At 37.1% G+C, this 109,841-nt stretch overlaps 1 protein-coding gene across 1 annotated transcript; it reads left to right on the forward strand.

Moving 5' to 3' along the window:
• Window positions 1–50,503: 50,503 nt before the first annotated feature.
• Window positions 50,504–108,629, forward strand: ERO1B (endoplasmic reticulum oxidoreductase 1 beta). Its single transcript, XM_004432393.3, has 16 exons — window positions 50,504–50,811; window positions 58,537–58,656; window positions 65,380–65,463; window positions 69,991–70,032; window positions 71,616–71,698; window positions 81,666–81,739; window positions 87,440–87,560; window positions 87,693–87,739; window positions 90,181–90,192; window positions 92,060–92,086; window positions 95,534–95,626; window positions 95,758–96,004; window positions 97,011–97,080; window positions 99,422–99,508; window positions 100,941–101,074; window positions 106,103–108,629. The coding sequence occupies exons 1-16, from the start codon at window positions 50,710–50,712 to the stop codon at window positions 106,161–106,163; spliced, it is 1,404 nt and encodes a 467-aa protein (XP_004432450.3). The 5' UTR covers window positions 50,504–50,709; the 3' UTR covers window positions 106,164–108,629.
• Window positions 108,630–109,841: the final 1,212 nt, after the last annotated feature.

Genomic DNA, 109,841 nt, shown 5'->3' on the forward strand with positions numbered 1-109,841 from the left:
TGGGAGTGGTCTGGGAGTTATATGTCCTGAAACGTCCCTAATTTGTAGACGAACCACCTGAACCTTAGAGAGGAACAGCTTATCTAAGCTTATGGCAAGGTTATAGCAGAGCTGAAACTAGAACTAGGTCTATATGCTTATTGGTTAAGCCTGGCTGTGAGGTCAAGCTGCCTGGACTCAAATCTTGGTTCTTTTTGCTAATTCTTGCTCTCTGACCCTGTTTCATAATTTAGAAAATTGGGATAATAACAGTACTTGCCTTAAAGGGTTATTTTGAGTTTTGAATGTTTTAATCCTTGTCAGACATTTACCACAGCGGTTAGCGCACACACGCACAGGTACACTAATGCTTGTGTTCCTTAGTATTAAGATAACTTATCGGCATACTTTGTACCCACTACCAATTGGCTCTCTGTCAAGAACTGATTAAAGCAGAATTGTCATATGAGGAACTTCTAAGACAAACAGTGAGCGCTGTGAGAAACCAGCACCAGGAGGTTTTGTCTTGGCTGTGCATCCATGATTAGAAGGTGGCAAAACAGGCTTCAGAGACGCAGTTCACCCCTTCCTGAACCAGTCAGTCAGGAACTTCCTCAGAAGCGTTAATCTTCCCAAGACCACCAGGAACAAGCCTGTAGTCTGCTAAAATCAGATTTATTGACTCAATACAGTAAAGGAGGATGTTCCACAGGAACCGTAGAATGCTGCTTGCCAAGAGGGAGGAGGAAAGCATCTTTTGAAAGGTTTGGGCTCCCCTTGAAGGTGTCTGAGGCAGGTCTAAGGGAAGCAGAGGTCAGTTCTGGATTGGTTGCTATTTCTGAGGTAAAATTAGTAGAAGCAGCGATTAATCAGGACTTGGGTGCTGTCTTAGTCAATTCAGGCTGCTATAACAAATGAGCATAGACTGGGTGGCTTAAACAACAACTTATTACTCAGAGTTCTGGAGGCTAGGAAGTTCAAGACCAAGGTGCCGGCAGATCCAATGTCTGGTGAGAACCCACTTCCTGCTTTGAAGATAGCCATCTTCTCATTGTATCTTTACAAGGAGGTCAGCAGACAGAACAAGCTCTCGTGTCTTTTCTTATAAAGGCACAAATCCCATTCATGAGGCATCTATCCTTATGACCCAATCACCTCCCAAAGGCCACACATCCTAATGACATCATATTAGGGGTTAGGATTTCAGCATATGAATTTTGGGGGGACACAAACATGTAGTCCATAATAGGTGCTGTCATGAGGACAGGGTGGCTAAGCAATTGGGTATCCTCGGTAATACATGGAGAATAGCAAAGCAGGTCTGGGGGCATCATCGGTAAGAAAGCAGTAGTCACTCAAAGAGGGAGTCCTTATGGCATTTTACAAATGTATCGTGACCTTAAAGAAATAGTGATTCCTGTCACCTATGCAGCTGCCTTTATCTGTGCCTGTCCTCCCAGCCTGATTCACAGCAGGGCTATTTTTTCTTTTTCAGTACAAATTGATTTCTGCTCTTTCAGTCTTGACAAATTTTTACTATTTCAGAGTTAGCATGTTGACCCTCAGAATTTGGTACGTTTGTATTTGCAATTGTGGAAACTGCCAAAGATCCAGGGTCCCAGGTCTCTGAACCCAGCCTCTGTTGGCATTTCACAAGGTAGAGAACTCCAGTCTTTCTCATACCCTGTGTTGCTGCCAAAGAGTTTACATACGTTGGCTTCTTGTTTATTTTTAAAACTTAATTGCATATATATGTATTGGAATGGTGGTGATTATGAAAGCCCTTAATTGGGCTTTCAGTGAAAATGGTGCCGAAGCTACACCTAGAAGTCACTGATGAAACTTCTAAGAACTCCCAGGTGGTATGAGGGTAGAGAGAGAGAAAGAGAAAAAAGGAATCTGACCCCTATTTTTTTAAAGTCTGGGCCAAATGTTAGGGCTCTACAGGTTCCCAGGACAGGCTAAATTTCAGTTAGAAAATTTTAGAGACTCCATGCAGAGAAGTCTTCCTGAGCCCCATTTCCTTATGCTGTTCCAGGAGCAATCCTTAGTTTGAGACCTGGACTTTGGAAGGAAGAGCCCCAGACCAGGGTCCAGAGGGAAGGACTGCACAGAGCAAGGGGCACAAGAGGGCATGCTCGCTAGCCAGGCTGTGAGCCCTGGAAGAACACACTTTTGGCCAGGCTTGCACATCCTCTGGTGTTGAGGTCCAAGTGGTCTCAGCTCATCAGGCACAGGGGTGCCTTTGGCCCCTCTGATGAGCTGTACAGTGCCTCAAACTCGGGAAGAGAAAAGCCTGGCTAAGATGACTTATTTTTGGCTAGGAAGAAAAGCAGGAAGGGGACAGCAACATAAATAAAACAACTTGGGAATGATGCTGGAACTTTAGGATTTGTCCTTTATATCTCTTAATTTTCTTTCATATCTTCCCTCTCTGTGTATTGCGTTCTCAAAGCAGTCCATGGCTTGATATTCCCATCATTGTTTTACTCTTGAGCCATGTCTTTTCTGCTATTCAGCCCATCTGGGGAATTCTTTACCTTTAAAAACTATTTTTCTCTTGCAAGATCTTTTCTCAACACCCAGTCTATTTTCTGTAGGTGCCATTGTCTCTTAGCCCTCTAAAAATATTAATATAGTTGTTTCAGAAGCCCCTTCTGTTTTTTTGTCATCTCTCTTTCATGATGTTGGTTTTCCTCAAATGTTTGTGATTGTTGGTTATTAACAAATCTGAGCTTGCGAGTCCCTGATAACATGACCTCTGACTCTCCATACCACTGGGGGTGGTACGGGAGGAACCCCCTCCTGAAAGCAGACCCTCCTTATGCTACTGCCTGGTTCAAAATGAGGCATGAAGCATTCCTGGTGCCTTTTTCTTGTCTTTTTATCATGATGATGATTGGACGATCTCATGTGTCAAAAAAATTGAATTTTTACTGTCTCTTTTTCATAACTGAGAAGTAAACAGGCATATATTCCAGGAATGTCAAAGAAAAACATAAAAAATATTAAGCAGTATTATGTTTTTTACAGAAACCACTATGCAAAAAAGGTTATTTGTGATGTCAAATATAAGAAGAATTGATTTCTTTTAACTCATCTTTTAAATATGAGAGTATGCTTCAGATAATCATACTTAATATTCTTTTTTATTTCCAAACTGATACTTAAACTAGCAATGAAAGGATCATCCACCTGTCTAGGTTTTCCTCAAAGCGTTTGTAACATTGATATTTAAAATAAAAATCTCCGAACATTGATAAAATACAATTTTTAGTTTAAATCCTATCAGTACCATGAATCTCTGAATCCACATAAAATTGAAATATTTTTTAAGTGGAGGTTAGAATGCTTCAGTCTATTCATACTTCTTGAATAGGGTTTCTCAGCATTCTTCAGGTAGACAGCCAAGGGCACATAGTGCTCTCCAAAGCTCAGGTTTAGTCTTATGGAAAAGTATAATGGGAAGATGGCGTATAAGGCTTGAACTAACAAGGGTAGAACATTATATTCCTATTTTTTATTATTGTACTTCAAAAGAATTAATATTTTCCTTTATAATATCCCCAGAATTGTAGTGGGCTTATTTCAAGGACAGCCTAGGACAAGATCAGACCTCACCAAGATTTTAAAAACATTATATTTTCCTTTTTAGAAATTTCCTTTTCCTTCTTTTCTTCCAACAAGAGGAAATTCTATAAAACTAAACAAGATATGTGAGGCAATAGTTTTCAGGCACGTGCAAAAGCAACATGGATTGCAATCCCCGAGAGAAGAGAAACTCAGGAGGTGACCCCTACAATTTCCCCAGCACTCTGTGTAGGGACAATTTCCTAACTGCAGTGCGGGAACCTGGAGCCCAGGCATAGCATGGAGGTCCCACTGAGATGAACAGGGAGACACTAGAGTTTGGGGCTACTGAAGTGGCTGAATTCTAGGCAGAACACCAGAGAGGAGGGAACTGCACAGAAAGCAAGGGCAGAAATGTATGTATTTGCGAGAGTTTCCTGCAAATCCTTGGCAGAATAATGGGCAGTATATGCATGTGGAAAGACAAATCAAGGATTGCCAGAGAGTGGCTGCTATGAGGATGAGAATGAAATAGAGATATTAGAAGTCAAGCACTGCTGGGAGATAGAGTTCTGGCCCTATCAGTTAATGACTATTACAATACCCCAGGCATATGAAACAACAGAAGAGCCATACCTTAAGAGTAATTACCATGCCCTAGAGCAGGGGTGGCAACCTTTTTTCTGTAAAGGGCAATATGATAAATAGTCTAGGCTTATGGGCCTAAATATATGTTCTATCACTTAAAGGAAAATATGGTCTTAATGATTGAACAGATGAGATAGAGACTCTTGGTAGCGAATTGGTAACTATAAAAAATAACAAAATGAAAAATCTGAAGTTGAAAAGTACAATAACAGAGCTGAGTATAGACGTTCTGAGAATAGGGGTTTTATAAGGTCATTTTTTACCTCCCCCTCTATCCTTCTAATTCTCTCTTTTATCTTCACTTGGTCCAGGCAGTATATATGCAAGCACATGGAGGTCAACATTGCTAGGGTTCAGGTGCCCCTTGATTTTCTGAACCATAGGACTTCTTCCTAATTTGCTTCTCTGTGCTCATTGTGCTGGAGCTATTTGCACTTTTGTAAATAACTCTTTTAAAATTCCTCTCCAGTGCAATGGATGTTTTTAGTATGTAAAAATTTTAATTGTAAATTTAGTAATACAAGTCTCTTATGAAAGAAAAAACTAAGGAAGCATCCCCGTTTCTCAACTTCCAATTCTCAGATGAAATTTTAAACTGAGCAAGTTTTTAAATGACCCATATTATAGTTTCCTCCCCATCAGAGGCTTTTAATTTTGGAGAGGCCTCATGTGTTATGCCTATTTCCCCTTCAGATAGCATCAATTCAGGAAAGGCATCTGCCCCTAAATGAAAATGTGTTGAAAGTAGTTAATATCATCACTAAATGCTTTATGTAAATTATACTAAGATCATTCCAATTAAATATATTTATAAACTATTGATCTTCAGGGAAAGCATTTTTTAAAATATCAGACACACATAGCACCCACACCAAAGTTTTCAGTGTAAAAAAATATATACGAAAATAAAATCAAAAGGTATAATAAGCGCCATAAAATTAAATTTGAGTTGGGAATAGCAATATGAATTTATGTCCACTGAAACAATCTAAAGGCACTGATATTTCTTTAGCAATATCAAATAATAAGTAGATTGGGGTTTATAAATACCATTTCCCTCTACAAAGAATCAGAGCTCTTTGGAGAAACATCTGATTTATATATATATCTTGTATATATCTTGTATATATATATATATATATATATATATATATATACACACACAAGAAGCGTCTGGGACATCTTTTGTGCCAGAAAGCAAAGAAGTTGTAAAAGATTCATAGTGAACACAGGAGCTGACTTGAAGTGGCTCTCATTGATTAAAGAGTCAAGCTGGACATCAAAAAAATAATGATTCCAATTATTCCAATAATTTTCCATTGTACATACATACCACATTTTGTTTATCCATTCATCTGTTGACGAAGCAACACTTGGGTTGCTTCCACGTCTTGGCTATTGTGAATAATGCTGCAATGAGCATAGGGGTGCATAAATCTCTTTGGATTGTTGATTTCAAGTTCTTTGGAAAAATAGCCAGTGGGAGGATAGCTGGGTCATATGGTATTTCTATTTTTAATTTTTTGAGAAATCTCCATACTGTTTTCCATACTGCACCAGTTTGCATTCCCACCAGAGTGTAATGAGGGTTCTCTTTTCTACACATCCTCTCCAACATTTGTTATTTTTTTGTCTTGCTAATTATAGCCATTCTGACAGGTGTAAGGTGATATCTCATTGTAGTTTTGATTTGCATTTCCCTAATAATTAGTGATGTTGAATATCTTTTCATGTGCCTGTTGGACATCTGTATATCTTCTTTGGAAAAATGTCTGTTCATATCCTCTGCCCATTTTTTGATCCAGTTGTTTGTTTTATTGTTGTTGAGTTGTATGAGTTCTTTATATATTTCCGAAATTAACCCCTTGTTGGATATATGATTTGCAAATATTTTCTCCCAGTTGGTGAGTTGTCTTTTCGTTTTGTTCATGGTTTCCCTTGCCTTGCAGAAGCTCTCTAGTCTTGTGTTGTCTCATTTGTTTATTTTTTCTTTTGTTTCCCTTGCCTGAGTAGACATGGTATTTGAAAAGATGCTGCTAAGACCAGTGTCAAAGAGTGTACTCCGTATATTTTCTTCTAGGAGTTTTATGGTTTCAGGTCTTACATTCAAGTCTTTAATCCATTTTGAGTTAATACTTGTGTATGGTGTAGGATAATGGTCTAGTTTCATTATTTTGCATGTGACTGTCCAGTTTTCCCAATACCATTTATTGAAGAGACTTTGCTTTCTCCATTGTATGTTCTTGGCTCCTTTGTCAAAGATTAGCTGTCCATAGATGTGTGGTTTTGTTTCTGGGCTTTCAATTCTGTTCTAATGATCTGTGTGTCTGTTTTGGTGCCAATACCACGCTATTTTGATTAGTATAGTTTTGTAGTATATATATATATATATATATATATATATATATTTGTGTGTGTATGTGTGTGTGTGTATGAGGAAGATCAGCCCTGTGCTAACATCTGCCAATCCTCCTCTTTTTTTTTGCTGAGGAAGACTGGCCCTGGGCTAACATCCATGCCTATCTTCCTCCACTTTATATGGGACGCCGCCACAGCATGGCCTGCCAAGCGGTGCATCAGTGCGCGCCTGGGATCTGAACCGGTGGACCCCGGGCCGCCACAGCAGATTGCACACACTCAACCACTTGCACCACCGGGTCAGCCCCTGTAGTATATTTTGAAGTAAGGGATTGTGATGCCTCCAGCTTTGTTCTTTTTTTCAGGATTCCTTTGGCTGTTTGGAGTCTTTTGTTGTTTCATACAAATTTTAGTATTCTTTGTTCTATTTCTGTGAAGAATGTCATCGGGATTCCGATTGGGATTGCATTGAAACTGTAGATTACTTTAGGTAATATGGACATTTTAACTATGTTAATTATTCCAAGCCATGAGCATGGCATATCTTTCCATTTCTTTGTATCATCTTTTATTTCTCTCAATAATGTCTTACACTTTTCAGTGTATAGGTCTTTCACCTCCTTGGTTAAATTTATTCCTAGATATTTTACTCTTTTTGTTGTGATTGTAAATGGGATTGTATTCTTGAGTTCTCTTTCTGGTAGTTTGTTATTAGTGTACAGAAATGCAACTGATTTTTGTAAGTTGATTTTGTACCCTGCAACTTTGCTGTAGTTCTGGATTATTTCTAATAGCTTTCTGGTGGATTCTTTAGGGTTTTCTGTATATAAAATCATGTCGTCCACAAACAGCAAGAGTTTCACTTCTTCCTTTCCAATTTGGATCCCTTTTATTTCTTTTTCTTGCCTAATTGCTCTGGCCAAAACCTCTAGTACATGTTGAATAGGAGTGGTGAGAGTGGGCACGCTTGTCTTGTTCCTGTTTTCAGAGTTATGACTTTCAGTTTTTCACCATTGAGTATGATGTTGGCTGTGGGTTTGTCACATATCACCTTTATTATGTTGAGGTACTTTCCTTCCATACTCATTTTGTTGAGAGTGTTTATCATAAATGGATGTTGGATCTCGTCAAATGCTTTCTCTGCATCTATTGAGATGATCATGTGATTTTTATTCCTCGTTTTGTTAATGTGGTGTATCACATTAATTGATTTGTAGTTGTTGAACCATCCCTGCATCCCTAGTAGAAATCTCACTTGATCATGGTGTATGATCCTTTTAATGTATTGCTGTATTCAGGTTACCAATATTTTGTTAAGGATTTTTGCATTATGTTCATCAGCAATATTGGCCTGTAATTTTCCTTCCTTGTGTTGTCCTTGTCTAATTTTGGTATCATGGTAATGTTTGCTTCATAGAATGAATTAGGAAGAGTTCCATCTTCTTCAATTATTTGGAATAGTTTGAAAAGGATAGGTATTAAATCTTCTTTGAATGTTTGGTAGAATTCTCCAGAGAAGCCATCGGTTCCTGGACTTTTGTTTTTTGGGAGGCTTTTGATTACAGTTTCGATCTCTTTACTTGTGATTGGTCTATTCAGATTCTCTATTTCTTCTTGATTCAGTTTTGGGAGGTTGTATGAGTCTAAGAATTTATCAATTTCTTCTAGGTTATCCAATTTGTTGGCATATAGTTTTTCATAGTATTCTCTTATAATCCTTTGTATTTCTGTGGTGTCTGTTGTAATTTCTCCTCTTTCATTTCTAATTTTGTTTATTTGAAGTTTCTCTTTTTTTTTCTTAGTGAGTCTGGCTAACAATTTGTCAATTTTGCTTATCTTCTCAAAGAACCAGCTCTTAGTGTCATTGATCCTTTCTATTGCTCTTTTGGTTTCAATTTCATTTATTTCTGCTCTGATTTTTATTATTTCCCTCCTACTGAATTTGGGCTTTGTTTGTTTTCTTTTTCTAGTTCTGTTAGGTGTAGTTTAAGATTACTTACTTGAGATTTTTGTTGTTTGTTGAGGTGGGCCTGTATTGCTATAAATTTCCCTCTTATAAGTGCTTTTGCTGTATCCCATAAGAGTTGGTACATTGTATTTTCATTTTCATTTGTCTCCAGGTATTTTTTGATTTCTGCTTTGATTTCTTCATTGATCCATTGGTTGTTCCATAGCATGTTGTTTAGTCTGCACATATTTGTCACTTTCCCAGCTTTTTTCTTATAGTTTATTTCTAGTTTCATAGCATTATGGTCAGAAAAGATGCTTGATATGATTTTAGTCTTCTTAAATTTATTGTGGCTTGCCTTGTTTCCCAATATATGGTCTATCCTTGAGAATGTTCCATGTGCATCTGAGAAGAATGTGTATTCTGCTGTTTGTGTGTGTGTGTGTGCGTGTGTGTGAGGAAGATTAGCCCTGAGCTAACATCCATTGCCAATCCTCCTCTTTTTGTTGAAGAAGATTGGCCCTGGGCTAACATCTGTGCCCATCTTCCTCTACTCTATATGGGACGCCAGCACAGCATGGCTTCACAAGCAGTGCGTTGGTCTGCACCCAGGATCCGAACCTGCAAACCCTGGGCCACCACAGCAGAGCACGCGCACTTAACTGCTATGCCACCAGGTCGGCCCCTAAAGTAAGTCTCTTATAGACAGCATATAGTTGGGTCATGGTTCGGGTTTGCTTGTTTTATCCATTCTGGGGAAATTAATTTAATGTAATTACCAACAGGGAAGACTTACTTTTGCCATTTTGTTATGTTTTCTTTTTGTTGTATAGCATTTTGTCCCTTATTTTCTTCATTATTGCCTTTCTTTGATTTTAGTTGATTTTTTTGTAGTGACATGTTTTGATCTCTTCCCATTTCCTTCTGTGTGTATTTATAGATATTTTCTTTGTGGTTACCATGGGAATTACATATAACATCCTGAAGTTATAACAATCTATTTTGAATTGATACTAACTTAATTTCAATCCTATGAAAAATTCTATTCCTTTACAGCTCTGCCTCCCCCCACTATATGTTATTGACATATAACATATGACATATGACACATAACATTGACATATAACATGTGACAAATTGCATCTTTATATATTATGTAGTTATTGACATAGATTTATAATTATTTTTATACATTTGGCTTTTAAATCCTTTAGAAAATAAAAAGTGAAATTATAAACTAAAACTATGGTAATATTGGTTTTTATATTATTCATGCATGTACCTTTACCAGAGATCTTTATATCTTCATATGACTTCATATTGCTGTCTAGTATCCTTTCATTTCAAATGAAGCACTCTCTTTAGCATATCTTGTACGGCGGGTCTAGTGGTAATGAATTCCCTCAGCTTTTAAAGTCTGAGAATGTCTTAATTTCTCCCTTGTTTTTTGAGGGACGTTTTTACTGGATATAGAACTATTCTTGGTTGACAGTTTTTTTTTTTCTTTCAGCACTTTAAATATATCAACCTACTGCCTTCTGGCCTGCAAGGTTTCTGCTAAGAAATGTATTTATAATCTAATTGAGGATCTCTCGTATGTGATAAATTGCTTTTCTCTTGCTACCCTCAAGATTCTCTCTTTGTTTTTGGCTTTTGGCTGTTTGATTATAAGGTGTCTCAGTATGGGTCTCTTTAGGTTTATCCTACTTGGAGTCCACTGAGTTTCTTTGTTTTGTATATTCATCTCTTTCATCAAATTTGGGAAGTTTTCAGCCATTATTTCTTTCAAATAATCTTTCTACCCTTTCTCTCTTCTTCTGGGATTCCCATAATGTATATATTGATCTTCTTGATGGCGTACCATAAGTTCCCTAGGCTCTCTTTACTTTTCTTCATCCTTTTCTCTTTTTTGCTCCTAAAACTAAATAATTTCAAATGACCTGTCTTCATGTTTGCTGATTTTTTTCCTACGTGTTCAAGTCTGCTGTTGAACTCTTCTAGTGAATTTTTCAAATCAGTTATATTTACAGCTCCAGAATTTATGTTTGGTTATTTTAAAAAATAATTTCCCTCTCTTTGTTGATATCTTCATTTTGTTCATATACTATTTTCTTGATTTCCTTTAGTCTTTGTCCATGTTTTCCTTTAGATCTTTGAGCATAGTTAAGACAATTTGTTTAAAGTCATTATCTAGTAATTCTAGTGTCTGTTCTTTTGAATGACAGTTTCTGTAGACTTATTTTGTTCTTTTGAACTGGCCATATTTTTCCATTTCTTTGTGTACCCTGTGATCTTTGTTTATTGAAAATTGGGCATTTAACAATATAGCCACCTCTCCCAGTCTTTGCAGACTGGCTCTGTGCCAGGGAAGAACTTTACTAATTACAGGGAAAGTTCTGAGCCTTGGGATAAGCCCAGGGTGAAAACTTAAGGTCTTATCAAGTCTTTTTTAGGTATGCACCCTGCCTGGGTTTGTGTTTGCTTTTTTTTTTTATTTCCTCCATGTACATAATTACTTTTAAATGCCTTAATTTCCCCAAAAGTCTTAGCTTAGCTTCTTCTTGGGGCCTTTAATGTTCTGTTGTATTCCTTCACCCTTAATCTCTTGCTCCAGGCACCCAGAGGTCTGCAATCTCCCTGCAGCTTTCACGTGCCATAATGCCTGCCACTTTACTCCACAATTTTTCTGGCCTGAGATCCAAGCTATACCATTTTTCCTCATCTGAAAACTATATACCTATCTTGCTGGCACTAAGTTTTGAAAATTTTAATTTTAGGCAAGAATAGCTGGGAAGGTTGTGAACAGACCAGAGAAGTCTGGGAGTTCTATGCTACAGGAAGCCCAAATAATTATTGGCACCTTATGGTGATTCTTAAGTGAATAGTTACCAGAAGGCCAAGGGCCAAAAAGACATTATAGAATGCTGGGCTTAGGAGGACATTTGGAGCCAACTGGACCCTGAGAATTCTATGCTCTGGTGCAAATTAAGGAATACTGTCTTCTCTATAACTGGTTGTGTGACCCTGGTCTGTTCATAATTCTTGATTTCTTTAACTGTATGATTTATTAGTTTATGGCAGCTATATCCAGTACCTATGTCCCTTGAGTGGTTGAAGGCTTGGTTCTAAAAAGGATGAGATCTTTATCCCTGAGTGGTAAGGGCTAAAGGTGCCACCATTGGTTCTAACCAGTCTTTGATCAGAGTCAATACCAACCAGAGAGCAGAGATGGACAGAAGCAAGGATGTGACAGCACTAGACTTGAAGAACAAATTTTTCCTGAAGGGGCTCTCACCCTGCTCTACATAATAGAAATTCACTGGGAAATGTTTGTAACTTATTGAGTTAATGTGCAAAAAAGACACAAAATATTTTAAACTAATATTTAGTTTTTAATTTTAGATAGTAATTGTTTGTGACATTGATGCTTTGAGACCACAGTAAATAATAAGCATTTTATAGAATTCTTATATACATATGTAGGGGAGGAAGAGAGTTCCTTTACCCTCTCTGGGTCCTTCTGGCTGGGGTACAAATTAAACTGACATGAGACAGAATAACAGGAGAAAATCAAACAAAGCTTTATAACAAGTATACATGGGAGATACCCAGGAAACTGGGTAACTCACCAAAATGGTGGAAGTTCTCATCTTACCATCTTCAGCTAAAGACAAAGGAGGATGCTGGGAGTAAGGGGCGTCAGCTATGGGAGATTACTAGAAAAGCACAGTAAACAGGAGTAAGGTTATTATGTAGATTAAAGTCCTCTCCTCCCATACTGATAAGAGTTTCTTGAGATAAGGTCGTTCCCCTTCTTCCTGGTACAGAGAGGGAGATATCTTTACAAATGGAGATTTCACTCACAAACGTAAATGTCTCTTACAAAGGGTAAATTCTACTTTTTAGATCTTCTGCTATGTCTGCAGTTTTTAAAAGTAACCAACCCAAAATATTCCTCATGCCAAAGAGACACATTTAGAGGGGCCAATTCTATCCCCCACACAGATCGTAAGATACTAAAAAGATTGACATGCTGGATATCAAAGGAAATGTCAAATTATTAGAAGGAAACAGTAGTTAAAGAGGCTACTCTAAGTTTCATTAACATACAACATGGTTTATATGATCTTGGCCTTTTAAATGCTTGTCTCCTTGCTTTAATTTTTCTTATTCTGATGAAATGGCCTTCTATAATATTAAGTTTTACTGAGTATTGTCAGCTGTTAGCTCTGTAATGGGCCTTGGTCTAGAAAAGTGCTGAGAAGATTGAGGCACCAACACCCACTTCACTACTCCTACTTCAACAACATTTAATACTATACATTTTTTGCCTTCTACAAAAATTAAAATAGCAGTTAATATTTACCAAATGTTTACTATGAGTCAGGGAAAGCTCTAGAAGCTGCAGATCTAATGGAACAAGACTAACATCTTCCATTTGAGGAAACCTAATAAAGTTTACTCTTCTCTCTGACTGTCCTTTTTTGCCGTTTATAGGCATTACTAATGCCATTGAGGGCCCTCAGGGTTAAAAATGGCTTCTGATCCTGCTATCAAATGACATGACTTATTCTGTGAACTCATAAAGCTAAGCCTAAGTCGATGGGTTCAGGAAGAGAAAGGGGTCTAAAAATTATTTCCCATTTGAGTTTCAGTGAAGTCTAAGTGCAGTAGATACCTATTGTGTCTGTTCACTCTTCTCTTCTGCCACCCCAACCTTCATCCCTTTTCAGAAAACCTCACATTCATGACTACAGGCTTGCTGAGGGACCAGCCACATTTGGATAACACGACCTTGACCCAGACTCAGAATCTGGTACAAGAGTTAATATCTGACCCTGCTAGGCAAAGCAAAGGCTCTTTGCTGAGAATTTGGAGTATTACCAAGATATTCCCTTCACAGACAAGGTGGGTTTTAGAAGGGAGGCAATAGAAACCCGGGAGCTGGGAGTGTCCATGTCCTGCCATATAGACTGGGAAGCAGAAAAGGCTGGTCTGCAACGAGAGATGAAGGGAAAACAGATGTTTGGAGAGGAACAGGGATAAGAGAGAGTGAATCTGGCAGTGTTAGGTTGCCCACTTCCAGTTTGTTTGTGGAATCATTCTCTCGTTGCCCCCATTTGCGTAAGACGACTTAAGCAACCAGAACACTAAAGACATAAGACAAGATTCATGTATTTCAAAGAAAATACTTTCCTGTTTGCTAAAAACTAAAGAGAAAATGAAAATTAGAAGTATTTATTTCTAAATCAATGCTAGTATATTCTAGGAGTCATCAATATTTTGGAATTAAGTACTTTCACCTCCTTTTACACTATTCCCTCAGAAGAAAGGTAGCCCCAGTATAAGGTATAATGACTGAGGCAGTACTGCATAAAAGTAAACGCACAGACTCTGAAGCAGGACTTATCCTGAGTGGAGACATGATCCACAGATGGTCGAGAACAGAAACCTACTCCACTGAGCCTGCGCAGGAAGCACCAGACTCTTCAGGGGGGCAGACCTTCTCTGAGGGTTTGACCCTCAGAGAAGAAGCGGCAAAAAAGCAAAAGGGAACAACCACATGAATCAATAAATGTGGTTTTGAATGAATGAAGGGAAAAGGCACTGAACTTGAAAAGTTCCAGGCTAGTGTAGAAACTCAGTGTTATGAGGTTCCCAATGCCTTGGGGTACAGATTGACAGGAGAGAGAAATTCAGGGAGTGCCAACACAAAATCACCTCCACTAGCCACCTATGACTGGCACAGCTGTGCAGTCAGCCTTTCCCTGTTTGCAGTTACCATCTCCATGAACTTGTCCCTCACTGCTCCCTGTGATGTTCATTTCACACGGTCTGAATGTTAGTGGTGGTAGTCCTCACTGCGATTTCCCCCGGATCCTGGGTGGAGTGGACTAAAGTAGGAAAGTTGGTAGGAGTTAAGAAAGCGGTCCTAATATGCAGGTTCTGTTAACGTTACTCTCTCATCCCTTTAATCTGATTAAGATTTGCCTTATAGAAGTTAATGTGTAAAAAAATGGGGCAGAATTATGACATGAATTTTACCAGTTTATTTCATCTTAGAGTCTCCTGAACATGTCTAGCATGTTGAACTCTAGCCGAACACAATATGTTGGTTATTTTTAAAAGATCTTTCTCCACGTGACATTTCTCATCATATAAACTCACAGTTATTGATTCTGAATTATGTCACATTTTTCTATGTTGTATAATAAGGAAGGAAGTTTTATACTCAAGAAATATTTCAGGGGGAAAATAGTCTCTTTCGCTTTGGTTACTTTTTATTCCTATTACTTTTCAAAAGAAAGAGAAATGTCTTCAGAAAAGGCCAGAAAACATAATGTCTAGCAAAAAGTCACTCATATAAATCACAGATATAGATCCAAGAAACAAATCAGTAGTATCCCCTTTATAGTACAATATTTGTAAGCACCAATATCCAGCTGGTTTATTAATACAAATTCATCTTGCTATTAAAAATACAAAGTATGTTATTACATTTCATCCCAATACCTTTAAGTTGAAATAGAGCTGTTCATCAACTGTCTCCTCCTTCATTAAAATGAAAAGTCAACCAAAACACTGTCGTGATAAAATGGCAATGCACTTGATAGCATCATGGAAATGCAAATACTCAGTGCAATTTAATCCACACAATCTCTTAACACCATAGTAATCTAACAAGGAGCTCTGAAGCCTTTGTTATAAAAACATCATTAGCCATTTAAAATAGTGCTTCAGAGAAAACCTTGAGCTGACAGGATTCCATGCATTGGTACCCATATGTAGGATAATCATTTAGACATTTTGACTCTGTTGACTTTTTTGGAGAAGCTATAATATCTTTCGTTAATGAAAGATCGCTTTCCTTCTTACTGCCTTTTCAAAAAACGCCATATTAAAGCCATCTAAAAGAAATATTCAGGATATTGGAGAAACAAGATTCATGTTTTACTTAGATAAGACTGTTAAAATTATAAAATGTATTTTTCTGAAACAGGCCTGAGAAAGAAGGTCAAGACAAAGTGTCTTGGTACTTTCTGCCTAGAAAGTGAATTTATGCTACATATATATTGATGAAGTTATAGAACAAAGATATAAGGTCATAGATGGCAAATTAATCATCACAGTGATGTCATATACATTAAAACTTCGGTGAATAAATTAAATTTCTACAACAAATGAATTTAAAAATTATATTTCCCTATAATAAATACACAATAAATACAGTATCTTTCAACAAACTTGTAGCCTAGATTCAAGGTTAAGGGTTAAATTCCATAGGAGAGGGCAAAAAAAATTGCACTTAAAAATAGATTATTACGGGAGACTGTTTTGCCCTTCATAGAAAAAAATTGGCCAGAAACTCAACTTCATAATACTAAAAATCAAAGTATGTTCAGCCCTTTACCCCACTTGACTAATACCCTTTTCTCTTTGTGTTGTCATGGAGATTGCTGAGTAAATCTTTTTCAGCTTCCGTTTTCTCTGTCCAAGAGTAATGACAAGTTCATTGTTGCTTTCTCAAAAGTCCTGCATCACTGATCTTATCCTCTCAAGGAAATATTACACATTTTTTTTTTCCTGTGGCTTCAAATTTAATAAGAGCTAAATCAAAGTATTTAGGGTGTATAATTATTTCTTTCCACAAAGAGCACTGATTCTAGGATGGTCATCCAGAATATCCTTTGGGATCAAATGGAAAATTCAAACAATATCAATGATTCAATCAACAAATGTTTATTGGCAATTATATATAGGTACCATGAGAAATAATCAGGGAGCTATCACATGAGTGAGGAATTCTCTCTTCAGGAATGTTATAGTCTAGACCGGCTATGATGCAAACACACACATAAAAGACCCCACATAATACAGAGCAGCTAATGGTGAGTGTTAAATGAATGCTATGGACTACAGTTGCCATTGGATTTCAAAGGAGAGAGATTGCTTTGGCCTGTGGTAGTGAGCTATATCTCAGGGTAAACGTAGCATTTGAGCTAGGCTTTGGGGGACTAGAGGAGTTAAAGGATCAGGGTGGAATGGAGGGAAAAGAACAGCAAATGTTGAAGGGGGAGAAGTGGAGTTATTTCCAGAGTGAACTGAAAGAATCTGCAATGAATTGAAGTATGCTTTAGTAGGTTGGAGATCTGAATATATTTCATATATATTGATCTGTGCATATTTTCACAATATCCCTTAGAAAAGGTGGCGCATATATGGTTGACTCTCCTGGCCCCATCCAAAGCCGCAGGGCAATCACCATGGCCATGGTGAGATCACCCTATATCAGGATTTCCCCAACCCTTAATCTCTCCTGTCCTAAACTTTCAAGCCGACACCTTCTCCCATTTCCAGTACTTTGCTTCAATGTGGATTAGGATTTATAATCTTACTATTATCAAGTCTTAAAGAAAATCCAGCCTCCATTTATTTAAAAATCTTTTAAATTGCAGCTCTGCTCAGAATTTTGTCTTCTAACAGTACCTGGCTCAATGATCATTTTTACTTAAAAAAAAATTCACGAACAATGGCCAATTAGAGATTTGCAGTCTCAGACCTGAGCCATGATTTTATTAGTTAGGATCAGAACAAAGAGTATATACAGCTCCAGAAATAAAATAATCAAATGAAAAGGTTCAGGAAAGAATTACACAAATGTCTGCCTGTACACAAACACCCCTAGCTGTCCTGCCTTGTTGAAGATTCAAGGGAAAGATCACACTTTCCCTCTCACCCCACCCCTCTTTGTTAGCCAAAGAGTTGCCTTCCTTGCAGGAGAAAGCAAACGATCCGCCACTCACTGCATTGTCACTAATTTGTGATGTGATTTTGGGCAACTTGCTTAGCTTCTTGGTATCTCAGTACTAACCCCGTGGGGTTGTTGGGAGAAGTAACTAAGTTAATACTTGTAAAGTGAAAAGAAGAGTGCTTGGCATGCGGTAGTGCCAGCGGCAGCAGCCGCAACTGGAGTAATAGTAGCAGTTGCTTGCCTTGTAATCCAGTTTCAATTTCAATACAACCTTGGCGTGGTGAGGGTTTGCAGTGTTGCAGAATTGGAACAGGAAAAAAGAAACTATAAGAATTCATTACTTTATTTAAAAATTGGGGGAATATTTGTGGGACTTGAATTTTGAAGGTGTTTGATCAAGAGGATCATAATTTTGAATCCAGATGAAAGTATTGCTATCAGTATGATCAACAGAGTCCGCGTTCAGTATGTTGTTACATTTCAGTAGTTTTCTGGGTTGGCTATTGCAAGCTTGGATCTAATGGTGACCGTGTTAAATTGTATAAATAGATAAGAAGTCCTTTGGCATAATAGAGCAGTGGTTCTCAGATAATTTGGCAGTGTTTACAGACAATTTTTATTGACAAAACTGGCAGGGTGCTCCAGGCTTCTAGTGAGTAGAGGCCAGAGGTGCTGCTAAACATCCTACAATGAGTAGGAGAGCACCCCACAAGAAAGAATAATCCAGGCCAAAATGACTATAGTGCCAAGGTTGAGATACCCTGGTGTAGAAGAAGAAACGCCAAGACTTTGAACAATGAGAATACTGGCTTTGAACCATATGAATGTTACTCTCATTCATGCCCTCACTATGTCCCCAGAAGGCCGAGAAAATTATTTGTATCCCATTGCAGAAGTTCTTAATTAAGGAGACAAGACAACCTGAGGTCTAGATGTTAGCCTCCTGCTTCACTTGCCAACCCAGTGTGCTCATGAATACATCATTCTCAGTGGCAGGGCTTCAAGTTATGTGAAAGTTGCAGTAATATGGACTTTCAATCACCAAAGCTTCCATTGTGCAGTGCCTAATTTGCTGCCCACCATAAATCACGTGGAACCCCCAATCTGGCACCCTGACCTGAAATGACCAGCCAGCTACCTAGTGGCATGCCAGTGACTTTGGTCTCCTTTCTTTTTGGAAAGGGCAGCAAGTTTTCCTTCACCAGGACAGACACATTCTGCATTTGGATTCACCTTTTCTGTCCATCCTGCCTCCCCCAGCATTATTGTCGGTGGATTCTCTTTTGCAACAGGAAATGATCAAGAATGAATTTTGGGATGACAAGTCATTTTGGACTGTAAAACACAGTGGAACACATTAGAAAGAATAATCAAAAGATCTTCTAAAGATACTAAATCTGATAAAAAATTGCTTTTTGATGCCTGAAACTTGATTACTTATTATAAAAGAAATATTAAATTGCAAGAGATCTGTGGCATTGCTTAAATGGGTGTTCAATTAGTAGTTGACATGTTAAGTAACAAAAAAGTTTCTAACTTTCTTTTGAGTAGTTTGGAAAAACAGAATTCTACTTTGAGCAGTGTGCTTTTAAAATAAATTAGAAATGAATTGCATAAACACAGGAAGATGGATCTAATAACCCTTATTAAATATTTAAGCAATGTTGCAGAGAAGATTGCAGACTACCCTCCCTCAAGATCACAAGATAGCTGCTAGTAGCTTGTAGGTCAAGACACTTCTTCACTTACCTCTATCCCAGTTGTAGAATAAAAGCTTTTCTCATAAGTCTGACTGGAGCAACTTTTGTCACTTCTCTTCCCCTGAACCAATAATAATTGCCTGGGCTTGTCATGTGTTAATTGGCTCTAACTTAGGTTTCTGACTCTATTATGGTAAGGCCATGGCATCACCATATTTGACTTAGACTAATCAGGACCCATCTCTGTGGCTGGGAATGGGATTATCATCTCTGGAATCACATGAATCATAAGGGGAACAAATGGATGATGTATGAAAATTGGGGTTCTGATGCAAACGAGGGAAGGAGGGATAGATGCTGAGGGAAGAGTGTCCACAGGAAGCAAAATTCTCTTTCCCTTGTAGAGAGAGTCAGGGTCACATACATGCCAACACTGTAACCCTAACTGCCTTCTTCTCACCTGTTTTCCTGGTTGTGCAAAAAGCCAAACATAGCCAGGTGGCAGTGTCAGCTTCTGTTTCAGTGAAAAACTTACTACTTTTAGGGTAGGGTGGGAGGGAGGGAGAACATGTCAGTCAAACCTTCACACTTGCAGAACCAAGAGTCCTGGGGAAAGGAAGCAAGGGGTTCATAAGCTCTAATTGTGGGAAGAATCCTCTTGTCCCTCCATCACCCCACTTTACTCTTGTATCCTGTATCTGTATATTCTGCTATGCGAAAAATAAAACTATATGTGTCGCTAATTCAAAGCCTACATTGCATCTGAAAGGCATTAGTCAATCCCCCATTGTGTCGTTCTTGCTAGCATAGATAAAGCTGACCCACAGAGGAGGGCAGAGCAGAGAGAAGATGTGAGAAATTGAGCAGGAGCTCTGATCAAAATGTGCCTGAAAACTAATATACCTTCTGACTTTCTGTTCTTGAAAAAATGAAGTTCATTGTCTCTGATTCCGTTTTAAATGGAGTTTCTGTTACTTCATTGCCCCCAAAGCATCCAAATAGATACACTGTGATACAGTGGAGGCCGTGAAGAGAATGGTGAGAATCTGAGGTCCATTCTGGGATTCTTCCTTAATTCCTATTCCCAATAGCAAAGGTGCATAAAGATTACTTTTATCCTTCACTGGCAAGAGGACCATGGACTCAGAGCCCTCGGGAATGACTCTACTGTGGGTTCAGCCACTCTCCTGAGTACAGATCCCTGACCAACAGAGCTGCTGGTCAGATGTGGCAATGGAGAAGGAAAGACGTGAGTACTAGCTGTATCCTTTTAATCAAGCTTTACCTCAGTCTGTATTTCTTTTTTGCTTTGTCCTTTATTTATTTTTGAAATTTCCCTTCTCTTTGTGCTTACCTTTCCCATCATTAGCAGTGTTTGGGCAAAGGTTAAATTCATAATGGACTTCAGATTATTACAAAAGTATTGAGATGAAATAAGAGGTGGAATGGACGTTATCAGAAGCTGCGTAAACTCAGAAAACATCTAAATCTTTACTTCTAGATGCAAGTGGTAGGCATGACTTTGGATTGCCTTTCACGGGTAACGGGATGAGAGTGTTTACAGTTGTGTGTGGAAACTTGCATGATCTTAGGAAGATTTTTGGGAAGCCTCAGAAGAAGGATTTGTAGTGTGTACATGTGTGTGTGCTGGGAAGCTAAGTGCTGGAATACAGTGCTGTTGGAATATAGGTGTATGTTTTCTGCCCAGCACCCGTCATTTGGAGAACTGTCCTCATCCACTCCATATGGTCGTTGAAATGTTAGCCCAGTTCCTTCAAGATCAGATGGCAAGATGGGATTAAATGTGCAAGAAATTTATTGGAGGAAGTGCCTGTCAGAGAAAACGGGGAGAAAGCCAGGAAAGGACGGAAGAGCTGTCAGATTTGGATGAAAGAAGATGAGGTCTGATTAAAGAAGAGAGAGAAAATAGGAAGGAAGATGGAGTGGAAGAGTCTTAGACTGAAGCGTAGTTCTCCAATCTGTTTGAGGGAGTCCTGTGTCCGAGGAGTCTGCATCTTTCAGGAATGGGCTTGCCTCACAGCCCTGCTGAGCTCAGTTGTTGGCCGGGAGCAGCCCATGGAGGAGCGTAGGCTCTGTGCTAACCTAGTAATGGATTTCAGAGCGCAGAGTCAGGGCCCTGCGCCAGTTAGGGCCCCTTGCAGTCGAAGATCTGAGAGGTGCATTCTGCTTGACTGCACAATCAGTAATAGAAGGGAACATGCTGGACTACCCACTCTCACCACAGGGAAGTGAGACTAAGTTGGGTCAACGACATACACTTTCAGGAATTTCAATTTCCATGGAGAAAACCCACCAAGGACTTAAGGTGTCAGCAGCAGAGGCACACAATGGCAGGGCCCACACGGAGGTTCCTGCTGCTGAGGACTTTGATCCTGCCTTGATTTCATTTCAAGATTTTATGGTTCAGCACTTTCTTTGACTATGTGCATTGTTCAGTATAATTTGAATACACCCCTGTGTTTTAAAAAAATGTAGAGCTATTTTCCATTGCTTATAAAATTCCAAGAACCATAGCTGAGGTGGGAGTAGGGGGCTAGCTTTTAAAAATAACTAAATGCTTTTAGAGAAATATAAAAGTAGGTATATAATATTGTTAAAAATTTTTTTTAATTTACATACATGATATATTGTATGTGTTCTTCTGGAAAGTTGCTTTTTTATTTATCATTATTAAGATTCCATTCATGTCTATAGTTCATTATGAAATATTCCTTTGAATGAATATACTGTTCATGAAGAAGAGAATGGATATACCAGATGGTATATGGTATGCCAATGGTATATCCATTCTCTTCTTCATGAACAGTAAGAAGGATTATAATTTTTTGCAATTACAGATCTGTCTCTGAATGTACATTTTTGTGTCTTTTTGCATGCATTTCTATAGAATACATATCTGAACATAATTGCTGTGTCCTAAAGTACCCTCTTTAACTATACTGATATTGCCAAATGCTCTTCATAATGGTTGTAACAATTTATTCCACTGTCAAGAATACAGACAATTTCTCATTGTTCCATATCACTGAAATACTTGATATCGTTAGATTCTTAAATGTGTTATATCCATAAAATGGAATTATTTGTCAGTGAATGCGGTACAGACATATACTATGACATGGATGAACCTTGAAAATATTACGCTAAGTGAAAGAATGGAGTCCTAAAGACACCATATTGTATGATCCCATTTATATAAAATGTCCAGAGGAGGCAAAGTGACAGAGACAAAGAGTAGATTAGTGATTGCCAGGGGCTGAGGGGTTGGAGGGAAATGGGGAATGAATGCTAATGGGTATAGGGTTTCTCTTGGGGGCAATGGAAATGTTCTAAATTGATTGTGGTGATGGCTTCACAATTTTTTGAATATACTAAAAGCCATTGAATTGTACACTTTAAATGCGTGAATTATATGGTATATAAATTGTATCTCAATAAAGATGTTACCAAAAGAAATATTTGGAAACTACTGGTCTAAATAGGGTAGGAAATACTAGCAAATAGTAACAAAATGGCTGATGGAGAAATATGAAATAAAGAAGCCACAGATTTGTATTGCTTATTGGCAATGGGGTTAAAAAAATGTAAAATTAGAGGCGACGGAGTTTGCTATCCAGGTAGACTTGCAGACATGTGGTATTATGAATTGAAATGACATCAAGATGAGAGAGGGTACAGATTTTGTTGGCAGCACTGTGTGTCTCCAACAGCTGTGATTTCAGAGACTGTCAAAGCCTAGTGATGTTGAGTGGCAGAGAGCCTTGGGTGTCCTATAAAATATAAGTAGACGACTACCTTCTTTCTTTCTGATGTACTGTGGCTAAAGTATTTTGTGAAAAGTAAAGGTAAACAAAACCACGAGTCACTTTATAAATATTTAAAAGGACAGAAAGCAATTTTAATTGCGTCAAATGTGGGTACCCTAGGACTGCAAATATAAGACTTCAAACTACGTGGACGCTTCTTGCTCTTTCTGGATAGCACACCTGCTACTCAGCAATGTTTTCTCATTCCTAGTGGAGGAATGATAAATTGCAATGCTTGTTATAGTATACAGTACATACTTTTGAGATGCTAAACATAACATAAATCTGTAGTTACTGATTACAGTATTCCCAATTATGGTTTTGGTGATACTGCCATCCTGGTTCACATCCACTGACATCTGAATGGACTTTCACTCTATATGGGACTATAGTTCTAGATTTTCCAGAGATCTTGATTTAGTGTGGTTTAACTATTGTCAAGAATAATGAGTTGTGAAGTCTATCTAAAGGTAATCCAGAGTAGGATATTCTCTTAGAAAGTATCAAAATTATAAAAAAAAAAATTGTCAGATCACATATCTCCATTTGGAGGTTTGAAAATTTTCTCATGAAGAATTATCATGAAGAAAATTCTCTCTATGGAAGATTCTGTGTTATTCACTTATGTACATACTATTTCAAGAGTTTTCAAGAAAGGGTCCCTTAATAAGTTAGCTATAAGCTGATTATCATTATAGCTTTCTGCAGGCATGACATTTCCACAGCATAACATATATTATCTATATAACTCTGGCATCTTGACATTCATTCTTCAAAAGGTTCATTTGCGAAATACAAACTTAAAAAACACTATAGTCTTAAAATGTTTATATTTTATGCTCTAAAGATGATTTATCTTCAAGCAAGCCCTGCCAAAAGGCCATTTGATAAAATGGATTTTCTAGATGCCTGAAATCCTCATTATTAACACCATTCCTTTAATGGCTCCTAAGGAGACGTTTGCATTTTAGCAAGGCTAAGTTTTTGGGTTTTTTTTAACCTGGAAATAGTCACTAATTGAGTAAATGAAGTGGACAGCCTTCAACCAGAAAGGTGCTCGGCATCTGGTGAAAAGGGCTGATGTCAGGGAAAAGCCCTAAGAGGCTAGGACAGCGATGGCCACTTCAGTTGCTATTAGGAGTCCGGGAGGTATGGACATTAGCAACATGGGCTGCTGGGGGTGGTGTGAGGGGGGCTGTAGGGAAGTGGTGCATATGCCCGTTCCAATGGCAGCAGCATCTGCTGAGCTCCAGCTGATGGTTGACACGTGGGACTCTTGTCTAAAAACTTTAGGTTTTTCAATAGGCCAGCAACTTGGATATAAACATGAACTCTTCTTATTGCTAAATGTTGACAACTAACTACATGTTTTAAAAACCTACAAGTCAACAATTTGCAAGCCAAACAGGTTAGTTCTGTGGGCTGTATGAGGCCACAGACAACCAGTTTGAAACCTTCACAATAGAACAACTCCCAAAGGAAGCTGAAGAATATTGAAGACAAAAGTGACCCTCTTCTCAGCTGAACCTAGAGCCTACAGCGCCAGGAATTCTCATCTCTGCTCTTTGTAGACCACTCATGATTAAGCTCTGTACAATAAGTGTCTCTATGGACTGGGCCAGCTTCCTCCCTGGAGATGGAGTTCAAAGGCAATACTCAACTCTCTGACCATTTTTAGAACAAGTAGAGGCCCTGTCCTTTCCCAGAAGTCACAAGTCAATCTTCTGAGTGGAATAAATTCATGGGGGATGCTGCTACTACTTTTGCCAGGGATTTAAGAACATAAAAGTTATTGGATACTTACATTAATCTACTTTCCTCCGACATAATGATTAGTACTTGGCTTTTTCAATGACAAATCATTGAGAGCTTGGAGTATGAAAGTCAAGCCAGAGGGTTGGGAGTTGGCATTATATACACGACTAAGCCAATAAAGGTTCTACTACGGTTAAACGCATTGAGCTCTGGAGTCAACTGCTTCGTTCCAATTCTGACTCCACCACTTACTCAGTAACTATCTGAGCTTAACCCATCTGTAAAATGGGGATAATAAAATACCTATCTATGAGGTTGTTGTGAGGATTAAATAAGTTAAAACTTAGTGTGTCATATAGTTGTTTACTATCATAGGGAAAAGGTTATTTTAGAAATTTGAGGAAACTGGGGCTCAGAGAACTAATTGACTTGTCCTAAGTCACACTACTTAAAAAAAAAGCAGGTGCTGAGACTTGAACTCCAGTCTCTCTAATTCCACATACAGTATTGTGGTCTATTTACCCCACCCCCAAATTTTCTCGTAATGATGTTGGGTTTGTCTGACTGCTTACTATAAGTGATTTGTACGTAACCAGGTTTTGCTACAAATCCTGGTTGCATTGGAATTTAGTATATCATCGGAATCAATGATGGCACTTCTGGGCAAATAGCCTTCTAAATGATTAAGTCTGAGTTCTTCAAAGAGGAAAACAAGTTCAAGACAATAAGGGAAGATTCAAAAGGCAAAGCTGGTATGGGTCCTATAACCCAGAAACAGTGGATTCCAAATAAAAAAGTTTGTCCCAAAGTAGAGAAAACTGAAAGCTTATCATTTGGTGCTTGTTTTGGGATGTAGTAGATCAATTCAGAGTTGAGTAGTAAACTAGGCAGTAAAGATCAAAAGAGGCCTCCTGAACTAAATGGCCTTGCAAAATTAGTGTACACCAAAAAGTTCACTCAAAAATATTTTTATTAGTTCAACATCTATCAGAGAAGGCCTTCTAAATAGCGAGTGCTTAAATAACAGTCATAAAACCTCAGCTCAGAAGCAGCTTAATGATCATTTACAGGTAAGGAAAGCAAGGCCCAGACAGGTGAATGACTTGCACAAGGTCACACAGAGAGTCGTAGCAGAATTAAAACTAGACTCCAGGAACATGTATGTTAGTGTTAGGACCACGACCCTGGAATCAGATCACATAGAGCCAAATCCTACATTGTCTCTTGTTTCTTCTTGTTTCCTCTGTTACTATAGCAATTTCTGAACTTCAATTTCCTCATTCTGTAAACAGGAGAAAGAGCAGCCCTTGCTCCTGTGGTTGTTCTGAGGACGTGATCCATGACAAGCACCGTGAAGCCTGGCACAAAGTGAGCACTCCAATGCCATGGTTACTGCAATGATTGGCTGATAGCACAGTGCACTTTCAACTGCATAGTCACCTAACCATTTAGTAAGTAAATGATTCGAATGGACAGTTTTATTGGGCTGATGTAGAAAGACCTTTTCATCTCCGCCCACATGTCAGCTCAAAGCAGTAAAAGCCATGGGCAACTTGCACCTGCTAGGTTTTGCCGGGCCTGGGACGAGGCTTCTTAGGAGACAGGTTCACTCAGGGAACCAGAGTCTATCAATAATGGGTGGCAAACAGGGTTTCAGTGGGGTAGTCAGACTGTGGACTGGTAAATCTGGACACGTGAGCTAACACGCTGTTAACTCCCTTTGGAAACTGAGGGAGAAATCTCAGCCAAGGGAGAAGGGACAGGCAGGGGCCCATGAAGGAAGAAAGGAGGGACTGGACTTTTCAGCTTTCACCTACGGCTACTGGAAGCTGGAGGAAGATTTTTCCAGCCCTTTTGAGTGACCAGCTCACTGATTTAGCTGTCTTTCATCTTCTGAGACCTGTGCTATGGAAGGGGACAGGCTGGGCTATGGAGGTGACCGCCTCCCATTAGCTTGCCGAGGAGCTGCTGGTGGTGCTGGGCTTTGTGGGGCGCTCCTCTGAGGCACTGGAGGCACAAGTAGGCACAGGTAGGCACAGGTGTTGGCCAGGGCACAAGCCCAGGCACCGGGTGCAGCCAGGGCTGCCAGGCTGGAGCCTAATAGGTGGATACGGATGGGATGGGCTCCTTATAGCGATATCTCTGGTGAAAAAGTTGATGAGAAATGATGACAATAAAGTGAGTAAAATGTATTGGATCAATGTCAAAACTTTTAAATGTATTCGTCATACCTCTTGACTTGGGGTAAAATTCTTCATCAGCTGCTATTCTCATTCTCCTATGTAACCCAAAGTAACTTTATTTTAATTGTGGCAAAATATACATAACATAAAATTTACCATTTTAACCATTTTTTTTTTTTTTTGCTTGAGGAAGATTAGCCCTGAGCTAACATCTGTGCCAACCTTTCTCTATTTTGTATGTGGGTCACCTCTACAGCATGGCTGACGAGTGATGTAGGTCGGTGCCAGGGATCTGAACCCGCGAACCCAGGCTGCTGGAGCAGAGTGCGCTGAACTTAACCACTACACCTCGGGGCCAGCCCCCATTTTAACTGTTTTTAAGTGTACAATTCAGTGGCATTAAGTACATTCATAATGTGGTACAAGCATCATCACTATTCATTTTCAGAACTTTTTCATCATCCCAAACTAAAACTCTGTACCCATTAAACACTAACTCCCATTCTCCCCTCTCCCCAGCTCCTGATAACCTCTATTATACTTTCTGTTTCTATGTATTTGCCTATTCTAGGTATCTCATATAAGACGAGTCATATGATACTTGTCCTTTTGTGTCTGGCTTATTTCACTTATTATACAGTCTTCGAGGTTTATCCATGTTGTGGCATGTCAGAATTAAATTCCTTTTTAAGGCTGCAAAATACTCTATTGTATGTATGTACCACATTTAGTTTGTCCATTCATCTGCTGATGGCCCAAAGTGATTTTTAAACAACTAGATATTTCATTTCCAAGATTTCTAAAATTTTTAAAATATATAATAGCCTTTCATGCATGTGATCCCTTCTCTTAAATGTTTAAAGACATCAATTATACTTTTAAAATACATAAAACCCTACCCTGTTTGCTCTGTTACTTCTGTTTTCTCCCAAGCAATTTAGTCCCTTTATTTTCTCTCTTCCACAGTGTCAGCTCGCCCCAGGTATTTGGTAATTTTAGATCATGGGGCTTATCTTCCTAGATAAGACTCTCTATAGAATGTCTGTTGCCTTTATTTGTACATCCTCTTGGGAGAGGGGGACTGTGAGTCCAAGGAGCACCACAGACTTATATCCTGGCCAATTTCTAGTGGGAATGAGGGAGAAGCAGGATGTGCTCCCCCTCTCACAACTCCAGCCTAGAGGCAGATCTCCCTCCCCTCTTATTGCGCTCCCCTCTTATTGCTAGAGAGGGACAGGGGAAGACCCAGATGACTGGGCTGCCTTTGCTTCAGTCTCCCAACTCATCAGCTTGGCTGTTGTCCCAGGTCCTCTTCCTGTGATAATTTCTCCCACCTCCATTTCCACATCTGTAAAATGAGTACGAAAATAGAAAGAATGATTCTAATAAATTAACATTAAATTTTTATCCTCTTTTCTTCAGTATTTCCATTAGAGAGAATCTTTTTTGGCACTATCAAGTGAATAATTAATTTTTTTAAAGAAACTCCATTGTACCTATGGGGTGTGTATGTGTGTATATATATATATGTGATTTTAAGTAATGCCATATAAAAAGGAACTGTGATTTTTAAATTATGTTTTAAATGTGATGTTATTTGGATATATTTATTTGGAAAATGAAGCATTAAAATATTTCCATAATGCCAGGGGCTGAGGGTTCATATTGTAACTTAAACTAACAATAAAATGATGATCCATTCTTCTTAGGTAAAAATAATTCTCTTAAAGCTGTATAAATAAGTTAATACCAGCTACTTAAAAAATATGGAACATGGTCCATTATAATTATCAAATCAGTTCTTATATGGTATAACAATTATAATTTTAAAATGGAAACAATGTCTTTAATAGAGAACTTTTTTGTGGATAAAGATTTAGTACTCAGCAAATGTTGGTTAGGCAGAAAAGACAAATATGAAATTTCTAAACCTTATATATGGTCTAGTGAAAAATAAAAGTAAATGATAATGAAATAAAAGGCTTCAAAGTAACACGTTTTTAGTACCGTATTCCTATTTTAAGTTACCATAATTTTTTGATGAAGAAATTATTGCAAGCCATCATAAAGTTCTGGCTGTCTGTAAGCCTGCACTCAAGAAAGCCTTGGGTACCTCAGTTCCCAGGCTCTATGGCCGGGCTCAGCTCAGTACAACCAATGCAGAATAAGGTTCTGCTCAAATTATAGAACGTAATCTTTCTCTTTCCGCTTTCTCATTTTCCCTTTTTCTTTTCAGGTGAAGGAAATGTTTGCTCCAAAGATACTAAGTGTATTCGTCTGGCTCCTGATAGAGAGAGACAGAGAAAGAGAGAGAAAGAAAATGAGAGGACTTTTTACAAAATGACCCAGAAATGAAAAATTTTAAATCATTGTAAGGAGGCTCATTCAGCCCATCCTTTCTTATTGAACTATATAACCTGATAAAGAGAAAGAATAGTTACTAGGCCCTGTAACAAGAACTGAATGAACCATGAACAGCAATCCATCCAGCAAACACTCTGACTCGCCCCAAACTACTAACTACCTATAAGATTTGGAGAGCCAATGATTTTCTTAACTCTCTTTGCTATTTTGTATAATCTCTACCCATGTTGTTCATATCCACAGTTAAACAATATGTAGGGTTCAAAGTCAAACATAAAATACTGCTTAAGCAAGCAAGCAGAGCGTCATTAGCATACACTCTTCCAAATTCCATTTGGCTACCTTCCACGTCAGGTAGACTATTGAGCACTGCATTCAGACCCTACGTATGGGCAACTTTCTCAGTCGGTTTCTCCATATAGATAACCATGAAGGCTAATCTTCATGTCCATTTGACAAATATCTGTCAACCGACTGTTTTTGGACTAGCCTCTGGGCCTAGGGCTGAGCGTTCAGTTGGGATCAATACAGACCCTGTTCCTGTCTTCATGGAGGTTAAAGTTTGGTGTCCTTTGGAAAGTTTGTCATGATGCTTACTTTTGCAGTTCTTGTAATCCAAAATATGTTTCTATTTTAGCCCTTGTCTTTTATTATCTAGTTGGATCTGCCAACAAAGTTTGGAACAGCTATTGCAATTAAAGGAAAAAGGCCTGGAAATAGCAAGGAGTCAGTACCAACAAGTCCTATCTGTTGTTTCATTTTCCTCTTGCAGCAGCCTCATCAGGCTTATGGAAGGCAGGTATTATTGCCCTCACTTTACAAATGAGAATATACAGAGAGAGGGTAGATGACTTGGTAGAGGTCACGAAGAGCTACTTGGTGGTAGAAAAAGGACTAGAATTCTGGTTTCCTGCCAGGCGGGTTACCAGTGAGTGACATCACTCTTTTTTGCGCTTTTTAAGCAAAGTCTCCTTTCTATTTCTCCAAAGAGCCCACCTTTGCCTGAAAAGAAAAATTCTAGCGCATCGCATCCCAATGGAAATTAAGCATTATCAGAATTAGTGTTACTTAAGGCCCCTTTAATCAGTTGTCTCATGAAATTCCCACTTGAAGACAGCTTTTCCAGAGACTTCCCAAGTTCTGAAAGTCTGAACTTAGGGCTGTTTCCTAGAGTTGTAAACCTTCAAGAACAGAAAAGGGCTTATAGGTACTTAGACGTTTACCTCATTTGAAAGACCACAATCTTCAGAAAAAGAGTTGGTCATACATACTTACCCATCCCTATCCTATCTTTCTCCCTAGCCAGTAGATCTTTGGTGTTATCACTAAATTTAATATTTTTACAAGTTTATTTTTATATAAAGTAGCTATATTAACCTAAATTTTTAGACATTTTTTTTTTAATTTATTTTTCCCCCAAAGCCCCAGTAGATAGTTGTATGTCATAGCTGCACATCCTTCTAGTTGCTGTATGCGGGACGCGGCCTCAACATGGCTGGACAAGCGGTGCGTCAGTGTGCGCCGGGATCCGAACCCGGGCCGCCACTAGCGGAGCGCGGGCACTTAACCGCTAAGCCACGGAGCCGCCCCTATTAACCTAAATTAAAAAAAAAATTCAAATGTACCTACATTCTTGCAAGCATATCATACTGCTTTCATTTGTCTATGCTTTCTGCTCAGATCTCATCCATGTACATACAAATGCCATATGTAGTTTTTAGTCATGGTTCAACTTTTATTTTAAAAATGTATGTAAATAATAATACCCTGGTTGACTTAAACACTCATTTTATTCACTTAAAAGATTTAGGATTGATCTAAAGGAAGGAAAATCAAAGACCATTGCTCTATACTTGAACTCTCAACTGAAGAAGGAAGCCTTTGTAAGAAATTCTTTCCTTTGTGGGTCAGAGGGAGTAGAAGAGAGATGTACAGTTTTGCATTTAGTCATGGGAAGTACTTTGAGGTGAGATTACATGTGGAAGCAGAACAAGAAAAAAATCCTTGGGGAGGAGAGGGAATAAATGACCCATTAAGAACTAGTCTAAAGATTAAAAAAGAAAAGGAAAGATTGATTTAAATGCTCTCTTACAATACAGATCATCTTATAAAAAATGGCAAATATAGTAGAGCATAATATTATTTTCATCAGAATATATGCTTTTTTTCTTTTTTTGGTGAGGAAGATTAGCCCTGAGCTAACATCTGTTGCCAGTCCGCCTCTTTTTGCTGAGGAAGATTGGCCCTGGGCTAACACACGTGCCCATCTTCTTCTATTTCATAGGTGGGATGCCTGTCACAGAATGCCTTATTTTAGCAGTACATAGGTTAGCGCCTGGGATCCGAACCTGAGAACCCCGGGCCGCCGAAGTGGAGCACGCAAACTTAACCACTACGCCACTGGGCTTTTGAACATTTGTTGTCTTATAATAAGTCACCTATGTAGGTCCATGATGGAAAATAGCCATTTTAACAGAAAAGCGCATGTTTAACATGAAAGGATACCAGAACAACGGGGTGCTAACAATGTCTTCACAATCTATCTTTATCACCTGAGGCTTCTCTCTAGTTTTAGTTGACCATTCTTTCCTTCAAGAAGCTTAGATAAGAATAAATAAATAAATTCAAGAAGTACATGCAGTTAGTGGCGCTGGTAAAGCATATGTCTTGAATCTTCAGAGTGTAAAGCCTTCTCCACAAAATGCCTAGCATGGTAAGTAAAAAGGAAAGGCTCCTTGAGATGTGGATTCTATGCTCACTCATTATATGTAACTCGCTCCCTCACTGTAGTCTCAAGTGAGCTAGATTTTAGATTTGTTCTTCAAAAAGACTGAATATTATTACATGCTGAGGCTCTTCAGAGCCCTTCAGGCCACTCAAAACCACAGCTGGTAAAATCAAGAATTGTAAGATTGACTAGGACCTTGCCACTCAAAGTGTAGTTCCGGGACTAGCAGCGTCAGCAGCACCTGGGAGCTTGTTAGAAAGGCAGAATCTCAGGCTCCCTGCAGACCTCCTGAATCTGAATCTTCATTTTAACAAGATTCCCAAGTGACTGATATGCTTCTTAGAGTTTGAGAAACACTAGACTAAAACACGTCCCAGTGTTTTAGGATTTGCCAATCTGGTGTCTGCTTCTGCTCTCTGGCAACTTTGTGTAAGTAGCTCCCAGACCCCATGGAAGGATTCTTCCTTGATTTTTTTCCTATTGAATGGAGACAAATGAGTGAGGGATTGCCTTGAGACATGGTATATTCTCATCTTGGTCTGTATTTATAGCAAATTAAAAATAGGGGGCTAATATTCATGACTTGACAACAAATAAAATAATAACTCCTAATCTAATAAACAATAATTCAGAATTTCTAGACAACAGTATTTTTAGTCCAACAGTCTGGAGATTACTATTCACAATTCCAAATTTGTCTCTAATTTGTATAACATTGTGGTTAGTTTTAAGTTTCTGTTGAGCAAGTGTCATTGGTTGCTTATTATCAGGAGTAGAAGTCTGAACACTTCTGCCCACTGTGTCTTGGTACTGGAGTCGCCAAGGAAAAAACAACACAGTCAGTCGCTGGATGGAACACCGCCTTCCTCACATAGAGAACAAACAGAGCAAGACCAGCTTCAATAGTGATTATTGGTCCCCCAAGGCCAGCAGGCCCCCCTGGCAGCCAATGCAGGGCGGTAGCTCTCACACACCCTGCGTGAGCTGCGGCAGAAGGACCCCATTCCTTCCCCACAGGGACAGATATGCCAGCGGGGTTGGCCAAGTGCCATATGACACACTTGCTTAAGCAGAACAAAGCAGTACGCATTGAGTCTGAAACAGAGAAAGACATTCCCACATAAGGCGACAAGTCCTACACGGGCTGTGACAACTCTTCATCTCTTGGTAAGGAAGCGTTCCAGGCCCAGGGCCCATTCTTACATGGCCTTGTGGGGGTTGAAAGACTGCATGCAGAGACTCCTTTCCCAACAGTTTTAATTTTAGTATCCCTCTATCTTACATTAACTTTGTATAAAAAGATTTCACTTAACACCTAAATTGAGAAGGTTCACAAAGTGAGGTAAATCCCATTTCCCCTCATTACCGTAGCCCAGGGATATAATTCCTGCTTCTTATGAATGCTGACCCAAGAACTACAGCCTTTTGAGATACTTTTTAGTTGATAAAGTAAGCCATTAATAACTGTCTGAGTCTTTATATGCTGTGGGCGTTAAAGTAAACAACTCACTTGTTTCACTTAATTCATACACATCATTCCTTGACCAAGAGTTAAGGTTTTTTTTTGGTTTTTCTTCCACTGGATGGCTGAGCTAGAATAGTACCCACTGTTCCTTGGCATTATGAAATATCTTTATAGAATTTCCAGTGAATAGGATCCCAGGGATCCCAGGCTGTTGCTGGTAAACAAGATCCATGGAGGCCTAGCCACATAGCCATGTAACCATGGTGGTACTGAATGGCTACACACTGCGTACAAGTGATCAGGAAAAATAAAAACAAACTGACAATTATAATGCTTAAATTTAGATGTAACAAATCTTGTCAGATTGATCTTACTTTTCACACACTATAGGGACTCAGAGGATAATATGTGTTTTGTTATGTACCACAGCTTTGTTGATGACATCCTTAACTGAACAGAAACCCTTAATTTTGTTGTAATAAAATTTATCAATTTGGTTTGTAGTCGTATTTAATAATTCCTTTCCCACCCTGAGTTCCAAAGATGTTCTCCTGTATCATTTTCTATTAACTTTATAGTTTTGCCTTTCAAATTTAGCTATTTAATCCATCCAGAGCCCTTTGGTATGATGTCATGTAGAAATAATTTAATTTTTCTACATATAGTAAACTGGGTTTTTCCAATAGCATGTAGTAAGCAGTCTGTCCTTTCTCCATTGATTTGTGGTACCACTTTTATGGCATATTTGGTTGCCATCTATACACAAGTCTATCTCAAAGCTCTCTTTTCTGTTCCATTGGGTTATTTATCTGTTCTTTGGCCACTATCACCATTTTTAAATTTATTTAAATGGCTTTGAAGTATGTCTTAATATCTGGAAGGGAAAGTTCTCCCTCTTTTTTCTTTTTTTAAAGATTGACTTACTATTTATGGACTTCTATTTATTTATATAAAGTTTAAAACAAATTTATCGAGTTTCTCAAGAAAAATCTAACTGGAATTTTGTTAGGGATGGTACTAGATTTATTTTTGGTGTATAAACTTTATTGAATAAAGGATGTTTTCTTCTTTTCTTAATTTGCTGAGTCTTTCCCCCTTAGTCATAGCTATTGAGTTTTATTTTTTCCTGCATCCTTTGATGATTATATGGGTTTTCTTCTCCAATCTGTTAATACATTGAATTGTGTTAATTGATTGTTTAATGTTATTCCACTCTTACATTCCTGGAATAAACTCAACTTTGTCGTCTTCTTTATATGCTGCCTTTATATGCTGTCAGTGTGCTAATATTTGATTTGAGATTTTTGACATCTTATTCATGAGTGAGACTGCCTGTCATTTTCCTTTTTCAAACTGTCCTTGTCTAGTTTTACTATTAAGGTGATTCTAATCTAACACAAGGAATTGGAGACTATTTCCTCTGCCTTTATTTTCCAGAGGAGATTTTGTATGTTTGAAATAATCTATTCCTTTCAAGTTTAACAGAATTTGCTTTCAAACTGGCTAGATGCAGGGTTTTTTTTCCTTAAAAAAAATGTGTATATAAGAAACTAGATATGTATATATAAACATATACATATATACATATATTTGTATGTTCACTGAAGTATAGCATATATCCAAAAGAGTGCAAAAAACATAAATGTTTGCCTTGATTTTCACAAAGTAACTTCAACTATGTAATCACCGCATTAATCAAGAAATAGAACATTACCTGATCACCTCTTTCCAGTTTACATGCTATTATTGTCTTTTTAAACTGTCCATTAGACATTAATGTTATTTTTTTATACAGATTGTGTTTATATTAATTTGTGTTTATTGATTTCTTTACTCATCCATTCTTGCATCTCAGACTTTCATTTTGGGTGGTCTTTTTCTTCCTTTGGAAGTATATAGTCTATGAGTTCTTTTAGTATCTGTTAGAGATAATCTCTCAGGCCTTAGTTATATGAAAATGTCTTTATTTTGCCCTCTTTTTTTTTTTTTTGTGAGGAAGACCAGCCCTGAGCTAACATCCGATGCCAATCCTCCTCTTTTTGCTGAGGAAGATTGGCCCTGGGCTAAGATCCATGTCCATCTTCCTCTACTTTATATGGGACGCCATCACAGCATGGCTTGAGAAGTGGTGCGTCCGTGTGCACCCGGGATCCGAATCTGTGAACCCTGGGATGCTGAAGCGGAGCATGCACACTTAACTGCTGCACCACCAGGCCGGCCCCTATTTTGCCCTCATTTTTGAAAGATAGGTCTGATGGTACATAATTCTAGGTTGACACTTGCTCTCTGATTTTGAAGTTGTTTATTCCACTGTCTTCTCGCTTACATTTTTGCTTTGAGAAGTCTGCAGTACGTTTGTCACTCCTTCAGAAGTGATCTGCCTTTTCTCTATGGTCGCTTTTAAGATTTTTTTCTTCGACTTTCTATTTTGCAATTTCACAGCAAAGTATCCATGTGTGGATTTTTTTTATTCATCCTGCTTGAGATTCATTCTTAAATTTGTGGATAGGTGTCTTTTATCTTTTCTAGAAAATTCTTGCCCATTATCTACTTGAATATTGCCTTTCTTTCATTTTCTCTTTTCTCTTGTGGAGGACCAGAATTGGCCACCCCAAAATGTGTCTCTTTGGCTTGATTATTTTTAAGGACAAAAGACTCTGAAGGAAACTTTGACCTTCCCCTTAACTGCCTAAAAGAATTCAAGATAGAAGGCCTGTCCCAGGATAGGCCATCACCACAGATAACTCTGGGTATTGTTAGACAGGGAGGGTCTTTGCTAAGCCCATTTTTATCAAAGTTCTGTCTCTCAGGTCACATTGTCTATAGATAGCCCAGCAAACATTTGTTTATTAAACATTTGCTTTTACATCTCCACGTAAATTACCTTTCTCCACTTTGAAGTCCCAAACCACTACCCCCAACATCCTCCTTTGTCTTTAGCTGAAGATAGTATTTAAGGTGGTGGCTTTGGCTATTTTGTTGGGTTACTCAGTTTTCTTGGGTTTCTCCCATGTATATATGTTATTAAACTTTGTTTGATTTTTCTCCTGTTATTCTGTCTCATGTCAATTTAATTCTTAGACCAGCCAGAAGGACCAAGAGGGTAGAAGAATAGTTCTTCCTCCTCTATGCTCTCCTCTTGGGATTTTGATGCAGTGTCTGTTGGACCTCCTTGTTCTAGATTTCATGTCTCTTACCTCTTTTTCATATTCTCCATCTTCTAGTTTCTATGCTGAAATCTGCATAATTTCTTCAGAATTATGGTCCACTTAACTAATTCTCTCACCTGTGTCTAGTTCTCTTTTTCATCTATCTGTTAAGTTGAAGTATCCATGATTATATTTTTCATTTTTAGATGTCTTTTTCTGTTATTTTTAACATCAGCTTTGACAGTTCCTTGCTGTTTGTTCATTTTTAAAATTTCCTCTTTATTTAATTTGATCATACTTGAAATATGTCTTACATAGTTATTTTATAGTCAGAATCTGATAATTCCCATACTTGGAATCCTCAGAGGCCTAAATCTGTTATTTGTTGTTTCTGCTGACTTTAACTGATAGAAGATGATTCCTGATTGTTAGGTGATTTTTTCAAAATTGTGAGTTCATATTTGATTGAACTTAACCTGTGGGAATTCAGAGTGCCTAAACTGGAGTTGTTTTTCTCCAAGAGAGCTTTCGAGTTTGTTTCTACCAGGAGTAGGCGATACCACCAACATGAGATCACTTTAGTCTGATTTGAGGGTATTGGCTAAATGAGGAGCCTTAGACTGGACTACTTCATCACGCAATGCACCATGGGCTTAGCCTAATAATCATGTAATGTTATCGTCAATTGCCCCAGGAAAAGCACAACTTTCCTTTCTTTTCTACTCATCAGTCAACTTTCAACTCACTAGTCCTTTTAATATCTCTATTTTCCTTGGTTCCCAGTCTATTGATTGGAATAACTCCCTCACAGTATAAAGTGTAGGACTGCTTCCTCTTCCTCACAGTATAAGATCTTGTTTTGTTTTGATTACATCAGAGTTCTCCAACCTTGGATTAAGAGAGGCTGCTTTCCCTTTCCTCTGGAGAAGGGAGGTGGACTCATAGGGAAGATGGAGGCTTGAGGAAAGGTTATTTAAGGCCCTGAAAGTAGATGCATGGAGTAGGGTATGATATAGAAAATCTCAAGTGGAACAAGGCAAAAGTATCTCCACTGATTATAGCCTAGTCTCTGCTAAGCCTCCTTTAAGCCATAAAGCAGGGTTGAGAGAAAAGTGGGGTGGTGAGGCTGCAGTAATAGATTTACAGTGCTGATTCCTGACTCTTGGTAGGAGCTCCTGTTGCCCATCAAGTAAAACAATAGCGAGTTGTTTTTGTTACTGCTGTCAATGTATCAAACATGAGAGGGAAATTAAGCCAGGGAAATTAACCACTAGTGATATTTGATCTTTTGTTTCAGATGTCTATTTATTGTGATAAGGATGCACACAAGATTAATGTAAATGAAAATCCTATCCCACACTACAAATACAGGTTGAAAGAATTTAGAGAGATTGACACCCTGGCCGTCTCTGGAGATACTGATTTAATGAATGTAAGGGACCGGTCATTGACAAGTCTATTCAGGATTGTTGAAATACACCGTGGCTTATGTAATATGAATTCTCTTTATCTAGCTATTCATTTATTTGTTTGACTTTCTCTTATTCTGTTGCAATGATCCCTAATAATGTTAAATCCTCCTGGCTGTTGTCAGTTGCTACCACCACAACACGTTTTGGTTCTATAACAAGGTCAGAGAAACTGAAATATCTGTGCCATTTAAGGCTTTTATTGAGGACACTGTACTGTCCTCTCTCGTAACTCTTTTTTTCCCCCCTCATCAATAGTAGTCAGTGAGTTTTGTTGAGTTCTTATTATAATAGTAACAGTTAACATTAACTGAGTCCTTATCCAGGCTTGATATGATGAATGGGGATTCAGCAATGAACAAGTCAGGTATGGTCCTTCCTTATTCTCCCTGAGCTTAAAGTTGTCTCTTCTTTTTGACAATCCCACTCTCTTTCTTATTTAACCTCACTAGGGGCACTCAATGTAAAAATGGTTGCCCCAATCTTACTACAAAATACTTACTGCCTTCTTTGAGAAATCAAAAATTGACCCTGAATTGAGGGGTAGGAGAAAAGGTAGTATTGTAAATTAACATTTTATCATGAATTTCCATGAAACCTAAGTATAGTAGATATCCGTTGGGTTGCCTTAATCAATCTGAGATAGGTAGCTAGGTAGACCTGAGTGGGGGATCATAGCTGGAGACCTTGCTACATCAAAGAAGCATCTTGCTGGCATCCTACAAGATACAGATAAAGGAGAACTAAGACCCACCTGGCACCGCCACTAGAGTCTGAGACCTTCAACCACGACAATAAAGATAACAAGTGCACAAACAACATATACAAAGCCTTCTGCTATACCTCTCTAGAGGACATTGACCTTTCTTTAATTTACATACGAATTCCATATGCATTAGTCCCCCTTCCTCTGGGGATGACTGCCAGGACAGTTCCGTAGATTCCTCTAAAAGGTCAAGAACTCCCCCTCCCGACCTTTGTGTGGAGGGAAGACCATTATAGGCAGATAACCAGATAATACAAATTCCCTTCTAAACAGTCCAAATAAAAATAAAACTAACCCAAGACACGGGGCAGATGCATTCTCTGGCACTGCCCGCTACCCACTTGGAGTGTATCTGACATTTCTTCTAATAAATCTTTGCTTGCTTGCTTGCTGTTGCTGTTGTGTTGGTGTCTGAATTCCTCTCTTACACTGACCAAGAACCTGGGCGATTGGACTCTTCAGTCTGGTTACAAATCTGCTCCCCAACTGACTGCCAAACGTCTGGCAACTGCCCACTTTCATCTACACAGTTCAAATAAAAGCATCTGTGTTTACACAAATTTGGTGATTCTGGATCAAGCAGGTTCTGAGAATTTGGAATTGGGACCAAGAGATTATATTCTCATTCCAGAAAGGAAGAGAAGTAAATCTTAGAGACAGGGGCTGCCATACTCTGCTCGTGTGGGCTGATAAGCAGAGAAAGCTGCTGTGCAGTGAAAAATAAAAGTTGACAACCAAAGAAGGGCAGAGAGATGAGAAACATTGAGATTCCTGAGGAATTTGAGCCCCTCATTCCAGTTTATTCCCACAGCCTGACTGCTTCCTTGCTCTTGTGGCCCATGAATTACTCCTACATCCTCATAACACATTCCTCCTTTCTGCTTAAACTAGTTCAGGTAGGTTTCTATTAATTTTGCACTAAGACATACAATTGGAATAGGTATGTATACCTAAAGGAAATTTTCTTCTGTTTGCCAAAGGCTGAAAAGGAAGATTAAAACTAGAAACATTTGTTTCTTGATCAACTCTGGGCTTTCTAAGAACCATTAGCAGGTTTAGTAATTTTGGCAAAAGTCTCTAGGCTTCATGGGTCAATTTGACCTTTGCAACTGTTCCTTTTCTGCCTTACTCCATGCCTACTAGATGAGTCCCTATTCTGAGAGAACCTGGAGAAGTGCAGCAAGGAATCATTTATTGTTTATTGCATAACAAATTACACAACTTTGGCTTAATTATACTTACGTTGTGATACTATACGTCTTGAGTCTGATCCAGCAACAGTATAAATTTCTTGGAGAGTACTTACCTGCTACCTGGAGCACCAGAAAAATCATTCATGAGTTGCCTTCACGATTTGTCTTTGGTACATTGTTTTAGCCATTCTAAAGAGGAACTCTGATCTTATCCTCAGCCAAGGCAATTGTATTATCCTAACTGCTCACAAGGTTACTTTTATAACTGAGGATTATAGGGCGTTTACTCAGCATGGGTTAGAAAGTGCTTGGCATAAAGTCTACAGTGTTATTCATTCTTTCAACAAATAGTTATTGAGTCACTGCTATGTGTCAGGTGCTATTCTGTGTGCTGAGGATATAGCATAGGACAAATCAAACAAATATCTTCATCCTCATGAAGCTGACATTCTAGTTGAAAAGAAAAGAAATAAGCAAGTAAAATATATGGTATTTTAATAGTGCTAAGGAGAAAATAAAGCAGAGAGAAGAGACAGGAAGTATCAGGGCAAGGGGGATTACAATTCTAGATATGAAAGGCTTACTGAGAAGTTGAATTTTGAGTGAGTATCTGAAGAGGGTGAAGGAGAAAGCCGTGTAGATATTTGGAGGAGTGTATGCCAGGCAGGGAACAGCAGTTGCAAAGGCCCTGGGTGGAAGCTTGCTCAGTATGTTTGAGGAAAAGCAAGGAGGCAAATATGGCTGAAGATGAATGAGCCAAGGAGAAAGTAAATGGAGACAGGTTAGAGAAGTAATGGGGGGTCAGATTACATAGGGCCTCATAGGTCACTGTAAAAACTTGGGCTATTATAATGAGCAAGAAGGGAGCCATTGAAGGGTTCTGAGCAGAGGAATGACATGATCTGATGTACGTTTTAACAAGAGTACTATGGTTTTTGTTAATTTTTTGTTGAGAAAAAACTAGCAAGAGGCAAGGAAAGAAGCAGGAAGACCAGTCAGGAGGCTGTTGCAGTAATCCGTATGAGAAACGGTGGTGGCTTGAACTAGGGTGGTAGCAGTGCCTATGGTGAGAAGTGATCAGATTCTGGCTGTATTTTGAAGAGAGAGCCAGTAGAATTTGCTATACAATCAGATTGGGGCAGGGATGCTTGTTAGACATCAAAGTGAATGTGTCAGGTAGGCAGGCGTGAGTCTGGAGTTGAATGCAGAAGCCTACACTGGAAATATAAATTTGGGGCTCACGAACATGATGGCATTTAAGGTGACTGGAAGAAACCACCAAGGAAGTGAAAGTAAATAACAAAAGAGAAGACCATGTTTCGAGGTCATGGAGATGAGGTGGAACCAGCAAAGGAGACTGAAAAGGAAGAACCTAAGGGGTAGGAGGAAAACCAGGGGAGTAGTTTTTCTGGAAATCAAGTGAACAAAGTGTTTCAAGGAGAGAGTGACCAGCTGTGCCAAATGCGGCTTTAGGTCAAGTCAGTGAGAACTGAGAATTGGCCTTTGGACATAGCAATATACAGATCAGTGGTGAGCTCTGATAAGAGCAGTTTTGGTGGAGTAGTGAGGGCAAAAACTTAATTGGAGTGGGTTAAGGAGATAACAGGAGGAGCAGAATTTGATACAGCAAATATAGATAACTATTTAAAGGAGTGTTTTGTAAAAAGAAAGGCAGGACAGAGACAGGGTCAAGAAAGTGTTTTTAAAAGATGGAGGGGCCGGCCCCATGGCGTGGTGGTTAAGTTCGGCATGCTCCAGTTTGGTGGCCCAGGTACGCGGGTTCGGATCCCGGGCACAAACCCACACCACTCCTCGGCCATGCTGTGACGGTGACTCACATACAAAATAGAGAAAGACTGACACAGATGTTAGCTCAGGGCAAATCTTCCTCAGCAAAAAAATAAATAAAAATAAAAGATGGATTAATTACATGTTTTTATATATTGATGGAGTAAGCCTGTAGAGTGGGAAATCAATCACGCAGGAAAGAGATGAGAGAACTGTTAGAGCAATGGCCTTAAATTGGCAAAGGGAATAGGGCTAGTGTGTAAGGGGAGGGATTAGCAATATGAGAAGAGGCAGAGCATGTGGGCACAGATGCAAGTTGGTGGGTAGATGTGGTAGTAGGAGACATATGGCTATACTTTGGTTTCTACATGCTTTTTGCAAATGAAATAAAATTTTTGGTTAACACACTTTCTTAAAAATATGATAGTGATGTGTGAGATACTCACTTTGGGATGAAAAGATTATCTTTAAAATCTGAAAAGTGCTAATGCTGCTAATGCTGTTGCTGTGAACATTGAGAGAAATGGTGTGCTAATATTCCAAGACAGTCTGGTGACTTTTCTCCCAAATAGTTCTTTCTGACACTGCTATCTGGATGTTTTAAAGTGTTTCCTTAAGGGGCCAGCCCGGTGGCGTAGCGGTTAAGTGCGCGTGCTCCACTTCAGCAGTGGGGCAGGTTGGGATCCCTGGGGCTCACCAACGCACCACTTGTCAAGCCATGCTGTGGCAGCGTCCCATATAAAGTAGAGGAAGATGGGCACAGATGTTAGCCCAGGGCCAATCTTCCTCAGCAAAAAGAGGAGGACTGGCAGTGGATGTTAGCTCAGGGCTAATCTTCCTCACACAAACAAAAAAAGTGTTTCCTTAATAATCAACTCTATTAAAATAACCCCACAATAATTCGTTCCCTTCATCTAAACATAAGCTCTTTGTTAGTTTGGATCTTTGAATCATAAAGTTTTTCTTGCTATTTTTTTCCTCAAAGTATACTACATTCCTATTTCCTGGGCATCATTATATGTAGTCTATTCTATTTCAAAAATTGGTAAAATTTACACAGGATAATGGACCATTTATTGAGTTGCTGGCATTGATGCTTGTACTGAAGATGAGAAGGGATAATTCTAAAATGTTTAAAATATGTTAGAAAAAGGCTTTTTGTTTGTTGGTTGCTTGAAAAAAGGCTTGGTACAGCTCTCTATTTTTTAGGTGGAATCACTGAAAGTCAGGATTGAACAACTCTTAAAAATCTTCTGGCCCAATCATTCATTTGATGCTTAAATTCCCCTATAACACCCCTTCGAAGTGTTTGTCCACCTTTACTTAGCTGTAGTGCCAGGGAAGTAACTACTTTACTCCTCCACATCATAGAAATTAACAAACAAGAACACATTAGAAAGTTTCTATTTAAAATGATAATGAATTGTATGGAACTTTTCAGGACAGTCAAGAGATTTTTCAGTTGTTACTCAAAATACATAAATCAGAATTGTGCTTTTTACATAGATACAAAATGGGGAAATGCAGGTGGCATAAATACCTTGTGCAGCACGCTGAGACACAGAGTCCCAAGCAAATTCTGGTCTGAAGCACTAGTCAATGCATACGTGAGGGCACAGAATGATGTGGGAAGTCTGAGCTATACAGTGTTATCTCAAAGCTACCCAAGGAAGGTCCTGTATCTTGATTTTCTTCCATAACCTTGACAGTGCTACAGACACTTTTGTTGTCTCCGATTTAGCTCAAGGTAACTGGATTGCTGGAAGATTTAAAATCCCACCTTCCTCGTTCATAATTTTGGTCAGAAGATTGAGTTGATAATCATTAATGTTTAATAAGATAACTGGACACAACCACTCATCAATGTTTTTCTCTTGAAAGCACATTATGCAGACAGAGTGGAGAGACACCATTTCAGCTTAATGAATTTCATGTTTCATTTTGTTTTAATCTACATGGTTAAAATTAATTCCAGCTGATGTGGACTTTTTCCATTTGTGACATAAATCTCAGGGTAGGAAGTTTACTAAAAAATAATTTCAGTGGGGAGAGGGGAATAAATAGGTGGAGCACAGGGGATTTTAAGGACAGTGAAATTCTTCTGTATGACACTATAATGGTGGCTACATGTCATTATGCATTTGTCAAAATTCATAGCATGTACAACCCAAAGTGACCCCTAAAATAAACTGTGGACTTGGGGTGATAATGATGTGCTCGTGTTGGTTCATTGATTGTAACAAATGTACCACTCTGGTGGAGGACTTTGGGGTAGGGGAGCTGTGTGTGTTGGGTGCAGGTGTATACGGGAACTGTATTTTCTGCTCAATGTTACTGTGACCCTAAAACTGCTCTAAAGAATAAAGTCTATTAAAAAATGATTTCGCAAAGCTTTCAGATATAAACACAAGTTTTTGAATAAGCATAACTACTAATTTCCAAACTATTCTTTTGTTATTAAAAAATTAGTTTTGATAAATTAGTAAATTTTTGCACATGGTGATTACAAAACTACAATGAAGGCATTTGGTAAGGGACTTCTTTGGTAAATTATATTGTACCGCGAAGAATCACTCTAATTTAGTTGTATGATAAATCCAGGGATGTTTGAAAAAAGCACCACAGACTAGGCGTATCAGATTTTAAGACATTTTTAAAACAGAACCTGATAACTGGGGGGAAAGATTTTCCCAAGTAATTGTAAAGTAATCTCTGAAATAACTGGATATTTTCTCCAGGTTTTCTGATTGTTTCATAACCTGGTAGCAATTGCAGACTGGTGAAAATAGGTAGTATTTTCTAAAAAATAGCTAGTTGATTTTATTGTATAGCAGAATAGAAAGTGAATCCTTGGAATCATGGCAGAAAGGAGGGGTGTAATGACCTGTTCACCCTTGGGGGGACTAGAAGAGTCCCAAGAATGTATTTTAGTATGGCGGCTCATCCTGCTTCTGGGGGTGACTGTGGACAGTCACAAACAATGAGACTTCCACCAGGATTCTAACCCTAAGAGATATTAGGTAAGATGCATGTGCCTTGCAGAGTATGTGTTATGCTTGTCTTTTTTCCAGAAAAGAGCACAGGGTTTTGATGCAATATTCTAAATGCAAGACGGTTGTCCTTCTCAAGTAGAAGGAGAATATTCTTAAAGAATGTGTATCTGTGAGAGATCATCAAAAGTCCCTAAATAGAGCAAAGGAAATAATACAAAATGGAAACCAGCAAGTATGTGATTCTGTTAAGGCCAAACGGAATCCTAATCTGAGTCAAGATGTTGGCAAGTGAGAGAGAATGATGCACAGGAGGTTGAGATCCTGCCCAACTGAGACTGCACACCCCCTACTGGGGGTGGGGGTGAGTAAGAGGGGACAGTAGGGCAGTAGAGGGGAGGAAGTGTGAATGTGCCCCTTGGACAAGAAGCAGCAGCACAAAGCAAGGACGAAGCAACTGACTGGACTCAGTACACATACTTGATTGAACTCAGGAAAAAGGAACTAAATTTGGAAAAACTAAACTTCTTGAGGTTCCCGTGACTGGCGGTACAGATTGACAAGAGGGAGGAACTCAGTCAGTGCCAACACAGAAACCCCTCCAGCAGCCACTTTTGACCGAATATGACCTTCTCTGCCTTTCCTTATCTGCAGTCACCATCTCCATGACCTTGTCCCTCTCTACTTGCCGTGATGTTTGTTTTCACATTGTGAAAGCATTCTCGGGGTTAGCCCTCCCTGTGATGTGCCCTGGGCCCTATGTGGAGTGGACTGAAGTAGGAGAGTGGATAGAAGTCAGATAGTCCCAAAGTGTAGGTAGTTACATACAACTTTGTGGATTATCTGAAGTCTCTTGCATTGTAGAAATTAGGCGGGAGAATGAAATTGGCAGAATTATGATGCTAGTTTTCCCAACTATTTACATTTAATAGATTTTCCCTGATCACATTATATATTAACTTCTATTATAATACCATAATACGTTTGTTATATAACAGAAGGCATTATCCAAACTGCACATATCACCAGGTAAACTCCTTTAGAAATGGAAATAATTCTAACTTACTCAAGTTTATCAGCTTTCATGCTGTTAAGTGAAAATACTTGAGAGTGTCACAGCTGAGTAAATATTAAAGAAAAACAATGAATGCTTTAGGTAGGGAACTAATAACAAGCCACAGGCCAGCCAAGTTCTTTCCTTTTGATTACTTTTAATCTCTATTATTTCTCAAAAGAAAAGGGGAAGAAAGTCCCTTACTAAAATTCAGAAATCCTATCATCAAGCAAAAATTCCCCTTATAACTAAGTTAGAGGTGGAAATCCTCTTTTAAAAAAATTGCCATGACCAGTTAACACATCAGTACTATCTATAAATACAGTTGTTTAAACACAACAGATAGCCATTACTCAGCAGGTTCATTAATCACAATTCAGCTTGCTATGAGGGATGAAAATTACTGGTGTTATTAAATTTCCACCCCATTACCTTAACATTTATTTAGAACCATTCATCAATGATTTCCTCCTTCATTAGAAGTCACAAGTTAACCAAGCCAAAAAATCATCAAAGAAACACAATACATTTGATCATATCTTGAAAACGTAAATACTTAGTGCAATTTTGTGGATTCACAAAGTCTCTTAAGCATTACAGTAATCCATTCGAGACAATTCTCAAGCCTTCACTTCAACAACCATTATCTATAGACATATCAAACAGTGCTTCAGAAAAAAAGTAATGGATTTCCAGTGATTGGTCTCAACCAGTCCTCTGACAAGTCTGTTACTCCCTCAGTCTTTCTGGTAGTCCCCCAAATACACCTCTGTTTAAGGAACTGTAATCTTTTGTCTTAATGAAAGGCTGCCAGTTTCATCTTATTGTCTTCTCCAGCAATGTTCCTGTCCAATGAAGCCACTTCCCAGCTGTCCACAGGAAACTTTCAGGGGCACCACATCCAGGACTGCTTCTGAGATAGACGTCTTCTAAGATAAATTGAGATCCCAAATAGTATTAACCAGTCAATCAACAAATACTTATAGACTGCTGTTCACAGGAACTGAGATAGCCATTAAAGAGAATATAGTATAAGAAGATAGAGTCCTCTAAAACTTTACACTCTAGATGTCTATAATACACATATACACAAGAAAAGCTAACTCCTAAGACAGAGCAGCAGATTGTTAGTGCTAAATGAATGTCTCGAGTAGGAGCTGCACTAGGACTCTGGATGACTCACTCTGGCCTATGGGGATGAGATAGTTAGGCCATCTTCTCAGAGAGGAGGGAGATATGGAGTGCAAAGGAGGGGAAGGGAAACAAAGACATAAGAGGGACGGGAGAATCATTTGTATTTGAGAGCAAAACGGAGTGAATCTGCAATAAATATAAATCTGCTTTTGTGCGTGGTAACAGTGTAACTACATTTCAAATATGAATAAGATTAATCTTGATTTAGGCATATTTTGACACTCTTCATTTGAAAAGGTGAAGCACACTGAGGTCATCCAAGGCTAGTTCTGTTTGGCTCCACTAAGAAACATGGGAAATATAGTCATGGCTGGCCCTAGCGTAATTACCTCTATACAAAGATTGTTCCTTGAGGTTAATCCCCTCCCATAACCTGTCCCAACCAAATCAATGATAAATTATCATTGTTTGCAATGAGGGAGTTGTTCTGATTGACTTCATAGCTGGCCCTGACCCTTCTCTGATCAATAGATCTGGGAGGCTCATAAGTTCTTCCATTCGAAAAATGTGGTCAATTTTTCTACACCATAGTTCCAGATAATTAGGTTCATCTAATCCAGGTGGTGTTAGTAAATCATAAATTACATTAGCTACAATAGGCATATTGTTGCTATTTCTGGGCTGCCAGTGTCCTGATGTGTGCTTTTTGGTGTTCCACACTCAGGACATCTGTGATGATTTAATGAATGTGTAAATACCAGCTGAAGAAAAAAAAAAGTAAGTGCAAATGGAGGATCCAAATAAAAACATGACTTCCTGACGGGGACATCTGTTGCTTTTGTCTGTTTAGCATCATTTCCCCTTCTATTAATAATTGAAAGTAGTAGCACTCACTATTCATACACTCACTGGGTAATTATCTCTTGCTCATTCTGTGTAGCCTTGTGGGGTTGTCAATCAAGAAGCTTGCTCCCTCCCTGCAAGCTAAACTTTACAAGGAATTTGAATTTTGATAGGAGGGACAAAGAACTAAAAGTGATTGGAATTGATCAGTCCAATGGCAGTGCCCTGGAAAAGACTCTCCTTGCAGTCCTTCAATGCTGTCCTGATGGACTTATCTTTCCAGAGGCATGAGTGGTGAAGCCTTCCTGGTACTGTCAACTAATCCACATTTTTTTCATTTGCTATTAAAAAAAAAATTTACCTAGAGCCCATTTTTGTGGCTTGCAACCAAAGGGGATTAGTGTGTGCACTTTCCTTTCTCTGCTACAACTTCCAACCATAGTGTTAGGGATGGAAAGATTCAAATGGCACGTCACTGTGGAACTCTGCAGGAAGCAGGGGTGACACCATCCATACATCTCACAGTGCTGGTTTCAGCATAGTTGATTTTACGGAAGGTAAAAGTGAATAAAGAGGCCAGAGTGAGAGAACAAAGAGAAGAGCAGTCTGTTCACAAAGGAACAACCCTTTCTTAACACTCATAACAATGAACAGTAAAACAGATCCCAACCGACATCACTCTGAATAAATTTGGGTACACCGTATCTCATCACAAACACCTGCAAATTCCAATTTCATTCACGAAGAAAAAACCCCACTCATCCCCAGAAGTTGCATGTTGGGCTTCTGAGCTAAAAACAAATAGGGGGTATTGTTGCTGTTACTTTCTGGATTAGATAACCAAGAGGACAAAAGCCATCTGATTGCATTGGAGTTCTGTGCCCGCTTTCCTCTTTCCATCAAGTGAGCACTCAAATTGTTCTTCAATGACAAATCTAGAAGGGCTCTAACTACAGGCCATGGATTCTGCACGATATCACAAACACTAGAGGACCTGAGATTAAAGGTGCATTCAAGGACCTGAGATTTTATAATAAGAAAATTTATAATCCACTCTTTTTTAAACAACAATCAAAAATTACCAGGATTTTTTTTATAACGTAATCCCGGGAAGTATGAGTTACCAATAACATCTAATGCAGTGCTGAGACAAGGAATCTTGAGAAAAGTCCACTGGATTTGATAAGGGAAAAGCTTTAGTAGAATGATGAGGACAGGGCACATTTATATGAGGGAAAGAAGGGAATGGGAGGATAGAAAAGAGAGGTTTGGCCAAGAAGAGGAGAGATGGGAAAGTAGTTGGAAGAATCAAGCAAAAATTCTGTTTATTTTCAAGCTAGGGAAGAGCTGCACGTGTTTGGAGGCAGAAGAGAAAGAGCTGCTGAAGAGGAAAAAGACTGACAGGGCTGGCTTCTGGGCAGTCACACAGGGCTCTGTGCTTAGAGAAGCTCTCCACTTGGTTTGATGCTCTATTGTCACTGTCTTGAAATTCTTAATATTTTTTGAACCAGGACCTTGCATTTTCATTTTGCACTAAACTCCACAAAATATGAACATGCTCCAAAAGGTATAAAGCACTATGTACAGACTCATTAATGCCCCTTTGCCCCCCACCCCCAAAGAGATGTGCATACCCTAATCCCCAGAACCTGTATGTTACCTTATATGGCAAAAAGGACTTTGCAGATGTGATTAAGTTTATGGCCTATAGAACCTGGAAAAGGCAAGGAAGCATATCGCCTCCTAAAGCCTCTAGAAGGAATGCAGCCCCGCTGATCCAACTTGGATTTCTGACCTCCAGAACTACAGATAATAAATTTGTTTTGTGTTAAGCAAAGAAATTTGTGGTAACTTGTTTTAGAAGCGATGGGAAACTGATACACATTACATAAATGTAAGGTGATGTATTACTAGTTTTCTAGAAATCAAGGATATGAATAAAACTAATAGCAGCTATTATTTATGGAACACTTCTTTGTGTGAGGCACCATACTAGGCCCTTTATGTATATAAACTTGTATATATGTAGTCACAACAATGTTTGAAGGGGGTATTACTGTGTTTACTTTATAGATGGACAAACTGAGGTCCACAGAGGTTAAGTGTCCAAGGCCACATAAACTAGAGTGTTTTACAAGTGGGGCTGAACCCAGTCACTATCACTCCAAGTTTTTCTGTGTGTTTATCCCCATTCCCATATTTTATTATAAACTTTTGCGTTTGTTCCCATTCTTTAGCGTGCATTATGTTTGTATGTGTCAATATAGGAGTGGGAATGGAAAGAGGCAGAGGATGACAACCACGTCTGCGGCGTATAAAAGAAAAGAGTCGCAGGTGGCTTATCTAGGCACCCGCAATAGATGTGAGGCTACAGAAAAGTCGATGAGATAATATGCTTCAGACTGAAAGTCGGAGACCCCGCATGTTCGTTTCTAATTTCCGTAGGTGCTGAGCGAATCCTGGAGCCTCGCGGCTGTGTGGTGTCAGGGAACAATGACACAGGGAGGGCCCCCCACCCCAGCCTCGTTTCCAGGAGCAACTGCCTAGGGACAGGGCGCAGCGAACGCGGCCGGCGGGAGGGGAGGGCGCACCGCTCCACCCCCCCGCCCTCCTCTTGTTTTGGAGGCCCGCGTGGTCCCGCCTCATTGGCCGCCGTGGAGCCCGAGGGGAGGCGGAGCGGTCTCTGCAGTTGTAGTTCCCGGGTTCGCTCGACCGCGGGCCCCGCCTTCCGGCCGGAGGCGCCCTCTTAGCCGCGCGGGACCACAACTCCCACAAGCCCCGCGCTCGGAGGGGGCGTGGCCGGGACTAAGGGGAAGCTGGGGGCGGGGCCGCCTGGGGGGATGAAGTGGGGGCGCTCGGCGCTCCTGCCTCGTTTGCCGCTGCCGGGGGCCGGGGAGAGCGTACGCGGCGTCCCGAGGGTCGTGCAGACCTCTGACCCTGGAGTCTCGCAGCCGCCGGGAGCCGTCCCGTTGGGTCGTCTCCCGGGCCGCCCGCCGTTCTCCGGCCCCCAGGGGAGCGGCCGGCCGCAGTGTGGGGAGAGGTCAGCATGAGCCGGGGGGTCCGGCGGGCCGCCGCAGGGCAGGGGGCGGCGGCCGCAGTGCAGCTGCTGGTTACCCTGAGCTTCCTCCCGAGCGTCGTCGAGGCCCAGGTAAGCGCGAGTGATGACGGGCGGGGACCCCCGCCGAACGGGCCGCGGCTGTGGCGCGGGGAGGGCCGGGGCCGGCCCCTGAGGTGGGTGGTGGCGAGCGGAAAGGACTGGGGGCTGAAAACCTGACAGTCAAGTCCAGGAAACGTCTGCGAACCGCTTGCGGTGTGCGGGGGTGGCAACACTCATTGGGTAATGGCAGTAAAAAGAGGAAGATAGTGACGGTCCCCGAGGTGTTTTCGTTTGTATTTTTCTTATTATTTAAGCGGCTGGGAGTGTGGCGGGAGATGGGACGGGAATGAAAGCATCCGCGGCTGCTTTGCGAAGAGAGCACGCAGAGAAACGGTGAAGCCCGCCCCTTCAAGGGTTGTGGCGGGGTTGGGGGTGGGGTACGGAGGAGAGGTGACAGACCCTGGGGCCCCTCAAAAGCGGACTGATTGGGAGGAGGACAAGACTTAACTTCCTTGAACTTCTGGCCTTGAGAGTCCCTCGGCTTTTACCCTTGCTCAAGCATCTTCCCTTGCTCAGGACTGCTGTATGTTTACCCAGCTTTTACCCCTGTCTGCAAAGTCGCATCACCACGTGAGCCCAAGTAGGAGCATGGGGGTCTGTGTCTGGCTTTGTGGCTCTCTCAGTAGTGAGGTCATGGCTGGAGAGTAAATTAGGGTTTGAGGGTTGTCTTTGTGAAGCATATGATTCAGAAGTGTTCTCAATATGCTGGAAATGGGAGGGTTAAGTGGTCCAGAGCCTTTTGCCTTCAGAAAGGTGTTTACTTCTTGTTTATATAGTAGAATTTGAATAGACTGCTGCCAGGGGCTGCCGTGCCTTGTCTGCACCTGCTGCAAAGTGGCAAAACTGCTAAGAGCTGGGAGAAAAAAAAGGTGTCTCAGGTGGCCTGATAATGAGGGGAGATGTCATTTGAAGCAATTAAATGCTGATTGCTAAGAAAAATGGAAGGTAGCTGAGTGTAAGCGTGTAAACATGTTTTTCTGACTTTATTCAGACACTTTTTCATGGCGTTATGGTGTCCTGAATCCCAGAATGTCTGAATATTTTATTTGTGTCCATGTTTGAATATTTTAAAAATGAATGATAAAAATAAGAGGGGCAAACTTTTGGTTTTGGTATTGGGGAGCGTGTTAAAAATGCAGATTCTCTGGCCCTACTGCCAGATGTTCTGATTTAGTGGATCTGGATGTGATCCAGGAATCAGCGTTTTAAACAAGCCTTGCAAGTAGCTGTAATGTATTTATTCTTTGAACTATCTTTTAACCCCACTTGGAAAACACTGAAATAGTGGAAGTCTGGGTCTATCTACCAGACTTATGAATAATAAATTTCCCATATTGTTTTTGGCAGAATTATTTTCTAGTTACTTGTTGGGTATTTTTGAGTGGAAATTAATTTAGATATTTTTCTAAAAGGAAATTTTTCTCTTTTTCTTTTTATATAGCAGACACTAATTGTGTACTTTGTCACCAATCTAGAAGCTTCATTTTAGATTTCTTCACCTACCACTAATTATGTGTATTAAAGTTTTATAATTGCATACGTACTTTAAATTTTATTATATCCAAATAAATATATGTAGTTTTAATTTCATTGTGTTCAAATGAATATATGTAGTTCAACAGTTAAAGATTTGTGCATAGTCAAAGTAGCATTGAGCCAAACAATCCTCAAAAGTGAATACATTTCCAGTGGTACTTTCTAATATAGTGTTTGATTTTATTTTAGATAGTACTTTAATCTGTAACATGTTTAAATATACATTATCTCATTCTATTTGATACATCTTTCAGAAGTGGGGCTATTGAGATAATTGAAGTTCAAAGCGCTTAGATGACTAATATCGCACATTTAAGTAAGTGAACAAGATTAAACAGAGCCTAGTGGGCTCCTTTCTGGTCTCTAGGGGACATCTCAGTGTGCTTTCTTCTTTGTATAGAAATAAAGCAGAGGGAGACCCAGGAAAATAAAAAAGTGGAACTTAGCCAGTTCTTCCACTTCTCTTCCATATACTAAATTGGAAGAAAAACAGTAAAGCATTGAGGGAAGAATTAGAGTTTTGAAAAATACCTCTATTCACAAGAAATTATTTAAGGAGATGAATATTTTGAATACATCTCCTTGCAATAAAAGCATAAAATTATTTTTGAGCACATAAAATGATAGGCATTTATATATCTCATACCCAGTTTTCTTATAAATGAAATGCAAATGTGCATTGTAATATGGCAAAGCACTATGAACTAAAGACAGTGCATACAAGCGATATAACAAGTTAATCTTCCTGTAAAGAAGTAATTTCAGTAGGATATATTTTAAAATCTTTCTAAATGCATTTCCGAGGTGGCATGAAATCAAGGAATACACAGAGCGCCCCCCACCCCCCGAAAAAAATGGAAAGCCAGGACCTTGGGACTCAAACAGTGTGGTTCAGTCTCTTAGCGAGGATTTTTCCCAAACTGGAAGACCTTGAGCTTCTGCTTTAACAGCTGCGTGGGGTGGAATGGACAAGAAATGAAGCGTGTGTCTGCCCAAAGAGAGGAAACTAAAAGGAGGTCCCACCATAAAGCTTGGACTCCGAAGAGCTACATCCTCAATATCAGGGTAAATGAGAAATGAATCCCACTACGAGTAAGGGGAAAGCAAAGAAACTTGCTAAGGGAGAGGGGAGAAAGCTCCCTTGAGAATTTGTAACCATGAACAGCTCTTGTATAGGTTTGCAGGCTATATTCATGCCATCTGTGCTGGGAAAAGCTGCAGGTGGAAAACTGAATTTATAGCAGTTCCAGGTTGGTATGCCCCAGTTTACTGGTAAAAGCAAATATCCATCCCCTCTGGAGGAATTTGTTTTCAACCCAGCCCTAAAGAATTCTTGAAGATAAAGTGCCAAGAAGAATAACCCACTAACAGTCAAAAAATCACAAAACATACAAGGCATCATGAATGAGGTATTAGAAATATAGACTACAGAAGTAGACCTGTAATGACTTTAGAGTCTGAAAATATCATACAATAATTTAAAATCACTATGTTTAATGTGTTTAAATTATAAAAGAGACAGAAACTTGCTTAAAGAATGACCAAAAAGATTAAAACATAATGAAATAGAAGTTCTAGAAAGAAAATTAAAAACTCAATGGGTAGATTAGATAGCTGATTATACTCAGCAGAAGAAATGATTATTGAATTAGACAACCATTTTATGTCTTTTTCTTTCTACTTAATCCTCCAACACCTCTTTTTCCATCCTCGCTCTTAGCTTCATACTTCACTAACAAAACTGAAGTAATCAGAGCAATCCACATCTATCCACCTGCTGGTCTTGGTACCCACATGTTTTGACTCCCTGTCAATTAACATAGATGAACTGTTTGTACTCTTATCAAAGGCCAGTCCCTCCACTTGTATATTAGGTCCCATGCCTTCTTTCTGTTTTAAGGACATGGTTGAGCAAATCTTCCCTTTGTCTCCTGGATCATTAATTTTTCCTTCTCTAATAGACTGTTACTGTCATCATAAAACATACTGTTAATTCTGCTATTTTAAAGTTCTCTCTTGACCCACCCCTCCTCCGGCTCGGCTCCATTTTTCTGTTCCCCTCTATAGAAAAACTTCTCAAAAGAGTTATCTTTAGTCCTCCTACTCTGGCCCTTGCTTCAGCCCATTTGTCAGACTTTTGCCCCTACCACTCCTCCAAAACTGGTCTTGTCAAGGTCATTAATGTCTTCCTTGTTGCTAAAGCCAATAGTTAGTTTTTAAACTTTAGCTTTACCTATCAGCAGCATTTTTTCACAACTCATCACTCACTGGCCCCCACTCCACTTCACCCTTCCTTGCAAAAAAGTATGGCTTGTTCCTTTCCCTCGAAGTTTTGCCAAAATTTCAGTGAGACCTTCTATAACTATCCTTTTTTAATAGTAGCAGACCCAATTTTGCAATAGCTGTCTCCATGTCTCCGTATCACTTTATTACTACCTGACAGACTCTATACTTTGCTTATTCATTTTTTTTTTTCTCTCCTCTTATAAGAATGTAAGCTCTTGGAGGGCAGAGATTTTTGTCTGTGTTGCTTTTCTTTCTTCTAATTCTATTTTCCCAGCATTTAGACCAGTGCAAGGCTTATGTTAGGCCTTCAATAAATATGTTGAATGAATGAATAAATGAATGGAAAATAAATGCAAGTTAATTATTCAGAATGAAGCCCAGAGAGATAATGGGATAGTAAATATTAAAGAGAGCTTAAGAGATATGGAGAATAGAATAAGAAGGTATAATATGTCTGATTGGAGTTCCAGAAGAATGTAATAGAATAGGGAAAGAGCAGTATTGATTCCTGCATGTCAGTATGAAAAAGAACCTAATAGAAACATGAACAAAAGACATGAACAGACATTTCACACAGGAAGAAATACAAATGCCTTATAAAACATAACCTTGTACCGCATTATTGCATTAAAAAAAATCAGATACCCTTTCATGCTTATTAGATTGGCAAAAATTAAATTACAGATTAATATCAAATATTGGTGAGGATATGACTTAACAGTAACTTCTATCCACTATTGGTAGGATTGTAAATTGGCACCACTGTTTTGGAAATAAGCCTGCCATTCCCTTGTAAAACTGGACAAGTACTTACAGTAATTCCACTCCTAAGCATATTATCTGGAGAAACTCTTACATGTATATATTGGGAGATAACGTCCAAAAATGTTTGTATAGCATTGTTCTTTGTATAGGAAACAACCTAAATATGGATTGTATTAGTTTCCTGTTGCTGCTGTAACAAATTACCACAAACTTAGTGGCTTAAAACAACACAAATTTATTATCTTATAGTTCTATAGACAAGAAGTCTGAAAATGGGCCTTACAGGGTTAAAATCAAGGTATCAATAGACTGCTTCCTTCTGGAGGCTCTAGGGGAGAATCGATCCTTGCCTTTTCCAAGCTTCTAGAGGCTGTTGTGTTCCTTGGCTAGTAGCCTCTTCCTCTATCTTCAAAGCCAGTAATGTAGCATCTTCCAGTCTTTCTCTGACTCTGACATTCCTGTCTCCTTTTTATAAGGAGCTTTGTATTGAGTCCACGAGAATAATCTGGTATAATCTTACCATTGCAAGATCCTTGACTAAATCACATCTGCAAAATCCCTTTTGCCATGTAAAATAACATATTCACAGGTTTCAGGAATTAGGACATGAACATATTTAGGGGGCCATTATTCTGCCTACCATATTGATCACAATAGAACAAAGAAGTGGTGATATTTTCATATAATGTAACACAGCAGGGAAAATGAGCTACTATAAAACTTATCATCTTGGATAGATGCCAAAATGTTAGCAAAAGAAGCACATCATAGAAGAATTCACACATTAGATTCCATTGATATTAAAGTTCAAAAACAAAAAAACCAACCCTCTCAGTATATTGTTTAGGGATACATCATATGTGATGAAATTACAAAGAAAAGTAAAGAAATTAACAAAAATAAAATTTTGGGGGGCCGCCCTGGTGGTGCAAGTGGTTAAGTGCGTGCTCTGCTGCGGCGGCCCGGGGTTCGCCAGTTCAGATCCCAGGCGGGCACCAACGCACCGCTTCGTGGCAAGCCATGCTGTGCCGGCGCCCCACATAAAGTAGAGGAAGATGGGCACGGATGTTAGCCCAGGGCCAGTCTTCCTCACAAAAAAAGAGGAGGATTGGCAGATGTTAGCACAGGGCTGATCTTCCTCACAAATCTATCTATCTATCTATAGATATATATATATAAATTAATTAAATAAATAAAATAAAATTTTTTATCTCCAAAGGGAGGAAGATGGATGTAATTAATGAGGGACTTAAAAGATACCGGCAGTATTCCATGTCTGTTTTTTAAAAGTTTGGTGATACACTGGTTTTTGTCGTAGTAGTAGTCTTTAAGACTTAGAAGTATGTACATGGTAGTTTTGTATATCTTACCCCAGCCCCTATCACAATTAAAATATTTTTAAAAAATAAAATAGGGTGCTTTACTAACTATAAGTCAACAATTTAAGAAAAATTCATAAGAAAGAGTAATCACTGGATAAAATATTTGTAAAACCTAGACAGTTTTTTGGTTTGTATTTTTTTTTCCCTATTATTTAGGGGGCTAGAATTTGAAGTTTCATAAGTAGTAAGCTAGAGCAGTAGAATGAAATTCAGTAGAGCTAGTGACAGGATCTTAGTAAGCAGGATAGCAAAGCATATGGAATTCCAGAGCCAAAATTCTTGATAATGATCCCTTGTTCTTTATCTCAAGGTAATATAGCTCTAAGTCTGTATGTTGTAGGGGAGTTTGGTGACACATTTACACTCCTCGGAAGACAGCATGAGAAAGAAACCACTGGGAAAAGACCGATTTCCGTTTTCTGATCACTCTGCACATATTCCTTCTATGGATCACATGAATAACCTTTAATAGGCTGAGTCCCATTTTTGTTTTTAAATTTTAATTTTCATTGAGATAATTGTAGGTTCCATGCAGTTGTAAGAAATAATACAGAGAAACGCCATGTACCTTTTATCCAGTTTTCTCCAATGGTGACGTTTTGTAAACATACAGTGTAATATTATAACCAAGACATTGACATTGGTACAATCTACTGATCTTATTTAGATTTCCTGTTTTACTTGTCTCATTTGTGTATGTGTGTATTTGTTCTTTTATCACAGGTGTAGGTTCGTGTATCTACCACCACAGTCAAGATACTGAATAATTTCATCACCACAAGGATCTTTCCTATTGCTCTTTTATAACCACACCTACCTCTTTTCCCACTCTACTCCCTTACTCCAGCTCCCATCCCCTACTCCACTCCCTAAGCCCGGGCAACCGATAATCTGTTTGTTCTCCATTTCTAAAATTTTGTCATTTCAGAAATGTTATATAAATGAAATCACACAATATATAACCTTTTGGGATTGATTTTTTTCACTCAGCATTACTTCCTGAAGATTCATCTGAGATGTGCATGTCAGTGAATCCCATTTTAAAATTTAGCTGAAGAATGTTTTATGGAATTTTTGGAGTCAGCACTCACTTTGTAAATATCAGTTTCTCTTCTTAGATTAATGTATACTTTGAGTAGTAGATAAGAGCATGTATTTTAAAGTGTGATAGATGTGGGACTAAGTCGCATTCCTACTTTGGAAAAATTATTTTAACCTTGCTAAGCCTTAGTTTCCTTATATGTAAAATGCGGATAATAATACCTATTTTATAGGATATTTAAAGAATTAATGAGATAACATATGTAATGCTCTTAGCACCATGCCTGTCACGTAAGTGTTCCATAAATGGCAGTCTAAAAGAAAGATAGGGTTACAACAGCAATATTATTACAGTCTGTGACTTCCAGGTTAGTCTTAGAAAAAATTTCTTTACCATTCCAATGACTACTTGGATTTTATATATGTTTAGGCAAAGGGAGGAGCATTCAATATCTTTCTTTTTGACCACTAAACAAGAATGTTTAGTTCTTCAGAATGGGTATATCTAATCCTTCTATTGATTTTTATTTAATTGATCATGGTAAAAAAGTAAGTGACTACTTTAATGTTCTGTATCTTAATTAGCAAATACTAGCTAATTTGAATGTATAAATTATCTTTTTATATAAAACAGATTTGTTAAGGTTGAAACATCAGTAATTTACATATTTTAAATTATATATATATATATATTTTTTTTTTCTAGGTCATCGGAGTCCTAGATGATTGCTTGTGTGATATTGAGAGCATTGATAACTTCAACACCTTCAAAATCTTCCCCAAAATAAAAAAATTGCAAGAACGAGACTATTTCCGTTATTACAAGGTATGGTTATGATTTTTTGATTCTGTTGGTACCAAAATTTTTATATAGCTGTCTACAGATGTGACTTTTATCACCCTTTTGAAAACCCGTTTTGACTCTTCTCAGAACCCTATGTATATCTTTTATCATTGGAATGTGTTAAGTATTGTAGTGAAAACCTGTTAGTGGTTTTCAACACCAAGAATCTGAACCCTCTTCCTGTGTTTGGGGAATTCTTCATCTTTTAGTTTTGATTTTGAGGCAGAGACTCCGCCCTCTACAGAAGCTGAAAATGCCAGGGACTTATTTTGTCAGCCTCCCTTGTAACTTAGATTCTGCAGTCTAGACACACGTAGCCAGGTTTTGAGTTGTGCTGATGGCAGTGTCATGTGCTAGCATTGTTAGCAGTGCAGAGCATCACAGCAGGAGACATTCATTGGGTTACTCACTGAGAGGGCTTGCAAACCAGCCTGAGGATACAAGTAGAACACCATCCGTGGTAATACTGCAGAACTGGTTCTGAAATCTAACAGTAGTCTACTCTAGACCTCTACAAACTAACCAATGATAGTTTAAAGGCCACAGCAATAAGTCAATATTGAAAAGAACAATATTTTAAATTTAAAAACTGTATTTTAAAAGCTGCTGTTGTGCTTTGTCTCTGCTTTTGCTCTCAGTATTCAGTTGGGTTTATAATTTCCTTGATTTTCATTTTAAAAATTGAGCATGATTTTTTTTTAATCATGATTCTGTATAGGTTATCTTAGTCCTTTAAATATTTTTGAGGATAAAAAAATCCAGTATTTTGGTAGTTTTAGGTTGTGCAGAAAGATAAAGTATAAAATTAAAGATTTGAGAGCCCATCCCCTTTTCCCATCAGCACCAAGAATATCCCAAAAAGGTGAATGTTTCTCCTCTATACAAAATCCTTTAGGAATGCAGATTCCATAAACTTGTTTTGAAGAGTAATCTTTGCCTAAATAAACTATTGAGTATCTATTATTCTAGGCATTTTACATACAGATAAGACAGGTTAGAGAATAGCTTCTTCTAATTCCCACCCCTAAATCTACAAATCTATCTGCATTTGTAGCTGCTTTCTCCTGCTTCCTTTCTACTATTAGGTGTAACCATATGAAGTTGTTGCTTTTATAGGTCAAAATGGTTGAATATTGCCAATTTCATATACAGTGGAGGAAGTGTTCCTTCTATCAAAGATCATCCCTTCACAGAACGTCCAGATCACATCTCCATTCAATATATCATGGCCCTCACTCTTTACTCCTCCATTTGGGATTGTATCTTCTATTTCTGTATCCCCACAGGCCTGGTCAATAGTAGGCACTCAAATATTTGAATAAATGAATGAATATCTTGTTTAATCTTTACCCTGAAATCCTGTCAAGTCAGTATCATCCACATTTTACAAATGAAGAAGCAATGGTTTAGGTATCCTAGGTAGGGTACTTTTGTTGGCTAACAGAACAGAAGTTTTATTAAGAAAAGATGTGGAGCAGCTCACAAAATTGAAAGATAAGCTGAAGAAGCATACGTCAGAAAAGATAGAAATTAGACCAGGAACTAATGGCCATTCTCTTTATGGTACCACCAAAATTTTGCATCCAATTCACCATTTTCCCATATTTTTCGCAACACTTTATACAAGAGTCAGATTTCTGGGAGAAAGGGTCAATTGGTCTAGGTAGAGTCATGTGACCCATTGACTGAAAGAGGGAAAGACACTTTGGTTAACAGTCCTATTTGCATAAATATAAGGGGAGTCATTGTTTCTCAAAAGGAGATCAGGGGATGTTACAGAAGAAGGAAAGTTGAAAGTTGGATAGGCAAAAATAACAATGTGGTCCTTAGCTAGCCAACATACAATTCATCCTTCTTATACGTGCAATTTAAAAAATGTTCTAACCAACATAATGAAATTACCCCATATGTAACCAGAACATACTCATATCCTCTCCCGAGGGAGGGTAATGCAATGATCTAGTTAATGCGTTTATCTCTAACTCTAGGATATTTGGGTGATATATACACCCCTTCTAGTTCTGTCAACCTATGAATTAAACAAAAAGGAACTTTAGCCACCACCAGTATACTCTACATACAATAGTGGCTGAAAAGGAAAGCTAAGAGAAGAGGTTAATTTTAAACATACACATACATAGTTATGATTCAGCAAGCAAGGAAATATAGGTAGAAGCAACAGTCTATCGCCTCAACTGGTCAGTTGACTGCTATAGCTGGTATTTATAATTTCTCTCTTGTACCGTCCATTCTGTGTCTTTATTCACCAAATATTTATTGAATGATTACTTTGTAGCAGGCTGTATTCTAAGTGCTGTGGATACAGCAGTGAATAAGACAAAGACTCTGACCTCATAAAGCTTTTATTCTGATTAGGGAGACAAACAGTAAACAAGTAAACGATAAAATATAATTTCATACGGTTATAAAATAAATGATATGGAGAAAAATAAAGCAAAGTAGGAGATAGTAATTTGGGTGAGGAAGGTAGGTAATCCTATTTTAAAGAAGTTGGTCAGGAAAGGAGGGTACTTATGCTGTGCCATTGGAGCAAAGACCTATCTTTGTGAAAGAGTAAGCCGTGACAAGTTCTGGGGAAAGAACGTTCCAGGGAACGGGAATAGAACTGCAGGTATAAAGCTCTTGACTGCAGGTGTAAAGGTTTAGAGTGTTTATACTGTGAGGAATAATAATAATATTGGTATAGCTGGAGCAAGTGAATGAGAAGGAGAGTTGGAGAGGCAGCTAGGGGCTAGACAAAAAAAATTAGAGAGCTTGTTAACCACAAAGATGTTGGATTTTATTCTAAGTATGATAAGAAGCTATTGGAGGGATGTGTACAAAATAGACTGTAAAGGTGAGACAGGAAATAGAGAAACCATTTAGGAGGCTATTGCAGTAGTCCAGATGAAAGATGATGTGGGTTTGGAAGAGGGTAGTAGAGTTGGAAGAGGAGAAAAATGATCGAATTAAATTTCATGTATAAAAGGTAACACCAACAAGCGTTTCTGGTGGAGTGAATGTAAGGTGTGAGGGTAGAAGTGAAATCAACGATGATGCCTAAGTATTCAGCATGTTACAAAAAAATATATCACGACCACGTGGATTTTATTCCAAGAATGCAAAGATGAAGCTTTTAGGTCTTCAACAAAATTCAACACACTTTCCTGATTTTTAAAAAATTCAATAAATTAAGAATGATGGATACTTCCTTAACATAATTTCAATCCTAGCATTAGCATTGCCAGCAACTTTCTTATGGGGAAACACTAGAGGAATTCTCATTTAGGTCAGGAACTAAGACAAAGGTACCTACTATCTCCTTCAGTGTTGGAGGTATTAGTCAGTATATTTTCAAATAAGAAAAAACAACTAAAGATATAAAAATTTTAAAAGAATATGTAAAATTATATTTATAAATGACAGAAGTATACCTAGAAAACTCAAAAGAAATAAGAAAATGAACAATAAAAAATGCATTGATAGGCTATAAACTTAAACAAAAATCAGTATCTTCATGATTACAAATAAGAACAAGTTAGAAGACGTAATGTAAAAGAAATCCTCATTTACATTAGCAATGGAAAAAGATAAAATATGTAGGAATAAATGTATCAAGAAATGTGCAAAACCTAAAAGAAGAAAGCTTTAAAACACTCCCGAAGGACATGCAAGTAGGCTAAAACAAATGGACAGATGTATTTTGTAGCATAAAGATGTTAATCCTCCCATGTTAATACATAAATTTAATATGATCCTAGTAAAAATACCAGTAGTTTTTTTTCTGGAGCTGGACAAGTTGTCACAACTTAAGTTCCCTGGGAAGCAGACTCAGAGACAGTGATTAGTGTGTAAGAGGTTTACTGGGGACTGTTCTTGGAACCAACAACTTAGGGAAGGAAAAGGAAGGGAGAAAATCAGGACTGGGCAAAGAGAGATGTAAAGCTATGATGCAGCCTCAGGGGAAACCTCAGGTGACCCTTTGGGGACTTCTTAAGATGGGATGACCCTCCAGAGCTGTCCCCACTTGAGAGAGAGGTCTAGGCCTTTTTATCCCTATACCAGTCATTGAATGAAGGCCATCATAGGAAGGGGTGGTGTGACCTTGGGCAAAGTGGCTCTCTGCAGCTGAGGTTGGCTGCCTGCAGCATTTCCAGCAGCTGGAGTAATAAGACCTTTATTCCTGAAGGGTGATCTGAGCAGTGTGTTTCAGTGTCTACCACAGTCCACTCCTTGCACTGTATATTTGTTATATATTTCTGCATAACAAATTAGCCTAAAATGGAGCGACTTAAAACAACAAACTGAGAAGGTGGCATTTGAGGAAGACCTAAAGGGAGTGAGAAAGCAAGCTACGTGGATATTTGGAGAAAGAGCATTCTAGGCAGAGGGAACAGCAAGAGCAAAGGCCCTGAGACCACAGCGTGCCTCATGTGTTTGAGGAACTAGGAGGCCAGTGAACAAGAGGCAGAGAGCAGGGGAACCAGAACATGTAAGGCATTCTTGGCCATTATAAGGACTTGGATTTTGAACTGACCTGATTTTCATAGGTATTGTATGTGGAGTGAGAAAGAGAAGAGTCAAGGATGATATCCAGGTTTTGCCTGCAGAACTAGAATAATGGAGTTGCTGTTTACGGAGATGGCAAGAATTACTGGAGGGAAGAGCACAGTGGAGATGTCGGGGAGACAGTTAGATAGACAAGCCAGGAGTTCAGGGGAACCTGCAGTTCCCAAATGTGCCATACTGTTTTATGCTTGTCTTTAAACATCCTGATCCCAATGCCTAGAAATCTCTTTCTCTAGGAAACTTCTAGTCGTACCCATGTTACCGAAAGGGGCCTTCCCTGACCACTCCACAGAGTTGACTACTCTCTCCTCGTGTTGCCAGTCTCTACCTATTTTTGCCTCTTCCTCTGTAATGTAGGTATTTACTTCTAACACGTAATTATTGAGGTGTCTATTATGTGTTCTAGGCACTGAGGATAAAACCAAGAACAAGGAAAAATCCTGGTCCTTACAGCAGGAGATGTAGAGAGTAAATAATAATTGGCTTATGATAAGTGCTATGAAAGAATATATAACAGTGTGTGGAGGCTGCATATTGAGCACTACTTTAGAGATTCTGGTCAGGGAAGCTCTCTCTGCTGAGGTGACATTTGAGAGAGTCCTGAAGGAGGTGAAGGGAGTGAGCCATAAAAAGATCTGGAGAAGGGGCCGGCCCTGTGGCTTGGTGGTTAAGTGCGCGCGCTGCGATGCTGGTGGCCCGGGTTCGGATCCCGGGTGCGCATCGAGGCACCACTTCTCCGTCCATCCTGAGGCCGAGTCCCCCATACGGCAACTAGAAGGATGTGCAGCTATGACATACAACTGTCTACTGGGGGCTTTGGGGGGAAAAAATAAAATAAAATCTTTAAAAAAAAAAGATCTGGAGGAGCAACAGTACAGGCAAAGAGAACAGCCACTGTAAAGGCCCTGAGACAGAAGGGGGCTTGGTGTGTCCCAGCAAGAAGGCCAGTGTGGCTGGAGGAGTGTCGTAGGAGATGAGGTCAGAGAGGTGGGCAAGAGGTCAGGTGATGAAGGGCCTTGCAGAGCTTGCTGCAGAGTTTGGATTTACCCTAAAGGTGATGGGAAGTCACAGGAAGGTTTAGAGCAGGGATTGATGTGATCCGAATTGTGTTTCAAAGAGATAATTATGGCTACTGTGGAGAGTAGATGGTGGTAGAAGCAGGGAGACTTGGATAGTCTAGGCAAGAAATAAGTGATGACTGTGGAGGTGATGAGAAGTGGATAATGAATTATTTGAAAGGGATAGAGAAGGGAAGAAACAAGAATAACACTTTGATTTTTGGCTTGGGCAATCTATGTGGAAGTCCTATTGAATTCCTGTCTTCCCATTGTGTTTAGAATATGAAAATCCACAGTTTTTACAATGGCTACAATGTCCTATGTGATCCGTCCCTTGCCTATCTCTACCCTCATTCCCAGCCACCTCCCCCTCCCCCTCCCCACAGAAAGTTAGCTAAATTGGTGTTTTCCATTTCCCAGAACTGTCCAAGCTCTATCACCTTATCCAAACGCATGCTTCCTCCAACTTTCACCCATCCTAAAAATATTACCTCCTCAGAGGCCTCCTTCCTCCAGCCCCATTATTTTGTGTCACAGAACTCTGGATTTTCCTTTGTAGCGCTTACCACAATTTGTAATTAAATAAACATATAAATATCTAATGTCTGTTCTCTCCAGTAGACTCTATGTTCCAGGGGGGAAAGTGCTTTTTCTGCCTTTTTCCCCTAGATCCTACATGGTGCCTGATACATAGTGGGTGCTCAGTACACATTTGTGAAGTGAATGGGTGCGTGACAGAACCCTGGTCAGTGAAGTGGCAGTAAGGGGCTGAAAGACACTAACATAGTCCTAACATGCTTTTCCAGGCTCTTTTGATGAGCACTGTACTTGGACTTCATTCTTTTTTTGAAGTGTCAGAGAACTAATAGCAGTCATTTATTTTTAAAAATTAATATTACATCAGGGTGTCTGAAAAACTGCAGTCATTTTAAATTCTGAACAATATAGGTGCCACAGAATAGGAAGCTTTTCCTTCTTATTCACCACCATGTCACTGGTGCCCAGCACAGTGACACTTAGAGAGCATTGCAGAATTGCGATACACATTTACTAATGTTCATTCATTCTTTCTCTCAAGGTTAATCTGAAGCGACCATGTCCTTTCTGGGCAGAAGATGGCCATTGTTCAATAAAAGACTGTCATGTGGAGCCCTGTCCAGAGGTAAAATAAATTAAAAAAAAATAATAGGGAAAAAATTGTTTTCTCTTGGACTTGTAGATAAGCGTGAACTCTGTATTTCAGGCTAATATCGATGGATTTGGATTTGTCATCAAATTTGTATGCTCTCAGCTCTCTCCTTTTTAACTAGATTATTGAAGATTTATTCTATACTTGTCACCAAAATGGGTTTGAAGAACTCTCATATCCAGTGGTATTGGTGATTGGATGTGGAAGTATAGTTTGATACTAAAATGGATGGAAAATCAGAGGCCTGTTCTAGGATTGGATCTATAGTTGACTAACTCTTATTGCATGCTTTATTGAATCTGCATCTTGTTTCATAGGCAAAAAAAATGCTACTGGACCTTAAATTTCAAATTTAGACTAGAAATTAGTGCATAAAGTGGGGAAATTTCAGGTTTAGAATTAGGTCTTTACTTGGTCTTGTTAGAATTTTAAAAAAAGGCTATACTTGTTGGTAAGGGAAGGCTACATTTTAGACTTTGTTTTTTGATGTCCAGCATAATTAATTATATTCTTCTTCAACAGTGATTAGTTACGTTATATTTTCATTTTACTTTTGCTTTTCTTACCTAACCAGTTAGTTTGTTGTTCTTGAAAATAGGAAAAAATCATCTGAAGCCGTGTCCTTCCTAAAGGAAAAGTTAAAAAAAAATTATCTTCATTTTCCTTTAGGAATAAAATATGTTTTTTAACTTTTTAGTTTGAAATAATTTCAGATATACAGAAAAGTTGCAAGAATAGTACAAACAATTCCCATATACTTTTTATCAAGATTCCTTAAATGTTAATGTTTAGCATGTTTGCTTTATTATTCTCTCTATATGCATATATTTATTAATATTATTGTTTTCTAAACCATATAGGTATAAGTTACCAACATGATGATCCTTTATCCCTGATACTTCAGTGTGTATTTCCTTAAAAACAAGATCATTCTCTTAGCTAACCACAGTGTAATTAACAAAATCAGGAAATTAACATTAATTATAATACTAATGTCTAATCTATAGACCTTAATCACATATTGCCAGCTAACTTAATAATGTGCTTTTTATAGCCAAAAAAAAAAAAAGTTTCTGAACCAGAATCGTACATTGCATTTGGGTGTCATGTCTCTTTAGACTTTTAATCTGGAATAGTCCCTCAATATTTCCTTGTCTTTTGTTATCTTGACTTTTTTTCTTTTTTCTCCCTCCCTTCCTTCCCACCAGTTATTTTGTAGAATATCCTCATTTTGGGTTTTTCTGATGTTTCCTAATGACCTAAGATTAGGTCATGCAGTTTTGGCAGGTGTACTGTAGAAGCGATGTTGTATTCTTTTCAGCGTGTCATAGTGGGTGGCACGTGATGTCATCTTGATCACTTGGTTAAAGTGGTGTTTGTCAGATTTCTTTTTTTTTTGTGAGGAAGATCAGCCTTGTGCTAACATCTGCCGATCCTCTTTTTTTGCTGAGGAAGACTGGCCCTGGGCTAACATCCGTGCCCTTCTTCCTCCACTTTATATGGGATGCCGCCACAGCATGGCTTGCCAATCGGTGTGCGCCCAGGATCCGAACTGGCGAACCCTGGGCTGCCACAGCAGAGCACGCGCACTTAACCGCTTGCGCCACTGGGCCGGCCCCGTCAGATTTCTTTTTCAAAAAGAAGATTACAGATTTCACTGTAAAGTAGGAAAAATCTTTGAGACTATGAAAATATCCCATTTTACTTAATAGTTTTAGCATCCATTGATGACTTTTGCCTGAATTAATTATTTATGTGATATTTGCCAAATAGTGATTTTCTGATTCCATTTCTTCTGCATTTATTAGTTGGCATTCTATTGTATGCAAGAGATTTTTTTCTTTATTTATCTAATTGTATGTTCATGTAAGTATGAGCTTGAATTATTATTTTAATATTTTATTACTATCATTGTTTTTTATAACAGCTTTATTGAGACATATTTCACATACCATAAAATTCACTCTTTCTAAAGTGTACAATTCAGTGGTTTTTAGTATAATCACAGAATTGTGCAACCACCACCACTATCTAATTGTAAAACATTTTCATCACCCGAAAAAGAAACCCCTGCCCATGCACAGTCACTCCAGGTTTCCTCCTCCCTCCTCCCGCCAGAAACCACTAATCCACTCTCTGTCTCTATGGATTTGCCTATTAGGGACACTTCATGTAAATAAAAGCATACAAGATATTGTATTTTGTGACTGGCTTCTTTTGCTTAGCATAATGTTTTCAAGATTCATCCATGTTGTAGCATATATCAGTACTTCGTTCCTATTGCCCAATAATTCCATTGTATGGACATACCTCATCTTGTTTATTTATCAGTTGATGGACATTTGGGTTGTTTCCACTTTTTGGCTACTATAAATAAGTGTGAACATTCAGGTCCAAGTTTTTGTGTGGGCATGTTTTCAATTCTTTTGAGTATATACCTTGGAGTAGAATTGCTGGATCATATAGTAACTTTGTTTAACTATTTGAGGAACTGCCAAACTGTTTTCAATGTGGCTGCACCATTTTACATTCCCACCAGCAATGTATTTTCTAATTTCTCTACATACTTGTCAACACTTGTTATTGTCTGTCTTTTTCATTTTAAGCATCGTTGTGAATGGTATCTCGTTTTGATTTGCATTTCCCTCATGGCCAATAATGTTAAGCATCTTTTCAGGTTCTTATTGGCCATTTGTATATCTTCTTTGGAAAAGGGTCCATTCAAATCCTTTGCCCATTTTTAAATTGAGTTCCCTTTTTATTGCTGAGTTGTAGGAGTTATTTGGCTTTGCACAGTGTGTATTTCTAAATTGTTTTCATATTGAAATAATGAGTTATTTATTGTCTACAGTGGATTATCTTCTTCAGTCTTAAATTTCTAATAAGAATAAATGAAAGTGTTTATTTGTATATGAATCCCCAACATAAACAGAATATTTATATGCATTCAAAAATTCCTGTTTATTCTTTTCCCAGTCCCATTCCCTTCCCTTTCTCTCCAGAGATAAAAATTATCCCTTCATGTTGGTTCTTTTAAGTAATGGGAAGATATTCGTATTTCTCTCTCTTTGGGGGAAAATTCAGTAAGCATGTCACTTTGAACCCAAACTTGTCATGATACAGAGTTACAATCTGCATTCTATAATTTGAAGTCTAATTTAATCGTGAGGGTCTCTTAATTTTGTAATTTTCCAGCAGACTGCTTCAGATTGTGTTAGTGGCAACAACCAGGTTTATTTCATGCTTGATTTTAGTTACTAGCTTTACATTTATCATTACTTTTAATAATTCTTTTTTGTGATTTGTATGTTATTCATGATGATCATCTGTGGTGCTTACCCCAATATTTCTAAATGACCTGTATTAAGATTTGCTTAAGTGAAGTTACTGCATTTAACATCAAACCTTTTATAAACCTGCTGACGATTTTGACTTTAGCATATTACGCTATACCAGTTAGAGGACATAGAGTAGTCAGAGGGTGCTTTTAGTTAGCATTTATTCCATATTTTAAGTTCAGGATCTTATAACTGATTGCTAGATTTGACTCGCGTTTTATAGTTTTCTCCTGCCCTCTGTTAGAGGTACTCAAGACATTGAAATGATAAAATACGGACAGCAACTGACATTTCTATCTCTATGATCTTTTTATTGATAAGGAAAAAATCTCTTATCATCATTATTATTATTTACATTCTTCAGCCTGAAGGAAAATATTTATTCTGAATATTTGGTTAAAATTTATCTATGAAACCTGAAAATTTTTTAATAGGTAATTTGCTATTAATTTGATAGGCATAGGAAATTAGTCCCCTGGGTTGATCAGAAGATCAGCCTGTGATTGTCTGCTTTCAGATTTGATTTTTGTGTAAAATTGTGCTTGATAACCAGTTGTAATAATTCATAGATTTGTTTATTAAAGCCTAAAGCTAATAATTGGCTTTGTAGAAAAGAAAGTTGGAACTACATGTAGTTCTTCCATTGGTAAACCCTAGATTTAACTCTAGGTTAAGCATATGGGTCAAAGAACTTACCCCTGCCTTCTAGTATTGATCCAAAATTGCCCAAACTTTAAATGTTAACTTAGAGTAGAAATTAAAATTGAGCATAACATATTTCAAGTAATTTTGAAATTTTTAAAAACTTCTGTTTCTGTGGTAAGAAAGGTCATGAAAAAAGTGATTTAGTGAGTTTTTTTTTAACCTAAAAATTATATAAACTTAAATACTGCATTGAGAGTTTAATTTAGAGCTGATTTTGATGCTCTGATTTTGTATATGACATTCGGTTATCTATACTATGATTTACAAGTCTGTAAATTGGTAAAACTCATTACCTTTTACCTCAGAAGATAGTATGGAAACAGAATTTGAATGAATGTATATTTTCTCCTCATAGAATAAAATAGTCTTTGTATTAGAGCAATAGCATTACTAATTTGTGAAGAAATCCCAAAAAAAAAATCATCATTTTTAAAATTTTTGTTATTGTTCTTTTAAGAGTAAAATTCCAGTTGGAATTAAAGCTGGGAGTTCTAATAAGGTGAGTCACTCTTCTTTGAATATTTCTGCTTTACATAGTGAATCTTATCATTTACTGTTGACAGTGGTTGCCGAAGAGAACCATAATGTGGTTAGTTGGAAATGGACACATTTTGCCTCAGAATCCCAAATCCCTAATTGTTGTAGAAACAGAGGGTGTATATTCTTGCAATTAGATTATATAGCCTCTTTTGAAATACTTCAGTTCTGTTTTCAGAACCTCTAGAAGAACTATAAAGTGTAACTACGGTGTCAGGTGGCCCACACAACAGTTGTTTTATCATGCATGTATTTTTAGTCTTCTATTTTAACTACTCAACTTGTCATATTCAGGATTCTATTGTATAGAGTAAACACTTACCAAGGTATTTTGAGCATAGTACTTGTAAATGGCATTAAAATATTCCTTTATTAAAGATTACCCTTTTCCTTTTATGAGCATGCCATCATTTACTTTGCCATTCATATGTTCTTAAGTAACAGTTTACTTCTTGTTCTTTACTGTTGTACATACGTAATAAAGATCATGACACCCTCTCTCTCTGCTTCCTTACGGATCCTCTCTTCATTTTCTTTTTGTGTTCTCTGCCCTGTGTGGTCTTTTGTTTGTACTCACTCTCTTTCATTTATTTTTCTTTCAGATCTAAAATAAATAAATAAACAGTGTAAAGACAGTTAAAATCCTTCTGGACTCCTTCTCAATCCCATTCTATTTCCTCCCTTCCCAGAGCTAGCCACTTTTCTGAAGTTGATGGGTATCCTTCTGTGATACTTTCTATTTTATACTTTTATTCCACAAGTAATATACAAATATTTTAATATGAAATTTTAAAACATTTAAAGTAATAGTATATTTTTGTATTTCTTCAGGTTAAAAACATTTTTTCAGTTTTAATTTTTACTCAGTATTATGCTTTTGAAATTTTGTCTCTGTTGATATATGTAGATTTTGTTTTCACCGCTGCATAGTATTCAATTGTATGACTATGTCATGGGTAGCCATTCCTCTGTTGATGAACGTTTCAATTGTTTTCAGTTTTTGGTGTTACAAACAATGATGCAGTAGCATCTTTGTCCTTTGTCTCATTGTGCACCCATGTAAGAGTTTCTCCAGGTCTGTATTTAGAAGTAAGATTGCTGAGCCATATAGGGTATGCCCATCTCAACATTATGAGATAGTACCAAATAACTTTCTAAAGTGCTTGGTACCTCTTTTTTGTTTTTGTTTTTAAATGTTGCTCTGGATGTGGTTTCAGTTGTGGGACTGCTGGTTCAAGAGTTGATGTGTTTTTACAGATCTAGATAAATATTGTCAAATTATTTCCCAAGAGGATTTTCTCAGTTTACGTCATCACCAACATTCCAATGCTAATTGTTATATTTTGAATGTCTTTACTTATTTAGTTGATGGAAATTTGTGACTCATTTTCATTTGTATTTCTTACATATGTTAGCGATTTTGATAATAGGATGTATCTATATTTAGTGTGTATTATCATTGACAGACTGACTATTTTGCCTGTGGAACCTGGAATAGAGAAAGATAATAATTACTAAACTTACTTATTATGAACTTCCTTTCAGTACTTGAAAGTGGCAAACAATACCAAAGAATTAGAAGACTGTGAGCAAGCTAATAAATTGGGAGCAATTAACAGCACTTTAAGGCAAGTTTTATTTTAGTAGTATTAAGAAAATATTCTCTTATTTAGTTTATTTATATCAGAAATCTTCTGGGTTTTTTTTTGTGATTTTGATAAAAAGTTAAAGTTTCAACTAATTTTTAAAAGGAAGAAGTTATTCTTTATCCTAAGTTCCATATAGCTTTGCTTCCTCTTCTGATTTGTTCTTTATATTTCTAGAATGTATCATCAATAGTGACTCTATTAAAAAGTAAAAATTTAGAAGATTGCTCAACTAGCAGGGCTTACGGATCCATTCTTCCTGATTACTATGAGAAAAGGAACTTGAACTGCCAAGTCTTTTATAAATAGTAATTCAATCTATATGTTACATTTTGAATGATAAAAGTTACTGTTAACATAACTGTTGACTTTTCCTTATTTGCGCTAGTTTAAACCTGCTTTTTAAGGCCAAGATAAAACAAGTGGTCTCAGATTATACAGCATAAAATGAGGGAACATATCTATAGTTGGGAGTGGGGAATGGAATATTACTGAAATTTTAAAAATTTCGCTGTTTGTTTAGTTTTGTATTTATGTACTATACTTGTTAAAGACTTAGTAAAGTTAGCAGTCTTATTTATTATCTTATTTATTGAAGAAAAATTTTAGTATAGGAAAATAGAAAAGATAATATAATAAAGACTCGTATATCCTCCACTCCTAATGAATAAATGTTAACATTTTCTACTATGTTTTTAAGAAAAGAGAAATATCAAAGATAAATTTACAATCCCCTATATTCTATTCCCTAATCCTGTTTTCTTCCCTTATTTCTTAGAGGTATCTTCTATCATGAATTTGCTGTATGTCCAATCCATGTTTTTTGTTTTTATTACATATATGTATATATATAGTTTTGTGTATGTGATTTTATTTTTCCTTTACGTAAATGATATATTACTGTACTTAACATTCTGCGTTTTCTTTTTACACTGAACATTTTGCTTTCTAGATCTATCCATGTTAAAACATAGAGATTTATCTCATTCTTGTAACTGATTAATGGTTTTCATCATAGAAATATACCATATTTTATTTAAATATTCCTCTACTGGTGGACATTTAGGTTGTTTCAAATTTTTTACTTCTACAAATTATACCACCTCGAGCATCCTTGATAATGTTTTTTTTGGTGTACACAAGAAGTAAAACTGCTGAATCTTCAGATTGCTCTCTTGCAACTGTTCTTGATATTGCCTAATGGCTTTCCAGAGTACTTGTGTGGATATATACTGCCTCCAGTGCTGAGAACTTTTTTGATTCTCCACGTCCTTGCCAAAAGTTGATAATGTTTTATGAGTGTGAAATAGTATCTCATTTTTGTTTAATTTATATTTTATTGATTACTAGTGAGTTTGAGCATTTTTTCATCTGTTTATGGGACATTTGAGTTTCTTACTCATTCAGCAAATGAATGAGTATTTGCCAAGCACTGTTCTAGGGTACTAGTAATGTAATAGTGTACATGACAAACAAATTCCTGCCCATGTGCATCTTAATCCTAGTTGGAGGAGATATGCAATAAACGAGTAAAGTATATGCGAAGTGAGTAAAATGAAGATGAGTGCCAGGGAGAAAAATAATGCAGGGAAGAGCAATAGAGAGGGCTAGGAGTGAGGGGGCTTACACTGGTTTAAATTGGCTGGTCAGAGAAAGGCAAAGTGATAATAGGACGTTTGAGCAAAATGCTCATGAGGGCATGAGTCATAATATGGCTGCCTGGGAGATGATTATTCCAGGCTTGTATAATTTATAATTGTTAGTAAAACGGCCCTGAGGCAGGAGCATGCCTAGACTATTTGAGGAACCACAAGAAGGCGAGTGTGGCTGGAGTACAGAGATCAAGGACAAAGAAGTAGAAGACAAAGTCATAAGATGCTAGGGATGGGGCAGTGGTGGGGTGTGGCAGGGAAGAGATCCTGTAGAGCCTTGAAGACAATTATTATGAGTCTTGCTTTTTTTTGGTTTATTGTGGTAACATTGGTGTATAACATTGTATAAATTTCAGGTGTACATCATTATACTTCTATTTCTGTAGGGATTACATCATGTTCTTATGTTCACCACCCAAATACTAATTATAATCCATCACCACACACATGTGCCTTATTATCCCTTTCACCCTTCTCCCTCCCCCCTTCCCCTCTGGTAACCACCAATCCAATCTCTGTCTCTATGTGTCTGTTGTTATTATCTACTACTTAATGAGTGAGATCATATGGTATTTGACCTTCTCTCTTCGACTTATTTCACCTTGCATAATACTCTCAGTGTCCATCCATGTTGTCACAAATGGCTGGATTTCATCATTTCTTATGGCTGAGGAGTATTCCATTGTGTATAAATACCACATCTTCTTTATCCATTCTTCCCTTGATGGGCACTTAGGTTGCTTCCATGTCTTGGCTATTGTGAATAACACTGCAATGAACACAGGGGTGCATGTATCTTTGTGCATTGGTGTTTTCACGTTCTTTGGATAAATACCCAGCAGTGGAATAGCTGGATCATATGGTAGTTCTATCCTTAATTTTTTGAAGAATCTCCATACTGTTTTCCATAGTGGCTGCACCAGTTTGCACTCCCACCAGCAGTGTATGAAAGTTCCCTTCCCTCCACATCCTCTCCAACACTTGTTTCCTGTCTTGTTAATTATAGCCATTCTGACAGGCGTGAGGTGATATCTCATTGTAGTTTTGATTTGCATTTCCCTGACAATTAATGATGCTGAACATCTTTTCATGTGCCTGTTGTCCATCTTTATATCTTCTTTGGAGAAATGTCTGTTCATGTCTTTTGCCCATTTTTTAATTGGGTTGTTAGTTTTTTTGTTGTTGAGATGCATGAGTTCTTTATATATTTTGGACAATAACCCCTTATCAGATGTATGATTTGCAAATATCTTCTCCCAGTTGTTAGGTTGTCTTTTCGTTTTGTTGATGGTTTCCTTTGCTGTGCAGAAGCTTTTTAGTTTGATGTAGTGCCATTTGTTTATTTTTTCTATTGTTTCTCTTGCCCGGTCAGACCTGGTGCTTGAAAATATGTTGCTAAGACCGATGTTGAAGAGCATACTGCCTATGTTTTGTTCTACAAGTTTCATTGTTTCAGGTCTTACATTCAAATCTTTAATCCATTTGGAGTTAATTTTTATGTATGGGGTAAGGTAATGGTCTATTTTCATTTTTTTGCATGTGGCTGTCCAGTTTTCCCAGCACCATTTGTTTAAGAGACTTTCCTTTCTCCATTGTATGTTCTTGGCTCCTTTGTCGAAGATTAGCTGTCCATAGATGTGTGGGTTTATTTCTGGGCTTTCGATTCTGTTTTCATTTTCATTTGTCTCCAAGTATTTTTTGATTTCTCCTTTGATTTCTTCATTGACCCAATCGTTGCTCAGTAGCATTTTGTTTAATCTCCACATATTTGTGGCTTTTCTGATTTTCTTCCTATAGTTGATTTCTAGTTTCATACTGTTGTGGTCAGAAAAGATGCTTGGTATTATTTCAGTCTTCTTAAATTTATTGAGATTGTTTTGTGGCCTAATATGTTATCAATCCTGGAGAATGTTCCATGTGCATTTGAAAAGAATGTGTATTCTTCAGTTTTTGGATGGAATGTTCTGTATATATCTACTAGGTCCATCTCTTCTAGTGTATCCTTTAAGGCCAATGTTTCCTTATTGATCTTCTGTTTGGATGATCTATCCATTGGTGTAAGTGAAGTGTTCAAGTCCCATACTATTATTGTGTTACTGTCTGTTTCTCTTTTTATGTCTGTTAATAATTGCTTTATATATTTAGGTGCTCCTGCGTTGGGTGCATAGATATTTACAAGTGTTATGTCTTCTTGCTGGATTGTTCCCTTGATCATTATGTAGTGCCCTTCTTTGTCTCTTTTTACAGTTTTTGTTTTAAAGTCTATTTTGTCTGATATGAGTATTGCTATCCCAGCTTTCTTTTCATTGCCATTAGCATGGAGTATCTTTTTCCATCCCTTTACTTTCAGTTTGTGAGTGTCTTTAGTTCTGAAATGTGTCTCTTGTATGCACCATGTATATGGGTCTTGTTTTTTTATCCAGTCAGCCACCCTATGCCTTTTAATTGGAGCATTTAGTCCATTAATGTTTAAAGTAGCAATTGATAAGTGTACTTACTGCCATTTTTTAACTTTTTTTCTTGGTGTTTTAGTAGTTCTTCTCTGTTCCTTTCTTCTTCTCTTGCTTTCTTCCCTTGTGGTTTGATGGCTTTCTTTAGTATTATGTTTGGGTTCCTTTCTCTTAGTTTTTTGTGTATTTATTATAGGTTTCTGGTTTGTGATTACCATGGGGTTCATATATGGTAACGTACGTTTATAGCAGTCAGTTGATAGTCTCTTTATTTTGACCTCTATCTGAAAGCTCTACTCTTTAACTCCCCTCCTCCCACATTTTATGTTTTTGATACCATATCTAGCCTCTTTTTTTTGCGTTTGTATCCATTACCCTCTTATCATGGAAATAGATCATTTTTCCTTTTTGTGGTCTTCTCTTTTCCCCTTAAATAAGTCCCCTTAGCATTTATTGTAGTACTGGTTTCTTGGTGACAAACTCCTTTAATTTTTGCTTATCTGGGAAACTTTTTCTCTCTCCTTCCATTTTGAATGATAACCTTGCTGGGTAGAGTATTCTTGGCTGTAGGTTTTTTCCTTTTAGCACTTTAAATATATCATGGCACTCTCTTCTAGCCTGTAGGGTTTCTGCTTAGAAGTCAGCTGATAGCCTTATGGGGTTTCCTATGTATGTAAGTTGTCTTTCTCTTGCGGCTTTTAGGATTCTCTCTTTACCTTTAATTCTGGACATTTTAATTATGATGTGTCTTGGTGTGGGCCTCTTTGGGTTTATCTTGTTTGGTGCTCTCTGTGCTTCCTGTACCTGGATGTCTGTTTCCTTCCTTAGGTTAGGGAAGTTTTCAGCAATTATTTCTTCAAATAGATTCTGCCCCTTTGTCTCACTCTTCTCCTTCTGGGACACCTATAACACGGATGTTAGTGTGCTTGATGTTGTCCCAGAGGTCCTTTAGACTGTCTTCACTCTTTTTAATTCTTTTTTCTTTTATCTGTTCAGCTTGGGTGATTTCTTCTAGTCTTTCGTCCAGCTTGCAGATGCATTCTTCTGTATCCTTTACTCTGCTTTTGAGTCCCTCTAGTGAATTTTTCATTTCCAGTATTGTTTTCTTCATTTCTGATTGGTTCCTTTTTATATCTTCCATTTCTTTGTTGACATTGTCACTGAGTTCATCCATTCTTCTCCCAAGATCAGTGAGCATCCTTAACACTCGTTGTTTGAACTCTCTGTCAGGTAGGTTGGTCATTTCTGCTTCGCTTAGTTCCTTTTCTGGGGTTTTGTCTTGTTCCCTTACTTGGAACGTATTCCTTTGCCTCTTCACTTTGCATCTTTCCCTGTGCTTGTGTCTCTGTATTAGGTAGGTCGGCTACGTCTCCTGCTCTCCTAGAGGTGACTTTATATAAGTGATGCCTTAGGAGGCCTGGCAGTGTGCTTCCCTCTCCTCTCCAGTTGCAAATGTTCCAGGAGTGACCACTGTGTGGGCTACATGTGTCCTTCTGTTGTGGCGGGGTTGTTCTTCCCGTAGGTGCCCAGGGAGGCTGAGCTTTGCCCTTGGCCAGCTGTTGTAGTGCTCAGCTGCATGTAGTTGTTGTCGGCCCTTCACTCTCTTTATTGGGTGTGAGGTGTCCCAGCACAGTTGGCTGCAAGGTCTAATAGCACATTCGTGTTGCTGTATTTCTATTAAGTGAGTAGGCCCCCAGCGTGGCATGTTGTTAGGCTCAAGGGCTTACAATTGCTATAAACCTCTACCCTTTCGGTCCCTTGTCAGCTCTCTGACGATTGCAGCCTGGTGGGGCTGGCCTCAGGCATGGAAGCACCCAATTGTTTCAGGCTTTGGAAGGTGGGGCCAACCGCAATGTCACTCTTTGAGAAACACAAGTCTTCTGCAGCTGACAATCCCTGCTGCCTACAGGTGTACACACACAGTCAACACAGTCCTGCCCTGTGCGTGTGCCCCTTCCTCCTGAAGTGGACCATGTCTCTCCAAGTTGGGAGCCCCACACTCTCCACCCACTCCTTGCACACATCCTGCCCTACAGAGGCAGACCCAGTCACCAGGCTGTGGAGAATCCAGGCAGCTCCCTTAGCAGGCCCACAAGTTGCCCGAGGGCTTGTTGTTGGGTGGGGTCAGTCCCTAGGGTGGGCTGCTTGCCCTGGCTGAGCTGAATTAAATTGGTGCCCTAGTGGGTGGGGCAGACCCTGGGGTAGCAGGCCCCAGGGAGAACTCCAGTGGCCTCTGCCAGCCTCTGTGTCAATATGCCCACACCAGGCCACCACAATGGCCACCGCCAGAGTCCCAGTCCCTGGAGAGGTCTCACGTCTCACTGAGATTCACTCAGAGCCTATCAGGTGAGTCTCTTTTCCCCAAAGGGCTATGTACCTTTCTTTCTGCTGATTTTAGGTTGCTTTCTGAAACAGGTGGGTTTGTGCATGGGCCCTTTAAGAGCCGGTTTTAATTTCTTTGTGAACCAGCTTTTCTGGGGGTACTCCCCAATGTTTTAGTAGCAGGCAAAGTCAGATATTATGCCACTTGTCTCGATTGTGCTGGGTCCACAAAATGCCTACAGCAGGAGTGCTCCCTGGCTCAGGGCCCTGCTCCTCCAGGGAGGGCTGCGTACCTTTGGGCTGTTCCTGGGCGGCCGTGAGGCGCTGTGGCTTGTGAAGGTGGCATTTTTTCTCTCCAGAAGGGACCTTCTGCCTCTTCCACCTCAATTAGGATTGTTGTTTGTTGCAGGAGGTCCTCGTATCCAGTTTTCAGTTCTCTCTCAGGGGTAATTTTTCCAAGAGTACTTGTAAATTGGCTGTGTCCGCGGGAGGAGGTGAGTTCAGAGTCTGCCTACGCTGCCATCTTGACTTCTCTCTGAATCTTGCTTTTAAACTGAGTGGAATGAAAAGTCATTAGAGGATTTTGAGAGAGCGTGTTGAGGGAGCCATGTGTTATGTTGTAGAAGCCTGGTTATGTGATTATTATAGTAATCCAGAAAAGACATGATGGTGGTATAGTTTACACTGTGGTGATAGCAGTAGAAATGATAAGTGGTCAGAAACTGGATAGATTTTGAAGGTAGAGCCGACAGGATCTGCTGAAGAATTGGATGTGGGCTGTGAAAAACGACAGGAGCTTTGAATGACTATAACATTTGGAACTAGAAAAATTTGAAGTTGCCATTTACTGAACTGGGGACATCTGCAGGAGGAGCAAGTTTGATGGAAAAGTATAGTTCAACTTTGGACTTGTTAAGTTTGAGCTCCTATGAGACATCCAATTGGAGAGGTCGAGCAGGCAATTAGATATGCAAGTCTCAATTTCATGGGAGAGGTCTGGGCTGGAGATAAAATGTGAGAGTCATTCACTGAATATATGGTATTTAAAAACCATAAACCTGAATGAGATTGCCAAGGAGAGAATATAAATAGAGAAGTGATTAGGAACTGGGCCTTAACTCATTACAAAATTTTGAGGTAAATTGCTTGTTCATATTTTTTGCTATTGTTTCTCTATTGGGGGGTTGCATTTTTAAATTATTATTGATTTGTAGGCATTCTTCATATCATATGATAATTCTTTGTTGGCTATAAGGGTTGTTAGGGCTTGTCTTTTCATTTTACTTATAGTTTTTTTTTGTTGAACAGAAGTTATTAATTTTTTTAAACTTTTAAATTTAAGAATAACACCCATATAATAAAGTATACAAATCTTAAGTGGAAAGGTCCTTTTATTTTACAAAGTGAACCCAACTCTATAGCCACCATCCTAAACAATATACTTGCTACCAAGATTACCATGTGTTCTTCCCATGTCATTACCACCTTCTAAAGTTTACCATCATTTTGGGTTATATTAGCAGAGATTAGTTTTGCCTAGTTACATAAATAGAATATACAGAATGTATTCTTTTGTATCTGACTTCTTTTATTCAACATTATGTCTGTGAGATTCATTCATGTTCTTGAGTGTACTAGCATTTAATTCTTTTTCATGGTATACAGTATTCCATAGTAAGAATGCATCATAATGTTTCCATCCTACTGTTGATAGCTGGATGTTTTTCCATGTTGGGGCCATTCCAGAAAATATTTTGGTGGACATTTGGTGGTGCATTTGGTATGCATTTCTATGAAAAATATACCTAGGAATGGAATTAAGTACTGCCAAATAGTTTTCCAAAATGACTATTACATTGTCATTAGTAGTACCCTAGAGTTCCTCATTCTGCAACTTTTCCAACAATTCGTAATTTTTAGACAGCTTTATTGAGGTATAACTGACATACAATACACTGCATCTATTCAAAATGTATAATTTCAAATATATACTCACGAAAATCAGCACAATCAAGATAGTTATCATATCTATCATCCCCAAAAGTTTTCTCGTGCCCCTTTGTAATCGTTCCATCCCATCCCTTCCTGCCCCTGTGTTTCCCACTTTGAAGACTGCTACTTTAACTCATAGCACCATCTTGACATCCTGGGGTAAGCCCAAGAAATTCTTACATAAGTAGCTTGGCATCCATCTTCAGACTGACTTTTAAAAAGTCTGGACTAGATGGCCTCAAAGGTTCTTTCTAACTTATTTATAAACTAAATGAGGCCAGCTCTACTAGCATTAGATTGGCATTCCATATCTTTTCTGCTGCCATCACTTTAGGCAGGGGTTAGATGAAACAATCAGCAAAGCCTCATCAAATAAGAATGCTCAAGGCAAAAATTTCCTTTAAGTTAGTCATACTGCTAACAAGAAAATAGGAATTTATGTCACAATTGCTTTATTCTTTCCTATTTTCAACAGAAGACATATCTGATTAAACATAACTATAGTTATTTTAGCTGTAACTAGAACTTAGGCATTCTTGTTTTATGGTATCGTATATTTCAACTGAGTCAACTACGATACAAATTTTTCTATTAACTCTTATTAGTAAGTTAATTATGTATTCCTATAGGAGAAAAAAATCCCACAGTAAATTGAATTGGAAAAATTATTGATAAAGTTGATGTAGTGCAGCTAGCCTTATATACTTCTTATAGTGGTTATGTTATGCAGCAGTTTCTCAAATACAAAATAAATTCTTGCCTGTGACAGTACTGCATTTGGAAATTACCTGATTTATACTTGGTACACAATTTTTTTACCTTTTTTTTTTTTCCTTTTGCGTAGTGAATAAAGAAAATATTCTTATAGATGCTGCTATCATACATTCAAGACAGGTCAAGAAGGTCTGAATATAGATTAAAGAAAATGTAGCTCAAAGTTTATTTGAGTGAATGTAGTTGTTCCTTTATCAGTTCTCCAAACCAGAAATCTTGATCACAGATTTTGTTAAATGTGAGGTAGTATGTAAAATGAATGGTATACCATGATAAAAGTGACATCAGTATTACAAGTGATATGCAATTCTTGGTATTTTGAATCCTATAAGTACAGAAGCAGTTTGAATTAAAGCAATTATGAAAGTAAATTTAATAACTACTGTAGGAAAAAATAATAAATATTTACTACAATTTCTAAGTCAGTTGGAAAGGCCAGCTTGAATTTTGTGTATAACTACATCTTATATATATTTGTAAATTGATTTTCTAGTCAAAGTAATTATTATTGACCTAGGTCTAATAATAATTTTAATATAGTTAAGAAACAAATCACTCATGGAAGTTAACAATCTATGTTTTTCATATAATGTGTTTTCATCATTTCTTCATATAACTATTAATAACTGAATTTGTGACACCATCTAATTAATAATGAAGTGACCTCAGATTATGTATTTTTGATTAAATTAGAATACAGTGTTAACATTTTCAACTTCAAATTTAATCATTTTTCTTTTTCATTCCTCCTTCCCATAGTATTCAAAGCAAAGAAGCTTTCATTGACTGGGCAAGATATGATGATTCACAGGATCACTTTTGTGAACTTGATGGTAATAAAACAAACTATTGTAATTAAATTATTTTAACTTTAACCCTTTTATAAGACACTGAAATCAATGAAAACACAATCAGAGTTATAACTTTAATAAATTGGATGTTGCTATCTGGATCTTATTATTCATAATGGCATTTATTGAGAGCCTATGTTCCAGGCCCTGTGCTAAGTGCCTTAAGTACATTATTTCTAATCTTTACAGTTACCTTAATAGGTGTGAGGAAACTGAGTCTCAAAAAGACTAAGTAATTTGCCCAAGATCACACAGTAACAAGAAGCTGAGACAGGATTCAATTCCAGATCTGACTGAATTCAAAACCTGTATTCTTTCCATTATGACACACCATCTCCTATGGACCTTCAATTCAAGCCACTTAGTTATAGGTCTGTAAACGTATTATAAAAATGTTCACACTAGAATTTGCTGGAGGTCTCAACAAACTAACATAAAGGCACCTTCAAACATTAGGGAGGACTCTAATTTGACTTCCCTTCAGCCCTGTTTTCAAGAGTCTCCTGAAATGGTACAAAGATAGGGCACTATCTTTGTTCAAGAGTAACTACCACTTCTCTTGACAGAAGATAATTGAAGTGACTCAAACTTTTTTTTTTTTTTTGTGAGGAAGATCAGCCCTGAGCTAACATCTGATGCCAATCCTCCTCTTTTTTCTGAGGAAGACTGGCCCTGAGCTAACATCCGTTCCCATCTTCCTCTACTTTATATGGGACACCACCACAGCATGGCCCAACAAGCAGTGCATCGGGGTGCACCTGGGATCCAAACTGGTGAACCCCGACCCGCCGCAGCGGAGCGCGAGCACCCAACCGCTTGTGCCACTGGGCCGGCCCCTCAAAATTTTTTATCTATAGGAGCATATTCCCAAGAGTTGTGCTGAGTAGGCTTACGTCATTCATTTGGCCTCTCTTCGACTTTTACCTTGCTATTGTTATATTTTTTGGTGGTGGAAGACAATTTGAGGTTCAAGCATGCACAGTTGGAAACAGCAGAAGTTCTTCTGAACTCTTAAATCATCTAGAGTGGTCATACTGGTTTCTAAAAGTTTTAAAAAGATTCATATATAGAATTAGGCTTTTAATCCAGTCTGTAATGGAATAAGTTACACTGAGCTTCTGCAATAGTATGATAAAGTGAGAAGAATGCTGGGAGATGGACTGTTACTACTGTGGTTTATATGGTTTCAGCAAGGAAATTTTTAAGAAATCTGAGCAAAGGTTTTTTTGGTATCTGATTATAATAATGGGCAGTTAATAAAATACCCCTATTATGATACTTAGAATTGGCAAAGATTTTATCAAAGCAAGCCATTGTTCCTAGGTTAAGTCATCTTATCACTGCTTATGCTTTCATTTTGGCTTTGGTTGTCATTCTAATTATATTTGAGTGTTTAACATTCGTAGACTTTCCAGGTTCTCATTTTACCTATTCTTTGATTAAAATAAAAAATTTTTAGTAGTGCTTATTTAATAGGTTTTCAGATTTAAAAGTCATTTCTGTGAGTATATATTTCTCTTACAGTAAATAGGTATTTAATAAAAAAAATACTCCATTGCACTTGCTATGATTAAATTGATATGCTCAATTCTTTGTCATCAATATAAATAGTGTTAACTACTTGTTTAATATTAGCTTTTTGTAAAAGTGGAAGAGATGTCCTATAAGAATTTACATAAAATCAAGAGTTTTAACATTACATAATTAAAATAATTAGTAATTTTTATATTTTATGTAATTATTAAACATATAAAACCATGCTACTAGTTGGATTAGCACTACTCTTCTGGGTAGTAATGTTTGTATGTGTCCCAATGATTTATACTTACAATTTTTTTAATACTATCAGAGTACCTTTAGAGTCATTTAGTTATTTCAGTTATCAAAAATTATGGATTAAAACAAAAATCTAAAGACTATTCACCCCAATTTATTGGAATATATCCATACAACCCTGCTCTCTGCTGTTTTGTTGTTGATACTGTGTTTGAAAGGAAGATGATCCCTATAGATCAAACAGTAGGTTTTTAAATAATTTAGCGGTTTAAGGTAAGCTGCTCTCACTATCCCTCTCTATTTTTTTTTTTATTAATTGTCTTTATGCTTGGCTTGCTTCTTCCTTTGTTTCAGGTTTCTGCTCAAATGTCTCCTCATCAGAGAAGCCTGCTGTCACCTCCCTATATAAAACAGTAACCACTATCACCCTCTGTCTCTTGGCACTGCTGCCTGCTCCCAGAGCACTAAGAACTACATGACAGTACATGACATGTTATTTAGTTTATCTGTTTGTCGTCTGTCTTCTTCAACTAGATTGTGAGCTGCTTGAGGGCAAGGGCCTTGTCTTTTGGGTTCACTAGTGTATCCCTAGTGCCTAGAACAGTGCCTGGACATGGTACATGCTCAATAAATATTTGCTGAATGAAGTAGTTGGTTCATAAATAATCTAAATAGTATGATAGAGTTTTACTTTTATTTTTTCCCTTAAAACATGTTCATTAATGAGTTAAAAATATTGTTTAAAACAGTTGTCTCTCAATCTAGCTGTGTATCAAAATTACTTGAGAGCTATATAAACTGTAGATTCTCCTTGATTGAGTAAATCAAGTTTTAATGGTGAGTTAGTAGCAGTTTGAGGTAGAGTTGGTGATGGCGGGTTGTAGGCTCAATCTTGAGTCCATAACTTAATTTTTTTGATCTCTGTCCATAAACAAAAAGCCTGCACACTAAGTTGGCCTACACTACCATTATGTTTTAAGAGCTATTTGAGTTAGGAGGTGGGAAGGAGTGTCTAGCATCCTAGAAAATGCAGTATGGCCTCATAACTCTAATATTAGAACAGTGAAAAGAAAATTCAGTTGGGAAAAAAGGTATACTTGAGGAGAAGGAAAAAACATTAGTTCAAGTTGATGAATTCCCAGAATTAGATATTTTGATTCAATGGAAATTCTTTGAATCCTTAGGTAATAGTTAACATGATCAAATAGAAAGAATAGCTTTGGAGCAGCTTTGTAGAGGGAGGAAGAAGAGAAAACTTTTTTGGGAGTGGACATACTAGGGATCCAAAGAGAATTGTCTGAATGAATGATACGGTTGTACAAATGAAAAGTTAGAGTTTAGGAACAAATTAATTAAAATCATGTCACAGGTGGCCCTGGGGTAAGGATGGGCACCAGTACTGGTGTGTTTATAGGGAGATCTCAACCTGTATATGCTTTCTCCCACATACATTCTTCACTCTGGATGTCATGAAATTCTTGTCAGTATAGGTCAGAGGTTGACAAACTTTTCCCTCTGTAAATGGAAAGATAGTAAGTATTTTAGGCCTTATGGACCATATGATCTCTGTTGCAACTACTAACTCCGTCATAATAGTGTAAGAGCAACATATAAGCAAATGAACATGACTTGTGTTCCCGTAAAAATTTCTTTACAAAAATACACAGCAGGGGCTGGCCCGGTGGCGCAGTGGTTAAGTTTGTGGGTTCTGCCTCAGGTGGTCCAGGGTTTGTGGGTTTGGATCCCAGGCACGGACCTGTGCACCGCTTATCAAGCCGTGCTGTGGTAGGCATCCCACATATAAAGTAGAGGAAGATGGGCACGGATGTTAGGCCAGGGCCAGTCTTTCTCGGCAAAAATAGGAGGATTGGCAACAGATGTTAGCTCAGGGGTAATCTTCCTCACCAAAACAACAAACAAACAAATAAACAAAATATACAGCAGACCAGATTTGGGCCATAGTTTGCTAACCCTTCCTTTAGGTTAACAAAACCCATCTTTTTCATGATTTGAAAAAATATTAACCATTTTTTAACACCTTTCGATTGAATTAAGGGAATATACATTAAGAACATTGAGTATGTAAGTTTTATTTAAGAAAGTAATTAAAAAACTGATATAATTGATTTTACTCTTGTGATTTTCTGCTTCCTTAAAACATATTTTAAATCATTCAACTTTAATATCTGAATCTAGTTTTTTTTCTTTATTGGTTATTTAGTTGGTTTTGTTGGGAGATGAGGTTGACACTAGTCCAATCTGCACATTCATAGATGACCCTATATACATGTAGGCTTACATGCACATGCACACTCTTTATACATGTATACATATATGTATATGTCAGTGAATATATATTTATGTTATTCAATAATATTTGTAAATTATGTACATAATTGAATCAATTTTACAAATGAATTTAATCAAGAACAGCTCAAAGAAATTAAAATATATAATAAATTAGTGAATTTGTTCAACTTCTGTTTGAATTTTACTATAAAAGCCATACTTTTATTAACTTCATAATTTGAATTTTTATTTTTAAAATTAAATTACTGTTTTTAAGGCTTGAATCAATATATGTCCTTGGACATTTCTGTTCATCCCTCTGTAAATTGTTTTCTGTGCCTTAACTTGTAGAATATCTATATAATGTTAGGGCTAGAAATAGAGCCAATATTCTTCAAAATTATGTTTCCATTGTCTATAAGTTAGATACAACTCATTCAGTAATAAGCTGTAATTATCTTTGTACATCACGAAGTACCAGGTAGTTCTTGGAAGGCATGGATAAGGATGCCATTTTCCCCTTATGTTTACGGATAATCTCAGTCTGTGATCATTGTATGGCCAATAAATATTGTTGACTGGCAGGAAGATATACTATCAGGTAATGAAACACGAGGGACTATATTTTAATGACCATATTTGGCCACTGTTTTAGGTCAGGTGCCTATATACTATTGATTTAATCTCAGGACACAAAAAGGTAGGAAGCATATAAATAAAGGAACACATCTGTGCCAACATATATAGCACTTCAGCTTATATGTATTGTGATCATACGTTTGTGAAGCATAGTCATTATGATTTTTCTATAGGTATGAAAGCCTGTGTTACCGTTTTCTACCCAGAATGCGAACCTCAATAATTAAGACCGTTTTCTTTATCTTTTGTGTCCCTCAGAGATTTCTATTAAAATATTGTCCAAATAGTGGAGATCTAGTAAATACTCATTTGGGTTTCAACATGGAAAATGGTTATTTAGTTTTAAATGTTTTAACAAGTTCTCGAAGTGCTTACTATATATTGGTTTGAGGGGGAAAAAGCACGTCAGTGTATAACGTTGGTAAAAATAAATTAGTAATGTATTTTTTTAGTTAGAGCATTGTGTAAGTCTATGAATGATCAAATTTGATCACAAAGTTACTGAGCTGTTTACTTCATAAGTCCAAGTAGAGAGTAGCAGAGAAATCTCTATTTTTAATATAATATGTGCCAACAAAATTAATGTTTCTAAGCATGTGTTTAGGTAGGGGTATACACAGGGAAGAAATCACATAACATTTTAAAACAGATTATGATTCTGTTAGGTCTTTTTAGTCCTGGGTGGTTAAAACTTAAGAAATGGTTAATATGTCTAATAAGGTGAGGGATGTTACATTACTTAAGAGAGCACTGAGTAGCCAAAGGAAAGGGAGGAGTTATTTATTCCTCTTTCTTAAGTCCAAGTTGTGACTGCACTTGACCCAGGACGTATAACAAGTGTGCTAACCATTCTACCATTTAAGTTGGAGATTACTTGAAAAGTAATCTAAGCTTTGGGTAGTCCTGTTTGCTTTGTAATGCTAAATTTTAGATAAATGATGAAATATGGATGGTTTTTATGAATTATTTCTTGTTTAGATGAGAGATCTCCAGCTGCTCAATATGTAGACCTGTTGCTGAACCCAGAGCGTTACACCGGCTATAAAGGGCCCTCTGCATGGAGAGTGTGGAACAGCATCTATGAAGAAAACTGTTTCAAGTAACTGGAGGGGGCCAGGGGAAGGAGGAGGCCTGACTAAAGGGAGGGTGGAGGAAGGGGAGTATTGGCTTCTGTTGGAAAAAGTTCTATAAAAAAGTCAAACCATTTTGAGTTTTGTGCTTTCTTTTACAGGCCTCGATCTGTTTATCGTCCTTTAAACCCTCTGGCACCCAGCAGAGGTGGGTTTTTCATACATCTTCGTGCTTTTACCAATTGTTTACAAAACATCTTTCTAACTAAACTTGAGAAAATTTTCAACTATTTTATATTTTGCTTAATTTGAATGATCAAAAGTATAAGATTAGTTCACAGGTTTGTCTCGAGATTTCTACATTTTATGTAATTACATTATTTGAGTGTCATTAATTGAGTGCCTGATATGTGCCAGGCCCTAAACTAGGAACTTTGTGTAAAATAAATTAGAATATATGAGTAATATATATCAGAGGTTTCCTGGGGGACTCTTAAAAATCTGGATGTCCAGGCCCTATCCCATACCACTTAAGTCAGAATCTTTGGGACTAGATCCAGGCATTGGTATTTTTTAATCTCTTTAGATGACTCTAGTACGCAGCCAAGCTTGAGAACCAGTGGCTCATAGAGTGCTTCTCAAACTTCAGTGTGCATACAAATGACCTAGGAGCCTTGTTAAAATACAGGTTCTGATTCTGTGGGTCTTGAGTGAGGCCTAAGATTCTAACCAGCTCCCAGGTGATGCCTGGGGTGCTGATCCACGTAACCACACTTTGAGTCATAAGGATGTAGAGAAGTTTCAGCAAGTTAGGTTGCCTGCAGCACTGCTCTAAACCTGCACTGTCCAAGAAGGTAGTCACTTGCTTCATCGAGCTATTGAGCACATGAAATGTGGCTAGTGTGAAACTAAATTTTACATTTTGTTTAATTTTAGTTCATTGAAATTTAAAAACTAAAGCAGTGTAAAATATTTTTGCCATTAAACAGAACTTGATTGTTTCGGTGGGACTACTTTAACTCTTGTATCACATAACACTGTTGTAGCGCATGTATACCTTTTACCTTTTAAAATGTAGATATTAGAAAAAATTTTAAATTGCATATGTGACTGGCATTGTATTTCTGTGGGATAGCATTGCTGTAGACAGTTGGAGGTTATTCAATACAGCACTACTGGGCACATCCTCAGTCTGTTCTCAACGAGGAGCCGAAGCCTGGGAGCAGCCCTGTAATTGATTTGCCATTCTAATGTTTGCTTTAGACCAGGATTGATTTAAGAACTTGAATTTCTAGGTCTAGATTTGTATGTTTAGGCATTTCAGAGAGCCAAAGAGACTTAGAAAGGTTGAGTGAATGGACTGCTTTTAGATGCTCACTTTATCACAGTGTGGCAAATATTCTTCCCCAAATTCATTTTGACACTCCCTGGAGAAGGGAATTGGATCATGAAAAAGGCGTGCATGGCTTCTTATCCTTTGTCTCTTTTACTCCTTTTACATCATAACTTTTCTGTTTTCAACTTAAATGTTTTTATTACACAAGATTTTATAAAAATTGAAGCAATACAAAAGTTATATAAAGTAAAAAAGGAAAGCTCCCCCTGCCTCCACACGCTTTCTGTTCCACAGTACTGAGTTTGGAAGATATTATTCCCGACTTTTCAATGATCACTTACTTTTAAAGCAGAAAATATAATTGTTCATTTAATAAAACCATCAAGTCCTAAGAAATACTTCACTTCCATATTATGATAAATTAGAGACATGAGACTGCTGGAAAGATGAGGAGAGGAAGGAGAGCATTATATAGGAAAAGAGGGAGGAGTGAGGAGAAAAGAATAAAAAAGAAACGTGAAAGAGGGAGATAGAAGACTAGGTAAGGGGGAGAGAATGGGTCCTAGCTGATGGGTGGGTTCTCCGTGAAGTAATTAAATAGCTCTTGCTGATGCTGTTTGTATGCAGTCTCCATTGAAACTGCTAATTGTTGATTCACAGCTCTTTAATATTCTTGCCTTAATGTTTCTTCCACATTATTCATGAGCCATAACAGCTAGGCTTATACAACTAGCTTTCCAGCAACTTTTGAGCAACAGAACCTTTTTTCCAAAAATGAAATCATATCAGAATTCCATATATAAATCTAATAAAGGCAGAGCTGCTGTGGAGCCCTAGAGCCCAACCTTCTGGCCTCTTCCCCCTGTCCAGGCAGGCCTGTAGCACCTGCAGTGAGGATTTCACTAATTACAGTTGGGGAAGTACTTTTATTAAGGTGTATATGTGCTGAGGAGCAGTAATTTAAAAGAGAAAAGTATTCCAGCATGGAAACAATAATGTTCAGAGAGGGTTGTATACATAGTGATTAAAGAAGTGGCTTTGTATATTTGTTAGTTAATTATTGAAACTTGTGGTCTTTATGAAGTACTTTTAGTTGCTTTCTTATAGTTTATTGTATGAAACACGTACAAGTCTTGTATTCTTTGGCCAATATTCTTATTAAGAAGTCTCATTTGCAGGATAACTACACACTGACCAAGGTTCATGGTATAATTAATAGCTTAACACAGCAAGTTTTAATCCTATAATAAATAAAATTGGAATCTGAACTGTAAGACATTTTCTAAAATCCTGTCTATTGTTTTCTCTTTCAGGAGAAGATGATGGTGAGTTAAAACTCTTGTGTTTGTGTTTGCTTCAAGTAGAGGAAATGTTTTAACTATCAGATTTGATTTTTCCTCTATTTAATTCAAAAGAAAGTATTTATCCTATTTTTTCAGAAAATAGCTACCAATGAATGGTGACAAAAAAGTAAGAGTATTTTTTATAGTATAAAGTTATCCTATGTAAAAAAAAAAAAAAGTATAAAGATCCTTTTACGTAAGTGTTTAGTTTAGAAACCAGGATCACATTCCAAGTTCCCCATTTTCTGGTTATTATAATCTAATGGAATGTGTTCTGAAGAAACAGAGAGAAGTTAAGATAGTTTTACCAGATAATTTGTCTTGTGACTTCATTTTCTTATTGACTTTTATATTTATAACCTCAGTTATCATTATAATACTTAATCTGATGAGTAGTGATTTATCAACAATTGGTTACTGCAGGTTACTGAATATCAGTCATAAGGTGCCCCAAGACAGCCAAAATAATTATTTCAAATGAATGTTTACTTATCTATGTTGAAGGGCACTGTGATGGGCTTTTTGCAAGATAGAAAGATGTATAAAACATGATGCCTTCCCCATAGGAGCTAACAACATATAGCAGGGGTGATAAGCACTATACATAAACAATGATAAAGAAGTATTACATACATAGTACCAACAGGTGATATAGGTCTTTAGAGGTGGAACAAATCGTAACTCACTGGAGTGATATAGGAACGCTTACTGGAAGAGGTGGCATTTGAGATGAATTTTAAATAATGGGGCAGATTTAGGCCAGTAGAATTGGATAGTATGTGCTATTTGGAGAAAGTAGCATGGACCAAGGAGTTAAGAAAGGAAAAATCAAGCATGTTTGGGGATACCCTGTTAGCAGGAGGAAAGTCTTTATATAGGGGGAGTTTAAACTGGAAGGATAAGTAGAGGCCAGGTTATTGAGGACCTTGAGAGCTAGACTTTTCCTGTTAGCATCTGGGGGTTTTTGAATAAACAAGTGAGATGATGATGAATGATCCTTACTAAGTATGTTGAATGAATGAATCTGTAGGAAGATGTTTGTGTTGTTTTGCAAAGTGTGAAGACTCTCAGGAGGCAAAGTAATTCCCCACCATCTAATTTATCCCTTAGACTCCTTGCTCAGCTCATCTATGTTTGCGTTTTTCTTATCATGCTTTGCTTTTCTCATTGAAATAAGGATAGGTAACTTAAGAAATGCATTGACTATTTTGATCTTTATTGACATTTTTCCCCCACTCAGGAGAACAGTGTTGGGCTAGAAATAATTCTTTTATCCTTAACTACACAGATAAATCAGGCCTCTCCATATTCTAATCATTCATTTTTTCTGAAGAATTATCTTGAAAATTAAGAGATTTCTTATTATCCTTTGAAACTTAGTAGTCTTAGATAATTGAGGCACTATATCTAGCTTTACTGGCTCAGGAAAAATGGAATAATTAATAATTTAATTTTTTAAATTATAATTCACTATTTTTTCTGGAATTTTAAAACAATGCTATGGTTATCATCAAAAGCAAATTTAAGATTATTAAACTCTTTCCCCCCATACTTATGGATGTTTAAGCCTTCTAGTGAATAAGATTTACATAACATTTTAACTGAAATGTTTTCCCAGAAATTTTACTAGTCAAAATATCATTTATAAGAACATTCTCCCAAAATTAAATTACTTTTGGGCTTTATTTTCTAGAACCATATGCCTATTTTTCCACTTCACATGAAGCAGTGGACATTATTTTAGAGATATTCCTTAATCTATCATAAGGAATATTTGATAGACTTAATTTATTCTAATTTATAAATGACTATTTAAAATATTTTAACCCAATTCTGTGTTTTTTTTAAGGAGAATCATTCTACACATGGCTAGAAGGTAAGTTTCTGTGCTGCTTTTTAAATTTATTGGCTTCTTATAAACAATGTATTGATTTATTTAATAAATTTTTGTAAGTTTTAGGATTCACTACCCAGACAACTAATTTTGACAGTGTTTGAAAGAAAATAACATTTTAGGTTATTGTATTTTGGGATAAAATTATTTGAAAAATTTGGTCAGCCAAAACCTAGCATTATGGAAATACACAGGGCAGATACTGTCATTAGGTTTTCATAACTGGTTCCTGAGTCTTATTTCCATTTTATATGTAATTCTCATCCAAACTACTTTTCTAGTAACCATTATGCAAATCTGTTTTTTTAAGTAGAGACATTCTTTTTGGAAGGAAGTACTTGTTTTATATATGAAATTGAGGGAAGGTAAATTTGCATTCAGAAGATTTTTTAAAAACATATTTACACATATTAATATAGTCTAAACTTGTCTAATTAGAGGATAAGCGATATAGATCCCAATATTTTCGATACTCTTGCAATCGTATATTTTCTAGTGTTGAAAATATAAAATGTTATTAATGGAAAGCTGAAACATTCTAGGATTTTAACAACTTTGGTTAATAACTGGATATATGATGCTTTTAAAAATTTTACCAAATTGCCATTAATTTATGAAACCAAAAGTTAAAATATATTAATGAAAGATAAGCAAGTTGAATGATATAGGAAAATGGATATTCCATAGCCATAACCTTACAGGAACTCTAGAGAGATAAACTAAGTAGTTAATTCTATTTTATGTTTGTTCATCAGTCATGTTATCTTGTGATCATGATTTCTTTTTGTTTTTAATAAACTATGTGCATATATTGGCCATTACTAAAGTGAACATTAATGATGTGCAAATACTGCTAGGAATTTTATTGATAAATGGCCTTTGTGGAAGAAGATGCTTAGCTTTGTTTAATTAGCTTTATTCTAAAGATACAAATTGTGAAAAGTAGTATTTAGGTGAAAAGAGGTGGTCAGAGACTCTCCATATTGATCATGGATGATGAGAATGAAATTGATGGGCAATATTGGATAGTAGAGTATATTGTATTAGCCACTCTTCTAGTATCCTACTGATGGGAGTCCCTGAATATTGATACATTGTTCCAGAGGGCACTCCTATTTATAGGCAACTGACTCAACTTTTCTAAGATTCAGTTTCCTCATCTGAGGCACAAGAGTGGCAGTAGCCATCCAGCTTACCTACACTGTGAGTGTAGGTGATGCCTGTAAAAATTCTTTGAAAAATCACTAAACAGTGTCCAAATGCCAAGTCATACTGTTAAAGTAAATCTATAGCCCTTTTGGGAGAGAAAAAAATATATGTATCAATGTCTCATAATTCAGTTGCCGAAAATGAATTTGCATGAAATTAAATCCAAAAGAGAAAGAGGAGAACCACTTTCTAAACTGAATAGTTGAATTTGCTCTGTATTGTTAGAAATAGGAGTTGGTGGATTTTGCCCTTGTAGATCAGCTTTCAAAGGTGTTACTCTGAGTATGACTGTGAAGGCTTTTGCTTGGACCTCAGTAGTCAGAGACAGCATCGGGCCTGGCAGCAGACTGTAGGTGGGGAGAAGCTCTCCAGCAGTTTTCTGCTAAGTGTGTTGTGTGTCTTGCTGGTGCACTCAGTTGGCACATCTTTTGTTATTACCATTCTGCTTGAAGTTACCTAATTTTCACAGTTTATGGAAGTACATTTTTACTCCATCTTGCTCATTTATCATGCATCCCCATTTCAGGTAAGGAGCTTTGTGGGCTTTCTAAATTAGAATTGCTTCTTAGTTTTTCATGTTCTTGTTCTTAGGCATATGAATTTTCACAAGCTTTGCTTTACTTTGCCTATTTTCCCTTCTCTAGTCTTTAGACATTTTACTGGATATAAGCCTGCTTAGAGAGGTAGGTTGGAAGGAAAAGAAAGCAAACTTCAAATCTGATCATTTTGCTACTTGATAACAGATTTAATTAAGTTTTACTAGAGAAGAAGTTAGTACCTAATGTTTTATCAAATTTATTGATATTGTTTGTATCCTTTGTTACCCTAAACATTCAAAATGGACCATATACTTTTATGAGGAAGCTACAAAATAGAATTTAATTTCTACTTTTTGTCTTCATGCATGACAATGAGAATATTCTAGCAAGAATTCTGAATTAGGGAATGAGATCTCAAATTAATTATTTTTTCCTATTAGAAGCTAAGTGCTTCAGAGCCATCTGTGGTAGAACATAAAGGGGAAACTAAAGATCTTTTAGATCTTGAAAAGATGTAAAGTAAGCCACATAACATACTCTTACATTTTAAAAATCCCTCAGCATATAAATTAGGTTATTTCTTAGTTTCCACTATTGAAGCCCATTTTTCCCCATGGGGAGAGTGTAAAAAAAAACAAAAAACAAAACCAACAAAAACAAAAACCTCTGTTGGGTGGTAAGAGAGGGAAAAAGTTAATTGTTCTGCATCCAGAACAGTGGATTTTTAAAACTTACCTTTTGCATATTTATTTTTAAATTTTTCTATAAAGAATATTTTGTAAAAAAATTTTTTGTGGTAAAATATGTACAACATAAAATTTACTATCCTAACCATTTTTAAACTTAAGTATTTAGTGGCACTAAGTACGTTCACAGTGCGTATTACTCTTATAGTAAGAGAAAATCTTTTAAGATGGAGCCCCAGGGGTAGGATAGGATGGTGGAATTATCTTGACCTTTATTTTGAGCAAAAGCCTGTGTGGCTTAATAAGGCTACATAAGACAGTTTTCCATCATATTCCTGAACTCCATCTGACATGATTCTACTCACAGTAAATGGTCATACATTTTTTTATTGGTGAAATTCCTGGATGTCTGTTTTCCAAGTTTTGGCTCCTTACTGGAACATAGAGGAGCATATAGTTAAGTAGAATTAGAGAATTCCAGGGCAGAGGATTAAAAAGACACACTAAAGGATCTGGAGGAAGGAGAGAAACAGATTTCAATCTCTTCTCTCAGTATCTAGTAGGTTCAAAGAAAGAACATCTAAGGGAACAGAAAGGGAGAAACAGCTCTTGTTAAGCCAAAGCAGTGACTTTAATAATTATGTTTGCTTTAATAAAGTCTTAGCCTAAACCATGAAAAGTCTGTGCTCTTGCCTCTGGGTAACATGGGAACTTGCCAAGTGCATCCACAGTGTTTGGACCTCCAGTAGCCCAAACCTCTTCTATCATATTCTCCATCAAGTTATCATATTCCGTTAACTCCATTCTGAAGTTAGAATCTTATTTTATCTTCTAGTGAAAGAATCTTGATCTAATTATTTTATATTATTCCTTGATTTATTTATAATGTCCTTGAATCTTAACTTTAAAAATAAGCCTGAATACTCAATCTTCTTGATTCAGTATTTCTGTTATATAAATGAGTGTGATTTCTTTTTCAATATTTTTCTGAATAGGTTTGTGTCTGGAGAAGAGAGTCTTCTATAAGCTTATATCGGGACTTCATGCTAGTATCAATTTACATCTATGTGCAAATTATCTTTTGGAAGGTAATCAGATTTTTACATAGAAATTTTGCTTTCTATTAGTGTAAAAATTGTTGGGGGGAAATACATATTCTCTATAGAGAAAAAATATCCTACTTACTAAAAGTATATAATGTATTTCTCTTTCTCTTTAGAAACCTGGGGTAAACCTAGCTGGGGACCTAATATAAAAGAATTTAAACGCCGTTTTGACCCTGTGGAAACCAAGGGAGAAGGTCCACGAAGGCTAAAGAATCTGTACTTTTTATACTTAATTGAGCTTCGAGCTTTATCAAAGGTGGCCCCATATTTTGAGCGCTCAATTGTCGATCTTTACACTGGAAATGTAGAAGAAGATGCTGACACAAAAACCCTTCTACTGAATATCTTTCAAGATACAAAGTAAGAATTGAGTATCAGTGATTTGAAATTGTTCACTCTATTTGAATGTGAGGTAGTGCTTGAAATACAACAAAAACTGACTCCTAAAAGTTAGGAAAAGGGAGAATTAGAACTGAGAAGGAAAATGGCCAATAGAATAGCAGCAAAATTTAATTTTTCTATAAATGTTGACTAAAAAGCTTTGTTGCATTAACTTTCACACTTGAGAATAGGATGTTTCTAAATATAACTTTAAATTTTATGTAGTATGTAATTTAAAGCTATGATCATGCACCACATAATGTTTTGGTCAACAACGGACTGCATATACGACGGTGGTCCCATAAGATTAGTACCATATAGTCTAGGTGTGTAGTAGGCTATCCCGTCTAGGTTTGTGTGAATACATGCTATGATGTTTGCACAATGATGAAATTGCCTAACGACACAATTTCCCAGAACATATGCCTGTCATTAAGCGATGCATGACCGTACTTTAATGCTCTTTGTACCAATTTTGTAATCTTCCAGTTGCTATTTAAATTCAGATGGTCTTGTGTTAGCATGAAGATAGCTGAGGGAACATTAGCCTTACCTTCTAGAATATAACCTTTTAAAAAAAATTCTTGGTCTATAAAACTTGAGTTTACTGGTTGTTAAAATGAGCATGGAGGAAAGTTGGATTAAGAACTGTTTAAAGTATAAATTATGCATTTAATTTATAAAGACTTTTTAAAATGTTAAGAGGGTGTTGCATACTTTTCATATAAATTGTTTTTAATGTTTCAGATTATTTTTATCATGTAATTTTTTAAAACATTACAATCTTATAAATTACAAAGCCATCTGTATCTTACTTTAGTCTTTTATTGAATGATTTATGTGAATTGTTTGCTGCTGTTGTACATTACTAAACCTTACCTGAGTAAATAATTTTAAATATTTGTAGGGATAGAAAATTGTACCAGTGCTCTAATACACAGTACTTGAATTTTTCATGTAACTTATAATATTGTCATTTCATCAGGTCCTTTCCCATGCACTTTGACGAGAAATCCATGTTTGCAGGTGACAAAAAGGGGGCCAAATCATTAAAGGTAAAGAGTTCTTGATTGGGGGACAGAGTGGGGAGCAGATTACTGGCTGTGTTTTAATCCTATTCATGTAAATTCTTCTTTCCCAGTTCTCCAACTTGTTGAAGTTAGTCTGATTGGATTTTACTATAAATGATTTGAAAAGCCCTTTCTCCATACTTCCTTCTCATTTCTTTTCTCCTTCCTAGTTTGACCAAGTGCTTAGGATTATCTTCAGTCATTACTATGACCAATGAGTATGGCACCTTTGTAAGTGTCTTTCTAAGGTATTATTTTGAGAGAAAGTTTTATTTTGAGAGAAAGTTTTCTTACTTTAAAATCACAGTGTGTATTGTTTTGATGTGTCTTTCAAAAAATCATGAACTGTTAGCCACTTTGAAGGCAATAAATAGTATATATTTCTAAAGTGTCTTTTATGGAATGTTACAGTTTTTGAAACTATTATATCTTTGTCCTTATGGACTAACAAAAAAGGCAAAAATTACTTGTTAACCTGTGATATCAGAAGGAGAATATATTGTAGGAACATTATGAAACTTCACATTAGGAGCTCTTTGTTTTCCTCTGCTTACAATACTTTAAGGAATACACTGTACCCTTGAAATGTTCATAAAAGTATTTGAAATTGACTGGTAAATAGTCTTCTAGTACACCTCCACGATCTTTTATATGCAGTTGCAAAATCCAAAAAGCTCCAAAAACTGAAAGATTTTTCTTACATTTGGTGTAAATTAATTTGTTAGCTAAACCTACCCTGAACTTATGTAAGAATATTTATAGTGTTTTTTTTAAAATTCTGCTTTGTATGAATATTCTTACATTTTGTTGGAGAAACATTAATGTATTTGATTACAGGGTGTTTCATAATAAATAGCATATGTACTGTATTTCTAAAATCTAAAAAATTCTGAGTTCTGAAACACATTTGGCCCCAAGATGTTTTAAATGTGGATATATTACAAGAAATAGTAAATTAGCACTGAGTGATTCTCCATTGGTAAGAGTTTCTTGGTATTTCTGAAATTAAGTAAGTAATTTAGCCACAACTATATTTCAGTTTTGGAAGATTTGTTTTGTTATGGTTGTTTTAGAGTTATATTGCTATTATGGTATTTAAGATAATGTCAATTCCTTTTGGTAATGCTTTCTATTTTCTAAATATTTATACAAATATACTTTTGATCTTCAGAATGTCCTTGTGTAATAGATAGGACAACTATAATTATGTATCTTTTTGTAGATGAGGAAGGTGAGACTGAGGTTTTACAACTAGCTTTCAACTACAAAATGCTGGAAATTTTGTTTGCTGTTTTTCAAAGGTGTATAAAGGAGAACCTAAGTCCATTTTCCATCTGCTCCAAAGAACATGAATTACATGAGAATGGCGAGCAAAGGAGTTTTTGTGTTCTTTTTATATTGTCTTTCTTTTGGCCAAGGTATTGATTCCTCGCAACTCTTTGGGCACCTGGGCAGGGCTTGTGGTGGCCAGAGTTTTCAGGCTACTTGCTTCTAGCTTCATGCAATAAAATGTCTACCTCAGTACAATAAAATGATTTTTATGTTTAAAGTTTGCCATGGGAAAAAGTTGAGGGAACTTTCTCTTAACTAGCGTTAACCTCAGATAAGGTAAGACTGACCTTAAAGTCATAGAAACCATGTACAGGTGCTCACAGTCAGAATTCTCCCCTGTATAGGAAACTATTACAGCAAAAGACAAGGATCCAGTGAGCAAGCATCCCTGGAGAAGCTGCATTAGCAAATGTGGGGTTGAGAGACCATATACCTTGTATAGCCCTATGATTATCGATGCTGTTCGGAGCACATTGAAGCACCTGTTACAAATATAGTGTGGTACTAAGGAGAGAGATGAAAATTGATCATTGTTGTAGGACTAGCTTTCTAATTTAGACTCACACAAAACAATACATCAGAATAAATAAAACATAAAATAGATATATTTACCACTGGTTGTATGCAGATATTAAATGGGAGCAGCAGTTAAATTCCTTAAAAGTAAAAACCATGTATTATTTACTTTTGTGTCCCCTATAGTGCATATCTTGGTGCTTTGCATAGAGTAGCCCCTCCATAAAAAAGTTTGTGGAATTAATATGTAGAATGAATTTTATAAATTTCCATTAATTTAGTTGGTTTATGTGCCATGTTATGCAATACAAATTCAAATATTTTTCTTCAACTGTGGAAAAACACAACTAAAAAACTTTAAAATAAACTTCATTAATAAATTCATTAATAAACTTCAAAACTTTATTTCTTATAATTCAGACAACTGCAGTTTGATTTTAAAAGTCTAATTAGAATGAAAATATTTTCTGCATGTTAGGAGGAATTCCGGTTACATTTCAAGAATATCTCCCGCATAATGGACTGTGTTGGATGTGACAAATGCAGATTATGGGGGAAATTACAGGTGTGTGTGCTGTCTTCTGTTTTGAAACTATTGCCTTAAATTTTTCCACTGAGGAGTTGAAAGTTTTTATTAAAATGTCCTCATTGTTCATTGAATTAGAGCTTAGAAATAGGCAGAGCCAAAGTGTGGTTTTTTTGGTTTTATTGATGAAAAAAATTAATATTAAACTCTGTGTGTTACATATGTATGTATAAGGATCCTTTTCCTATTCTATGTTAATGATTTTGGTTTTATTCATCTTTTTCTATTGGTACAATCTCAGATTCATTTCTGAAGTTGTTGGTTATAAATAGAGTATATTAGTACTTTATATACCTATATAAAAGGTAAACTATAATCATATAAAAAGACTTAATTATCAAATTTTGGTCACTGAATTTGTTTCAGTGATTAAAAGAAGGCCACATAGGGGCCTGCCTCGTGGTGTAGCGGTTAAGTGCATGCTCCGCTGCTGGCAGCCCGGGTTCGGATCCCAGGCGCGCACCGATGCACCGCTTGTCAGGCCATGCTGTGGTGGCGTCCCATATAAAGCGGAGGAAGACGGGCACAGATGTTAGCTCAGGGCCAATCTTCCTCAGCAAAAAAGAGGAGGATTGGCATGGATGTTAGCTCAGGGCTGATCTTCCTCACAAAAAAAAAAAAAGTAAATTAAAAAAAAAGGGCCACATAATCACAAAATAGGAAAGTTCTGCCACGCAGGCCCATTTCTCTATATATTCAGTATAAAAAGGATTGTTTGATATTTATGTCTCATTCTTTTACAAAGACGATATGTCAGAAAAAGAAAATGAAGAGATAGAATTATTTTAATGAAGGCTACACTGAAATCAGATTTTTTCATTTTCTCTAGTGCTAATAATTGAGAAATTATAAAGTGTAGGTATCACTAATAATCTCTCAGTTTTGAATTGCTAGGGGCTATAAAGAATGCTTTCAAGGTTACATATTGAATGAACGTTGTAATTCTAATATATTTTCTAGGTTAAAAAAGGCATTTTAGTAATTTGCAATAGGAAAAGAGGAAGACTATGAGATGGATTGATTCCATAAAGGAAGCCATTGGCATGAGTCTATAGAAGTTGAGTAGGGCTGTTGAGGACAGGACCTTGTAGACATCACTCATTCATAGGGTTGCCAGGAATCGGAGCCGACTTGATGCACATAACAACACAGATGACAGCCGACTTGATGCACATAACAACACAGATGACACGTGTCTAACAAATGTTAAACTATTCAGATTTCCTTAACAGCTTAGATAAATTTATCATTACATAATCTGTGAGGAAGTAGAAACTGTATTTTGCATAGTTTAACATGTTGGTGAAACAGTCCATATGAATTTCCTGACTCTCATCACAGTGACTGAGTATTTCTTTAAACCTTTATAGTAGTTGTTATTATATGAATTTAATTGTAAGCTTATCTTTAGACTCAGGGTTTAGGAACTGCCCTGAAGATATTATTCTCTGAAAAAGAAATCCAAAAGCTTCCAGAGAACAGCCCATCTAAAGGCTTCCAACTCACTCGACAGGAAATAGTTGCTCTTATAAATGCTTTTGGAAGGTAAGAACCGTTTTCACAGTGAAGACTTGATTCCCAGGCTGGGTTCAGCAAACTGCAAAGATCATCTTCTCTGCTAACGTAGTTTTTGTTTTGCTGGCAAAGGGATAGAATTATTATCATATATTATACCTGTACTCACTTGACTTAGAGTGTCCTTAATGCAGACAAATCACTTTCTCTACAGGTCATAGGAAAAATAAATAATTTCAGATAGCCAGTATTTCTCAGTTTGCCTTCTTGATTTTGTGGGGAAAATATTCTCCTAATAATATTCTCTTTAGCTGATTATAACTTGTTCAATTGCAGTAGCAGGAGTAAGGAAAGCTTGGTTGAGAAGATGATGAAAGAAAAAGAGATTAAACCTTTCAACTGTACTTTATTTCTAAAGCTGAGGAGGCATTTTTCTTTCACTCGTTATTACCCCATTTTTTTCTGTATATGGACACAGAGTTTGCTTTTTGTCTGTACCACAGGGGGTTTCAAAAATAATTTGAATTTGCCTACAGTGATACATGAGATACCAACTAACTGAGGAATACAGAACAGAAGGAAGAGAGTTATAGAAAATAATACTATGCTGCCCTGGGAAAAAAAGGCAAAAAGTCAAGTCAAGGAAGAATTTTTTTTACAAATTAGGGAACCAAGTGATACAGAGATTATTTCTTATGTTTTATTAACATCATTTAAAAAAATTTTGGGGGGGTGCTAATATAAATTATGTGGTGTTTTTTTAAATTTCAAATTCTACTTGTTCATTGCTGGTATATAGGAAAGTGATTGATTCTGTATATTAGCCATGTATCCTACAACATTACTATAATTGGTTATTAGTTCCAGGAGTTTTCTTGTCAGTTGTTTGGAGTTTTGTACAATCGTGTTACTTGTAAACGAGGACAGTTTTATTTCTTCCTTCCCAATCTGTTCTTATTTTTTCTTCCACTCTTTTTTCTGACTTTTCTGTTCTTTATTGATCAATTTATCTTATTCCATTTTCTCTTTTCTTCCCCTATCAATTATACATTTTTTAAAACTTTTTTTAGTAGTTGCCCAAGAGTTTGCAATATACATTTCTAACTAATCCAAGTCCATTTTCAAATAACACTATATTGCTTCATGAGTACTGTAATTACCTAATAATAACCAAGCATTCCCTATTCCTCTGTCTTGGCCCTTGTATCATTGCTGTCATTCATTTCACTTATACATAAGCTATAATCATCAAATACACTGTTACTATTATTATTATTTTGAACAAACTGTTATCTTTTATAACAATTAAGAAAAATAAAACTTATTTTCTTTATTTATTCTCTGATGCTCTTCCTTTCTTTATGTAGATCCAAGATTTTGACCTATATAATTTTCCTTCTCTCTAAAGAACTTTTAACATTTCTTGTAAGGCAGGTCCACTGACAACAAATTCCCTCAATTTTTATGTTTGAGAAAGTCTTTATTTCTCCTTCACTTTTTTTCTTTCCTTTTTTTATTCGGGTATAATTGACACACGTTATATAGTTTCAGATGTACAACATAGTGATTCAATATTTGTAAACACTGCAAAATGATCACCACAATAATTCTAGTTACCATCCATCACCATACATAGTTGCAAACATTTTTTTCTTGCAATGAGGACTTTTAAGATTTATTCTCTTAGCAACTTTCAAATATGCAATACAGTATTATTATACTCACCATGGTGTATAATATATCCCCAAGACTTATTTATTTTATAACTGAAAGTTTGTACCTTTTGACCTCCTTCACCCATTTCACCCACCCCGATCCCTCCTCCCCTCTGGCAACCACCAGTCTAATCTCTGTATCTATGAGCTTGTTTTGTTTTTTAGATTCCACATATAAGTGAGATCATACTGTATTTGTCTTTCTCTATCTGACTTATTTCACTTAACATAAACAAGATTCCATTCTTTTTTATGGCTGAATAGTATTCCTGTGTGTGTGTGTGTGTGTGTGTGTGTGTGTGTATGTATCACATCTTCTTTATCCATTCATCCACTGATGGCCACTTAGGTTGCTTTCATATCTTGGCTATTGTAAATACTGCTGCAGTGAACGTGGGGGTGCATATATCTTTTCAAATTAGTGTTTTTGTTTTCTTCAGATAAATTCCCAGAAGGGGAATTGCTGGATCATATGGTAGTTCTATTTTTAATTTTCTGAGAAACCTCCATATTGTTTTCTGTATTGGCTGTACCAATTTACATTCCCACCAACAGTGCACAAAGGTTTCCTTTTCTCCACATCCTTAGTAACACTTGTTATTTCTAGTCTTTTTTGATAATAGCCTTTCTAACAAGTATGAAGTGATATCTCATTGTGGTTTTGATTTGCATTTCCCTGATATTAGTGATGTTGAGCATCTTTTCATGTACTTGTTGGCTTCTTCATTAGAAAAATGTCTGTTGAGATCCTCTGCCCATTTTTTAATTGTATTGTTTGTTTTTTGGCTATTGAGTTGTATGCTTTATATATTTTGGATATTAACTTTTCATCAGATATATTATTTGCAGATATTTTCTCTCATTCAGTATGTTGCCTTTTCATTTTGTTGATGGTTTCCTTTGCTGTGCTGAAGCTTTTTAGTTTGATGTAGTCCCATTTGTTTCTTTCTGCTCTTGTTGCTTTTGCTTTTGGAGTCACATCCAAAAAATCGTCATCAAGATCAATGTCAAGGAGCTTACTGCCTATGTCTTCTTCTAGGAGTTGTATGGTTTCAGGTCTTGCATTGAAGTCTTTGGTCCGTTTTGAGTTAATTTTTGTGTACGGTGTAAGATAGTCTAGTTTTGTTCTTTTGCATGTGGCTGTCCAGTTTTCCCAGCACCATTTATTGAAGAGACTGTCTTTTCTCCATTGTATATTCTTGGCTCCTTTGTTGTAAATTAATTGACAATATATGCATGGGTTTATTTCTGGGCTCTCTAATCTGTTCCATTGATCCATGTGTCTGTTTTTATGCCAATACTATACTGTTTTGATTATGGTAGTTTTTAATATAGTTGAAATCATATGCCTCCAGCTTTGCTCTTCTTTCTCAAGATGCTTTGGCTATTTGGAGTCTTTTGTGGTTCCATACAAGTTTTGGGATTGTTTGTCCTGTTTCTGTGAAAAATGCCATTGGAATTTTGTTAGGGATTGCATTGAATCTGTAGATTGCTTTGGGTAGTATGGACATTTTAACAATATTAATTCTTCCAGTCCATGAGCACAGAATATCTTTCCATTTCTCTCTGTCTTTTTCAGTTTCTTTCATCAGTGTCTTAGAGTTTTCAGTGTACAGGTCTTTCACCTCCTTGGTTAAATGTATTCCTAGGTATTGTATTCTTTTTGATGCCATTGTAAATGGGATTGTTTTCTTAATTTCTCTTTCTGATAGTTCATTGTTAGTATATAGAAACACGAGATTTTTGTTTTTTATTGATTTTGTATCCTGCAACTTTACTGAATTTGTTTATTAGTTCTAACAAGTTTTTTGGTGTGGAGTCTTTAGGGTTTTCTATATATAAAATCATGTCATCCGCAAATAGTGACTTTTACTTCTTCCTTTCCAATTTGGATGCTTTTTGTTTCTTTTTCTTGCCTAATTGATCGGGCTAGGACTTCCAATACTATGTTGAATAAAAGTTGTGGGAGTGGGCATCCTTGTCTTGTCCCTGGTCTTAGAGGAAAAGCTTTCAGCTTTTCCTTGTTGAGTATGACGTTAGCTGTGGGCTTGCCGAATATGGCATTTATTATGTTGAGGTACATTCCATTTATACCCACTTTGTTGAGAATTTTTATCACAAATGGATGTTGAATTTCATCAAATGCTTTTTTTTTTTTCATCTATTGAGATCATCATATAATATTTATCCATCATTTTATTCATGTACATCACGTTGATTGATTTGCAGACATTGAACCATCCTTGCATCCCTGGAATAAATCCCACTTGATCATGTTGTATGATCTTTTTAATGTATCGTTGAATTTGGTTTGCTAATATTTTGTTGAGGAGTTTTGCATCTATGTTCATCAGGGATGTTGTCCTGTAATTTTCTTTTCTTGTGGTGTCTTTGGTTTTGGTATCAGGGTAATGCTGGCTTTGTAAAATGAGTTTGAAAGCATTCCCTCCTCTTCAGTTTTTTTGGAAGAGTTTGAGAAGGACTGGTATTAATTCTTTGAACGTTTGGTAGAATTCACCAGTGAAGCTGTCTGGTTCTGGACTTTTGTTTGTTGGGATGTTTTTGATTACTGATTCAATCTCCTTACTAGTAATTGGTCTATTCAGATTTTCTATTTCTTAATGATTCAGTCTTGGAAGGTTGTTCGTTTCTAGGAATTTACCCATTTCTTTTAGGTTATTCAATTTGTTGGCGTATAATTGTTCACAGTAGTCCTTTATCCTTTGTATTTCTGTGGTTTCTGTTGTAATGTCTCCTCTTTCATTTCTGATTTTATTTATTTGAGCCCTCTCTCTTTTTTCTTGGTGAGTCTAGTTAAAGCTTTGTTGATTTCGTTTATCTTTTCAAAGAACAAGCTTTTAGTTTTACTGATCTTTTCTGTTGTCTTTTTCATCTCCATTTGATTTATTTCCACTCTGATCTTTGTTATTTCCATCCTTCTAATAACGTCAGGCTTCATTTGTTCTTTTTCTAGTTCCTTGAGATGTAAATTAGATTGTTTGGGATTTTTCTTGTTTCTTGAGGTAGGCATGTATCAATATGAACTTCCCTCTTAGAACTGCTTTTGCTGCATCCCATAAATTTTGGTATGTTGTATTTCCATTTTCATGTGTCTCAAAGTATTTTTTGATTTCTCCTTTGATTTCTCCGTTGACCCAGTTGTTGTTCAGTAGCATGTTGTTTAGTCATACTCATTTAAAAATGGAAGCTTCAATGTTCAGTGTTGTTTACGTTCTTTTATTTTGGATTTTGCTTTCAAATTATAGCCTATATAACAATGTCAGTAATTTGAAATATGTACATATATTAGCTGTACTAATATGCTTTTTGTTTCCTCCTATAGGCTTTCTACAAGTATAAGAGAGTTACAGAATTTTAAAGTCTTATTACAACACAGTAGGTAATAAAGGCTTTTGTATGTCTAATTAGAGACATAAAGTGACTGTGTGAAGCCTTTTAGTCTTGGACATTCAGCAGAAAGAGACTAACCTTCAAAGACTTCAAGAATTCTGAACTCTTAAAGAGAAAATTCAAATGTTCACTTGAATATTTATGATTCTTAATAGATTATCAATTAGAGATATTTATAAATGAAGTATATACTTTTAAAACATGTAAGTTATACTAATTCTGTGTTTAATTTTGTATGTTTCAATCTGTTAAATATTCTGCTATTCTGTTTGTGTAGAATTGGTTTTGTTCTATGTAGTATCCTTTACTTCCAGTTGTCAAACTTAAATGGCCATGTCTCCATCCTAATAACACTGTTAACATTCTGTTATGGAAAAGGAGAGCTAGGGAGCAAGTGTTGCTTAGGGCTAGTATCAGTGATAAAAATTTATCAGATTTTAAAATGTGTTTTTAGCCTTGCCTAGCTCTGGGTGTCACCTTCTATATGAAAGTGTCAGTGTGATGAATGGCCCTTTCAATGTATAGTTAGAGAAGTTACTTAAGACTCCCCAGGACTTTAATTTCATTGGTTTTTATTTAGGATTTTAAATTGCTGTTGTTGTTACTGTTTTGTTTTGGTCTAAAGGACCTGCTTTGGTAAAGGTGAATAAGTACTGTCCCCTATGCCACCCAGCCAGATTTCATGTGTGTATAGTGGGCTGGCTCAAGAGGATTCTTTACTTAGAACCTGTAAATCAGTTTATTTCGATTTTTTGTTTCTCTGTCCTTACTCCAATTTTAGAAGTTTTTGTTTACTTTAAGAAAAAGAAAAATTGTATAAATATTTAAGTTTCCGTCTTGATAAAATTTGAATGGGATTATGTGGATTTATAATGTCAATTTAAACATTATATACACAAAATTTACTATTTTAAAGTAAGCATTTTTAAAGGATTTTATTTTATAATACAATCTATGCAATCCTCTCTCAATCTGATTTTCTTTGGTAGGATATTTAAGCAGGTAGGTTAGTTCAACCCTCCTTTAAACTTCCCCTCTCTCCACTTTTTCTTTTCATTTTAGTTCTTTGTATATAAATGGTACTTCATGTGACTTGTACCAACAGATGACTCCTAAGTCCTTGTCATTTTTCTAAACCTGGGATTTAAATATCCTTAATATTTAAAATATTGCTTCTTTTTAAAGGTGTTAGTAAACATAATGTGATTAATTTGGAGGTTGCGTCTGTGTAGAAGTAATGCGGGTACAAAATTGAGTTTCTCCTTAGACTCTTCAGTCTTTTATGAAGCAAATAAGTGCTCTTAAATCTGTATCTTATCCTGACAAAGTCTGGAATGTGTTTATTGATGATTTAGTGGCATATTTTAAATTGTATTTAGTTGGCTCACCCCTCTCTTAAAAATATTTAGTTGTCCCTTGGAGGAATATGGTTGGAGGGAGTAGGGTCTCACTCGTTAATTATTTTCTTACCCAATTTGTAACCTTTATAGACCCTGTTTTTTTTGTTGTTATTGATGGTGGTGGTGCTTTTTGTTAAGTCAAATAAAACAGGCTCGCTTGATTGGAGCCTCCTCCACGTTCTATTTTCATTTTTAGGGATGCAAGTATTGTATGGTGGGAGAGGGGACCTTAAGGTAAATTTGTCTAAAAAGTGAATATCTAAGTAATCTTGCTGGTAAATTAATAAGAATTATTCTTAGTGTTCATTCAGAGTTTAAGGAAATGTGAGAGTTTTGCACTTTGTGTCTATTATTACTATAAGTTTAAAATCTTTTTGGTAGTGTTACTTCATTCCCTCAGTTAAAGATAAAGGCTATTATTTAAACTATTTACTGGCGAAAATCCTTGGTCATTTCCATTTACTGCTTTTTTTCTTTACTGTGATTTGTTTCAAGCTTAGGAAAAACTGTATATTAGAGTGAGTTCTAGGAAATTAAAAGGTCTGGTTAGGGTAGAAAGTTCTTTTCAAGATTTTAACAAATTTTTTCATTACCAAGAAAATAAACAAATGAAGTATTCTTAAGCTGAAATTTATTTAACTTTATTACCATAAATTAGATTGTAGGGGCAGCCTACATTTTTGTGTACATGTATATTTCTTAAATGACTGTAAAAGCTGTAGGAATCTTTGTTTTGTGAGCCTGGTGATGTTTTCTGATCCTTGTGATATAAACTTTTTCTAATCCATATACCTTTTGTTGTGAAGTGGTACTAGAGTACTGATTGCATTGTGAAAATGCCTGGCTGGTAATACCTCTTTGCATTTTGTCTGTTATCTCATCGCCTAATTTAAAAATCCAGCACTTGATAATATAACTGACAGAAATGATTGTACCAGCTGATGAAGTAATGAAAATGAAGAAAAGGAAAATATTCCTTCCTTTAATGGAATGAGTTTATTTTTTTCTTAAGTGGCATCTATGTTAAGTTAGAAATACTATATATTAAAGTTGGTAAAATTTGAATGTTTCTCCTGTGTTGATTCTTAGATTATGAGGAGGATCAGACAGAATAGTAATAGTATTCACAGTTTTGAAATTTGATAAGTCAGACGTTTTATTTTGACAATTTAAAGTGAATACTCAATACTTGTAATCTCTGTATTTATATAAAACACTGTGCCATACTTTCCAACTTTACCTAGGTGCCATTGTATATAAGAAAGAACAGCTATTTTGATCTTCATCAGCATTGCCTTCAGCTGGAAATTTGGGAACAGCTCACAATAAACCTCTCAGCAGTTTGCAAACTGAAGTACCTGCAGAAACCATAGCTACTCACCAAAATACACATACTGGGTGCATGGTATCATGGAATTATTTGGTAAAACAAACCAACACAGACACACACACACAAATTTGTGTACTTTTAGCATCTACAGGTACAGCTTTTATTTTAAACAGAATTCCATATAATCTGCTGTTGTACCCACCAGATTGTAGAAAATGTGAATTAAAGTAAATGTTTCTGCAATTTTTCTTTCTTGTTTTTTTCCCTCTTTTTAAATGCTTGCTTTTATAAGATGAAGATTTGATTATAATTTGTGGAGAAGGGAGAATATATATATAAGTAGTCTAAGGTTGTTTCCTATAACAGCAAGCATTGGCAGCCATTGTAGTAAGGGATTATTTAATCTTCACAACAGCACTAGTAGATAGGTACAATTACTTCTCTGTTTTACAAATAAGAAAACTGAGGATAAGAGAGGCTAAGTAACTTGTCCACAGTCACAAATTCTAGGTTGTGGGACTAGAATTTGAAACTAGAAAGTCTGACTCCAGAGCCTCTCCTCAGAATGTGGTGTATTTGTGTTATTTCATAAGTTGGCTTATTACCATTCAACTAAAAATTGGGAACTTCTTTTGATTTGTATTGAGTCATAAGGCTTTTTAAATATACTTATTTAATTTTTTGAATAGGTAATACATTCACATGGTTCAAAAACCAAAATATATAAAAAGCTATACAGTGGAATGTCTTCTTTCTGTCCTTGGCCCAACTTCCCATAATGCACAGCCTCCCCCCGCCCTCACCATAAATAACCTCTGTTCTTGGTTCCTTATGTTTCCATCCATACTTTTTTAGGCATATACAAACAAATACAAATGTAAAGTCTTATTTTTTTCTCTCATTTTTACCCAAAGAATGGCATCATATACATACTGTTTGCT

The sequence above is a fragment of the Ceratotherium simum genome, chromosome 6 (assembly GCF_057802395.1).
Source record: "Ceratotherium simum simum isolate JZ-2026a chromosome 6, ASM5780239v1, whole genome shotgun sequence".
Taxonomy (NCBI): domain Eukaryota; kingdom Metazoa; phylum Chordata; class Mammalia; order Perissodactyla; family Rhinocerotidae; genus Ceratotherium; species Ceratotherium simum.

Bases quoted from the DNA above. Each gene is read 5' to 3' on its own strand.
- ERO1B (XM_004432393.3), top strand. From the start codon at position 50,710: ATGAGCCGGGGGGTCCGGCGGGCCGCCGCAGGGCAGGGGGCGGCGGCC. The intron at 58,657-65,379 runs GTATGGTTATGA...CTTTCTCTCAAG, and splicing joins ACTATTTCCGTTATTACAAG to GTTAATCTGAAGCGACCATG. The intron at 101,075-106,102 runs GTAAGAACCGTT...TTCCTCCTATAG, and splicing joins CTTATAAATGCTTTTGGAAG to GCTTTCTACAAGTATAAGAG.